Source organism: Acomys russatus, chromosome 25 (assembly GCF_903995435.1).
Source record: "Acomys russatus chromosome 25, mAcoRus1.1, whole genome shotgun sequence".
Lineage (NCBI taxonomy): Eukaryota > Metazoa > Chordata > Mammalia > Rodentia > Muridae > Acomys > Acomys russatus.
In genome coordinates this window covers 34,279,831-34,423,190 of record NC_067161.1, presented here as the reverse complement: position 1 = coordinate 34,423,190, position 143,360 = coordinate 34,279,831, and the positions used below count along the sequence as shown (strand labels likewise).

General features: G+C 43.0%; 5 protein-coding genes and 2 pseudogenes across 5 annotated transcripts; 3 read left to right on the top strand and 4 right to left on the bottom strand.

Moving 5' to 3' along the window:
* Positions 1-17,059: 17,059 nt before the first annotated feature.
* Gdf9 (growth differentiation factor 9) lies at positions 17,060-21,072 on the bottom strand. Its single transcript, XM_051167737.1, has 2 exons — positions 20,676-21,072; positions 17,060-18,325 (listed from the first exon to the last, which is right to left on the bottom strand). The coding sequence occupies exons 1-2, from the start codon at positions 21,070-21,072 to the stop codon at positions 17,394-17,396; spliced, it is 1,329 nt and encodes a 442-aa protein (XP_051023694.1). The 3' UTR covers positions 17,060-17,393.
* Positions 21,073-23,727: 2,655 nt separating this feature from the next.
* On the top strand, positions 23,728-25,291 carry LOC127208154 (cytochrome b-c1 complex subunit 8). Its single transcript, XM_051167536.1, has 2 exons — positions 23,728-24,021; positions 25,108-25,291. Exons 1-2 carry the CDS (start codon positions 23,868-23,870, stop codon positions 25,200-25,202), a joined length of 249 nt encoding a protein of 82 aa, XP_051023493.1. The 5' UTR covers positions 23,728-23,867; the 3' UTR covers positions 25,203-25,291.
* A 6,447-nt stretch (positions 25,292-31,738) lies between these two features.
* Leap2 (liver enriched antimicrobial peptide 2) lies at positions 31,739-32,689 on the top strand. The gene is made up of 3 exons (XM_051167618.1): positions 31,739-31,893; positions 32,057-32,193; positions 32,494-32,689. Exons 1-3 carry the CDS (start codon positions 31,750-31,752, stop codon positions 32,528-32,530), a joined length of 318 nt encoding a protein of 105 aa, XP_051023575.1. The 5' UTR covers positions 31,739-31,749; the 3' UTR covers positions 32,531-32,689.
* Positions 32,690-37,354: 4,665 nt separating this feature from the next.
* Positions 37,355-109,134, bottom strand: Aff4 (ALF transcription elongation factor 4). Its single transcript, XM_051168074.1, has 21 exons — positions 108,999-109,134; positions 87,293-87,419; positions 82,291-83,070; positions 81,773-81,817; positions 75,693-75,779; positions 65,610-65,646; positions 63,121-63,169; positions 59,248-59,302; positions 57,994-58,031; positions 57,472-57,634; positions 55,871-56,788; positions 54,054-54,142; positions 52,452-52,692; positions 48,108-48,202; positions 47,132-47,195; positions 46,895-47,031; positions 46,602-46,673; positions 45,366-45,459; positions 43,833-43,876; positions 42,548-42,768; positions 37,355-40,017 (listed from the first exon to the last, which is right to left on the bottom strand). Exons 2-21 carry the CDS (start codon positions 87,413-87,415, stop codon positions 39,890-39,892), a joined length of 3,480 nt encoding a protein of 1,159 aa, XP_051024031.1. The 5' UTR covers positions 87,416-87,419; positions 108,999-109,134; the 3' UTR covers positions 37,355-39,889.
* LOC127207904 (60S ribosomal protein L10-like) lies at positions 88,783-90,412 on the bottom strand (annotated as a pseudogene).
* Positions 104,061-104,293, top strand: LOC127208569 (small nuclear ribonucleoprotein G-like; annotated as a pseudogene).
* A 19,597-nt stretch (positions 109,135-128,731) lies between the features above and the next one.
* Zcchc10 (zinc finger CCHC-type containing 10) lies at positions 128,732-141,413 on the bottom strand. The gene is made up of 4 exons (XM_051168252.1): positions 141,314-141,413; positions 137,916-138,074; positions 131,270-131,311; positions 128,732-129,106 (listed from the first exon to the last, which is right to left on the bottom strand). The coding sequence occupies exons 1-4, from the start codon at positions 141,403-141,405 to the stop codon at positions 128,839-128,841; spliced, it is 561 nt and encodes a 186-aa protein (XP_051024209.1). The 5' UTR covers positions 141,406-141,413; the 3' UTR covers positions 128,732-128,838.
* Between the last annotated feature and the right edge of the window lie 1,947 nt (positions 141,414-143,360).

Genomic DNA, 143,360 nt, shown 5'->3' with positions numbered 1-143,360 from the left:
CTCTGACTCCTGACTCGGAATGAAATGTGACCAGCCACTTCTTTCTCCCGCCCCGTGCCTTCTGGCCAGCATGGAATGTGTCTCCTTGAACGTCTGGTCCTTTCTGATATTGTTTTTGGCAGGCATTTTATCAGAGCAATGGGAAAGAAGCGATGCAGGCACACTGGGAACTACACGGTCATTCAGTTGTCTGTCTTGTTAGGAAACACTTTGAAGGACAACAGGCATTCCTGGCTATACCAGGCTCAGAAACAGTGCCAGGGTTTGCTGGATGAGTGTGTGTGTACCATAACCGCACGAGAAGAGCATCATTCTGTGAGTTCACAGTTGGTAAGGACCACAGAGATGGCTTTGGCCTCTAACACACTATGATCAGCAGATGTGTGACTGAATGCAGGCACCACAGGGCACACTGAGGGGAGTCCATGCAGACAGTGTCCCGGGTCCCAAGGAGAAGTGAGTGAATTGAATAAGTGAACTGTTTCACCAGCAAGCAGCTATGGAGGACTGTGCAGGATAGTGAATGAGAGAGGCAGAAGACCCAGCGCCTAACAGAAAAATGTCAGCAGCAGCTTTCTCTCCACTGAGAACCATTACCAGCTCTATGCCACGGCACCAGCCGCTGTGAAGAGCCACAGCTCCACCCAGGGGAAGACTCCTTCTCAGCCTTCAAGGGGAACATGCTTAAAGATATACATACACACACATATATACACATATTTACATATGCACATATACATACATACACACACACTGGTGGTGGTGATGATGATGACAATAATGGAGAGAGGGTCTCACTGGGTAGGCTAGCTTTGAAGTCACAAAGATTCATTTGCTTCTATTTATCAAGTTCTAGGACCACATTATTATTATTATTATTATTATTATTATTATTATTATTATTATTATTATTATTTTGAGACAAGGTTTCCATATGTAGGTCTGGCTCCTGGAACTCAATATGTAGACCAAGCTGACCTCAAACTCACAGAGATTTGCCTGTGTCTGCCTCCCTGTGCTGGAATTAAAGGCATGTGCCAGTACAACCTGTTGGAGCCACATTAAAAATTTTTTTATTGTATTTTATGTATAAGGGCGTTCTGCCTGCATGTATGTCTATGCCACATGTATGTGCCTGGTGACCTTGAATGGCAGAAAAGGGCATCAGGTCCCCTGAAACTGGAGTTATAGACGGTTGTGAGCCTGCATGTGGGTGCTTGCCATCAAACCCAGGTCCTCTGAAAAAGCAGCCAGTGCTCTCAATTGGTGAGCCGTCCCTTCAGCCCTTGAGAACAAACTTTTAACACAACATTTGATCATGGGTCAGACATTTATTTCAGGTCTCCACAATTCCTCTTTCACTTGGAGGTTTTTTGTTTGTTTGTTTGGATTTTTTTTCATGGTGCATGTGTATATGGTGTGTGTGTGTGTGTGTGTGTGTGTGTGTGTGTGTGTGTGTGTGTAGGTGTGCATGCCCATGTGTGGGCAGAGGCCAGAGGTCCTCAAGCATTCTCTATATTATTTTTTTAAAGACTTATTCTCTCATATGTCTATGAGTGTTTTGCCTACATGAACACATGTGCACTACATGCTTGGCTGGTGCCTACAGAAGTCAGAGAGAGAGTTCAATCCCTGGAACTAGAGTTTCAGGCTGCTGAGGGCACCATGTGTATGCTGGGAACCAAACCTGAAACCTCGGCCAGAGCAGTGTGTGCTCCTACGCACCGAGCCACTCTCCAGCCCCTCTGCCTTGCTTTTTGAAACAGGGTGAATCTGGAGCTACGGATTCCACCAGCTGAGCTGGCTAGCAAGTCAGAGTAATTCTCCTGTCTCCACCTCCCCAGTGCTAGGATTATAAATTCTCACTGAGTGCTAGGAATCCTAGATCAGGTCACGATAGACTGAGCCATCTCCAGCCCACTGTTAGGTTTGTTTCTGTTTTTAAATAATTTGTTTTATTTTATGTACATTAGTGTTTTGCCTGCATTATGTTTGTAAGAGGGTGTTGGATCCCCTGGAACAGGTGCTACAGATAGTTATGAGCTGTCACGTAGGTGCTGGGAACTGAACCGGCGTCCTCTGGAAGAGCAAGCTGCCAGTGCTCTTAATCCCTAAGCCATCTCTCCGCCTCCAACAGTTAGTTGCTTTTTTGAGACAGGGTCTCACTATGTAACACTAACTGGACCGGAGCTCACAGCGATCTGCCTGGTTCCATATTTGAAGATTTTTTTACTCAATAAAGAAAGCTACTTCCCAAGAAGAAGGGAGCGTACAGGGAGAAGTAGATTGTGTTCACTTTAGAAGGTGCCATCCACTCCACCATGACGTCAGTAGGGTGAAGTTGGGGCAAAATCATATGGAGAAGGGATAGCGCATAGTTTAGAGCGTATGTGTATTTAAATTAACCAATAGGCAAATTTGTTTTGTTTGGTTTTTTGAGACAGGGTTTCTCTGTGTAGCCCTGGCTGTCCTGGACTCACTTTGTAGACCAGGCTGGCCTTGAACTCACAGCGATCCACCTGCCTCTGCCACCTGGGATTAAAGGTGTGCGCCACCACCGCCCGGCCAATCGGCACATTTGAAAAAGTAAAAAGCCAGGCAGTGGTGGCACACACCTTTAATTTCAGCACTTAGGAGGCAGAGGCAGGCAAATCTTTCTGAGTTCCAGGACAGCCAAGGCTACACACAGAAACCTTGTCTTGAAAAACAAAAACAAAACAAAGCAAAGAGCTGGGGATATAACTCAATGTTTGTCTAGCATGTGCAAGGCCCTGGGTTTAGTCCAAAATGCACACACACACACACACACACACACACTCATGCATACACATACACACACACACACACACACAAATGTAAAACAGGCAAAATTAAATTTTTTTATTTTCTTTCTTTCTTTCTTTCTTTTTTTTTTTTTTTTTTTTTTTGGTGTTTTGAAACAGGGTTTTCTGTTTAGCCCTGGCTGTCCTGGACTTGCTTTTTAGACCAGGCTGGCCTTGAAGTCACAGAGATCGGTCTGCCTCTGCCTCTTGCATGCTGGGATTAAAGTTGTGTGCCACCATACCCGGCTTGGTAAAATTCATTTTAATATACCAAGACCTGGGGCTACAGCTCAGTTGGTAGAGTGCCTGTTTAGCATACACAAGCTCTCCCCCACCCCCTAACCCTAGCATTACATAAAGGGAAACTGGACACGATAGTGATGCCAGTAACCCAGCACTTAGGATGGAGGCAGGAAGATCTATCTGGAGCTCAAGGTCATCCTCAGCTGCATGGAGAGGCTGAGGCCATATAGAAACCACATCAGCGTCGTGTTAGCTTATTCCCATTGTAGTGGCGAAATCCGTGACAGAGTGCTGCAGAGACGGCTTGGCGGTTAAAAACACTGCCTACTCCTACAGATCCCGTTTCCCAGCGGCCACACCAGACAGCTCACTCACACTACCTGTTAACTCCAGCTCCATTGGTTCACACTCTGTCTTCTTGCTTCTGTCCGGGAAGGTCTGTGCTGCAACTTTGCAAACTAGGGCAGGATTGCACAGTCAGCATGGCCACGAGCTGTGTTTGCTGTGTGTTCGTGCCCCCGTGACCCAGTGCCTGTGAAATATAACAGCTGAAGTGAGGCTGGCTACCTGCCTCAGACGAGTCTCTCTTTCTCTCTCTCTCTCTCTCTCTCTCTCTCTCTCTCTCTCTCTCTCTCTCTCTCTCTCTCTCTCTCTCTCTCTCTCTCTCTCTCTCTCTCTCTCTCTCTCTCTCTCTCTCTCTCTCTCACACACACACACACACACACACACACACACACCACTAACACACACACATACACACAAATAAATAAAAATAAATATTTTTTGAGACAGGGTTTCTCTGTGTAGCCTTGGCTGTCCCGGACTTGTTTTGTAGACCAGGCTGGCCTCCAACTCACAGCAACCCGCCTGCCTCTAAAAATAAATATTTTTTTTTTTTAAATGGAGGAGGCAAAGAGATAAAAAGGGAAGAGGTTAAAAACCAAAAACCACCTTTCTCTTAGTAAGTTGTCCAGGCAGGCCATAGACTTGCTATCCTCCTGCCTCAGTGTCCTAAGTTGCTAGGATTTACAGGTTTGTCTGCTTTGAGTATTTTATATGCAAAGGTTTATTTCATCTTCTCACGGTCCCATGAGACAGATATTAACACCATCCTATCTTAGGAAAGGTGAAAGGGTCGCAGAGACAGGATCCCCAGAGCTGGTGTGTTGAGCTCGCCTCCTCCCTGGGATCTGTCCTACTGTGGAGCTCATCTTGTGACTGCAGTGTGTGGTAAGAGAGCAGGCCGTGCTCTGCTGGGAAATATTGTTTGCTGATAAAGTGGAGTCATGGGCCCTTCAGGCCCAGGAAGTGCTCAACGTGCACTCAGTCAATCCGTAAGATTCGGTCACCTTTGGCTCCTTCAGCCCTTCATACGCACTTCAGAGGCACCTGGTCAAGGACAGGGACACAATGTGGACGACAGTTCGTGCAATCCTGCACAGACTCTGCTGGCGTGTGATGAGAGAGCTGGACGGCATCTTCCCTTCTGACCAACAGACTGCTAAACCTGCTTCTGTTTTATTTTTTTTTTTTCAAGACAGTGTTTCTCTGTGTAGCCTTGGCTGTCCTGGATTCACTTTGTAAACCAGGCTGGCCGCAAACTCACAGCGATCCACCTGCCTCTGCCTCCTGAGTGCTAGGTTTTTGTTTTCTTTTCTTTTTGGAAAATTTTCCCTTTCATTTTTAAAAAAAGATTTATTTATTATTATGTATACAGTACTCTGCCTGCATGTACATCTGCATGCCAAAAGAAGGCATCAAATCATATTATTGATAGTTGTGAGCCACCACGTGGTCGCTGGAAATTGAACTCAGGACCTTTGGAAGCGTGGCCAGTGCTCTTAACCTCTGAGCCATCTCTCCAGCCCTAATATTTTCCTTTCTTTTTTTCTTTTCTTCCTTCCTTCCTTCCTTCCTTCCTTTTTCTCTCTCTCTCTCTTTTAAAATTTTAAATTTATTTTTGTTTTTTTGTTTTGTTTTTTCGAGACAGGATTTCTTTGTGTAGCCTTGACTGTCCTGGAACTCGCTTTGTAGATCAGGCTGGCCTCAAAGTCACAGAGATCCAGCTGCCTCTGCCTCCCAAGTGCTGGGATTAAAAGTGTGTGCCACTACTGCCCGACCTTTCTTTCTTGTTTGTTTTTTGTTTTTTTCTTTTTTTTTTTTTTGTTTGTTCGTTTTTTTGTTTTGTTTTGTTTTGTTTTTTGAGACAGGGTTTCTCTGTGTCACCCTGGCTGATCTGTACTTACTTTTATAAACCAGGCTGGACTCAGACTCACAGCAATCTGCCTGCCTCTGTCTCCCAAGTGCTGGGATTTAAGATGTGTACCACCACACCTGGCTTACTCCTCCTTTCCTTTTTTTCTATTAATTTATTTATTTTTGGTTTTGGTTTTTTGAGACAGGGTTTCTCTGTGTAACCTTGGCTGTCCTGGACTTGCTCTGTAGACCAGGCTAGCCTCAAACTTACAGACATCTGTGTCCCTCTGCCTCCCCGAGTGCTGGGATTACAGGCGTGCATCACAGTGCCCTCTGCTTCTGGTTTTGTTTATCTATCTTTTCCATTTTTCTTTTTTCTTTTTTTAAGATTTATTTATTTATTACATATACAGTGTTTTGCCTGCATGTGAGCCTGCATGCCGGAAGAGGGCACCGGATGGCATTATATATGGTTGTGAGCCACCATGTGGTTGCTGGGAATTGAACTCAGGTCTTTTGGAAGAACAGCCAGTGCTCTTAACCTCTGAGCCATCTCTCCAGCCCCCCTTTTCCATTTTTCGTGTGTGTGTGTATGGGTTTTTTTGCTTGTGTGTGGGCACATGTGTAAGAGGTATAAGCATGTGTATGGTCTAGTGCAAGTGCAGGCCTGAGGTTGAAGTCAAGAACCATCCTCAATCACTCTTTCACCTTAGTCATTACGACAGGGTCCCTCAACCAAAACCTTGAGTACAAGGCTACCCTTACTAGCCACTGGCTTGCTCTGGGGATCTGTTCTCTCTGCCTTCTAAGGCTACAGTTACAGCTGAGCTATTGCTCACTCAGGATTTTAAGTAGGTGTCTAGGGATCCAAGCTCCAGTCTCCACAGGCACTTGAACTACTAAGCCATTTCTACAGCCTTCCCCTCCCCCCCCTTTGAGGCAGGGTGTCTCTACATAGGCCTGGATGTCCTGGTACTAAAGGTGTGTGCCACTAGGCCAGCAAGAGAGCTCTCTTCTGCCTTTACTGGTTTCTGGAAATCCAACGCAGGCAAACGTTTTTACCCACTGAGCCATCTTGCTGGCCCACAAATAAAATTTTCACTGTTCTCATGTCATCTATAAGACCATCATCTGGGCCCAGCGTGGGGGCACACACCTGTAATCCCAGCACTTACGGAGGCAGAGGCAGGCGAATCTCTGTGAGTTGGAGGCTACCCTGGTCTATAAAAAGAGTCCAGGACAGCCAGGACTACAAGAGAAAAAAAAATCATCTGACATGTACTATTCACATATTCAAGTTGGCTTTGATTCCCCCCATCCCCACCCCGTCCCGGAAGGGGATATGTGTTTTGTTTTGTTGGGTTTTTTTGTTGTTGTTATTGTTTCTCTTTCTTTCTTTCTCTCTCTCTCTCTCTCTTTGGGTGGTGCTTTTTGTTTTGTGTTTTGTTTTTTGAGACAGGGTTTCTCTGTCTCAAGCCTTGGCTGTCCTGGACTTGCTTTGTAGACCAGGCTGGCCTCAAACTCACAGCGATCCACCTGCCTTTGCCTCTTGAGCGCTGGGATTAAAGGTATGTGCCACCATACCTGGCTCTTTTTTGTTTTGTTTTGTTTTTTTTGTTTTTCGAGACAGGGTTTCTCTGTGTAGCCTTGGCCATCCTGGACTCACTTTGTAGACCAGGCTGGCCTCGAACTCACAGCGATCCGCCTGCCTCTGCCTCCCAAGTGCTGGGATTAAAGGCGTGCACCACCATGCCCGGCTGCCTGGCTCTTCCTTTCTTTCCTGCTTGCTTGCTCTCTTTCTCTTTTTAGTTTTTCTTGTTTCTTTTTCTTTTTTCATTTTTTTGGTTTTTCGAGACAGGGTTTCTCTGTGTAGCCTTGGCTGTCCTGGACTCACTCTGTAGACCAGGCTGTCCTGGAACTCACAGATATCCACCTGCCTCTACCTCCCGTGTGCCAGGATTAAAGGTGTGCACCACCATGCCTTGCTCTTTTTAGTTTTTCAATATAGGATTTCTCTGTGTACCCCAAGCTGACTTTGGCTCGCTTTGCAGACCAGGCTGACCTCAAACTCACAGAGATCCACCTACCTCTGCCTCCCTAAACGCTGGGATTAAAGGTGTGTGCCAGCACACCTGGCAGTTTTTGTTTTTGTTTTTGTTTTTGTTTTTCAAGATAAGACTTCTTTTAACTCTGGCTGTCCTGGAACTCACTCTGTAGACTGGGCTAGCCCTGAACTCTGATGTTCACCTGCCTCTGGCTTCTAAGTGTTGGTATTAAAGGCATGAGCCACCATACCCAGATCAAGTCTTTACTTTTAAAATTAATTTTAATTTTAATCTGCTTGAAAATTATATATATGGGTTACTATTTGATTATTTTCACACTTACTTACTTGTGTATGTATGCTTGTCACAGCACATGTGTGGAGGTCATAGTACAACCTGGGAGAGTTATTTCTCTCCTACTGCATGGGTTCCTGAGATTGAGCTCAAGTTGTTGGGTTTTGGTGGCAGGCTCTTTGACCCACTGAGCCACCTCACCAATCCTGCTATGTGACGCTTTGGTGCATGGACGAGTTGAATAACATTCAGATCAGGTTCAACTTACTTCATCTCCTTAAAAATTTATCATTTCTTGGGCTGGAGAGATGGCTCAGAGGTTAAGATCACTGACTGCTCTTCCAGAGGTCCTGAGTTCAATTCCCAGCAACCACATGGTGGCTCATAACCATCTATAGTAAGATCTGGTTCCCTCTTCTGGCCTACAGGTGTACATGCAGACAGAACATTGTATATATAAGTAAATAAATCTTTAAAAAATGATCATTTCTTATGGTGAAGATATAAGAAAGATAAGATCAGAGATCAAGCCAGGCATGGTGGCACATGCCTTTGATCCCAGTATTTGGGAGGCAGAGGCAAGCAGATCTCTGTGAGTTTGAGGCCAGCCTGGGTCTACAAAGAGAGTTCTAGAACAGCCAAGGTAACACAGAGAAACCCTGTCTTGAAAAACTAAAAATAAATAAATAAATAAGAGATCAAAAGGCTCAAAGTTCACAGATAAAGAGGTGTGTGTGTGTGTGTGTGTGTGTGTGTGTGTGTGTGTGTGTGTACATTGAACCATTTGGTAAATTCCTGCAAAGGGTATAAAACTCTCTTCATGTGAGATGTCAGCTCAATAGGACCAAGGAGGTGGACTTTCTGCCTAGACTAACCAGACTCAAGGGTAGCTAAGTGTGAGAGCACCAAGATGACAAACATGTGCCAGGGGTGGAACCTAGTGCTTTGTGCATGCTAGGCAAGGCCTCTACCCACTGCACTACACCTCAGCCTCCAAGTAGGTTCCGATCCGGACCATCTCATTCCAGCAATGGCAGTCCCCTGTTAGTTACAGCCGTGTGCACACACGTAGGTGTGCACATGTGTTGAGTGCAGAAGACAACCTTGGCTGTTATTTCTCCAGTACTACCCATTTTCCCTTGTTTTGTTTTGTTTGTTTTTGTTTTTTGAGACAGAATTTCTCTGTGTAGCCCTGGCTGTCCTGGAACTCATTCTGTAGACGAGGCTGGCCTCAAACTCAGAGATCTGCCTACCTCTGCCTCCCGAGTGCTGGGGTTAGGACTCATGATTTCAAGACTAGCCACGCTCCCCAGTCCTCTGCCACAGCTCTCTGTGCAGGGTGTTATCAAAGGAACTGCACCAGGGACTCATGGGACCTGTCTGCATCATTTGTCTTTTGAGACAGAAACTCATTGTATAACCAGCGATCTGTCTTCCTCTGCCTCCAGGGTGGGCACCATCGTACTTGCCTGTCTTATGCACAATTAGCTAGAAACATGCATCACCTCAAAGTTTAGTTTTTAGAATATCAAATCCAAAACTTCATTCTTCCTTCAGTCTGCTCATGAAGGGTCACCCAGCAGTGCATTCCTCTGTTGCAGGGACCTGGTTTGATTGGAGCTGAGGACATTGGACTCTATTCTTCACTAGTGCATGGCGCCTGGCCTGTAGTCAGTGTTCAATAAATATTTATTCAGTGAGCTCATTGTTTCTGAGAGAGCCAAGATGCCAAGCCAGGCGCAGCCTGTAAAGGACTTGTAACACTTCCTGTCACAGCAGTTGAACATAGACAACAGCACAAGAAGGATTTGTAAACGGTTAAGCCATTTACTGAGCTCTTGTCCTTAAAGCGACAGATACCTAAAGCACACAACTGACTCTGGCCCTCGTGCTTATTTTTATTCAATTATTTTTAAGAACTTGCATTAAAAAGGACAAAGAAATACTATGTTAGGCCATCCATAAATCTTGCTGTTAGGTGGGGCTGTGGTGGCACATGCTTTTAAAGATTTATTTATTAAGTATATAGTGTTTTGCCTACATGTGCACCTGTAGGCCAGAAGAGGGCACCAAATCTCATCATAGATGGTTGTGAGCCACCATGTGGCTGCTGGGAATTGAACTCAGGACCTTTGGAAGAGCAGGCAGTGTGCCCTTAACCTCTGAGCCATCTCTCCAGCCTGGCACATGCCTTTCATCTCAGCACTCAGAAGGTTCTCTAAATTCAAGGCCAGCCTGGTCTTCAGAGCAAGTTCCAGGATATCCAGGGCTACTCAGAGAAACCCAGTCTCAGAAAACAAAACAAAATAAAAAAAAATCTTGCTCTTTCAGGGGCTGTGTGTATGGAGAGACAGCTCAGCAGTTAAGAGCACTTGCTGCTCTTTCAGAGGAATTCACAGTACCTACACGGTGGCTCACCCTATCTATATGTAACTCTAGTTCCAGAACTTTTAATACCCTCTTCTGGCCTCTGCATTGTACACACATGCAGATCAAACTCCTGTAACACATGCAATCTTGCTCTTCCGATAGACACTGAAATAGTCCTGGTCTTTTTAAAAAGATGTATTTATTTATGTGTGTATATAAGCACTCTATTGGATGCATGCCTGCATGACAGTAGAAAGCAGCAGAGAGAAGAGGGCATCAGATGCCTTTATTGTGAGCCACCATATGGTTGCTGGGAATTGAACTCAGGACCTCTGGATGAGCAGCCAGTGTTCTTAACTGATGAGCCATCTCTCCAGCCCTAGTCCTGGTCTTAATAAGCCAAGATTCTTGTGGGGGGAAAAACCTGACTAATATTTGTATGTATGCATATGTGTATAGCTCTGAGTGGCTGTGTGTCATGTATCTGTGGGTGTCCTCAGAGGCCAGAAGAAGGCATTGGGTCCCCCAGAGATGGAGTTACAGGTGGTTGTAAGCCACCTGACATGGGTGCTGCCAACCAAGCTCATGTCTTCTGAAATAGCAAGTGCTGCTAACTGCTGAACCTTCTCTCCAGCCCCACCCGCCTCTTTAGAATACAGGGTCTCCTGGATTTCCAGGCTGGCTTTGAAATCACCATGTGGCCAAAGATGACCTTGCACTTCTGATTTTCTGTGCCTCTACTTCCCAAATGCTGGGATTACAGGTGTGGGCCATCACAGGTGCTTTATGTGGAGCAGAGAATGCACCCCAAGCCTTGTGCATGCTGGGTAAGAACTCTGTCACCCTCTTTATCCATCTTTGGTTTCAGTGTCCTCTAGTCAGTGAGGAAGCAAAACTAGTATCGATTAAGAGTGGGAAGGATCCCAGCACTGAGGAGGCAGGGGCAGGTGGATCTCTGTGAGTTCGAGGCCAGCCTGGTCTATGAAAGTGAGTCTAGGACAGCTAAGGCTATACAGAGAAACCCTGTCTCAAAAAACCAAATAAAATAAAATAAGATAAATAATTTTTAAAAGGGTGGGGAGGATGACTGTCATCCCAGCTCGGCTGAGGCAGCGGCAAGTCAGAGGCCAGCCTGAGCTACACAGTGACTTCCAGGACAGCCTGAACTTTAGAGTAAGGCTGATCTAAAACAACAACAACAACAACAAACAAACAAAAAGCAAAACAAAACAGGAGTTGGGAAGATGGCTCAGCCAGTAAAAGTAGTTGTTGCATAGGGTTGAGGACTTTAACCATCACCACAGCACCCCCGTGCCCCCAACCTGCCACCACAACCCCCACAATCCACCACCACAGCCCCCTGTCCCCAATCTACCACCACAGCTCCCTAGCCCCAATCCACGTACCCACACATGGGCTGGCACACACGTGCATGTACTCACACATGGGCCGGCACACACGGGCATGCACGCACCCACTTAAAAACGAAATAGATTTTTGAAGATACTAATGGCTCTGAACAGTGAGAAGGCTAAGGAGGCGAAGGTGCTCGCTGCCATACACGCTGCCATGAGTTCAGTCTCCAGAGCCCTCACAGTAGGACTCCAGTAAGTGTGCACAGTGGCATACCCCTCCTCCACAAATTAACGTAAACAACCTAAGCATTACCGCGAATACAGGGAAAACCCACAGCTCACACAGAGCTCAGTGCGGTCTTAGGCCTCCACTGTGGGGTTTGAAGCATGCACACTGCCCAGGGATGAGGGCAGGATCAGACTTTCATCTGAGGAGGCTCGCTCCCACGTGAAGAGACCCTATTCGGCTCTTCCACTCTGGTGAAGGGTGAGGAGCACCTGTTGTTTTTGATAATGACTTTCCTTCCTCCTTTGCTTCAGCGAAAGAACAGTTACTGGGTGGAGTGGAATGTCTTGTTACTGTCTCCACTCAGCCAGTTTATATACCTAAGAAATGCTTGAGGATTGTTATATTCTAAAAAAGTATGTAATATGGAATCTGGTGTGGGGATTATGCATCTGCAATCCTAGCATTTAGAAGGTGGAGGCAGGAAGTTTAGAATTAAAGGCTATCTTTGGCTACAGAGTGGTTTCCAGGCCAAGTCTGGGCTACATAACTCTCCCTCTCTCCAAAAATCCCAAACGAAGAAAATTATTTTAATTTCACTTTGCTGTTTTAATATGACTTTGCCTACAACGTGAAAGGAAAATTGCCTACCGAGACATTTTCAGAAGCTAAGCCTCTTTTCCAAGCTGGATACCCGTCTCTGTTTGTGTAACTGAACACTTTCTCCTTTTCCCCACAAAGAGCAGCTTTTTTGCCTTCCCCACAGGCCATCTGCACCACCCTGAGCCCTAAACCAAGAGTGGCCAGCTGCCCTTCCAGCTGACACAAAGCATTCACGGATAGATAAGGGCAGGAAACTGAAGGTAACTGCATCTCATTCTGCGGGCATTGTTCCTCCGCCTTCCAGGGCCCTCGGCACAGCACGGTGGCTGCCTATCTCATCTGGGCTAAATACCAAAGCTCGAGGCATCTATTTAAGGCCGCTGAAGCTTCCTCCTTGAATTTCAGATTTAAATCTCCACTGTCCACTCTCATCTGTTTTCTAAAGATGTGGCTTTTAGGACAGTAACTGAAGTAGGGCTGGTCTAAGAGGAGGGAGGTTGGAGGCAGCTGTGCCCTCCTTGAATGTATGAGAAACTTGGGAGTTTAAAATTAGGAGCTGTAACAGCCCCGAAGAGTCACACTGTGCCAGGATTGGAACAGAACTACATTTACAAATTCACTCTAATTGTGTTGTTTTGAGGCAGGGTCTCACATAGCCCAGGTTGTCCTCTAACTCACTTGGAAGCCTAGGATAACTTTGAACTGCCGAGGTAGGAGGATGGTAAGTTGGAGGCTAGCCTAGGCTACATGAGACCCTGTCTCAAACCCTCTTAGCCCCCAAAATGTTGATAACGTATTGAAAATATTACACTAAGTAAAATAAGACAGCCACTGAAGAAAGAATCTTGAATGAGAACACATCTAGGTGATCCTGGAGGAGGCTAATTCAGAGAAAGCATAGGATGGGGCGTGTGTGTGTGTGACATTTTTGGGGGATGAAGGAAACTCCTAGAGATGGTGGTGATGCTGGTTGGGCAGCGGTGTGAATGCCAGTTAATGTCAGCGACCCATACACTGAAATATGAGCTGGGCTGTATGGTAAATTGTGATGTCATATGCATCTTATCTCACACACACAAGTGAAGAGAGGGCTGGGGAGATGGCTTAGAAGGTAAAGGTGCCCATTAAATCTGACAACCCCTGGTTTGACTCCTGGGACCCACAAGGTGGAAGGAGAGATCAACCCCTGAAAGTTACCCTCTGATCTCCACACACACTGCGGCATGTGCCCGCTCACACACAGTAAGTGTAGAGTTTTTTTGTTTTGTTTTGTTTTGTTTTTAAACGCGGTCTCATTATATATCTCTGGCTGGCCTGGAACTCACTGTGTAGAAAAGGCTAGCCTCAGCCAGGCACGGTAGCCCACGCCTTTAATCCCAGCCCTTAGGAGGCAGAGGCAGGAAGATCGCCATGAGTTCAAGGCCAGCCTGGTCTGGTCTACAAAGTCAGTCTAGGACAGCCAGGGCTACACAGAGAAACTGTCTCAAAAGGAAAAAAAAAAAAAAAAAAAAAAAAAAAAGCAGGTAAAGGGGGCTGGAGAGATGGCTGAGAGGTTAAGAGTTCTTCCAGAGGTCTTGAGTTCAATTCCCAGCAATCATATGGCGACTCACAAGTATCTATAATGAAATCTGGTGCCCTCTTCTGGCGTGCAGGCAGAGTATTGTATAAGTAATAAATGAATAAATCTTAAAAAAAAAAAACAGGTAAAGGACCTAAACAGACATTTTTTTAAAACTTTTAAAAAAAAGATTTACTTATTATTATGTATACAGTGTTCTGCCTGCGTGTACACCTGCACGCCAGAAGAGGGCACCAGATCACATTATAGATGGTTGTGAGATGTGGTTGCTGGGAACTGAACTCATGACTTTTGGAAGAGCAGGCAACACTCTTAACCACCCAGCCATCCCTCCAGCCCACAGACATTTCTTTTTTAAGATTTTATTTTTAGCCGGGCGTGGTGGCACACGCCTTTAATCCCAGCACTCGGAGGCAGAGGCAGGCGGATCGCTGTGAGTTCGAGGCCAGCCTGGTCTACAAAGTGAGTCCAGGACAGGACAGTCAAGGCTACACAGAGAAACCCTGTCTCGAAAAACCAAAAAAAAAAGAAAAGATTTTATTTTTAATTCGAAGTGTCTGCTGGGCCCCCTGGATTTTCAGGTGGCTATGAGCCACCCAACATGGTTGCTAGGAGTTGAACCCAGGTTCTCTGGAAGAGCAATAAGAGCTCTCAGCTGCTGAGCAATCTCTCCAGCACCAGAGAAGACATGCACGCGGCTAATAATGGCACAGAGTCACTCCCAACATCGTCTCTATGTTAACCCAAACCACACTGATACTGTTCTACATGCTCCTGGCTGGCTGGAATTTTTTTTTTTTTAATTAAAAAAAAAAAAAAAAAAGTAAGAGGGTGCAGGGACATCTGTTGCAGCTGGTTGGGGAAATAGCCCAGCTCATCCTCAAATGGCCAAAGAGACACTATACAGCTGCATGGCAGCTTATACCTATAATCCTAGCACTGGGAAGCTGAAGCAGTTAAGTCTCTGAGTTTGAGGCCATCATGGACTACATGAGGTATGGTGGCCCACACCTTTAATCCCAGTACTGGGGAGGAGAGGCAGGGGTGTCTCTGAGTTTGAGGCCAGTCAAGGCTACATAATGAGACCCTGCCTTCTCAAAGACAGCAACAGCTGGAGAAATGGTCCAGCAGTTAAGAGCACTGTCTCCTCTTCCAGAGGACCAGGGTTCAATTCCCAGCACCCACATGGCAGCTCACAACTGCAACTCCAGTTCCAGGGGATCCGACATAGTTACGCATGCAGGCAAACAGCAATTCAAACGAAATAAAAATTGAGAAATTATTTAAACCAACAACAATGAGATATGGAATGCATAAAGCAGCAGTTCTGCTAGGGGTGTACTCAGGAGACACGAAACAGAGACTTCACTTGTATTATTCACTGCAGCAAAAAAATGGGGCTGAAACAATGGCTCGGTTGCTAAGGGCACTGTCTGCTCTTCCGAAGGGCTTGGGTTCGATTTCCAGCACCCACATGGTGAATCACAATCTTCTGTGACCCCAATCTGAGGGAGTCCATTGTCCTCTGTGGGCACCAGGCACACAAATGGTGCACAGACATACAAAATACCCACACACACACATAAAATAAAAATAGTTAAAAGAAAAAAAAGAAGGAAAGAAAGTAAGAAAGTGCTTGGGGCTGGAGAGATGGCTCAGAGGTTGAGATCATTTTTTCTTGCTGAGGTTCCCAGGTTTCACATGGTGGCTCACAACCAAGTAAATCTAGTTCCAGGAGATTCAACACCTCCTATCTCCACAGGCACCAGGCATGCATGTAGTGCACATACATGCAGGCAAAGCACTCAGATACATAAATAAATAAATATTGTCTCTTTCATAATGAAAACCCCACAAAAGCCCCAGGGTCCAAATAAGACTAGCCACCACCAGCTTCCCTCAGTAGGAGCAATACTGAGCCCACCTGAAGAAAAGTCTCAGCACGGACTGGGGGAAATTGGCAAAAAGCAAACCATCCAAGACAAAAATAAGCAACAGAAATAATAACTTGGCTCTCTTCTATCAAGCTAGAAGTTTTAAAAGTATATGGATGAAAACAGGTCTAAAATCTCCAATGCAGGCCTGGTGAGAGGATCAGCAGGATAAGGAGTTTAGGGTAACCTGGGGTTACATAGTGAGTTTAAGGCTAGCCTGAACTACACAAGACCCTGTCTCAATCAATCAAACAACAACAACAAAAGCAACAACAAGAAAAAAACCCTATCCAAAGTAAAACCAAAGCTTATGGCAATACAATAAAAGTATACATTGTACCTATGTATGAAATTGTGAAAGAAAAAAAAAGTATTTTTAAAAATGAACATTGGGGGCTGGAGAGAGGGCTCAAGGGTTAAGAGCACTGGCTGCTCTTCCAGAGGACTGGGGTTCAGTTCCCAGCACCCCTATGGCAGCTCACAAGTATAACTCCAGGTCCAGGGGATCTGATACCTTCATCCAGACATGCACGCAACCAAAACAGTAATAAACATAATAAAAATTGAACACTGAAGCCAGGTGTGGTAGTGCACTTTGATCTCAGTACTTGGGAGGTGGGGGCAGGGGCAGGCAGATTTCTATGAGTTTGAGGCCAGCCTGGTCTACAGAGTGAGTTTCAGACAGTCAGAGCTACATTGCGAGACCCTGTTACAAAATTTAACCAACAAGCCTGATAGTGGTGGCGCACGCCTTTAATCCCAGCACTTGGGAGGCAGAGGCAGGCGGATCTCGGAGTTCAAGGCCAGCTCCAGAATAGCCAAGGGTACACAGAGAAGCCCTGTCTTGAAAAACAAAACAAACAAACAACAAAACAAAATAAAAAGCCAAGCAGTGGTGGCACACACTTGGGAGGCAGAGACAGGCAGATCTCTGTGAGACTGAGCCCAGCCTGGTCTATAGAAAGAGTTCTCTAAGACAGTCATGGCTACACAGAGAAACCCTGTCTCAAACAAACAAACAAACAAATAAAAATATTCAAACATAGGTTTTCATGGAAAAACCAGAAAGCCAATTTCCCTTCAATGAATGGGACACGTGATATGTGTGTGTGTGTGTGTGTGTGTGTGTGTGTGTGTGTGTGTGTGTGTGTGTGTGTTTTAATATGACTCAATTGATTGCCATAAACTAGCTGTGGGCAGAATTGTGGTCATCCAAGTCACAGCTAGGGAGCACTGCCCATCCATCCTAACTGTAGGCCCATTATTGATTCTGTCTTCACAGGATGCAGCAGCCAAGTTTACCGGGCTGACTATCAGCATGCCTCCTGTCTTCAAACCATCGTATTAAAAGTGGTACTAGAACACACGCAATTTATGCCAACAACAGGAATTTATTCTGTTACATAAAACCACAGCACTCTGAAGTGTTTGAAGCCACATTTCCACTCAAGATGAGGCTAATACATTTGTCCATCAAAAACAACACTCGTGAGAAGAAAAAAAAGGAAGATCTCCCTACGAGCTACCATTTCACTTGGGTTGTGGCAACGACCATTGTGTGTCCTTTAATACCCACAGATACTACACACAACATGCTCAACCACACACACTCCCCCTCACACAATGTGCGCTGAGCGACATGGAGAGATTGGTTACGTGGAGCTCTCTGCCCAGACATGATTGCTCTGGCGGCCAGGCTCAAGGCGCTGGTGCAGAGGGCCCCAGGCTAACGACAGGTGCACCTAGTAGCTATCATGTCTTCGTATTCTTTGTAAGCAATGGAGCCATCCGGTTCGATGGTCAACACGCTCAAGGGGCTGTATTTGCCTGGCACACACGAGGGCCTTGGCACCGACGGGTCCAGCTTCTCATAAATGACATTCTGGACCATGGTGTGCACAGGAGAGCCATACCGATGCCTGACCGCCCGGGGACAGTCCCCTTTACAGTACCTAGGGTTGTATCTGTGCGGGGCCACGATCCAGTTGTCCCATTGCAGCTGACTAAAACTCAGTCTGAAGTCATGGAGTTCACACTCATTTTGGGGAAAAAGAAACTGTTTGAAGTAGTCGCTGAGATTGAAGGGTGCTGTAAGAACTGGCTTCTTGGCCTTCGAGCTGATGGCGTTCTGCCCTCCTCGGCGGTGCCGGGCAGATCTTTCCACCTCAGCAGCCTCCTCTTTTACAGGATGGGCAGCCACACTGTCCTGGCCAGCACGCTGTGACGGCCTCCAGGTGGAGTGAAGGGAATGCCAGGAGTGATAGGCCTGAGCACTGGTGTCATTGAGGTATAAGATGAGTGAGGGGGGCACTGACAGAGGCATGTTAAACACACCGTCCTCTGAGGCCTGGTCTTTTGTGCATGTAAAATTGACAGACATGTGAATGCTCCTCTCACTGGAGGCCACCAAGGGCTGAAGGAGGGGGGTCACGTCCATCTCAATCCATCTGTGTTTCTTCAAGGTAAATGAGTACGGCACTCTCGGGGGAGCTTTGCCAGAAGACATGGGCTCCTTTACCACAAGGTCCCACACGCAGGTCACAGTGGCGGAGGGAGCAGCTGAGTTGTTCAGAGTGTACAACAAGACTGATTTGAGTAAGTGTTCCATGGCAGTCACTCGATCCAGGTTAAATAGCAGGTCCACCATGGGCAGGGGGCCTGGGAAGAGAAGCCACCAGTAAGTAGTGGTGCAGACTAACTGGAGGGAGCAGGAAGTGAGATGGAGGAATCAGTATTTGACCATCAGCAGCTTCCCTTCCCTGCTTTCTTAAGCCCCAAAACAAAGGGAAGACAAGAGCTAATAAAGAAAATATAGAGGGCCTGGGATGTGACTCAGTGGCAGGGCACAAGAGCCTGGTTCTCGCCTTGAGTTGGGTAGGGAGGTCTAGTTTGTTGTTGTTTGTTTTGTAATACCATCACTTTGGAGGGCTAAGGCAGGAGGATTGCCACCAGCCTCAACTATGTAGTGAGGCACGCGCGCGCACAAGCGCGCGCACGCACACGCACACACACACACACACACACACACACACACACACACACACACTGGTAGCTCAAGCCTATAATCCCAGCACTTGGGAGGTAGAGGCCATCTTTGGCTACACAGAAAGTTTGAGGTCATGAATTGGTTAAATGAGACCGACTCTCTTTCAAAACTCATCCCCCTGCCCCTGCAACCCCACATGGGGCGGCTCAAGCCTAGGAAGGTAGAGGAAAGAGGACCCGGAGTTCAGTGGCCCCTTTGGCTATGGACTGAGTTCGAGGCCAGCCTGGGCTATACGCGAATGTGAGCTGGTGGGTAGCACTCAGGAAGGACAAACGCCAGGATCTACACGGTGCAAGAAGAGAGCTGACTTCCGAAACCTTTTCTCTGACCTCCACCTCCAGTTCACACATGCAAATAAATTTTATCTCCAAAAAAGTGAGAACAGCTTTGCTGGAGAAGTGAAACAAGAGACAATATTACACTCTCCAGTTCCAGACCCAACAGCTTGTTCCAAACACAGACAGCTCTCCCTATGGCGGCGGCGGTGGCGGCATCCCCACAGACACAGCCAGGAGACCCTGGAAGGCCGTGCTCGCTAGGCCTAGAAGACATTCTAGGCCCAGACGAAGCAAGTCAATTAAGAACATCTGACTGCCACGTTAATCTTACCCTTTGAGATTGGAAACAAATGGTGGCTATAAGGCTCCTGTAGTAAACTGGGCTGGTGGGGAGGGAGAGAGGGTAGCTTAAAACAGCCACAAGTGCTCTGTACAGATGTGATGGTGTTCTTTACGCCAGGAGCTGGTGGCAGAGGGGTGTGTATGTGTGTGTGTGTCCAAGTGTGTGTGTATCCAAGTGTGTGTGTATTGGGGGAGAGGGGAGTCATTGGGCACACGCTCTCAGAGGAGCACATATGGAGGTCCAAAGACAACTTGTGAGACATGGCTATTTTTATATTTTTGGTTGTGAGCCTAGCCTTTAATGGCTGAGCCATCTCTCCAGGCGAAGACACGGCTATTTTTAAAGCACGCCTCTTTTTCTTACCAAACTGTTCCCATTGTTGACTAACATTTGGAAGTTTGGAACTAAAGTCATGTGTCACCACGCCCCACTTGAGCTTTGTTTTGTTGGTACTGAAGGTCAAACTCCAGGCTTCTTCTGGCATACTGAACATAAACGGTACCATCTCTCAGCCATACATTTTTTTTTTTTAAATAAAACAAAACTGTGTACTGTGCCAGATGGAGACTGAAACTTTCCTCTTGCAGGAAAATAAACAAGAGGAAATGTCCCCATTTATCACACCCACCGCTGGCTCAAAGGGAGCGTTTTAGGCACAATGCTAGGCAACAGCTTGGTGGAATAGAAAGAGGTGATAGCCACATCTCCAGACCTTTCTTTGGCCTTTCGAGATGTTAGTCTTTGTTAGGCTTAATATGTTGAGAGCTGGTGTGCTCCTGCATGCTTGGAACCCCAGCACTGAGGCAGGAGAGTCACGGCGAGTTTGAGGCCAGTCTGGACTACTGATTGAGACGGAGGCAAAAGAAAAAACAAAAGAAAGAAAGAAAACTCATATGAGATTTAAAAAAAAAAATCTATCCTATGAGTTGCTTAACTAATGTAGGTTTAGGAAAAAATTAGACAGTGAAACCAATGCTACTGGCCAGGAATGTGGTCGCAGAGGACTTAGCTAGCGTGTGTGAGCCCTCGCCACCTGATCCTTTGCACCACCACACCAAAAAAGAATTAAGAAACTTGAAAAAAGAAGAGTGCTGAGTTTGTCGCAGCTGGATACTGAGAATCATGCAAGACAAAATTCACATAATGGTGTAAACCTGTACGACCCCGGTTCTCAAGGGGCTGAGGCAGGAGGACACAGAGTTTGAGGATAGCCTGTGTGACTGTGTCTTGCCTCAAAACAAACCAGCAAACTCAAATCAAACCCTGGCTCCATTTAGGAACAGAAACACTGCCAGTCCCAGCTCTTCCCTCCGCCTAGCTGAGCAATCTGCACTAACCCACCTGGTGTCTGGTTGCTGGTCGCCTGCTCCTGCTGGGCACAGGGGCTGAAGAGCCGAACAGTGTTGTAGAGGTGACTCCTGCTGGGTTTGGGAACCCCTTCCTTGGTAGCATATGTCTTGTAGAGCTTTTTCATGTAGTACAGCGCTCTGGAGTCAGGCTGCAGCTTAGGGGCCTCACCTCGCCTGTCAGATAGGACCTTAAAGAGAGGAGGCAGGAGGCCTGACCTGTCGGTCCCATCTGTAGGCAGCAGCAAGGACCAGGGGTAGGCCTCAGACTCCAAATTTGTACTAGCTGCAGCCTGGGACTCTCCTTTAGGTGCCCGAGAGCTGAGGCTAGGAAGAAAATACAGCCAGGCCAGGCAGCAAATCCCCAACAGGAAGTTGCTGGGAAGTGCCATGGCTTAAGAGAACTGAGAAGAAACACATCTCCCCACACCGCTGTTCTAACGACTGGGGAGGCCCTGGCATGGTCCTTAAATAAATTCTAGGTGTGGAAGGCTAGCTCCAGGTCCGTAATTAGACCTCAAGGATGCCTAGCTGTAAGTAATTTTTTATCAGCTCTACAGCAGTCAGCTGCCAGCATGGTTTTTGTTTTTTTTTTTTAATCCAATTTGTTCTCATTAGCTACAAATTTATCTACTCCTGTAGCTTTCTTTCCCCGTTTCTCCTGACATTCGCTTCAACCCCACAAAGTATCATTACTCTAATGGACCATTTACATAGCTGAAAATCCAAGAAAAAACCGAGGAATTGTAAAGCAAAACTCTTAGGGCTGGAGATGTAACTGCAAAAATATTCGATTTGGGTGTTTTTGTTTTCTTTTGAGTCACCATCTCTCTCCACAGCTCCCAATTCCAGGTGCTTGGAGTAACTGATTGCTCGCTGCATAGTGACTTGGAGAGGCAGAAAGTCACAATGGGCACAGAAATTCCAGTGTGATGTTAGGCTGCTTAGCCTGTCCAGCTGGTTTAGAATGGGGATGTAAAGTTGACACAAGAGAACAGCTACTTGCAATGTGTTTTAAAAAGAGGACATCGGGGGCTGGGGAGATGGCTCGGAGGTTAAGAACGCTGGCTGCTCTTCCAAAGGTCCTGAGTTCAAATCCCAGTAACCACATGATGGCTCACAACCATCCATAATGAGATCTGGTATCCTCTTCTGGCCTGCAGGAGTTATCAGGTAGAACACAGTATACATAATAAAGAATAAATAAAAATAAAATAAAGAGGACCTCGGGAGCCAGGTGTGGTGGCACATGACTTTAATCCCAGCAGGTGGGAGGCCAGCCTGTCTACGTAGCAAGTTCTAGGACGTCTGGAGCTACATAATGCAGCGGCCTTGTCTCAGAATAAAAACAGGGCACCACCTTTAACCTTGACCAATTAAAAAATACAATATCCTGTGTTGGAAGTTAAAGGCTCCAGGATGGCTCAGCTCTGGTTACTCTTCCCAGAGCAAACTGTGTGGCTCATGACCATCTGTAACTCCACTTCCAGGAGATCCAAAACCTTTCTCTGGCATCCTTTGGAATGCAAAACACCCATTAGAGAATGAAAATAAACAAAATATTTTTTTTAAATATTTTATTTAATTTTTAACTTATCTGTGTTGATGTGAGGGTGTCAGATCTTGGAGTTACAGACAGTTGTGAGCTGCCATGTGGGTGCTGGGAATTGAACCTGGGTCCTTTGGAAGAGCAGGCAGTGCTCTTAACCACTGAGCCATCTCTCCAACCCCCAAACAAAATATTTTTTAAATGCCACAATATCTATCTGGAGTGGCAAGATAGCACCTGCCACCAAGCCTAATGACCAAAAATCAGTCCTAAGGACCTGAACTGTAGGAGGGCAAAAGAGACTCCTACGGGCTGTCTTCTGACAGACACCCACATGTGCCCCTACCCCTTGCATACAAAAATACATATTTTAAAGTGGAATGAAAAGTACAGTATTTTGATGTCCTTGTTTTTGGTCTGATGCCATACTTTGGTCAGTTTTGAGATATCTGCAAGTGCTATTTATTGTTTAACCAACCACCCAGATGGCAAAAATCACGGTAGTATTTTAGTCCTTGACTTAAGTATTTGTGTTCCTGCCTTGGAGCTGAGACCAGGCGAGGTAATCCGGGAGGAAGCGCAGCATGAAAGAAGGGGCTTACCTAGAGCCCCTCAGAAAGAGACAGTCTCTTGGGAGCAAGTCAACATAACAGAAGATACAAAATCAGTTTGCACAGCACCAGATTGTTAAAACTTGCAAAACCCTTGCAAAGTTGAAGCTCTCTGTCTGCGAAGCCGTCCTAGTTTGATTGCCAGATTATATACAGCCAGCCATCCCATTTACAGGCACTGAGAAAAGCTGACAGGTGGGCGAGTCCCACAGGAGAATATCAAAAGAGAGCATTTAGGGAAACACAACAGCTCCTAACACACTAAGCCCGAACCGAGCGCTTCCTCCCCAGCTCCCACCACTACTATTCGCGTCCAATAACTGCCAGATGGAGAGCTGACGACTTGTGACTGAACTGGGAGAAACGTTTGTGTCACACCTTGGGTAAGTCTACAGCCTTCCTGTGGCTTGCTAGCGTTTCCCGTAAGCCCTGAATCCGTGACCCTAATTTTGTACTGTGGCTAGTGAGGGTCTGACAACAGGCGAGGCCCTTTTTGCTTACGGGGAGCACATACATCTGGCAGAAGCTAAGGGACAGCCAAGAGAACAAGTCCCTTTTTTTCTGCTTTAAGGTAGCTTCCTCCTCCGGTACCTAGAGAAAGGCCCGGCCGGGAGCAGAAAGGACCGCCTACGTGCTCTTAAGCCCCTCCCATTGTATTAAGCCAAGCTCATTAGCATATAGGCCCAGCCCTGTTTCCCTCTAGGCCCAGACACCTGGAAGCCCCGCCCCTGCTCCCTAGCTCCTGCCCACTCCGGCTCGCCCGGAAAGCCAGGCCACGCCCACCCAGGTCAGCAGCTATTTCTCTTTGCGTCTCCCCCTAGAGATAGAAGGAAAATGGTAGTTCCCGGAAATGACTTCATGATCTGCAGGATGAGTTTCCGCTCCTCCCGGAAGTGACGTGCGGAAGCCGGGCTCAGCGCCGTGAAGTTAGAGGTGACCCGTTATTGAGGGCTGGTGTGGGGCGTTGGGAGCCCCCTGTGATAACTGAGCCACACGCCTATCCTCCGTCCTCAGGGCCGGAGCCACCATGGGTCGCGAGTTTGGGAACCTGACGCGGATGCGACACGTGATCTCCTACAGCCTGTCGCCCTTTGAGCAGCGCGCCTTCCCGAACTTCTTAAGCAAAGGCATCCCCAATGTGCTGCGCCGCACTCGCGAGCGCATCCTGCGCGTGGCGCCGCGTGAGTGCGGGGCGGGCGGGGGCGGGGGGAGGGCCGCGCACCTTTCCTTCCAACATCCTCGACAGACGTGGAGTTCTTATCAAATCGAAATGACTGGCCTAAGGTCACTTGGTTGACTCCAACGTCTCCCTCTGAGGTCATCGCAGTCCATTATCATTGATGAAATGCTGATGCAATGTCTTGGGTTAGATATGCGGCCGATTGTGCTGACGGTGTCCTGGCATTGTGACTGTGCCAAGAACCGATGGCAGATACAGTTGAATTATTAGAGAGGTTGAGGCCCGATCCCAGCAAGGACCATATAATGAGAGCCTGTCTCAAAAGAACAGAAACATAGGCCCGGGGACGGCTCAGCAGTTAAAAGCATTTGTTGCTCATTCAGAGGATCTTGGTCCCGTTCCTAGCACCCAAATGGTGGTTTACAACCATCTGTAACCCCAGCCCTAAGGAATATGACAATTCTCTCAGTCATGGGGGGCGGGGGTTCGTGTGCTGCACAAACATACATAACTACAGGCAAAGCACTTATGACAGGAAAAGCAAAGGCTGGACACGCACGCCTTTGATTCCAGCTTTCAGAAGGCAGAGGCAGGCAGATCTAGGAGGCCAACGACAGCCGGGCTACACAGAGACACTCCGTCTTCAAAACCAGACAAAAAAGTTGAAAGCTTGGGACAGTAGAAGGACAGGCAGAGTTGGTTGAAAGTCAGACATGAGGACTGGTAGCAGGACAGTGGTGCGTGACACGGGGGATCTGTTGTTTGAGGCCGTCTAGTCTATATATTGGGCTCATACATATATCTGTTTTAAAGGACCTGGGGGCTGGAGAGATGGTGTGTGTACTTGTTAATGCAGAAGACCCAGGTTTGATTCCCAGAACCCATATGGTGCCTCACAACCATCCATCACTCCAGTTCCAGGGGATACGGCATCTTTTTTGGTCTCCAGGGTACTGCATGTGTGTGGTGCACGGCCATACATGCATAGAAAACACTCCCCCACAAAGTAACAAAGCAAAATTGAAAGAGAAAGAAGCCCAGAGGTTGTGTCCTGGGAACTCAGCGCTTACTTTCCTGATTCTTACAGCATTTGTTATGTTCTATCTGATCTACACGTGGGGGAACCAGGAGTTTGAGCAGTCCAAGAGGAAGAATCCAGCCATGTATGCAAGCGACAAGTGAGCAGCAGGCATCTGGATGACGGGTCTCCTGCCTTTGAAAGACTGCTCTCTGGGAGAGGAGCCTGCACCAATGCCCTGCAGATAATAAACTACTTATGGGTTTTCCTTTTGCGACTTTGTTTGTCTCACTGTGTACCCCTGACTGGCCTGGATCTCCTAAGAAAGCTGCCCGCCTCTGAAGCCCTGGTGTTCACCACCATGCCTGGCCTGTTTTGTAGTACAAGCAGAGGCCTTCGAGTGACTGGTAATATTCAGGTTCCTGGTGATCCCTTTCTCCACACAAGTCCTGAGTGGGGCTTGGGGTGTAGGTGCAAGATCTTTTTGGTTTGAGTTGGTTTGTTTTTTCCAGGCAGGGTTTCTCTGTGTAGCCTTGGCTGTCCTGGACTCACTTTGTTGACCAGGCTGACCTTGAACTCAGAGATCCACCTGCCTCTGCCTCCCAGAGTGTACCACCGCACCCAATTTTGAAGTGTGGTCCTTAACTTTCTGCTCCTGTTGGAAGTCTAGTGGTGACACTGTAATTAGGATGTCATGTGTTCTTTCTAGACACGTAAATGAACTTTGAACTCACGGCAGTCTTTGAAGGAAGCATTATGATCCCTTTGCAGATGAGGAATCGCAGTTTTAAGTACTTTGCCCAGAATCACATGACAGTGAGTTGGTAGAGGCAAGTTCCCAGCTCTGCTGCCTGCCTTAGCCTGAGGAAGGGAGAGCAGGAGGCAGTCCCTTGACTGTTAACAAGCAGGGGTCAGTGAGGGAACCATGGTTGGCTTTATGTCACAGAGCCAACCCAACAGTGGCTTTTAATCATATGTGGACCACAAAGGCTAAAAAGACTATCCTTTTTGGATGCCCCTATTTCCTCTCCACCTGGAGACGATTGGGTGGGTATGGCTGGCAGTCCTGAGCTTCTGGCCCGTCGATCAGCTAAGGGCACATGTTGCAGCCTGTCTTGACTCTCAGACTTTGGCCTGGTGATTGCCAGCTAGTGCCAAACGATCTCAGGAGAGAAGAAATGACTTCCAACAATAGGACATCTGTAAGTTGCTTAGACTGTGAGGCAGGACGTGGGAGATGAGTGTACCTGCTGTGGCCTTACACCCATGCCTTCAACCTTCCTCATGTTGTGACCACCTCCCCAGCGTAAAATTTTTTTTCATTGCTACTTCACAACTAATTTTGCTACTTTCGGAGTCGAAATGTAAATACCTGTTTTCTGATGATCTTAGACAACCCTTGTGAAAAGATCAAGGTGCGGCCGCAACCCATAGGTTGAGAACCGTTGCCTTCAACTGTCACTTCTGGAGCCTTTAGCTTCTTACCTATAAAACATAGCAACCCGAAAGCGCTTGGGTTGGCTGTGGTAGAGATGGTTAAACGAGCAACGCCAGGAAGTTCCCAGGGCTGTACACCATACCCAGTCTAGTGTTCCTGTTTGACTCTGTCCAGATTCCTGGGTCTTAAATGCATGGGTCATAGACTCCAACCAAACTGAATCTGAACTAGGCCATGTGGTGGTGGTGCATGCCTTTAATCCCAGCACTTGGGAGGCAGAGGCAGGTGGATCTCCGAGAGTTCGAGGCCAGTCTGGACTACAGAGCGCATTCCAGGAGAGCCAGAGCTGTTATACAGAGAAACCTTGTCTCGAAAAACCAAAAAAAAAAAAAAAAAAAAAGAATCAGAACTAGCCGTGTGGTAGTGGTAGATGCCTTTAATCCCAGCACTCAGGAGGCAGAGGCAGGTGGATGGCTGTGAGTTCAAGGCCGGCCTGATCTACAAAGTTAGTCCAGGACAGCCAAGGCTACACAGAGAAACCCTGTCTTGAAAAAATAAAACAAACAAACAAAAACAAAGTTCAGGACAGCCAAGGCTACACAGAGAAACCCTGTCTTGAAAATTTAAAAAAAAAAAAAAAATCTGAATTAAAGGGCTGCCAAGATGGTTCAGAGGTTAAGAGCACTGCTCTTCAGGAGGTGGTGAGATTCCCAGCAACCACATGGTGGCTCCCGACTATCTGTAATGAGATCTGGTGTGCAGGCACACATGCCAGCAGAACACTGAATATATAATAAATATTCTGAACTAAGGGGAGGGAGAGATGGCACTGTCTGCTCTTCCAGAGGTCCTGAGTCAATTTCCTGCAACCACATGGTGGTTCGCAGTCATCTATAAAGAGATCTAGTGCCCTCTTATGCAGGTGTACGTTGCAGATACAGCACTCACGTACATAAATAAAAATAATAATCTGAAATAAGCTGCAGGCCTTAAAAAGGTAGAGGTACAGCTATGTCCATCTTGACTTTGGACACACCAGCTCCTCAGAAGATCAACTTAAGTTTTCTTGGTCCACAGCAGGAGAGGAGCTTCTTGGTCTGACCTTTTAAAAATCTATCTTACTGGGGCCCGGTGTGGTGGTGCATGCCTTTAATCAATCCCAGCACTTGAGAGACAGAGGCAGGTGGATTGCTGTGAGTTCCGGGCCAGCCTGGTCTACAAAGCGAGTCCAGGACAGCCAAAGCTACACAGAGAAACCCTGTCTCAAAAAAACAAAAACTATATTATTGTGGGAGTACATATGCCACATTTTTCTGAATTCCAGGGACTGCACTTGGATGGGGAGCGCTTTTACTGCAGAGCCAGTCTCTGACCCATTGTGACTCTGCTGGTCAGAGGGTTCTATTCATGGCTGAACTTGTTAAAAACTATTTCAGCCTGCTCCTCACAGAGTTTTTTCCCTTTGAGCTTGGGGGCTGAGGTCTCAGCTGACGGGTGCCCAGACAGTGGCTCTATGTGATGGAGGACCTGGAGCTACTTTAGGGACTTGTTCTTTTTTATGCTACTTTTTTTTTAACTTTATAATTTTATGTGCATTGGTGTTTTGCCTACATGCATGTCTGTATGAGGGTGTCAGATTTCCTGGAACTGGAGCTACAGACAGCTGTGAGCTGCCATATGTGTGCTGGGAGTCGAACCTGGGTCCTCAGGAAGAAGAACCAGTAATCTTAACTGATGAGCCATCTTTCCAGGCATAGGGACTTGTTCTGTTTATAGAGATCCACAAAGGACAATGTGAATCAACCTCTCCCCCTATTCACTCACTCATACACATGCGCACTCGGGTGTGCACGCGTGCACATACACACACACACACACACATACACTGTGTATATAGGCAAGAGGTTGACATCAGGCATCTTCTATCACTCTCTACTGTGCTTTTGTTTGTTTTGTTGTTGTTTTGAGACAAGGCACTGAGCCTCAGGTTCAAGCTAGCTGAGCTGGTCAGGGAGCCCTAGGGACTCTACCTCCCAGCACTAGGATTGCAGACACACTGCCTCTCCTGGCTTGTTACTTGGGTGCTGGTGTTCTGACGTTTGGGTGGCAGGTGCTTTACCACCTGAGCCATTTCCCTACCTCCTCGAGTCAAGCATTTTAAGGAAGGAAAGACAACTACTGTGGTCCCATGTCTCAGATACCCACAGCTTCCAGCCCTAAGATACAGCTGGCTCTTTTGTCTGCTGTGATGCAACCGTTTGCTCCACTTAACTCTTTGGAGAGGCCCATGCTCCTGCCCGCACATGGCTCTTATGGGCTGTAGTCTGGGAAAGGGAACTCTCTTCATTCTGCCAGTATTGTAGTCAGTACATAGGCCTACACAGTACAGGCCCAGACACCTGCCAGTTCCAGCCAAAAAGCAAATACACTTTGACCCTTTGTTGAAATTTTACCTGGAAACGTTTTTCCATTTCAAAGTCTCCCACCTTTTATTAGGCACCTCTTGCACAGGGACAACACAAACGTGTCCCATTACTGCCAAGCCTTAATGATCCCCTCTCCACCTGGAAGACATTCAGACACCAATCACGGGGTCTCTACCCTTTCTCCTGTTTCATCCCAGCACTTTTCTCTAACCGCTCCCTGGGGTTGTACCTGGAGTGAGCAAGCTCTCGCTAGCAAACCTGCTTGTCTCTCTCTTCTTGTAAATTACTTGAATCCCAAAAAAATGTGCCCACAAAGCTTGAGGCCTACTCCCCTCTATGTCACTGTGAGAGCAGAGAGTAAAGCTGAAGAAGGGAAGGGGGCCTGGGGTCAGATGCTCAGGGTACTTAGCAGCCCTCAGCTTCTGCCTCCCAGTCAAGAGTTCTTGTCCTACGGCTGAAACTAGGGCAGCTGAGGCCTATGAGGAAGGAGGCTGTAGCTCTTCATTCGCTTAGCAACATACTTGATGAGAGAGAATGGCTGCAGTGTTTAACCTTCAGGTATAGTGTGGCTCTTCACAGCAAAGGTATACAATGGCTGCGAGTAATTGGTGTCACTTCTGCTGAGGGCTTAGATGCTAAAGTTTGAGGGGTGCTTCATGACTTTTTTTTTTTTCCTTTAGCTAAGGATTGAATCCTAAGCTTTGCACATGCTAGGCAAACACCTGACCACTGGGCTACATCCCCAGCTTCCACATTTCCTTTAAATACAACTACAGGCTATGTTGAGGTGTTGATAACCTGCCCCTATGACCCCTCAATCCTTGGGGAGGAGGACTGGCCTGCAGATGGCTTGAACCTGGGGCTCTTGAACAGTATTGCACCATGAGGATAAATGATTTTTTCTCCTGTGCACAGGGCATGGGCGTCAGGTTCTTTCCCTTTACTGGGCTATGATGAACTTTAGAAACTACACAACAGTTTGTTTTGCTCAGGGCCAAGGAAGGCAGAAATGGAAGGATGGGAGAAAAATCCATCTTTTGGATGAGTTGCATGTCTGAGCGCTGGCGAAGGACTGGCCCTGAGCCCACAGCCCTGACTGGTTCTTCTAGGACATCACGTTGTTCAGGCTTGCTTATCTAATCACTCCTGTGTTCTTACTCAATGTTCACTGGGTCACGGCATAGCCTCTCCCCAACAAAAGTTCCCATTGAGGCTTCCCCTTGGGGTCATTTATGGAGAGGGAGGGTGAGGTGTTGTCTGGTCCCGAACTAGTAAGATTCGCTGGCTGTGTTTGGTAGGTGGGTCTTTTACTCAGTGACTTTTTTGTTTTGTTTTTGTTTTTTGAGACAGGGTTTTTCTGTGTAACTCTGACTGTCCCAGAACTCACTATGTAGAACAAGCTGGTGTTGAACCTGGACATCCACCTGCCTTTGCCTCCCAAGTGCTGGGATTAAAGTCGTGTGCCACCAGAGCCTGGCTTTACTCAGTGACTCTTATGCCGTGGTAATCTTCATCAGAGTTCCATTTTCCACAGAGGACTGGAACCAAGGCAAACAGATCTTTGGAGTTTAAATCCCCCAAGGCAGACAGATCTTTGGAGTTTAAATCCCCGCCCCCCCCCCAGCTCTAAAATCCATCACACTTTTCCTTTGGCAAGAAGTGACATTAGCTTTGCTTGACTGGCGACTACACTACTACCTTTGTCACCGGGCATTTTTTCCTGGGACAAAGAAACAAAACCAGGCTCTTGTCCAAATGTCCAATCGTGACAATGAGAAGAGCCTTGGGAAGGGTTGTTATTGGTGAGAGAGAATATTTGCAACTTTATTTATTTATTTTTGCATTTCTTATCGTCATAAGGGGATCTAAGTTCCTATGCATGTCCTGATTTCAAATTTAGCTTCTCCTCTTAAACTTATTAAAAATCTCCATGGCCAAGTGGGGTGGACCACTTCCAAGACCAAGGCAGGACTGTGAAATTGGGCTAGCCTGGGCTGTGTGGTGAGATGTTCTCAAAAACCAAAGGTCTTGTCACCTAGTACCCATAAGTACTCACATTCAGTAAACCGTTAATCTAGGGACCCACTAAAACCAATGTTTGGGCTTCAGACTTGGTCTAACATCTGCTGCTCTGAGGCTGCTGGAAGGGAGTGCTCTGCCAAAGCCTTAACTACTGAGGATAAAGGCCATGATTCATTTGATGATGTCAGTATACAAGCTGTAATGACACCGACTTAAGAGTTCCTCCTACCTCCTCAAATGTTCTTAAACAAGCCTAAGGAATGAGACAGCTTGTTCTTTACTGGACGGCAGTGCAGACTGGCAGGACAGCAGCTCCTAGTGAATGGGGGGACCTGGGACACTGCAGACTGTCCGCTCAAGCATCCTCCCAACAGAAGGAACAGGAGGGCATATCCAATTGCCTGTACACAACAGGTCAGTGGTTTTTGCCTAGAGAAGCTCAGAGGTCAACATTACTTCTAAAGACCTTATTAGAATCACTGAGCTATTTTAGGACTTATTCTTGGTTCTGGGAATTGAACCCAGGGCATCATACATGCCCCCACTAATACACTCCCAGCCTGCTGAGCTATTTTAGAAACGTGGCCAAGTTCCTGGGCTCCTTCATAGATCCACGTGGCTTTCAGAGGGAAGGCTGGACAATGCTGATTTCTGATAAGATGGGTGTAAGGGTCCAGACCAGCATCACCATCAAAGTCCAGATGAGAGATCAGTGAGTGCAATGTGCCTGAAGTGTGGCCCTTGAGTACATCCCTTAGGTACACATTAACTTATAAAATCGATCGTGATTACAAACAAACTTTGCCCCTATCTCATCTGGCGACCATGAGAAAGGCAGAGAGGTGTCAGTCTATAAAAGGAACGAAGAACTGTCCCCTGCCTCTCAGGCTCCAACACCGTCCTTTTGCCAAGATGGTACAGCTCAAGCTCTTTGCAGTGCTCCTGACTTGCCTGCTGCTGTTGGGTCAGGTAAGAGAGGAATGTTGGACACAGTAGTGGCAGTGGAATTCAAAGTCAGACCCAGTCCTGAAAAATGCAGTCCAAACTCCTGGAAATGGCCCTTCTACTATAAGGGTGTGCAGCAGAGGGTCGGTGCTTCCCCACCTGAAGTGAATATGCCTTTGCTCTGCAGGTCAATGGCTCTCCAGTACCAGAGCTGAGTTCAGCAAAAAGATCCCGGAGAATGACCCCATTTTGGAGAGGGGTTTCCCTCAGGCCCATTGGCGCATCATGCTGGGATGATTCAGAGTGTATCACTAGACTATGCAGGTATTTGACAAACCTGGGTGCAGGGTGGACCAGAGAGCCCTAAGAAAACAGAGGGACCCAAGGGTAAATCTGAGGTGTGTGTGTGTGTGTGTGTGTGTGTGTGTGTGTGTGTGTGTGTGTGTTTCAGGGGGGAATATATGAAGTTGTAAGCCCCATGGAGGAGAGTTCCTTGATAGCCCAAGAACCATCCAGATTGCTAACACTGGGCAGATGAAACAAGGAATAGTGGAGACAGTAGAGGTGACCTGGGGCTCCTTAGGTGTAGACCAATCTTAATTACTCCGTTTCTTCCCCTGCTAGAAAAAGACGCTGTTCCCTAAGTGTGGCCCAGGAGTAATGTTCATACCACATGGAAGGATCACCTCCAACAGTGCTCTGTTCTACGGAATATTGGTTAACTACATCTTGGCTGTAGACATTTAAGTGAAGCAATCTTGTGTTTTTAATATTTAAAGACAGGTACTTGCTTTAAACTGGCTTCCATTTCTTATTAGAATGTTGCTGATTTGTACATAGATATAACTAAGTTTGTCAGAGTTTATTTTTCTACAAATACTATTAAATGTCTCAAATCTGAGTTCTAGCAGTCTGGAATTGACACTTAACCGAGTCACTTAATACGTTACAGGAAACAGCACTCACTGTCCAACAAGTAGTGCTGCTCCACCTGAGAGGTATGGCAAGCACCCACTCTTCAAAGACTCATATATAGGCATAAGCTCAAGAGTGGCCGGTCTCGGCAGATCAGCAGTTGTGGCTCTTTACTTTGCAAAGGACTCTTCAGGCTGGCACGTGCCAACTGAGAATGTGCAAAAGTGTGTCTTACTTTATGAACAGAAAACAGACCAAAACAAACAAAAAGTCTGAGCCAGGTAGTAGTGGCCCAGGCCTTTAATCACCACACTCAGGAGGCAGAGGCAGGCAGATCTCTCGAGTTCGAGGCCAGCCTGGTCTACAAAGCAAGCCTAGGACAGCCAGGGCTACACAGAGAAATACTGCTTCAAAAAAGAAAAAAAAAAGTCTGATTTAATAAAACAGTAAGAGGCTGGAGAGATGGCTCAGTGGTTAAGAGCACTGTCTGCTCTTCCAGAGGTCCTGAGTTCAGTTCCCATGGTGGCTCACAACCATCTATGCTGAAATCTGATGCCCTCTTCTGGCATGCAGATAGAGCACTGATACACATAAAAAAAAAAGCTGGGCATGATAGTTGCATATACCATATACCTTTAATCTCAGTACCAGGGAGGCGGGTGGAGGGGGAGGCAGAGGCAAAAGTAGGCAGATCTATGTAGGTTCAAGGCCAGCCAGGTCTATATACTGGGTTCCAGGTTAGCCAGGGCTACAGTGAGACCCTGTCTCAGAAAACCAAAACCTAATAAATAAATAGTAAAAATAAAAAATCATCTATGCCTTAAGGACATCAAAAAAGAATTGAAAATTTGTTGGTGCTGGACAATTGAGATACATGGACAAGGACCCATGGCTCTGAGCTCTATTTTTTTCTTTTAATTTTAAAATTTACTTTATGTGCATTGGTGCTTTGTTTGGATTAATGACTTTTGGGGGGGGGTTGTTTTTTGATACAGGGTTTCCCCATATAGCCTTGGCTGTCCTGGACTCACTATGTAGAACAGGCTACCCTCGAACTCACAGCGATCCACCTGTCTCTGCCTCCCAAGTGCTGCGATTAAAGGTGTGCACCAAGGATTCATGTCTTTGAAGAGTGTCAGAAACCCTGGAACTGTAGTCATAGACAGTTGTGAGCCACCATGTGGGTGCTGAGAACTGAACCCAGATCCTCTGGAAGAGCAGGCAGTGCAATTAACCACTAAGTCTATCTCTCCAGCCCCAAGTACAACTTTTTCTGTAATCAGAAAATGCAGCCTGTGCTGGTGGGACCTTTACAGAACAGCAGTATCAAAAGAGGAGCTGAAGAAGTGAGAGCACAGCACATATAAATGTTATACAGAAAAGCTATCTGATATTTATTAAACTTAGTTTCTCCAGCTATGGTTTGGCATTATACAAAGCATCGTAATGACACAGTAGAGTTAAAAAGTTTTACAAATTGAAATGTGATACCCTTGTCTCCAAATATTTTAATTGCCATAAATTTGTTTAAAAATACACATTAAACGCATGTTTGACACTCTAAACTTTCTATAATCTCAATACCACAAAATACATATAATATACTATACAGATGTGGAAAATCTAGTTAGTATATAATACTTTGCTCACCATTAACAGCTTATTATGTGAAATGCACATACTGACTTAGAAATCCTAGCTTTTGAGCCCCAAAGTACCTCTGAAATTTAATGTATTGCAACAAATAAAAATCACAGTATAGAATTGAAATTTTGGTTGAAAGTGTCAGATGCCTAAATATTTTGGATAAAAGAAATATAAGAAAAAGATTGGATAATGTACAAGGTAAAGGCCTCCCTCCTATCAGCAACAGTGCCTTTCTGAAGAGTCACCTGGCCTGTACTTTATCAACCATGTTACTTCCCCTCCAAAACCCTCCCCAAATAGCAAACCATTATTTACCAAATGATTTTAATTTCAAATAAAAAGATCTTCAATAAATATATAAGCATCTCCATCCTCCATATATAAAATTTCTCAAAATCATTCAAAACAGAGGCTAGATAGAAATTTCCCTAACTGTGCTTACCAACCCGGTACTAGCCCTCAAGTGGGGCCTTCACAGGCCCTGCCAATTGAGCCAGTGCTGTTGGCGAGCCCCCCCTCCCCCACTATCGAATGCTCATGTCAGTGATGTGCCAGGTGTGAGCATAATGGGGACACCTCCGAGTCAGCAACAAGCTCAACAATATGGACGCCATGGCACTGGTCTGAAAGGCAGCACTTCCAAACTGACGTCTTCCAGAGGTACAGGACAGGCATAACACCCCAGTGGCTAAAAGCTGAGAATAAACCTAACACAGGAGCAGCATGGTCAAGCCAAGTATTATTAGGATTTCGGGGTAGGAGTTTGTCCATGCTCTTCTGAGAGCTTTCTCTGTGTTTAAGGATGATGACTTCTGCTTAGCTGAGCAATGGCAGCAAGGAGAGAGACGCATGCAGACATTCCTGAAAGTCAACTTCTTAAAATATTAGCAATTTAAGCTGCTGAAACCTCTGACTAGTTGAGACTTTACCTGAACACCTTGTTCTAAATTTCATTTACACGAGAGGTATAGCTTCTGTTTCCATCCCTGCTCTGGAGACAGCAAGCTCCTTTTAATAAACCATGGAGCTCTCGTGCAAAGAGAAATTCTGCAGACCAGCACCCTCGTACTCCACTTTGCTTTTCTCAATAGGGTCTCTCTCTGTAGTGCATGCTGGTCTCAAACTGACAATCCAAGCACTAGAATTAAAGCATGCACCACCACACCTGGTTCACCAAATAACTTTTAAATGTATTTAGTTTTTGGAGAGTGGGTCTCAGTAGCTCAGGATTTCTACCTAACAAGGATGACCTTTGCCTCAGGGTATGCACCAGTGCTCCTGGCCCTCTCTAACCTTAAGGACTGGATGCTTGCTGGCTTGAAGCCGAATGTCTCCACTGGTAAGCATGTGAAAGGTACATTCACAAATGTGACAACTGGCCTCTTCCGTGCTTCTTGCAGATGTCCATCCATTTTTTTTTTCTACTTATTTCACTCATAGCAACACTAGGTGTGCAATGTTACTGGAAAAGCAGCAGCCGGCCTCTCCAGTTGAGATGTGAAGATGGACAGGATTTGTGTCCCACACCCTAGAGGAATGATTTACAGGAGTCTGGATTTGAACAAGGTGCTCTGGCTCTCCAAGTCACTTAGGTTTAGTCTAAATACCACTACACCAGCCTAAAATGTCCTCCTCAATAGATGTCCTTGGGACCCAGACACCTATACACGCCTATAACTCAAATACACAATGATGCCATTTTGTTCAATTAGCTTTTGGAAAATTAAAATCTTTCCCACCCTGTGAGAGCCCTATTGCACTACAGAAGGGCTCAAATATATTTCAAAAGTTAATTTACTACAAATCATAATAATTAAGCTTTAACAATCTAAAGGAATACACATTGCACCTTTGAATGTTAATATTCAAGGTGCCAAGAACAAAGTGTCTTAGATCAATTTAATAAATAATGTGGAAATAGTTGCACTAAGCTAAAATACTAAACACACACATTTTTGACGAACTAATTCCATGTTTTCATACATACATACGTACATATATATAAAGTGTGTATGTGTACATAATTTTAAGATCCAAAGTTGCATACCCTCATACCTTGAAGAGTGCACAGCATCCCCCTTCTCAACTGAGCTAGGCATCACCCAGTGGAGCTATTACTGGTAGCATTACAAACTCCTCTGAGCACCAGCCTCAGCCAGTGCTTGGACTCCTGACAAGAACCTTTGTAGGCCCTGGCTACACAGTGCAAGCTCACTCATTAAATGACAATGTACCAGTTTCAGCTGTTAAAATACAAACGATGCTGTCTAATCTAGCTGATTAAACCTTTGCTGAAAAGAAAACGAAGAACAATTTAAAACAAACAAACAAAAAACCCCAGCTACTCTAAAGCCACAAGTGTGTCATTCAAAGTGCAGCCCAGATGCCTATAAATCTCTAGTGCACAAGTTTCCCAGAAAAGCAGGCAAGTGTGGATTCGTGCACATTATTCTGAACTTCTTTTATATTGGGAGAATTAAATCAGTAGTGGTCAATCTTCTCTCTTCAGCAGCTACATCTGTGAATTTATTTGAAGCACTCGTTGATAATAAAGTGACTTCATAGCTTCTTGCCCAGAAAAAGGTGTCTTTGAGCAAGGAAAGGGCTGGGTGCTCTCCAGCCAGAATGAGGCATGGGCTAGGCTGTGTAGTCCTAAATGGCAGGAAGGGAGTGCTCCCACAGCCCAGCCTCTCCCAAGAAGGGCTACTGTGACAGACAGCTCCATCACTGCCTGTGTGGGGTGCCTGTCCCGAGTCCAGTGGTGTGCGCTGCTGCCTCCTGCCAAAGAAGTGTGGTCTTAAGAGCAGAGAACCGAGTATTAAAGATAGTTGCTATTTCTATTACTAACTATACAGTGAATACGAGTATCAGACTGAGTTTGTAGCCACTTGTCAAATCAGCTTTAAATGGCTAAAGACACTGAGGGCACCTACTGAGAAGGGAGGAATGGTCACTTCCTTGTAAAGGAGTCCAAGGCGTGTGCTGGACATGACTGAGACAAAACATTTAAGAACAAACACAGTTTTCTCACACACCATGACATCAGAACTCAGTCACTTAGGATCAGATTTTGATCCATTGCCCATTTCTACCTGGTGGGGAAAATCCTCCACAATGAAAGGCTTAACAATTTCCTTCTCTGAGAACTGACAGTTTTAAAGAGAAAATATCTCAAAGCAGCACCATGAACATGCAGAAACCTCTGCTTTTAACATGACATCAGAGTCACCCTAGAGTGCACTGGCTGCCTGGCAGCACACACAGACCAGCACTGCAGCTGCTGAAGGCTAAGAGCCCAGAGGGCGCGTGCTCCACTTCTAAGACCTCCCTGAAATTAAGGAGCCAGAGTGAGAAAGAGGAGGCAAGGACAGGACACATGACTGTTAGACCATGTAAGTTACTAGCACAAGAGAGGAGATAATGGCCTCTGAGGAAAAGTATTTCTTAAACATATTACGATTACATTAGAAAGGTACAGAGGCAATTTCTCCAAGGGAAAAATGTTAAATTCAGTATAAGCTGTAGATATCAACCCTCAACAGTATGTAAAAATAATGAGGTACAAAGCAGTTAAGCTCTGTAAATATGAGACAAAGGTCACTATCTTCAGAAACAGGTGGTAAAAGAGACTAGCAGAGAGGATTCGCGACACCACTGGATGTGAAGATCTTCTATCCTCTTCCCCTTTCCCATCTCAAGTCTGAACAATCATCTACTAGTAATAGGGATTTTCTTCTCTCCCTAACTAGATGAATTTTTGGAATGAGAAGGAAAAGCCATTTTTTGAAGCAGCATTATACCCAATTGATTATACTAAGTCAGGTACCAAAGCACTAGCTTCTCTGAAGGAATCTGTCTTAAATGTGACTCTAAAGGAAGATTTAAAATCAAAGAAAATTTAAAATTATTGTAGAGGACCAACCATGCATGGCTTATCTGGTCCCAGCATAAAACTTTATCTGTAAACAATCCATAGAGTTATCATTTAAAGTTAAAATTTAAGGCACACCAGACATGACGGGGTCACTAAAAAGTATAGAGGAAGAGAGACATTCCTCTCCCTTCACTGCTATATGCACCTTGTCAGGAACAGCAGTTTGATAAAGAATTGTTACAGAGCTAGCTTCCTAAGCACTATCCCTAATATTTCCCCTTGTCCAAGAGAGCTCACATTGAGCCAAGTTAGGTACTTTTCTAGTATGGACTTTCTTCTTTCTTTCTTTTAATGTGACAATGGATCATGTAGTCCAGGCTAGCCCCAAACTCACTGTCTAGCTTTATGGAGCTTGAGGATGATCCTGAACTCCTGATCCTCCTGTCACTACTCCCAACGCTGGGATTATAGGCACGCGCAACCATGCCCAGCTGCTACTGTGGATTTTCTGATCCTGTCAGAAGCATATATCATTGATGAGGATCTTTGGGAGGAGATATTCGTCATCTGCACTTTAGACATCGGGGCACCTCCTTTCAAGCTCCAGTTACTGCATGGTCATATCTGAGCATCACAATCTCTCCACCATAGGGGAAATCTACAGACTTTAACCCTCAAACATTATCAAAGAACACAGGCTGAAAGCTTCAGAAACTGGATCACTCTTTTAGGAGTAACTTATTCTGCTTCAATTAAGTGTCAAATGAGTAAAACAAACAAGAATGTAAAGTTTTAATAAACTCATAGTTTAAGATTGTCCTTTATGAAGCCATTCAGTATGATGTGCTTCCCCAGCAAATCCATCTGCTTTTTTGTAATGCATTAGATGCAACATAGTCACCTTGTGATTGCTAGTGTTACTAACACACGTTCACAGTTTTGAAATAATGCATACCAAACCAGACCCACTCCATTTTTGCACCCATGTAGAATGCCATCTTCTCATGTTTAAGTGACTTTTCACATGTGGAAGAGCATCCTTAATACCAAGCATAAATCCTACAATAATAAAACTGTAGAATGATTTGAAATAACATCAGGTAAGTAGCTGTAGAAAGAACATGTCCTGTCTTAGACAAGCCAACTCTTATCTTAGAAGACATTAAGTAACACAGCTCCTCAAATATATAAATAAAATGCCTACATTAAATTTATGTTAAATATTCAATAGAATAAATCTATAGGCAGAAATAACTAAGTTTTAAACAAGCTCCAATGTGGGAACTTGAAAAAATGAAAATAAATAGAATTTTACTTGATTATTTATGAATTGTAACTGGAATTGCAATTACTGAAACCATCTTGCTGATGTACTTGCAGGTTTAGAATTATTTAAATACTTGGGAATATTGAAAGGGTCAAATGATTTGATGGCTTTGGGCTTTAAGAAATAACAACATAAACCAAAGAGGAGAAAACCATTCCTCATTCTTAGTGTCGACTAGGTGGTGTGTTATGGCAGTTTTCCTTTTTGATGTGACACAGTGTTGTGGAAAAATCAGAGGCAACGAGAATATGTTCAGTTCAAGATATCAACTTGGCATCCTGCCGAAGCCAATGCAGTCCCTGCCGGGTATAACGAGCCAGATCTGTCATGATGCTTGCATTAAAGATGAGAGGGCCCATCACTTTGTCCAGTTCAGCGAAGAATTCTAGAAAATTAAAAACATATAGTAAGCATCACATTTTTTTGAGTCACAGTAAAGGCCTGTACAGTCTCTCAGGTTCCTGAGGTCATACATGAGTGCAAACAGAAGGCATGATAATGAGTTCCAGAAAGAACAGCACTGATGAAAGGGGCAACTGCTACTACGCATTAAAAGTAGAGTCCTAGTGGCATGTGTGTAGCACCCCACTGGATTACTCAAAGCACTCTCTACGTGCTCTTTCTTGTGCAAGAAGTAGATGGGCAGGAAAGGTGGCTCGGTGGTTAATAGCACTGGCTCCTCTTCCAGAGGACTCAGGTTCAATTCCCAGCACCCACATTTCAGCTCACCACTGTCTGTAACTCCGATTCCAGGGGTGTATCTAACACCCTCAGAGATACATGCAAGCAAAACATCAATACACATAAAATAAATCATTAAAAAAAGTAGTGGAGCCAGCCTGGTCTACAAAGTAAGTCCAGCACAGCCAAGGCTACAGAGAAACCCTGCCTTGAAAACAAACAAAGAAACAACAACAAAGTAGTAGAAAAGAGGAAGTGGCTATGGCTTGTTTCCCACACTAGCCCCTGTATAGCTCTGTAACAATCTATGACCAACTTTTTTGCTATTATCAGATGCCATGCACCACTGATAAATCCCTTCTTCTTAATCAAAAGTTTAAAAATTTAAAGGATGGAAATAAGAGGATTCTTCCTAAGTGAATAAAAAAGGCTTTATGCTGGGCTGGAGAGATGGCTCAGAGGTTAAGAGCATGGTCTGCTCTTCCAGAGGTCCTGAGTTCAATTCCCAGGAACCACATGGTGGCTCACAACCATCTGTAATGAGATCTGGTGCCCTCTTCTGGCCTGCAGGTATACCAGGCAGAGAATTGTATACATAATAAATAAATATTAATTTAAAAAAAAAAAAAAAAGCTCTATGCCAGGATGGCATAAATGGGAAGAGGGGGCAATAGCCTAGGATTTGACTCCAGTGCAGTGTTGGGAGTAGTACTTCTCACAGAAGAAAGACATGCAGAGAGAACGGGTTATTAAAGATAACATGCTAATCAAACAAGAAGTGATCAGACACCGAGTGAAACATCTCTACAAACTTCCAACTATTAAAAGCAAAAAGAACGTCAGAACAGATTATCATTAGTGGTTTTCCTTTGCTCACCTCCTCCCCGAGATAGGGTCTCAAATAGCCCAGGCTGGCCTGAACTCCCTATGTAGCTGATGATGACCTCAAACTCTTAATCCTTACAGCTTCTGTTCCCAACTGCTGGAACTACAGGCAGGCACCACTAGGCCTGGCACATAATGAAATTTCTATTTCCTAATAATGGACCTAAACAATGATCATCATGTATGTCAAAAGTCTAACTTAGGCCGGGCGGTGGTGGCGCACGCCTTTAATCCCAGCACTTGGGAGGCAGAGGCAGGAGGATCACTGTGAGTTCAAGGCCAGCCTGGTCTACAAAGTGAGTCTAGGACAGCCAAGGTTACATAAAGAAACCCTGTCTCGAAAAACAAAAAACAAAACAAAAAAGTCTAAGTTAAAGTTTAATAGGAAATGTTATATCATGCTCATCAGAGTGACACTAGGTAAGTAATCTACTGACCTTAAAATTAAAAAAAAATAAACTTGGTGTATCCTAATAAGATGTACCACCCTGAACATCTGATCTAAATACTGAACTAGAATCTAATCAATAGAATAGAAATAGAAGAGACAGAAAAACAAATGTAATGACAGCATGAGAAAGTAACCAGTCAAAGGAAGAATGAGACATAGTCTTCTCAACATCAATGGCATGGCCAAATAAGGGGCAGGAGTATTTAAGAGACTTACTAACAAAATACAGCATTTAGACCTTGCTTAGATACTATATACAACAAATCTAAATGCTCTATTTTTTAATGGTCCTTTCTGTTTTACACTTATCTGTCTGTGATTGTGCCACAGTGTACTTCTGTTGAGTCAGAGGAAAACTCTGTGGAGTCTCTTTTCTTCTTCCACCAAGTGGGTCCTGGAGCCTGAATTGAGGCTTGGTGGCCAGCGCCTTTATCCACTGCGCCATCCCGCAGACCCCAACTGCTGCATTGTTTAAGGTATACTTGAGACGATAGGGGAATGTTGGTGGTGCTGCCTCCTGAGCTACATTCAACATGCCAGAATAGATTTGTCTTACACCAAAAACTACTTCTAGTTTATCTTGTGTCACCAGTACCACAAAAGCTATTTGTCTATGTCCCTTCTCCCATCTCAGGCCATCTGTTCTCTGTCCTTCATGTTAGAGACCAAACCCAAGGCCTTATGCATGCTGAACAAGTAATCTAACAGGGAGCCATGCACAGCTCAAGGGTATTTTTAACCACATCTAGTCACATTTAGTATGTACAAAGGAGGCTATTAGCAAACTGATTATTATTGCCTGTAAACCACGAAATAAACATTCTCCATACACTTAACTAAAGTACTAAGGTTTCTTATAACAATTCTGTCCTCAAAGTTTATCCAGAGCCCAACAAACCTTTTTGTTCTTTGGAAAGCTGTTCAGCTTGGTCCCAAATTTCGGTGGCATAGAGGAAGTTGGACGTAACCTGGACATAGCTTGCTGCCATCTGGTGGATCTTCTGTGGAATGGTCACTGAAGAACCACTTGCTGAAGCACTGCCGCCCCCAGAAGAGTAACTTCCAGAGTTGCCTGGTGACAACTTTGGAGAAACAGGGGAAGGCATTCCAACAGCTTTGCTGCACACAAAGAGAAATAGGATGCTTATTCACATACACATAGTGAGCACTATGAAATCAATATAGTACAGGATGGAGGCCATCCTGGACTTCATAGTGAAATCCTGTCTCAAAGGGCAAATTTAAAAGGCTGAGGGTCTAGCTCAGTGGGAGAGTACTTGCTTAGCATGCAAAAGGCTATGAGTTTTAACTCAGCCCTGGGGATGGGTAGACAAGGGGAAATAAGATGGAATGTCAACTCACATTAACACAGGAACTCAACAGATAGACCCAGAAAATGAAAAAGAAAATGTAAAAGGTTGCAGGGTGTTTTTTTCCCTTTTGGGTGTAGGTAGGAGGGGTTAATATGAGAATGGGAGATAAACCCAAACCATGCCACTTTACTCTGGCAGTGCCAAGATCTGAGTGAAGTTAAAACCTCTGTAACAAATGTAAATAACTGTAAGAACTGAGGTACTGTTAAAAACTTAGGTATCTGGGAACTAGTGAGATGGCTCAGGAGTAACAGTGCTTGCCACCAAGCCTGAAAACCTAAGTATTATCTAGGAACCTACATGGTAGAAGAGGGGAGAAACAAAACAAAACCATAAACTAACTCAGATGTCTGATAGTGACATGTCTCACTTCTAATTTTTTAAAAATTATGTTCATTATATACTAAATTATCAAATTGGAAAGAGTAACTTAAAAAATACTTCTCCAGGGGCATAACTCAGTGGGAGAGCATGCAAAAAGCCCTGGGTTCAAGTCTAAACATAAAAAAAGTTTTTAAAGTACCTTACTAGAGATTTTAATATTTTATAAGTAGCAACCATTCTATTGTCCATTTCTACTCTGATACACAAATACATTTATGAAAAACCAGGCAGAAGCCAGGCATGGTGGTGCATGCCTGTAATCACAGCACTTAGGGAGACAGAGATGCAGGCAGATCTTTGTGAGTTGCAGGCCAGCCTGATCTACAAAATGAGTCCAGGACAGCCAAGGCAACACAAGAGAAATCCTCTCTTGAAAAAAATTTAAAAAAAGAAAAAAAAAAATTCAGAGAACAAAATTGTACCTACCTCCCCAAGCCAGGTGAAGGTGCTTGAGAATTACTGTAAGAATTCTGCAGGGAAAAATAAATTTATTTAACAGCAATATATATATATATCTTTTAAGACATTCAAAGCCTTCAAAAGTATTGGGCTAGGGGGTTGATCTTAAAAACTTTATAATCACTGGCTCCTTAGCCAGTTTGAGGTCAGCTTAGGCTTATGAGGCTCTCTCAGAAAACAGTTAACATGAGGCTAGAGAAATGGCTCAGTAATTAAGAGCAACTGCTGCTCTTCCAGAGGATTTGAGTTTGGATCCCAGCACCCTAGTTGGGTAGCTCACTCTAGGTCCAAGGTCTTCCTCTGGCCTCTGAAAGAAGACAGGAAGACAGGAAGGCAGACAGACAGACACAGACACACACACTCAAATAAATCTTAAAATATTTTAATATTTTTGTGTACAGGTTTTTGCCTACATGTACATCTGTGCATCATACGAATTCCCAGTACTCTCAGAGGCCAGAAGAGGATATCAGCTCCTATGAGATACAATGGTTCTGTAGATGCTGGGAATTGAACCTAGGTCTTTTGGAAGAGCAGCCAGGGCTCTTAACCACTAAGCCAGGTCTCCAGTCCAATAAATCTTTAAAAACAACAACAGAGTATGTGAATACAGAACAGAAAGAAGTTCTTAGGTGAAATCTAGGTTGTTCCAGAAGACTTCAAAGATGATGCAAAGAAACAATGAGTAACAGAGATGGATTAAAAGAACTGAAAAAGACACAGGGAAATGAGTCATTATTACATACAGAACTAGGCAGAAAAGAGAACACAAATGACCTATCTAGGTTGTCTAAGGAGAGGTTTAGACAAGGAATAGAAGACATTTGAGGACCCTGTAGGGCAGACCTTAAACTTATAGACAATAGTGAGTTATGGAAGGGTTATGGGACTTTGGAGGATGTTATATGGTCCTGGCTTGAAATTCTTTTTTTTTTTTTTTTTTTTTTAAATATTTATTTACTTATTATGTACACAGTACTTTGTCTGCATGTATACCTGCAGCCAGAAGAGGGCACCAGATCTCATTATAGATGGTTGTAAGCCACCATGTGGATGCTGAAAATTGAACTCAGGACCTTTGGAAGAGCAGTGAATGCCCTTAACATCTGAGCCATCTCTCCAGTCCTAGCTTGAAATTCTTTTAAAAAGACACTACAATAACTTTGTCTGGGCTGGGTGTGTGGTTCAGTGGTTGGGCACTTAGCATGTACAAGCCATGGATACAAACCCTAGTAGTGTAAGGAACAAAACAAAACAAGATAACAGTTTGAAGAAAGGTGGTAGCAAACATGCAAACAACATTTCCAAGTATAAGCTATGAAAATTTTGTAAGCCAATATACATATTTGAAAGCTTTACCAAGAAAGCACAAACATATCTGAGAATTTTCAAGCAGTAGTTTGTTATGTTTTGCCTAAATATGAGAGTATCTGTGGGGCAGGGATGGGAAGGCTTGCACATTTTGTCTCCTAGGCAATAGACTCGGTTGTACATTCTTACCTTCAGGTGCTCAGTCAGTGTCTTGGAGTACTTCAGAGCATTCTCCTTCTTCAGTTTGAATAGCCTCAGGTACAGCAATGACTGGCATCTCAGGCTAGGCCATGGGAGAGGGTAGTGTGTTCAGACATGGCTCTATCTACAAGTAGTCTTTCCATTGTGTAGTAATATAGGGTTGGCTTCATGTGAGCAACCATAGCTCAGGGTCAATATTACCTCTCAGGCAAAACCAAAAGGTCAGCTTCATATGGAATATACCATAGGGAAAGGAAACTAGCTAAGGAACTTCTTAGAACTAACATTCAGTTAGATACTGACATTCAAAATTAAAACTTTACCAATATGCCATAATACAAATATTTTAAAAAGCTAAAAACCAAAAGTAGGAAATTGATGGAAAATACCAACCTTCACATAGCTCACACAGCTCAGCTCCTGCCATGTACCCAGTAAAGGCAACTTTCGAATTCATTGGTCTTTCAGTTCCTTACAAATTTCTCATTCTTTTCCACCATCCATCCCTGCCTATGTTTTAACCTCCAAAGCAAGTCTCCCAATCTCTGTAAGAGTAGAGAACTCTTTTTCTTTTTCTTTCTTTCTTTCTTTCTTTCTTTTTTTTTTTTTTTTAAGATAAGGCCTCTCTATTCCATCTTCCTAGATTTCCTGAAACTTGATATATGTGGACCAGGCTAGCCTCAAACTCACCGAGATCCACCTGCCTCTGTCCCAGAGTGTTGGGATTAAAGGTGTTTGCCACTATGCTTGATCTGAGGACTCTTTCCTTTCAGAGAAATTTGTTCACATATTCACACGACTGATTAGTTTCTGTCTCATAGACTCCATAATGATCAGGGTAGTGTCAGACTGTTCACAGCTGCACTGCTAGTGTAAACACAGTGCCTGGTCAAGAATGCAACTTGAACAAGTAAACAGATGATGTCTCTCTGAGACAAAGCATGGATAGAAAGAGAAGCTTAGCCAGACATGGTGGCGCACGCCTTTAATCCCAGCACTCGGGAGGCAGAGGCAGATGGATCACTGTGAGTCCAAGGCCACACAGAGAAAGCCTGTCTCCGGAGAAGAAAGAAAGAAAGAAAGAAAGAAAGAAAGAAAGAAAGAAAGAAAGAAAGAAAGAAAGAGAGAGATTGTGAAAGATTGATTCAAGGATAAAGCACACACAACACAATTCATCAAGAAACTGCTTGTTATCCAGCAAAGGCTAGATTACACAACACTCACCAAAGTACTGTGAGTCTCTTGTCTGCAGCTGTAGCATCTGGTGCCAAATAATTCTTTAGTTTCATAGTGTATCTATGAGTTGAGATAAAAAACAAACCAAGTAAACAGAATATTTCACCTTGATCTTACTTCTTATGTTCTCAGACTCAAACCTAAATAAAACACCCACTAAAATTCTTCCCTAAATAAAATGGACACTAAGCATCTTCCCAGTTCACCATATTTGGTTAACCAAGTAAGTGAAATAACAGATGATAAGGTCATCCCAGTGAAGTGTCAAGCTCCCCACTCACTTGATGAGCTCCACCGTGTCTGAGTACATAGGGAACGGGGACTTGGATTCCTGAGCATTCTTCTCTAACGCATTCCCACACTCAATGAAAGACACGACAGCATCAAGGTAGTACACTGCTTTCTCAAACCTGTCAGACTGAAGGAGAGCAGTGTTGAGTGGGGGACCACGGCAGGTGTAGACAACAGGAGGGAGCACAAGAGCTCAACAAGGCACAGCAGGAAGAGTATTTACATACCAAGGCGTCTGCGTTGTGTTTGAGTTTTTTTGCTTCTTGTAAATAATGGTCTGCTGAATAATTTCTGCAAAATAAAAATTTTTATAAGTAAAAATGTCAACATTTTCTAGGATAATTACTAAGTTGTTTTAGTCTCCAGTATCTTGCAACTTTCACAGTCTTAAGAATTGAGTGATCGCTGGGCGTGGTGGCGCACACCTTCAATCCCAGCACTCAGGAGGCAGAGGCAGGTGGATTGCTGTGAGTTCGAGGCCAGCCTGGTCTACAAAGTGAGTCCAGGACAGCCAAGGCTACACAGAGAGACCCTGTCTGAAAAAAAAAAAAAAAAAAAAGAATTGAGTGATCATTAGACATTTCATAACAATAATCAACAACTGTCAAACATTTCAGTTTTCTGACAAATATATGTAGATTAAAAACAAATTATGGGCTTCTACAGCAGATCTACTTAAGCACACAGAGATCAAGCTCCCTAGTATTAAACATTAGCTCACTCAAGTGTTTCGTTTCGTTTTGTAATCAAGAGTAAATAGGATGCAGGTAGAAGTACCTTCTACAGAAGGCAAGAAAAAGCAACACTGCTTATCTGAGAAGACTCCTGCTGGTACTGGCAGCAGAAACACATCTTTCCTCTCAATCAGGAAAGCCACTGGCTGTTAAAGGAGTAACTAGGCTAAAGATTCCTTTTAAGTTAAAATCTGACTGTTCTGTAGGTCAGATACAAGTATTAATAATCCTATAGAACCAGATGTATTTAAATAAGTTTCTTATATACTGGCTGGAATTTCTTAAGCTGGCATGGTGGCACGCACCTTTAATTGAAGCACTAAAGAGGCTGAGGCAGGCCAATCTCAAAGAGTTTTTACGGCCAGCCTGGTCTACACAACAAAATTCAGGCCAGCCAAAGCTACACAGTGAGATTCTGTCTCGGAAAAAACAAAAAACAAACCAAACAAACAGAAAAAATTTATCTCACCTGTCATCAAAGGCAAGCTTTGTTCTCCGAGGCTTGGAAGAATCAGGAGTTAATGTAGATGGAGGACAATTAGAGGAGTTATTTGGAGCCTTTTCCTGAAAGAATATAGACAACTAAGTTGAAAATTGTCAGAAGTTATTCTCACTTCTTCAGCCACTGCTAAAACAGAAATAAAAGTCCACAGCCTTCAAATGTCTTTGTTATTAAATTCTATAGTGCTTAAAAAAAAAAAAAAAAACCACCAACACCACAAACAAAAATATTTGGTTTTATATTTATTAATTGTCTACTGTATGCAAGGCACTTAGGCTAGGTACTAGTTAAAACATAAGGGAGACACAAAATGAATGTCAAAATGGCAGTACAAGTTGGGAGGATGGCTGAGTGGGTAAGCACGTGTGCTGTGAAGTAAGAAAACCCGAGTTCAAATCCCCAGTCCCTGCATAAAAGCTGGGAATGGCTGCATGTTTCTGTAACACTAGGGTTGTGGGGCAGAAACAGGCAGATCTAGGGAGCAACACTGCTGAAATGATGAGCTTCAGGTTCAAAAAGAAACTCAAGTCTCAAAGAAATAAGATTAAAGGCTAGAGAGATTGCTCAACAGTTAAGAATACTGGTTGCTATTGCAGAGTGCCTGGGTTCAGTCCCAAGCACCCACATGATGACTCACAACCATCTATAACTCTAGTTCAAAGGGATCCAATACTCTCTTCTGACCTCTGTGGACACCATGCACACAGTGGTGCAGATCATACATGCATGCACACAAAACACTGATACACATAAAACAAAACAAACAAAACAAAACAAAAAAAAAACCCTTAAAAACTGAAAAAAAAGAGATAAACACACGCAGAGAGAGACAGACAGACAGACACACACACACAGACACAGACAGACAGGCAGTGCTACTCAGGAAAAGAAATGCTGGATGTGGTGGCATATGCCTTTAATTCCAACACTCAGGAGGATTTCTGTAAGTTCAAGAACAGCCTGGTCTACAAAGCAAGTTTGGGCCACTCAGGGCTACATAGTGAGATCCTGTCTCAAAAACCAAATCAAACAAAAACAAAAAAAGGTTAAGGCCTAATTAACTACTTAGTATGGCTAATTCTTCAACTACCTTACAAAATGTGTTAGTATTAGATAGGTTTTGTTGTGTTTTAAGGTAGTCTAAGGCAGTGGAAAGATGGTTCTGTGAATAAGAGCAGTTCTTGCTCCTCTAGAGTACTTGAGTTTCGTTCCCAGCAGCTCACAACTTCCTATAGCTGCAGCTCCAGGGATATATGATACCTATGGCAATCCAAGGGCACTACATTCATGTCTACACAGATACATACACATAATTTAAAATGAAAAAAAAAAATCTTAAAAAACAAAACAGTTTGACTACAGGAACAGGGATTGTTCCTTGGGATACAAAGGCAATACTACACCCTGGAGTATCAAGAGAGGTCACAGCATTGCCATTTCAGTGGGGCACTGAGTTTCAGCTTCTTCCTTGTTCTGAGAAGAAATTGCTCAAAACTTTGGTATTGGGTTTCTAGCCTCCAGAACTAGTCAGTTTCTGTTGTTTGAGCTTACCAGTCTGTGGTGATAGATACCATGGCAACCTTGGCTAACTAATACAATCATAAGCTCACTAGACAGCTGAAGTTTTGTTCTTTCCAAATCAGTAATTGTCTGTTTCTTTTTGTTTGTTTGTTTTGTTTTTCGAGACAGGGCTTCTCTGTGTAGCCTTGGCTGTCCTGGACTCAGTTTGTAGACCAGGCTGGCCTCGAACTCGCAAAGATCCGCCTGCCTCTGTCTCTGGAGTGCTGGGATTAAAGGCGTGCGCCACCACACCCAGCTACTGTCTGATTCCTCTTAACCAGCATCAATGTACTACTTGTGTGAATTTACATAGCTGTAAAGGCTTACTAATAGCATCAGCTAAGCCAGTATATGCAGAGTACTTTCAGGTGACTGTGTAAAGAAGGCATCACGGAAATGGGCTGGAAAGTAAGCCAAGGGCTAAGCAAATAAGTCAGCTGCTTAAGTTCTACTCCTGATTCTAGGGTTCTTTGAATTTCAATTCCTCTGGAAAAATTTAGTGACTATAATGGGAACACCCATTCTAAGAGTTCCTATAGGAAGAACAATAAATTAAAAGGCCAAGTCAGAGGAAACATGCCTATAATCCCAGCATTCAGGAGGCTGAGGCAAGACCACCTCAACTCCCAAGCCAGCCTGGGCTACAAAATGAGACTCTGATCTTACACACAAAATGAAACAAAGGGTGGCACACACCTTTAATCCCTGCACTCAGGAGGCAGAGGCAGGTAGATCTTTGTGAGTTTTTTTTTTTTTGAAGGAAAAAAAAGGGGGGGGGGAACCAAAGCAAAACAAACAAGAAAGCAAACAAAAACAAAGCAAAACCCACCAAATACCAAGTGTGATCTAAAATATGATCCTACAACAATATTTCCTAATTTCTTAGTAAGTTAAATACTGGAGAAAACCTTAAGGCAGACAGACACAAATTCCTGCTTTCAAGGTTATTAAAAGAAGCCTCCTTTATAAAGAAGAAACATGATGACTTCTACCTATAGACACCATTAAGAAGCTCACTTAATGAGTGCACTTTTATTTATTTTTTTATTTTTAATTTTTTTTTAAATGAGTGCACTTTTAAAAAAAGCACTAGTTTAAGAAACTTGCATGGAAACCTCAAACTTTGTGTCAAAAGGATGAGAAATGGAGAAAACCCAATAAGCAGATAAAAATGAAACAGTGAAGAGAGGCAACAATGTTCTTTGGGCGCTGAGTGAGCTCCCCAAGTTCCTACAGAAATAGGGTGCTTGTTTGGAGAGAAATCCATCTGTACAATTCAATGTGAAAAGTTCATAATTTGATTTACTTAAACTTATAATCTTTAATAACTACATTTAATAGGACTGTAGTAGTATACAATTTCAATTTCCAAACTTTTGTTTATCCAACTATCAAAAATGCAATGGAATATATATCATCCCCTCCCTCAGACCTTCTCTGTGTTCCTCCTGGCTGTCCTGGAACTTGCTCTGTAGTCCAAGCTGGCCTTGAAGTCCAAGATCCCTTGCCTCCCAAATGCTGGGATTAAAGGTGTGCACCACCACTACCCTGGACTGTATTCTTAAAAACTGAAATATCTTAACTTTCACTTAAATCTGTAATGTCATGGACTTGCTCCTGACTAGAACAGTTTAGAAAGCACATGAACAACCTGGTCATTTGGGAGTCTGTGATCAGAATTTTTTTTCTCATCCAAGTTAGGTTACATAGTGAGACACAGTCCTGGGAGTGGAGTGTGTGTGTGTGTGTGGGGGGGGGGGGGGGGTGACAACTGCCAGGTGGTGGTGGTGGTGGTGGTGCAGCACACTTTTAATCCAGCACTTGGGAGGCAGAGACAAGTGGATCTCTGTGAGTTCAAGGCCAGCCTGATCTACAGAGTGGGTTCCCTGTCAGCTAGAGCTTTACAGAGAAACTGTCTCAAAAAACAAAAGGGAAAAAAAACCCAATAAAGATAATATTGATAATATCATAAACAGTTTGAGGGTTGACTAAAGCACAGTCCTGAAAAAAACCTTGGACCCAAATCTCAGTCTATAAGCGCCACTATTCAACTGCATCATTATTATGTTAAGGATGACCATTTAAAGCCACATGTGGTAGCACACACTTTTGGTCCCAGCACTCAAGAGGCAGAGGCAAGTGGACCGCTGTAAGTTCCAGGCTAGTCAAGGCTATATAGCAAGACCCTACCTCAGAAAAAAATTTTAAAAAGCCAGATGTGGTGGCACAATCCCCAACCCCACCACTCCTACAGGGAAAAATCACCAGCTAACCCAGGGTACACAGAACAGTAGCAGTAGGAAGATCCGCCTCAACAAGATGAAAGTTGTCCTCTGAGACACTCTCCTCTTTTTCTCTTCTCTCCTCTCCTCTTCCTCCTCCTCCCTCTCTCTCTCTCTCTCTCTCTCTCTCTCTCAAACACACACACACACACACACACACACACACACACACACACACACACTCATTTATTCATTTTTAATCTTTTTAATGCCTTTAATCCCAGCACTAGGGAGGCAGATGCAGGCGCATCGCAGTGAGTTTGAGGCCAGCCTGGTCTACAAAGCAAGTTCAGGGCAGCCAAGGCTACACAGAGAAATCCTGTTTTGAAAAACCAATAAATAAATACATGCATACCTACATACTGCACACGCCTACAACCTTAATGTAATGAGATGGTTACAAATAGCAGTGTCACTTCAGGAAGCCAGGGCAAGATGATTTTCAAAGGCTTAAGCTCTACCATCTTACCTTGGCCTCTTTGGAGTTGCTGGAAGCCTTCCCTTCAGTCTTCTTCTGCTTTGACGTGGAGGAACTGCTCTTGCTGCTGCCACTGTTCTCCTTGTTGCTGGTACTGCTGGATTTTAAGGATGACGACTGACTGACAGTCCTCTTCCGAGAGCCATGCTCTGTTTTTGAATCTTTTGAAGGAACAGGCCCAGCAGGTGAAGGCAGCAAATCCTTTTCTTTTGTACTGCTCTGCTTAGATGACCTGCCAAACAAAACAAATGCTCTCATTCTGCAGAGTGGTACAGGGTGAAGGACTTTTCCACCTCTTTTCACCTGCTTTTAAGACAAATTTGCAAAGACATTATCCATATGATGATTGCAAAACAGAAAGACTGTAAATTCCATCAGGTAGTTTCTTCCTGTCTCTTTCTCTGCCCACCCTGACCTGTTTTTTGTTTGGTTTTGTTTTTTCATGATCATGTCCAGTGCCTAGAACAATCTGCCATATGATAAATACTTAATAAAATATTGGTTGAATCAATAAGCAAATAGATAAATTATGAAAAGAATAATGCTTATAGCTACTAGTCTCTTTCAAGTTGAGATGAGTTCATTATCTACCCAGAAAATGGTGAGGATTTATTGTAACTCTTATCGCATACTTTGTGCTGGCTAGTTTTATGATGACCTAACACAAGCTAGCATCATTTGAGAGATGGGGTCCTCAACTGAGAAGATGTTTCCATAAGACTGGGCTTGCACAAGCCTATAGAGCATTTTCCTTTTTTTTGCTTTTGGGGGCTTTTTGGTTTTGTTTTTCAGACAAGGTTTCTCTGTGTTGCCTTGGCTGCCCTGGACTCTATTGTAACCAGGCTGGCCTCGAACTCACAGATTCTCCTGTCTCTGCCTCCTGAGTACTGTACCCAGCTTGAGCGTTTTCTTTTTGTTTGTTTGTTGTTTTTTGTTTTGTTTTTTCTTCAAGACAGGCTTTCTCTGTGTAGCCTTGGCTGTTTTGGAGACTCACTTTGTAGACCAGGCTGGCCTCAAACTCACGGAGACCCGCCTGCCTCTGCCTCCTCTAGTGCTGGGATCACAGGTGTGCATCACTGTGCCCAGCTCATTTTCTGGTTGACATGGGGCAAGGTGCAGCCCATTGTGGGTAGTTCCATCCCTGGCCTAGTGGCCCTGGGTTCTATAAGAAAGCAGGCTGAGCAAGCCAGTCAGCATGACTCCTCTGTGGCTCTGCATCAGCTCCTTGTCTCTAGATTCCTTCCCTGTTTGAGTCTTTGTCCTGGGTTCCTTCAATGATGAACAGTTGAAGTGATACAGAAGCATAAGCCAAATAAATCTTTTCCTTGCCAAGTTGCTTTCGCTCATGGTGCTTTGTGATAGCAATGAAAGCAATAGTAACTCTAATTAGGACATATTCTTATCTCAATGGGGGGGGGGGAGGAGCTTCCCATTTCTATTAGCTAAAAGCAAAGCTCTTCTCCTATCCATATGTGCATACATGTATATGACATTCAGTGAATAAAAGCAATATTCTGAAACATGTCAAAAAGTACCAGACAACAAATGATACATATAGCCAATACTGGCATGCAACATGATTTGGGGACATACTCTCTGTTGCTGGATGGCTTGTGGCCTGATGAGTTCTTGTCCTCTGTTTTGGGTTTTTTGCTCTCACTGGCTCGGTTATCATCATCATTCTGGACAAAAACAGAAACAGCAGGCATGACAAGGGTATCCACAGCATAAACAATGTAACAGCTATTCCTAAAGTCTTAAATGGTATCTCTTTTATGTAATAATTCTAGGGTTGAACAGATTCTTAGAATTAAGATGAATTCATAAACCATAAAACCCATCCTTTAATAGTACACAAATCTGCTGGGCAGTGGTGGTACATACCTTTAGTCCCAGCACTAGGGAGCCAGGGCAGAGGGATCTCTGTGAGTTTAAAGCCAGACTAGTCTATTGTAATGTAAGAGTCTGCTTGTCACCAAATGATTAAATTCAGATAAATGAAGATAGGAGAAAAAGTAACCTACAGACTGCTACCAGTGACTGAGTCTTCTCCCAGTTATTATCAATGTAACCTCTAGGAATTGCCTCTGATACTTTACCAAAATCACAATTCTGGAGGAGAGCTGGAAAGATGTCTTAGTCGTTAAGAGCCACTGACTGCTCTTGTACAGGCTCTGGGTTCTAAGCACCTACATACATGGTAGTTCACAATCATCTATAACTCAAGTTCCAAAGCATCCAACACCTTCTTTTGACCTTCTTGGGTACTAGGCACATACATATAAGCCCGCTCTACATAAAGCTGACCTTATATACTAGGCTTTGTCTTTAAATATCTTGGAAATATTTAGGGATAAGAATGCGCTATGTGCCAATAGACTTTCCTTCCATGTGGGGACTGCATTCAGGGCTTCACACATGCTCAGCAACAGCTCTACCACTGAGCTACACACACTGGGCTATACCCTGGGAATGTTCTCAGTTCTGACCTGTGTTAATGGAAAAACACTAGGTACATAGGTAAGTAGTGGATGGGTGACATTCTCATGGATGTATCTGCGACAAAAGTAATGAGTCAGTTTTGCATGTTAGGCCAGTAATAAAAAGTATGACTTGACCTAATTATAAGACAGAAAAGGGTTCATGGATTGTTTGTTCTAGCCTCATTTTTTTCCTGGTCACTATACACTCTGTCCAGAGATCCCTTTTTTTTTTTTTTTAAATCTTGCGTTATTTAAGGAGACAGAACACAGAGAAACTGTTCCATATAGAGTCTCAGTGGGGCCTTGTGCTCAATCACTCTTTTCCCTTACAGCTCATGATTCACAAAGTCTATATCCAGAGCACTGCAGATGCTGGTATCTAAGAATGAACAATAGGGATGGCAAGATACCTCAGTGAGGAAAGTCTGACAACCTGAGCTCAGTCCCTGGGATCCATGTGACAGAAGAAACAATCGACTCCATAAGTTGTTCTCTGGCTTCCAGAAATGCACTGTAGTGTACATGTGTGCACACACACACAAATAAATACAATATAATTTAAAAGCAACAGTGACTAGGTAACATAAAGTCAAATAGCAAGTACTGGGGGATAGAGAGATGTCTCAGCAGCTAAGGGCACCTACTACTTTTCTAGCAGGACCGAAGTTTGGATCCCAATAACCATGTCGGGCAGCTCACAACTGGCTGTAACTGGCTGCAGGCCCTCTACTGGCTTCCACAGGAGCATACAACAGCATGTATGCATACATAGACATACATACACACACACACACAGCATAAACTCATAGATACACATAAATAATTTTAAAAATACCTAGTATTGTAATATCAAGATGCTTAAGGATATGGAAACTGGAAACAAAAATATTTCTAAAAAAGAGAAAGAACCAGAACCTCCTTACAGACCTTGTGTTTCCTCTTGCCTTTGTTGGAAGTCTTTTCTGAGGCTTGCTTCTGCACCTCTCTCATGTGTTTTTCTGGCACATTTTTCTTTTCCCCCTTGGGTGGCTCTGTTTCTTTGTAAGGCTTCCCAGGTATTCTAGTCAACAGATTCAGGTCAATCTTCACAATAAGTGGATACCTGTCATCAGGCTCACTGAGTGGGGAAAGGAGCTCCTTCTCTTCCATAGGAGAGAACATTCGCTGCCGAAAAAAGCTATCTTCTTCCTCCACGGAAGAGGGTTTAACAGGAGTCCTACTGCTTTCAGGGTATTTAGGAGTCTGTGAGGAGGGAGGGAGGCTCTCGCTTTCATCTGAATCTGAGGACGAGGTATCTGTTTCTATGATTTCCCGAGATTTCTGGGAGGATTTACTTGCTGACTTGTATTTCTTTTTCTCTGCTATAGGTCGAGGAGAAGATTTTGACTCCTTTTTGATGTTGGGTTTCCTTGAGCCCTTGGTGGCAGCTTTGTGCCTGCTGGAAGGCATGCTAGTGGCCATGTCTACAGGGGTTTCACTTTCTATCTTCAGGCCTCCACGGGGTTCTTCGGCAGCTGACTTCTCAGTTTTTTTGGGTTGTTTTTTGCCAACAGTTCTCCTCTGTGTGGTGTTGTCACTCTGGGCAGGAGACTTCTGCCTCCCACGGCCACTTTCTGATCCCTTTTGGATGGTTTTAGAGTCTCGTCCTGGAGTAGCAGAACTTGTTTCTTTTGGCCCACCAGGATCAGTGTAATTATTTCCAGCACCCTGTTCTCGGCCTTCCTTTTTGTAGGCTTGAGACGATGGGATGTTACTGTCTACAGAAGAAGCTGGAGACACTTTATGTGGGTTCACTTTATTCAACCAATTATCAAGTTGCCACTTGTTTGTTGGTGGTGGTTCAGGCTGAAAAAGAAAATATATAGATGTAGAGTATTCCCCCAAATACTGAAGCTTTTCTCATCTTTATAAAGTCAAGTAGGAGAAAAAAAAAATAATAATAATAATGCTTAAGGAGACAAGCATTTGTTTGTCAAGTTTCTTCTAGGATTAAAGCACAGGTTTAATGCTAGCAAGTCTAATCCCTTGGTCTCCTGAGTGCTGGAGTACAGGTGGAACCACCATGAACAGCTTATTACAAAAGGCCTTCAAATGACCATTATTCCAGTTAGGAGTTCAACTTGAAAGGCACAATTGCAAATAATTTAATTCTAGAAAATAAACATGATATAGGTACCAGGAAAGACTTCCAGATGCATTTTATCAATCTACACAGTTCAATTACACAACAAAAGACTCACGTTAATCACAGTAACTACATAACATAAATCCCTTGTTAAGAGGCAAAAGTAAGTATTAAATTCTAGTTTTTTGAGACAAGGTTTCTCTGTGTAACAGAGCCCTGTCTGTCCTAGACTCACTTTGTAGACCAGGCTATCCTAGAACTCAAGAGATCCACCTGGCTCTGCCTCTGAGTGCACCACCATGCCTGGCTAAATTCTAATTAAAAAAAAAAAAAGTTTAGGTTTTCTATAAGATAGAACATACAGTGATGGGTTAAGAGGGCTATGGAAGCCCTGCTGGCTCACCTCAGGAGACGCGCTCTGCGACGGCTCATTTGCCTCACTGTCACTGGAGCTACTTTCACTCTCCGAGTCAGATCCAGAGCTGCTTTCAGATCCGCTGTGGCTGCTGGAGTCATCTCTGGAGTTATCTGCTCCCTCACTATTATGATGTGAAGGCTCAGAGTTACTGAAGGAGATAAAACAGAAATGACAAATGTTTCCTTTACGATGGCAAAGCTCCACCCACATCTGGCATCCAATCTTATTAACAATATGTGCGGAAGGAACTCAAAACTTCTTTTCAAATGAAACAGACATCCCCCAAACATTCTCATGTTTCATTCAGCTAATAACACTCACTTCTAAAATACTTTAAAATTCACCCAGTTTGAGTATATAACTTAATGAGTTTAATTAATTTCCAGAATTATACAACCACCATCACAACTGACATTATTTATAAAGCTCCTTATGCTCCACCACAATGTTAAATCAGTCTAATCTTAGACATAACAACAACAACAACACAAAATAAAGGATCCCTACCTTCCTGGTGTACTCCTTGGCATTGTCTTATCACAATCCTAAAAGTAAAGCATAAGAAATCTGTGAATGAATCTATTCAAATAATATAAATGTCTGAACTAAAAAATAGCCCAAAAGCGGCACTCAGGAAGGAGAGGCAGGCAGATCTCTCTGTGAGTTCAAGGCTAACTTGGTCTACAAAGTAAGTCCAGGACAGCCAGGGCTGTTACATAAAGAAACCCTGTCTTGAAAAACAAACAACCCCTGCCCCTTAAAAAACCCAAAAGCTGGCTTCTCTAACATATGAAACAATATTTACTTCATACGGTGATTAAAAAACAAACAAAAACAGTATAGTATACCACAGCCTTCAAAGTGGAGGCAACGGGATCATGAATCTGAGGCTAGTCTGGGCCATCTGGTGTAACCGCCTCCAAACCATCAAAACACCACAAACAATAACAAGCCAGGATCCTGTTTTTACTTAAAGAAGTAATATTTGCCTAGCTAATCCACAGTAGCACTACGACCAAAAAAAAAAAAAAATCTAGGATAAGACAAAATTTTTTGTAGTTGGAAAATGGCTCTTCAGTTAAGAGCACTAGTCTTACAGAGGATCCAGGTTCAATTCCCAGCAGTCATCTGGTGCTCACAACCATCTGTAACTCCAGTTCCAGGGAGTTACATATAAAAAAATATTTAAAAAAATAAGTATTTTTAAAACTTTGTAAATATGTCTTATAAGTAATTTCCTGCTACTATTTTATGATCTACAATATATGATGAGGAAAAGTCAACTAAAAATAAAAAAGGAAGCTCAAAGACATTACAGAAGGCTACAATTATCCAGTGTCAGAAACCTTATGAAAAAGGTAATGGGAGCCAGGTAGTGGTGGCACACACTGGGAGGCAGAAGCAGGCGGATTGCTGTCAGTTCGAGGCCAGCCTGGTCTACAGAGTGAGTCCAGGACAGTTAAGGATACACAGAGAAACTCTGTCTCCAAAACAAAACAAAACAAAAAAAGGTAATGGATCTTTTTTTTTTTTTTTTTTTTTTTTTTGGTTTTTCGAGACAGGGTTTCTCTGTGTAGCCTTGGCCATCCTGGACTCACTTTGTAGAGCAGGCTGGCCTCGAACTCACAGCGATCCGCCTGCCTCTGCCTCCCGAGTGCTGGGATTAAAGGCATGCGCCACCACGCCCGGCGGTAATGGATCTTAAACTAAGACAAAATGGACCAGCAGTGTAAAGGGCTAACAGGCTATATAGAGACTTACCTGCTCCCCATCACTGTCCTCACTGCTGCTTAGCTTTAAGTCATCTTTTAACATACTAGAGGAAAAAGGTAGAAAAGAGCATTAATCACTGCATACCAGAGTACTAAATATTTATCAATAATTCTAGGAATAATCATTGTGTTAGCCAAAAATTTAATTAACACATACATACATAAACTATCTTCTGTCTGGATTTGTTCATGTTATGCTAAAAAATTTTAAAGTAAGTTAGCCATTTTTATAAGCACCAAACTTGCCATGCATTTAAAATTTTATTTTTAGGTCGGCCTGGTCTATAGAACTAGTTCCAGGACACCCAGGGCTATCACACTGAGAAATCCTGTCTCAAAAAAAAAAAAAAAAAAGATTCTTTTTAGGCCAGTCTGGTCTACAGAACTAGTTCCAGGACAGTTACTTTTACACACACACACACACACACCCTGTCTCAGAAAAAAACAAAACAAAAAAAAAAAAATTTTTTTTTTTTTTTTTGGCTTTTCGAGACAGGGTCTCTCTGTGTAGTCTTGACTGTCCTGGATTCACTTTGTAGTCCAGGCTGGCCTCGAACCCACAGCGATCTGCCTGCCTCTGCCTCCCAAGTGCTGGAATTAAAAGGCGTGCGCCACCACGCCCGGCAACAAAACAAAATTTTTATTTTTTCTTTTCTTTTCTTTTTTATTCTCCCTGAGACAGGATTTCTCTGTGTAGCCTTAGCTCTCCTGGACTCGCTGTGTAGACCAGACAGGCCTCCTGAGTGCTGGCACTAAAGGTGTGAGCCACCACGCCTGACACAAAAATTATTTGTAAAGAAGGCAAAATTTAGTGTTATGCAAAGCAAGCAGTGGGCATGATAGGAAGAGAAGAGCTGCTGCCTCTATGAGTAAAACACCCAATCTTGTTTTCTAGTTAAACTCTCATATATACTCCTGTTACAACACTAATTTACACATACATGTTTACTAAAAAATTAATATAGCTTTATTCTACCAGATATAACTTCTAAAGAGCAGCAAAATACAGTCAAAGCACCAAGAAATGCCTTTATTGCCTTCAATAATCCACCGAGAGAGACCTGTGTAACTTGTGGTGATTGGATACCTGTGAAAACCACAGCTCCATTTCCACAAAGTTGTGATTTATAATTGCCTGGTTCAGATAAAAAGTAGATACCAGCAGAAGAAGAGTTTCAAGTAAGAAATCACCATGTGTGGATTTTTAAAGTCCAAGTTCCAAATCTTCCTGTACCAAAATTCGAATTGAATTAAAAATATATAAATAAACTGACAATTTCTGCATTTTGTTTTGAAAGTAAAATCAAAGATTTAAGTTTTCCTTAAATCCAAAACCATTAAACTTAAAATCTGAGAAACACAAAACAATCTATGGGGGGGGGGGGGGGGGGGTTGGTATTTTTCTTTAACATAGAAGAAAAATTAACACAAATCTTTGGATACCTGCACCTAGAAAATGCTTCCTTTCAAGGTACCAGTAGTTCCATTACCTTCCTTGTTACAGTGTCCTCAGTCTCCAGTCAGTAGGAAGAAATCTTCTTTCACTGCAGTAACTACTTGCACTCTCCCCTCAAAGCCTAATCTGCATGTCTAAATCTTACCATAAATTCAACATACATAAAAAAATCACCTGGAAATAAAGCAACCAAGTGGCTATATAATATGAGAAGTGTTTTTAAAACTAGTTCAGTAAATGAAATGTTTTTACAAGTTTCCTTTTGAACATGGGCTTAAGCGTATCTCTGACTGATTTTCAGTAAGGAAAATGTGCTTACTCTGCATTCTCTCAGCCCTTATGATTTAACAATGGCCCCTCAATGAACCTGTTTACATGTGTGAGTATGTCAAAGCCTTAACCACGCTGCTCTGGGTCCAGCATGCTTTTGTTTCCTCAGCAAACCAAGTGGAATGGCTACATACATGCACTATTGTTTTTTTGCATACAGATATGACAACAGGAATACATAAGTGTGTCAACAGTGTATGGGAAGTGTTTTTAAGCTGTATTTTCTCCTCAGTCCTCCTTTTGTTCCATGAAGAGGCTATTAGGCTGAGGTTAGCACTGTGGTCTTGTGGCTATGGCACAGGAAGCTACATAGTAGCTGTTTCTTTGGAACTTGTTCTAATCAAGGAGTTAAGCTGAGATTTCAGGAGTTTATGTGCTCAACTCTCTAGATGTAACTTATTATCATCTAATAACCTCCCTTACTGTGATACATAGTTTTGATTCTATGTATAAAATATATAAAAACAGGAAAACTTAAAGACACTTTAAACAATGTGCTTTAGTATACAACATTCAATGACTAAATGGAAAGTTTACTAAGAAGAATCCTATTTTTAAGTTTCTTTATTAAATGTGAACTGTTGGAGGAAGGTCCAACTTTTCAAATGCTAATTTCAGTGCCTTGAGATCTGGTTACCACCCTGCTACGGGCATTGTTATGAATGTTGAACTGTCTCCTATAACCATACAATGATAAGGAATGTTCCCCAATTATCCCTGATTGGCTAAATATTCACTATAAGGCAAGATGGCAGTGAGCATGTGGCTGTAGGAACAAACTCAGGGCAAATGATTGGTTTTTATGTGGGTTTTTAATGGTACTAGGATTAGAGTTGCTCACAGTCTGCCCAGCATAGTGCTTACAACTTAATAATCAGTCTCTGTGTGTCAGTCATTGGGGAACTAAGTGGCTAAAGAAAACTACTGTATTGACTAATATAAAAAGAATAATTCGTCTTTCTACAACAGTAAACTGTGAGCTCAGAGTAGGGGTGGGCAAACCATGGCTACAAGCCAAACCTAGGCCAATAGTGTTTTTTCTTTTCTTTTTGTTCTTTGAGATGTTTGTTGTTTTGGAAAAAGAGACTTACTTATATATAGCCAAGATTGATTTGTAAGCACTGGTTGGCTTAAACTAACAGCAATCCACCTGACTCAGCCTTAGTGCTAGGATTTTAGACATATCATTCTATAGCCAGTATTTCATTGCTATAAAGAAATTTTTATCAGACTGGAGATATTGCTCAGTGGTATGGTACTTGCCTAATATATGCAGGATCCTGAGTTCAATCTCTATCACCACCAAAAAAGAGAGAAAACCCAGGTATAACGGCACTTGCCTACACATAATCTCACACTTGGGGAGACAGAGGCAAGAGGATCAAGTTCAAGTCATCCTTGACTACACATGGTGAGTTTGGGAACTACACATGGTGAGTTTGAGAACTATACATGGTGAGTTTGGGAACTACACATGGTAAGTTTGGGAACTACACATGGTGAGTTTGGGAACTACATATGGTGAGTTTGAGAACAGCCCAGACTACATGAGACTTGGTCTCAAAAGAAAAAACAACCAAGTTAGTGTTATTATACAAACACAACCATGTCTGTAGTCTATATACTTTTATATTATAGTGACAGAACTGACTACTTAGGATATAAACTATATGGTCTTTAAAATCTACACTCTCTCGCCCTTTGCAGGTAAAGTTAGCTTAGGTTTGTCTTAAACCTAAGACATAGGCATGGGCATGTATGTAGTTGAATAGTAAAGTATGAGCTTAACATGCACAAAACTTCTGGTTTCACACTGAAAACCAGAGTTCAGTGAGATGACTCAGTTGGTAAACATGCTTGCCATTACATGCAACAACCACAACTTAATCTCTAGGACCAAATAAGTGTCTCTTATAAGTTGTTCTCTGGCTTCCACATGCCTTCCCATACACATACAAATTAAATGGTAATTTAAATCTTTAAAAAACAAAAGGGTAATATTTCTAGCATAAAAAGATGTAGCTATTATAGATAACTTTTAGGGAAAAAAAGACACTCATTGATCAATAAACTTACGATTTTGACTGGTGTCCATTTGATGTTTTAGCAGACGCATTGTATCTTTCTAAAACAAAAAATAAATAAATAAATAAAAGTGAGCAACTGACATTGATTATTTAGATTATAAAATATCTAGCTTCAAAAATATGATTCAAAATAGATACACTGCACATGGTAGACAAAAGACATTCTTTTCTTTCTTTTTTATTTTTAATTTTTTTTTTTCCAATACAGGGTTTCTCTATGATAGCCTTGGCTATCCTGGACTCACTTTGTAGACCAGGCTGGCCTCAAACTCACAGAGATCCACCTGCCTCTGCTTCCTGAGTGCTGGGATTAAAGGTGTGCACAACCACCACCTGGCTAAGACACATTCTTATAAGCCATAAATTTCTATTGCCATTTCAATATTGTAACTATCCTACTACTGATCTAGTTCAATGAAAGATTTACCCAGTATCTGCAGGATACTCACACATACATATAGACACGAAATTTACAATAATATGCCTTTGTATTTTTTGGAGATATGTTCTCACTATACAGCCCAGGCTGGCCCAAATTCACAATGTAGAGCCTGGCCTGGCCTTGGATTTGTAATCTTTCAGTCTCAGCTGCCCCAGAGTCAGGGTTATAAGTGTGTGTCACCACATCCAGCATTATAATAGCACAGCGTTGACAACAAAAGCTAGGAAATAAAATACGTTTCCATTAGTAAGAGCCTAATTAAATAATTGTAGTTATTTTCATGTAACATGATTTTAATGTTATGAAAGAGAAAACTAGAATTGCATAGCATTTAAAGTAAATCTAGTGAAAAATACAAAGTAATAACACACTAGATGAAGTTATGATCCCATTTGCCATAATTAAACACTGGGGAAGTAAATGAGGATGGAGTGAAAGTCAGGGGGAGACATTCTTAAGAGAAAATACAAAGATTTTGGCTTATAGCTAACTTTTTTGGGCATATCATCATGTCAAAACCGGGTGTGGTGGCACACGCCTTTAATCCTAGCACTCAAGAGACAGAAGCAGGAGGATCTCTGGGTAGCAGGACAATCTAGGCTACATAGTGAGACCCCGCTTTAAAAACCACCATTATACCCAGGCAGTGGTGGTACATGCCTATAATCCCAACACACAGGAAGCAGAGGCAGGCACATCTCTGTGAGTTCGAGGGCAGCCTGGTCTACTGGGGGTGAGTTCAAAGACAGCCATGGCTATGTAGAGAAACCCTGTCTCAAAAAACCAAACAAGCAAAACTAAGAAACTCACAGTAACTTCCCTTTTACCTTTTTATCTACAACTACAGCTCTAAGATAGAACTAAATAGACATGCAGATTTAAAGTTTGACCTCCACATGTGCACTATGGCATTCCCATGCCTCAAACACATAATAATTAAGTAAACATAAAGACATAAAGTCTTGCCGGGCGTGGTGGCGCACACCTTTAGTCCTAGCACTTGGAAGGTAGAAGCAGGCGGATCTCTGGATAGCCAGGGCTACACACAGAGAAACCCTATCTCAAAAACAAAACAAAAAAGCAAAACAAAAACAAACAAAAAACCACCACACACACCAACTAGCAAAAAGTCGAATCTTACTTACATTTTTTAGAATACTTTTAAACCAGCATAACTCTATATCATAAACTGCTGCTCCTGGACTATCTTTTTTGTTCCAGAGCTACATGGTAACACTCAGACATCTGCAATGGCCCTGATCTCACCAATATATCAATCTGTGCATTTCTTGGTTGCACATATCTCTTCAGTCATCATCCACAAGAGTTCTAACAAGTGAAGAGCACAATGAAAGTGAGGCTGCAGAGGACACCAGGCTTTTTATCCAGACCAGAAGACTCAGGAGAATAAATACAGAGTGCCTAGCATGCCTGTGGTAGTGCTAACATGATCATTCCTGCCAGAGTTTGTTGTTCTTGGTTTTTGTTTCTTTCAAGACAAGGTTTCTCTGTGTAGCTCTGGCTGACCTGGAACTTGCTTTGTAGTCCAGGCTAGCCTCAAACTCACAGCAATCAACCTGCCTCCCAAATGCTGGGGTTAAATGCCTGGCTGCTGCCTATAGTTTTATCACCACAGAACCAATACCGTGAAGGAAATAGAAAGACAGAAGAAAGGCTCTTGACTTCATGAGGTGCCCATCAAGCTGATTTTATGAACTTTCAACTATTAGTTCAAATAAATAAGTTTATTTTTGTTTTTGTTGTTTGTTTGTTTGTTTGAGACAGGGTTTCTCTACATAGCCCTAGCTGGCCTGGAACTCACTATGTAGATCAGGCTGGCCTTAAACTCACAGATCTCTGACTGCCTGTCTCCCAAGTACAGAGAGGGAATAAAGGTGTCAGTTTGTTACTTATCAGATCATAAAATCAGGCAAAGACATGTAAAAACTTATTAAAAAGTAGTATAAGATGTGGTATGAATAAAATACCCAATAAAATAGGTTAATTTGAAAACCAGCAAGAAAAGAAATACTTACTTTGTTCTCCAGGGCCAAAGTTAGACTGCTGAGACTCCTAAGAGAAAGGAACATAAAGTTATACAAAATGATGGTATGAGAGAAAACCCAATGGTGGGAAAAATTCCAAGTGATTAAAATGCTTCAACATTTTAAGAACAACACTGGAAGAATGTAATGGCCCCATCTAAACAAGAATTACAACAATAGCACGAAGCCACCAAGAGTCTCCATTTCTTTTCAACAAAACTCATGATACTGATAATTTAATTCAGAGACTATAGACTTCAAATAATTTCAAGATTCTTGGTTTTGGGGCTAGAAAGATGTCTCAAATGTCTCAGTGTTAAAAGCAATCTCTTGCTGAAGATCTGAATCCAGTTCTTAGCACCCATATTGGGCAGAGCATAACCACCATAATTTCAGCTCCAAGGGATAAGACATCCTTTCATAGCCTTCTTGGGCACCTGAGCCCACCTGCATATAACACACACACACACACACACACACACACACACACACACACACACACAGTTATAACTAAAAACACACCTTTAATTCTTGGTCTTAAGAAGATACTTGGGCTACAGGTATAAATAAGTAGTAGACAGCATTTGTTTACTATACTCAAGGTCCTGGGTTCAATCCCCAGTACACACAAAAAAAGAGTTAACTAGATGAAGAAGAGCTAGGGATTGAGCTCAGTTAGTAGAGTACTTGTCTAGCATACATGAATCCTGGGTTCAATATCCAAAACTGTATAAACCAACTGTTGTGGCTCATAACTATAATGCTAGTACTTCAGAGGTAGAGGCTGAAAAACTGGGAATTGAAGGGTATCCTAAACATTGTGAGTTCAAGGACAGCCTGTGCTACCTAAGAGCTTGTCTCAAAAAAAAATATACTAGATAAAAATAGCTGTGCAATGTATAATACATTTAAAATATACTAACATATGTATATACATACATACATATATATAAGCTTCCACATAGGTGTTTCATGCCTCTTTACTCCCGACTTTCTGTTCCCAGGTTCTTACAAACCAATAGCATTGTGAAGAAGAAACTGTCACATACATCTTTTTATTATTTGCTTGTTTGTTGTTCTTTTCAGATAGGGTCTCACTATGTAGCTCTGGTTGGTATAAAAGGAACTTGTTTTTTTCGAGACAGGGTTTCTCTGTGTAGCCTTGGCTGTCCTGCACTCACTTTGTAGACCAGAACTCACAGCCTCCCAGTGCTGGGATTAAAAGCGTGCGCCGCCATGCCCAGCATAAAAGTAACTTTTATTTGCCTGCTTCAGTTGTGATTATTGACTGTCTGCTAACCTAGGCCTAGAATGTTTTCAGCCTCTGAGACTTGTTTAATAAGCTCACCAATCATTGTTTTAACTGAGCTCTGGGCTGGCTGGTTCAAGCCAGCTGTTCTGGCTCAAACTCCTCTCCTAGCTGACTTATTCAGTCTGGCTTCTCGCTTCACCCCTGACTTTCTCTGCTTGACCTCAAACTAACTCCAGCAGTCTTTTCTAACTTTCTGGCTCCTCATTCTCTGGCTTGTTCTATCTTTATCTGTGTCTCTCATTCAACCTCTCTCTGTAAAACTCTCCCTGTAAAACTGCTCCCCCCTCCCCGCCCTGCCTCTGCATTGCCCCCCTAAGTAGTTTCCCTTTCCTCTCTCTTCTCATGGGAGTTGGGTGTGTCCTATTCTGTCCTATCTTTCTCTGAACTGTCACTTTTTCTGCCACTCAATATACAACACTTTCAAACACTGGTGCTTCCTTCTACAAACTAACTTACCTTCGTTGTTTGGGATTAAAGGCATGTACCACCATGCCCAGACCTAAGCTTTTCTTTACCTGAAACTTGGCTCTATACCAGTCTGGCCTTGAACTCAGATCTGTTTGCCTCTCTCTCCTGTAGTAAAGGTGTGTTTGTATTCCAGCCAGGTAACACAGACCTAGAAGGTTTTTGGATGTGGTATCTTGCCAGAGCAGCCATGTTCTTAATTAAATTCCTCTACAGGCTGGTCTGAAACTCTAGCGATCAGGCTGCCCTAAAATTCAGAGATGGTCCTGCCTCTGTCTCCCCTACACCAAGCACATACTTTTTTTTTTTTTTAACTCTATGATAGTATAGAATCTGGCACTTAAGAAACTTCAGCAAAACAGAAACATTACTTTCCAAATAACTTCATGTGCAAAGTGTTTTTCCAGGGTAAGTCTATGCTACAAGATATAATGCCAAAATTATACACAGAGCCATAAAAAGCTTACTTAAAAATCTTCCTTTAATGACAGAATTTTCTGGAAAAGAGCACCCAAAGAATTAAAAAAAAAAAAAAAACCCTAAATATTTATTTGCTGTTAAAAAAAGAAGTCAACTAATTTTCGAAAAGGGTACCAAAACCACTCAATGAAGAAATACTTTTTCAACAAATTATGTCAGGACAACCTAAGAGCCACAGCCAAAAGAATGAAGTTAATGTAAAGGCTAAGATAAAGAAAATAGTGCCAAATCTTCAGGACTTTACATTTAGCAGAGGATTCTTATGGTAATGAATCAGAGACACACAAAACCAGATAAATCGGATTTCATTAAAATTAAGATCTTTCAGCCAGGCGCAGCGTCATACGCTGAGAGGCAGAGGCAAGTAGATTGTTGTGAGCTCAAGACCAGCCTGGTCTACAAAACAAGTCCAGGAAAGCCAAGGCTACATAGAGAAACCCTGTCTTGAAAAACAAAGCAAATAAATAAAAATAAAATAAAATCTTTTATGATTCCAAGGACACAATCAAGAATGTGAAAGATCCAGAACTGGTGGCACGTGCCTATCATTCTAGCACGTAAGAGTCTAAGACAAGAGGGTCTCAATCTTGAGGCTAGTCTGAGCTACATAGTGAGCTCCAGTACAACCTAGGTTACAAATTAAAACTGTGTCAAAAAGGAAACAAAGTGAACAGGTGGATAAGGATACGGCTCAGTGGTCAAAGTCCTATCACTGAAGAAGACCTGGACTAGGTAACCTGAGCCATGCAACACACACACACCAAGAACATGAAAAAGAATGATACATACTTGTAGTGTCAAGTGGCTGAGGCAGGAGGACTGAATTCTGGTTCTATAGCAAGACTGTTTCTAAATATGAAAAAAAGAAGTGGAGGAGGAAAGACAACTTACAGAATGGAAGATTCCTATTTGATAATGAATTGGTATCTGTACTCTACAGAGTTGTAAGCATTTCTTAACAATATAGAAGTCTTCTTTAGATATGTCTATAGCCATAAGACCACATATTATTAGATCCCACTTATTTAGGACAGAGAAATAAGAGGGAAATAGTTAAAGAGCATGGAATTTCTTTATGAAAAAGGTGACAAAGATAATCTGTAATTGTGGTAGTAGCTGCACATATCTATAAATGTGCTCAAAACACTGAACTGTAATACTAAATAGATAAATTACATTGTCAATAAATTATTAATTTTAGATTAACAAAAGTTTACTATGTAAGAACTACCTTTTTAGCTGGGTGTGGTGGCACACTCCTTTAATCCCAGCACTCGGGAGGCAGAGACAGGCAGATCTCTGTGAGTTCAAGGCCAGCCTGGTCTACAGAGAGAGTTCCAGGACAGCCAGGGCCATTACAGAGAAATTCTGTCTCAAAAAACAAAACCAAACCAAACCAAACCAAAAACCTACCTTATTTTTAAATGTAAATAAAGTAGCAGCTAAGAAGTCATTTTTGTGAATTATGTTAAAAATGGAGACTCCTGCTGGGCGGTGGTAGAGCAAGCCTTTGATTATAGCACTCAAGAGACAGGGACAGAACTCGGTGAGTTTGAGCCTAGCCTGGTCTACAAATCAAGTTTTGTGACAGGCAGGGATACTGGGGGGGGGGGGGGGGGGGGGGGGGACGCGGGGGAGTGCAGGAGGAGAAGATTTCTCATTGTCTTACACTGATTTACTCGGCAAGTAGTCAAGGGTTAGAAATCCTGTGAGGGGTGGTTGTATACACCTTTAGATTCAGCACTAGGGAGACAGAAGCAGGTGATTCTCTGTGAATTCACACCAGCCAGGGATGCATAATAAGAATCAATCTCGGGGGAAAAAAAAATCTAAGTAATCACTGATTCCGTTCTCTCTTTAACAACAGCTGTTAGCTGATTACAGTACATTTCTATATTCCTTCTCCTTTGAGCTGTCTTTGTTTTTCATCTAGGATGGCTATGTAATAGATCATTATTGAAGCACAGCACAGAAGGAATCTCTGTGAGTTCCAGGCCAGCCAGCTCTATATAGTGACCTAGGCTAGCCAGGACTACAGGCCCACAACAATGCTAAGTCTGCAACTCAAACTCAGGAGAAAAGAAGGTGAGTTCCAGGCCTTTCTGACAGCTGGGAGCTCTGGTGCAGAGCTGTGCCTGGCTGTGGTGTTTGCTTCTGTTTTGGTTGTAGTGTATTTGCTAGTTTCTTATTTGTTTTGAGGTAGATCTCACATAGTTCGGGCTGACAAAGAGATGACTTTGAACTCCTTTTTTTCCTTACCATGGTTCAGAAGTACTGGGATTATAGACCTGAGTCAACAGTCTAGCATAATTCAAGGTAATTTAAGAAAATTATAAAAATACTAAAAAGCTGGGCATGGTGGTGCACTGCCTTTAATCTTGTCACTCAAGAGGCGGAGGTAAGCAGATCTCTTGAGAGTTAAAAGTCAGCCTGGTATACATGAGCTCCAATACAGTAGATCTATCGTCTGTCTCAAATGCACACTAAAATTAATCCCAATACATTCCTAACCTTGAAACTTCCACCACTTGCTACAAATGGCTTCCAAAATTATCAGTGGTGTAAAAAGCCATTTTGGTACGCTCATTACTGGCTCTCTTGTGCTTCTTCATACTCTACGTGATCTAATTTCTTCTAAGATGCTATCCCCAAATTCCCTAGGTATAACAACATTCTCCCCCTTTCCCATCACTGGACCTCTCAGTTAATCTACAACTTTTGGGGGGTGGATTGTAAGACAGGGTTTCTCTGTGTAGCCTTGGCTGTCCTGGACTTGCTTTGTAAACCAGGCTGGCCTCAAACTCACAGTGATCTGACTCCTCTGCCTCCCAAGTGCTGGGATTACAGGCATTCACCACTACACCTGGCCCCAATCTACAACTCTTAAGTAGCAAATAAAGCTTTGCAAAAAGCTTTAAACTGTATTACAAAAGAAGTTATAGCCAGAGAATAAGAAAACCAACTATCTTTTAAGCAACCATCAGTAAGTAGCTAAGGTGTCTCAAACATCAGAAGTCTAAATATGTATAGATAAACTCTATCTCTATACCTAAATTCAGTCAGTAAACATTTGGTGAATAGCTACTATGTGCCAGGTACTAGTTTAGGCATAGGCATATACTATTCTTATTTATTTTCTTGTTTTGTTGAGACAGGGTCTCACTTTAAAGCCCTGGCTGTCCTGAAAGCTCACAATGTAGACCAGGCTGGCCTTGAATTTACAGAGATTCATCTGCCTCTACCTCCTGAATCCTGGGATTAAAGGCATGTACCACCACACCTGGCCTCTTCTAGGTTTTTTGTTTGTTTGTTTTTTAAATATTTTCATGCTTACAGGTGTTTTGTCTGTATGTATGTCATGTACTATTTGCATGCCTGGGGTCATAGAAGCCAGAAAAGGGTGTTAGATACCCTGGATCTGGAGTTATTATATGTGCTTGTTTCCTGGTTCTCTGGGATAACAAGCCACTGCTCTTAACCAGAACCATCTCTCCAATCCTTTCCTCTCTATTTAAATATTCCTTTTAGCTGAAGAGAAAGAGTATCTAAACTGTGTATTGTCTTGCCTACAGCACCCAGAAAACAGCCCAGAAGCAAGTTTCAATACCTTCTAGACTAAAACTGAAAAACCTAACATGCTATCCCAAGTGTACTCAAATACTCTGCTTCATTCCTGTGACAGAGATGACCTATTTATGCTCAGATTCAAAGGCTACTATCTACTAATTCTGCACCAAATCTCAATGCTTTAAATTTTTCCAGGGTTACTATCCTTTTTCCATTTATTAGTTGATTCCCACTTTTCGCCACATATTATGCTTACCATATAAATATGACTAAACATTCTACCTTGTAAGAATCATTCTCAACATAACATGCTGCTTCTAGCGTATTTGTCTGGTACCACGTATAGCAATGTGCTTCCAAAGGCCATCTTTTATACATTCGCCACCCGCCAGTATGTCTGTTGCTCGCTGCAATCACTGCACTCCAGCTTCCTATTAAAGGGCGTGTGGATGGGCATGACATTGCATATCCTTAATACTAGCACTCGGGAAGCAGAAGCAGGTGGATTTTTACATAGTAAGAAGATCCAGTGTAAAAAGCAAACAAACAAAAATCTATTTAAAAAAAAAGGTTGTCATCAGGCTGAAGAAATGGTTCAGAGGTTAAGAGTACCTACCACTTGCTCTTCCAGAGGTCCTGAGTTCAATTCCCAGCAACCATATGGTGACTCACAACCATCTATAATGAGATTTGGTGCCCTCTTCTGGCCTCCAGGTATAAAGTACTTATATACATTAAATAAATAAATTAATTAATCTTTTTAAGCCAAGCGTGGTGGCGCATGCCTTTAAACCCAGCACTTGGGAAGCAGAGGCAGGTGGATTGCTGTGAGTTCGAGGCCTGCCTGGTTTACAAAGTGAGTCCAAGATAGCCATGACTACACAGAAAAACCCTATCTTGAAAAAAACAGAAACAAAAAACAAACAAATAAACAAACAAAAAAGTTGTCATCAAGCTGGGAATGGTGGTGCACACCTTTAATCTCAGCACTTGGCTAGGTAGAGACAGGCGAAGTTCAAGGCCAGCCTGGTCTATAAATCCAGTCCAGGACAGCCAAGGCTACGAAGAGAAACCCTGTCTCTAGAAGAAGAAAAAAAGAAAAAAGAAAAGAAAAAGGAAAAAAATAGGGCAGGCATGATGGGGCACACAATTCGAAAACTTGGAAAATAGTGGCAAGAGAATCAAACCTTCAAGGTCATCCTTAGCTACACAGAGTCTGAGACCAGTCTGGGACATAAAAGATGATGAGTAGGGTAGGATTGAGTGAAGAGGGAGACAGAGAAAATTAAGGGGACATGGGAAGGGAGGGGAAAAAAGACCCCATTCCAGAGTCTGGTTGAAGTTTCTCACCAAAACCAAAATTCCAGCACCATTTACGACATTTGCTGTGAGGTTGTTTACATGAAAAGAATATTCTTTTATATAGAGCTATTTTCAAATACCAATGTTAAAATAGCAATGAAAGGTTTTTTTGAGTTTTGGGTTTTTTTGCTTTTGTTTTTTCTGTAGACCAGGCTGGCCTCAAACTCAGAGATCTGCCTGCCTCTGCCTCCTTAGTGCTGGGATTAAAGGTGTGCACCACCATGCCCATAACCACTGCTTAGTGCAATGAACCTTTTTTTATATTTTATTTGTTTTTTTAATTTTTCGAAACAGAGTTTCTCTATGTAGCCCTGGCTGTCCTGAACTCACTTTGTAGACCAGACTGGCCTCAATGGAACTCACAGAGATCCGCCTGCTTCTGCCTCCCGAGTGCTAGGATTAAAGGCGTGCACCACCACCACTCAGCTTTTCACAATGAACGATTTTTAAGAGCTGAGCATATGTGACTTCTGAGTGCGGCCTTGTTCTTTTCACAGATATAAACCTGAAATTGTCTAGAAATCTCATAAGCAATTCTGTAAACTTTAGTTTATTATAAAAACACCTTAATTTCCTATATGATCTTTGTGACCTGGTATTTTACCTTATCAAAAGAAACCCTATCCATCACCACAGCTCCTCTATGGTCTGAGGTTCCTTAGCAACCCCTGGGACAATTTTCGAAGCCGCCAAAGTGCAAAATAGAGGTAATGTAAGTTTACAGTAGAGTCTTTAGAAGCCTAGAGCCATCCAGGCATGGTGGTGCATACCTTTAATCATAGCACTCAGGGAGGCAGTGGCCAGCCTAGTCTGCAAAGGTCCAGACCAGCCAGGACTACAGAGAAACTCTGTCTTGAAAAACCAAAAAGAAAACAAACAAACAAACAAACAAAAAAAGAACTTAGGCTGCTGTAGATAGAAGCACAGAGCTGTTTTCTAGCTCCTGCCCCACTGCTACTAACAAAACACACAACCCTTGCCTTACATTCTAAACCAACTTGATTTAGCACACATAGAATACTCTACTCAGAGGTGGGCAGTGGTGGTGCACGCCTTTAATCACAGCCCTTGGGAGGCAGAGGCAGGTGGATAACTCTGAATTCGAGGTCAGCCTGGTCTACAAAGCGAGTCCAGGACAGTCAAGGCTACACAGAGAAACCCCTATCTCGAAAAAACAAAAACAACAACAACAAAACCCACAAAAACAAAAAAATAAAGAAAATAAAGAATACTCTACTCAGAAAGAGCAAAACATATTCTTTCCAACTGTACAGAAAATATTTACAAAAAAAGAAATACAGGCCAGGCATGGTGGAACATGCCTTTAATCACAGCACTCAGGAGGCAGAGGCAGGTGGATAGCTGAGTTTGAGGCCAACTTGGTCTACAAAGGGAGTCTAGGACAGCCAATGCTACACAGAGAAACCCTGTCTCAAAAAAAAAAGAGAGAGAGAGAGAGAAAGAAAGAAAAAAAAAAAAAAAAGAAAAGAAATGTTCTGGGCCACTAAATAAGTCTTTGTAAATATAAAATGATTCAAGTCATATGAAGAATGCTTTCTGACACAAATGAAATTAATCAAAAAAAAAATCAGTAATGTGGAAAATCTTCCAAATACTTTAGAACTATAACGCATTTTTAAAAAACACTTGAGCTCTTACTCTTCCTCTCTTCTCACTCTTCCTATCTCTGTCTCTCTATCTCTCTATGGGGCACCTCTCCCCCATGCTCATTTAATAAACTCCTCTACAACAAAAATAAATAAATAAAAACACTAGAAAATAAACATAAAAAGAAGCAAATTAAAACAAAAATATTAAAATTTGCAATGTTTTGTTTAAATGCAAACTTATAGCTGGGCGTGGTGGCACATGCCTGTAAACCCAGGATTCACAGCGTATGCACACACACTACACACATTTCATACATACATACACATGAGCATTAAAAAAGTTTATAGCATGAAAAGTGATAGTAACTTAAACACTAACAAGAAATGGTCACATTAGATAACTTATACTTAAGATAAATTTAGAAGATATTAAATACCCCTAAGTAAACAACATGGAAAGGTCTCCAAGACCACTGCTCACAGATTAAGGATACAAAACCATTTATCTGTACAGAAACAACATCTCTATGGAATGAGTGTACACTTACGAGATGTGCACACGCATGCAAATGCTATGACAAGGCTGCAAAGACACATGGAACTGAATAGAGTAGAGAACAAGAATGGGGCAGAGCTGGTATTAGGAGTCTAGAAGAAACTTCCACACAGGAATGTATGTTTGTCTGGTTGTTTGGGCAGGGTGGGGGTTGGAGACTTTTGAATTCTGAAAATGTAGCCAGACTAGCCTTAAACTCCTGGCCTCCTGTCTTTGAATCCTTAGTTTCTGGGTATCACAAGTGGGAGCTCCCACACCCAGCCTTGTATTTTTGTATTGTTTGTGTGAGTATAAATTAATGTTTAAGAAATTAATCTGTAGAGTTTAGATGGCTGGGAACTGTTGTGTAGGGGCTTCTCATAAGATGTAAATATGTTTGTGGCTAGGTTCTGAGGCTCCTCAGAAAATAACCTGAATGAATAGCCCTAGCCACCTTCAGTCTAGAATACCATGAATTTGCAATAAAAATAAACATCAATGCCTTAAAAAAAAAAACCTCTCCCCATATTACCTTCCAAATTTTCTTAAGTACCTCTTAGTCCAAGATGCTCTCAATTCTATCATTATTTTAAATTTCTTCATAGAAATCATACTACTTAAATTTGCTGACTGATTAATTGACTGATTGAGTTTCCCCTTAGGGAATGGCAATTTTGAACTCATGAAATTTAATTGAGCCATTTAGAGTTTTCTTACATCAAAGACACATTTTATTTACTTACCTTAGTTGGAAAAGGAAATTTGGAAGGTTCTGTTTTGCATGGTGTATGAATAGCCGTTAGAGGGGGAGGCCATGAATGCGTCATCTCCTGAAATGTAATTATTACAGTTTGTTTTCAACCAGGACAAGGTTACAAATCTATACAGCTAAAAACCAGATTTTACTTAGAAATACTGGTTTTATGATTAATCCTCTAAAACTATACATAGTGAGCCAATAAATATTAATAAGGCACAACTGTATGCAGGCAGTAGGACTGGCAAAGGAGTGGGAAATACTAAATTTTCTCTGACTTTAAAAGGTATATAGGTAGAATGATAAAAATCCGTAGAGAGGCAACAGAAATCAGCCTGGAATGAAATACAAGTTCTGGGAAAAAAAAAAAAGAAATACAAGTTCTGACTTGTGCTTGTTTTTTTGAAACACAATCTCATTTTGTAGTCCAGGCTCCCTTAGATTGCTATGTAGACCAGACAAGCCTTGAATTTGTGCTGATCCTCCTGCCTCTACCTCCTGAGAGCTGGACTGGACCACCCCATAGTGGAAATGACCCACTATGCCAAACAAACACAACTATGGAATGTTCCTTAAAAAAAAAAATCTTGCTATGAAGATGGGAGGAACAATAAGGAAAACAGCTAACATTAATCTTTAGCATTAATGGATTAGAAACTATGCTAAATGTTTTGCTTGTCAATCATTTCTTCAAGCTATGAGATAGGTATCATTATTCTAACTCTAAGATGAAACTGAAGCACAAAGTCAACATTACTTATTCAAGGTTCCACGCTCAGTAAATAATGGACACAGAATTTCACTGTAGGAAGTCTGATCACAGAGTCTAAACGCTGAGTGAACATTTTGGTCATATGAAGAAATCAAAAGAGAGATTTCAAAAGCATATTAGGAAAAAAGTAGGTAAGACAGACTCTGGGTCTGATTTCAATAAATGTCTATCTAATGGTGCTATAAATAGCTGGGCATGATAACATGTGCCTCTAATGTCAGTTCTTGAGAGGAAGAGCTCAAAGTAGTCCAGGTTAATGACACCCTGTCTAAGAGAGGAAAAAAGGGCCAAATGAATTTGAGCAACAATGTGTATATCAGAGGATCAAGGAAGAGAAGTATCAATTAGAATAAGGGTATATTTTATTTCCAGCATTTTGTTAAAACTTAGCCATTATATAAACTAGAAGTGACTCTCAGAAATTTATACTGTGGCTATATAAAGATACATTAAAATTACATAAAGATTCCAAAGACTCATAGATTAAAAAATGTTAACAACTCTGGTATTCAGCAATACAGAACTGATTAAACAACTTAGCAGACACATACAATGGAACACCAGACAGATATTAAAATGAGAAATTCAACTATGTTATGAAATGATGTACACAGTCTATTACTGTCAGACACAAATAAATCATAGTCTACGATCTAGTAAATATATATGAAAAGCGAAGCCTCTGGATGCTTAACAGTGGTTACCCTTGGGCAATAGAATGACAGAAGGAGGAAGAGACAGGGCAGTTGAGTGTCTACTAGAACATCTTAAAAAAAAAAATTAAAAGAAAAGAAAGAACCTCTTAAAGCATCCATTTGCATAGGCAGAGAAGGAGGTAGGTACAAAGTCCTACCCCTAGCTGAAGAGCTGACAATAGATCTAGTTGCTGGAAAAGGGAGAGTCTGTTTTCTTTAAGGGTGTGGCCCTTGGTAGGTCAGCCAAACTCCAGTGGATGGTCACATATCCAAGAGTATATGGGCAGCACAAACTATAGTTGCTGAGAAAATAGGGACATAGAGTTGGGTGGGTAGGGTAGTAGAGCTGCAAGAAGTTGGGAAGTGAAAATTATCAAAATACATTATATAACATTCTCAAATAACTAATAAAAATGAGGAAAAACAAAAAACAATAGCAACAACAAAAAAGCACTAGCCACTTTCATGTAGTTGTTCTCTATCCTTTTAAAATACCCGTATTGTTTCCTATACCCAGCTCTAGAAGGTAAGCTTAAATAGTGTCACAACTACATGATATATGATACTTTGTCACAATGCTAGCACTTGACACATAAAAAGTGAACTACTGACAAGTGTATTTTTCAATAAACATTATTTTTTTGACAGATTTTCCCTCTATGTTTATAATAGAGTTCCTAGAAACAATGTGATTACAAGTTGACTGGAAACAAAAATCTACAAAAGGAATATGGTAACTTCTGCACCTCAGGTTTTCAGTACTGGCATCTTGAAAATCAAATACTAAAATGTACTCAACTGCTAATTTTTTCAACAACCAACCTGGCTGAGCATTAAAACACTCAAGGTCATATGTCAAGTTCATACACAGAAAATAAACAAAGAGACAAAGTCTTCCAGGCACTAAAGTTCCATATACTGCTAAAACTTCAAGGGGAAAGGCGCGCGCGCGCACACACACACACAAACTGAACAACCAGCCAAACAAAACAAAACCCCCTAAACAACCACCTATAACAAAATACATACATATGAGCATTTCTATTGCACTAGACATTGTGTGTGTGTGTGTGTGTATGTGTGTGTGTGTGTGTGTGTGTGTGTTTGTGTGTGTGTGTGTGTCTATCTGTCTGTCTGTCTCAAAGAAAGTGAATGCTTGGGGCTAAAGAGATGGCTCAGTGGTTAAGCACTGGCTGTTCTTCCAAAGTACCTGGGTTCCATTCTCAGCACCTACCTATACAGCAACTAACAACTGTTGGTAACTCCAACTCCAGGGGATGGGATGTAACCTCTTTGGACGATACACACACATAGTGCACAGACATACATGCAGACAAAACACTCAGTAAATAAATAAGTTGAGGTTGCAAGAGAGGCAGGGAGGGAGAAGATGAGAGAGAAGAGGGAAAAATACTCTAAGAGATTGAAAATGAAGAGTTTTCACTGTGGCCTGACACAGGAAGAAGAAAGGTTTCCCTGGGATTCTATAGAAGGCAATTATGTAATAACTATTATAGAGAAAGTAGAAAAGGTGGTCCAAAAAGTTTTACTTTACTTCCGCCATCTGAGAGCAGCAGCCATAGCCCTGTGCTACCCCATGGCCATGGGCCTCAACAAGGGCCACAAGGTGATGAAGACCGTCAGGAAGCTTAGGGACAGCGCCTTGCAAAGCACACCAAGTTCATGCAGGACATGACCAGGGATGTGTGCAGCTTTGCACTCTATGAGCTGCAGGCCATGGAGTTGCTCAAGGTGTCCAAGGACAAGCATGCTCAAGTTCATCAAGAAGACAGAGTGGGCACGCACATCTGGGCCAAGAGGAAGCAGGAGGAGCTTAGCATCGTACTAGCAGCCATAAGGAAGGCAGCAGTCAGGAAGGACTGATGCCCCTCTACCAATAAACATTTGTGCCATGTGCACACACACAAAAAAAGTTTTACTTAAAGGAAGCGATAAAACCCAATGTGGAATCGCAAGTCTCTAATAACAGTGCTTGGAAGGTGAGGCAGGAGGGCAGAACCTCAAAGCCAGCCTCCACTATAAGTAAGCCTATTTTTTAAAAAGAAAAAGTATAGGAAAACTAGTTTGGCAAAAGTGGTCAGTGCTCTTCAGCAGGAGAGCTGAGGGCTGGCTATGGGGTGTCTGGGATGTTTAACTCTTCCTTTCAACAGTGATCTTAGCCATCTCAGTTTCTCTTAGGGAGCCACTGAATACTTACAACTAAAAAGTCAAGTTATGAAGGTCAGGGACTAAAGTGAAGACTTTAAGCAACATAAAAAGACAGCTGCGGGCTGGAGAGATGGCTGCTCTTCCAGAGGTCCTGAGTTCAATTTCCAGCACCACATGTGGCTCACAACCATCTATAATGTGATCTGGTGCCTCTTCTGGCCTACAGGTGTACATGCAGACAGAGCTCTCATATGTACATAAACTAAATAAATAAATCTTAAAAAAGAAAAAAAAACAGTTGAGATATTTTAAAGGCAGAAACAAAAATAATTAAGACTAACTGGGCGTGGTGGCACACACCTTTAATCCCAGCACTTGGGAGGCAGAGGCAGGTGGATCTCTGTTAGTTCAAAGACAGCCTGGTTTACAAAGTGAGTTCAGGACATCCAAAGCTACACAGAGAAACCCTGTCTTGGAAAAAAAAAAAAAAAAAAAACAAAATTAAGACTGTCCTAAGGTTTATTATTATTACTACTATGACATGAGCTGAGCAGTGGTGGTGCACACCTTTAAACCCAGCACTCAGGAGGCAAAGGCAGATGGATCTCTGTGAGTCCTGGGCTAGCCTGGTCTGCAGAGTGAGTTCCAGGACAGCCAGGACTACTACACCACCACCACCACCACCACCACCACCACCGCACCTACTACTGCAACTACTACGACGAAGATGATGACGTAGGTGTGTGGTCATGTAGCCATGACACAAATCAAAAGTCAAAGAGTGCCATGTGGAGGTCATAAGACAACTTTTGGGAGTCAGTTCTTTCTACTATGGGATCTGGAGGTTGAATTAGGTCATCAGGCTGGTGTGAAAAGCACTTTTTCCTGCTAAGTGATATGATTGGCCCAAGTGAGGATTCTTTTTTTCTTTTTTTTTTTTTTTTTTTTTTTTTGAGGCAGGGTTTCTCTGTGTATGTAGCCTTGGCTATCCTAGACTCCCTTTGTGGACCAGGCTGGCCTCAAACTCACAGCAATCTGCCTACCTCTGCCTCTCAAGTGCTGGGATTAAAAGTGTGCACCACCACGCCCGGCTCAAGTACTGAGTTGGCAGAAATAGAAAGAACTAAGATTTTTGTAGTTAAACAGAATATATGGAAGAAATTAACAGAGAGTGAAAACTCTACATGTATAAGCATGGACAAATGGATTAAAAGAAAAGAACTAAGAGACATAAACCAAAACCTATAGGAGACCACGGAGGAGAAAAAGACTGAATAGCTACTTATCTGATAAAACTAAGGATGGCAGACAAGATAGGAATGTAAAAAGAAAAAGAAGAGGCTAGAAAATAGAAGCCACAATACTACCAAAAGAGGTGGGAAAGGTAAACAAGAAATCAAACAATAAAGCACAATAACAAGGAAGAAACAAAATTTCCCAGAGGAAAAATATAAACAGCAGAGACAGTAAAGAAAATAACATGAGTTCTTATATGCATTATATCCCAGGCAGAAGACAAAGAGGACATTAGAAAAACAGGTTCAGCAGAATGATAAAGGGAGATTATAGCAGCTGAGGGAGGAACAGGAGAGTACATAGTGGCAACAGGTTACAGGACGCAGGCCAAGAGAGGCAGTCTCAGGGGAATAGGCCATAAAATCCAAGTACAGACAATAGTTTAAGCGCTCCAAAAACACAGAAAAAAATCATGTGTGACTGATGTTTTTCTCTTAGGAGCAAAAAGCAGTCCATGTTGCTCACTCACTAACTCCTCTTTCCTTCTTTCCAGCAGAGGATGAACTTTCTTGTCATGGCAGATTTTTAAGTGTTTCTAATAAACACACCAGATCAATATTCAGAGGACAACTTCAGTAAAGTACCTGACCAGGAGGGTCAGGTAAGCTACAAACCAAACTATTGCCAAAATGGCTTGGTAACTACTGGGAGTTTTCAGTCTTTAAAATTATTAGCTGATAAGCCTAAAGGAATGCAGTTATAATTTATTTCTATGTCTTTTCAAGGATAAAACTAGAATTTATTTTACTTAGAAACAGTAAACATATGACTAGAACTTCAGAAGAGTGAGTTATTTATAATGGACATGACATAATCAAGTTACACATATAAGCAATCTGTGTTAAGAAAGAATTAAGGGGGCTGGAGAGATGGCTCAGAGGTTAAAAGCACTGGCTGTTTTTCCAAAGGTCCTGAGTTCAATTCCCAGCAACCACACAGTGGCTCATAACCATCTATACTGTGATGATCTAATGCCCTCTTCTGGCCTGCAGGCACAATGCGGGTAGAATACTGTATAAATAATACAGAAATAAGTCTTTGGGAAAAAAAAAAAAAGAATTAAAACTATAAAACAGTTGGTAATACAGGCATCACAATTAAATAACAGGTCAAAATGATTAAAAAGAAACTTACTTTAAGTATTTCATCCACACAGCTTACATCACCAGAAACCGATGCCTTAAGAAAGAGAAAAGGAAACAGACATTAGATTTCAAGTAATTTGTTGTTAGATCTTTAGTATTTACTAAACATTAAAAACATTATTAGCCGGGTGTGGTGGTGCATACCTTTAATCCCAGCACTCGGGAGACAGAGGCAGGTGAACTGCTGTGAGTTCGAGGCCAGCCTGGTCTACAAAGAGAATTCAAGACACCTGGGCTACAGAGAGAAACCCTGTCTCGGGGGGGAAAAAAGAAAAGAAAAGAAAAATGATGAATGATATTTTCTCTACTATCAAGAAGGGAAGTGCATAGCTCTATGGATCCATTTGGGAGGTCAACTCTCAAGTCGCTCTTTAAACCTTTCTTTTTATACTTTTTAAATTTATATATTTCTTACTATGTAGGCAAAGAGACAGTTCCAATTCACTGAAATTTCTATGAATTATTTTATCTAGACACAATGCTAAACACTCTAAGTATGAGACTTACATCCAAAGGTCGGGAAGGTATTTTCAGCTTGGTGAGATGTGCTTTGCTGCTGGGCTTCAGCTCAGTCATGTTATTACCATGTGACTGGCTGCTGTAGGGCTCAGAAGACAGCTTTGGTTCCACGGACTCCTGTCCATCCATGGGCCGTACATAGGCAGTAGGTTTCTGTAACATTGAACTAGATTTTGACATCAAAGAAGGTGGGAAAGACTGGTTTGAATGCGGCCCACTTGAAAAAGGTACACGGGAAGGAGAATCCCAGTTGGCATCAGGGTCCCGAGGTGACTTGGAGCGCTGATGTTCCTTGCTATGGTGATCATTCCCATGAGACCTGGAATGGCTAGAACTTAATGAAGAAACAGCCTGGGGTTTTCCAGGGCTTGAGGATCGTGACTTGGAGTGCTCTGACCCATGCTGGCCTTTTTTCCGGCTACTGCTATATGAGTCACGGTCATGCCTCTGGCCACTACTGCTAGTGCCACTACTACCTGCACTTGTCCGCTGGCTGCTGTGTCCACTCTGCAAGCCAGAAGACCGTTTCTGAGACTGAGAAGTGCTGGGTGCAGGTCCTACAGGAGTCCATTTGCTACTCTGATGAGAGCCCCCATGTCTCTGTTCAAAAAAATTTGGGTTTGCTTTCTCGTCTGTTGCCACTGGCACTGCGGGCTTGGGAACTGCAGCAAGCTTTGGTATAGATCTGTCTCCTATGTAATCCTTCATCTCATCGTAGTTTCCAAGCATACTCTGGATACGACTTGATAACTTATCTTCTTTGCTAGTCTACAAAAAAGAAAGAAAAAGAAAAATATACTGTAATTAGTATAATGTGAAGCAAAATAGTTTTCCAAGCTCCCTTTTCAGCCCTCAGAGTGAAGAGATGTTTTTAAAGATAGGTCTCACTTTTATATTGAAGTTAACATCTACAAATAAATACACAGACACACACACACACACGCCCCAAAACAACAAACTAGAACCTCTCACATACTAGGTAAACACTCTACCACTGACTCTACCACATACTCTCAGTCCACAAATATATTTCTCACAGTGAAAAGTATCTGGAAAAACAACTCACAAAGGCCAGGTGTGGTGGCGCAGGCCTTTAATCCCAGCTTTCAGGAGGCAGAGGCAGGCAGATCGCTGTGAGTTCAAGGCCAGCCTGGTCTACAAAGTGAGTCCAGGACAACCAAAGCTACACAGAGAAACCCTGTATTGAAAAAGCAAAGTAAAAAAAAAAAATCACAAAGCCTGTGAAGATAACTATGCTAAAATACAAAAGAACATCTACAGAGTACATTAAAAAAGAAACCATGACTAAATAATCAGACTGGGGATGTAGCTGAGGCAGCAGAGTGCTTGCATGACATGGATGAAGCCCTGACTTTAATCCCAAGCAACACGTAAATTGACTTAGTAACATATTCCCAGCAGAGAGGATCACAAGTTCAAGGTCATCCCTGGGCCACATAGTGAGTTTTAGGCCTGGAAAACAAGACATGTCATAGTCAAAAGAGAAAACAAAAAACAAACAAACAAAAACCCAACTGAACTACCACTATTTAGTTTGAGATTGAAAAATATTAATAACAAATTTAGATTGCTTGAAAATCTGTGATCTTATTAATGGATCAAGAGAATTATGTGGCTATTCACCTAAAATATCCACATCAGAAAACAAGTCTAATTTTATAATTATGAATAGTAGCGTGATTCAAGACTCAAGAAAACTCTCTTGATTTGTTTCAAATGTACTGAATGCCTTTAATCCCAGCAAATAGGGAGGCAGAGGCAGGCAGATCTCAATGAGTTTAAGGCTAGTCTGGTCTTCCTGGTGAGTTCCAGGAAGTCAGGGCTACACAGAGAAGCCCTACCTTGAAAAAAATAAATAGAAATAAAAATAAAAAGCTTTTAATCTCTGATTTAATCCATAATCCCAAATTACTAAAGGCTTTGTATTACATTCAAATAAATGTCAATGTGCCTGTTTTTAAATTGGAATATCCTTAAAAAGCTCTAGATACATGGCTTTATATAGTGCATAAAGGATTTATATATATACACCATACAAAAGGGTATGTTGTTACAACCAATATTTCCTTTTTATTGTTTGTTTGTTTTCTTTTTGTTTTTGAAGACAGGGTTTCTCTGTGTAGCCTTGGCTGTCCTGAACTTGCTTTGTAGATCACGTTGGCCTCGAACACACAAAGATCCACCTGCCTCTGCCTCCTTTTTTTTTTTTTTTTTTAAAGATTTATTTATTTATTAAGTATACAGTGTTTTGCCTGCATGTACACCTGCACACCAGGAGAGGGCACCAGATCTCATTATAGATGGTTGTGAGCCACCATGTGATTGCTGAGAATTGAACTCAGGACCTTTGGAAGAACAGGCAGTGCTCTTAACCTCTGAGCCATCTCTCCAGTGCCCCCGCCTCTGCCTCCTTGAGTGCTGGGATTAAAGGAGTGTACCACCATACCCGGCTTACAAACAATATTTCTTTTCTTTCTGAATTTATGTATAGTAAGTATGTGCTTCAGAAGTCAGAAGAGAGGGGTCCTAAGAGGGAGTCAGATCCCTTGAAACTAGAGTTACTAATGGTTCTGAACCATCATATGGGTATTAGAAATTGAGTCCAGGTCCTCTGCAAGAGCACTAAGTGTTCTTAACCACTGAACCATCTCTCTAGCCCAACTGTCAATATTTCATAAGAAAAATAAAATCGAACAGGGTAGGGTGGTAGTGGCTCATGCCTTTAAGTCCCAGCAGTTGGGAGGCAGAGAAAAGAGGCTAGATCTCTGGGTTCAAAGCCAACCTGATCTACAAAGTGTGTACCAGGACTGCTAGGGATAAAAAAAGAAATACTGTCTTGAAAACAAAACAAAAAACAGGGGGAAAAAAAAAACAAAAAGAAAAAAGGAAGAAAGAAAGAAAAATAAGATCAAATATATCTTTTTTGATCTCTTAATATAATCCAGTAATGTCATTATTGTCATAATATATACTAAGTATTAAAGCTATTATTGTGCATAGCCTAAGCTTAAAGTTTTAACAACTGTTGAAATGAAACCTAAAGGCAAATGAAATGCTAGAAAGACATGTCACCACTAAAGCTACATCAGAGTCATGAAAATTGTTAATACTTAGTGTTCTTTTTTAGCAATCTCAAATTAAGGGCAATGATAGTAATTAAAAAATGGCAACTGGGGCAGGGCACAGTGGCCACACCTACAATCTCAGCACTCAGGAGGCAGAAACAGGCGGATCACTATGAGTTCGAGGCCAGCCTGGTCTGCAAAGTGAGTCCAGGACAGCCAAGGTTACACAGAGAAACCCTGTCTCGAAAAACCAAAGCAACAACAACAAAAAAGCAGGTGGAGATGGAGAGATGGCTCAAGGAGTACTTAGTTGCTCTTTCAAAGGACCAGAGTTCAATTCTCAGCACCTACATGGCGATTTATAGTTGTCTGTAACTCCAGTCCCAGAGAATCTGATGCTCTCTTCTGGCATCTTCTAGCACTGCACACATGTAGTACACAGACATACACCAAGTATCAACACTCATACACATAATTAAACACAAACAAAAGTTTTAAAACATTAAGATACCAATTGGTTCAATTTATTTTTCTTAATTTTTAAAAAGATTTATTCTATGTAATGACTTCCATGAGAGACAGACAGGGCTATGTAAAGAGACCCTATCTCAAAACAAAACACTAAACAAATAAAATCAAAATTATTCATTTATTCATTTTATATGTTTTATTTATATGTTAGAATTCACACCACATGTGTGCCTGGTGTCTGCAGAGGTCAGAAGAGAATAACTGGCTAAGCGGTGGTGGCGCACACTGTAATCCCAGCACTCTGGAGGCAGAGGCAGGCGGGTCACCATGAGTTCAAGGCCAGCCTGGTCTACAGAGTGAGTCTAGAACAGCTAGGGCTACAGATAAACCCTGTCTCAAAAAGAAAAAAAAAAAAAAAAAGGATATCAGATAAAATGGAGTTATAGATGATTATGAACCTCCATGTGAGTGCTCAGAATTAAACCGGGGTCCCCTACAAAAGGAACAAATGAAATGCTCTTAACTGCTGAGCCATCTCTTCAGCCCTTTTTCAATTTATTGAATGCCTCCAACAACATGCTCCAACATAACTGGTAATGATTAAATACATTAAAAGAAATATCAGAGAATTTACTCTATGATAACAGAGATGAACATACATAAGAAACATTCCAACTTACTAACAGTCAATGAGATTTACTAAATAAGCAAAGACAAAAAAAAAAAAAAAAAAAAAAGGAGAAACACAGCATCTGTGAAAGTCTCCTTTGATTCATGTTATAACCAAAGAATACAGAATACTAGGGTAGAGAGATGGCTCAGAGGTTAAGAGAATCATCTTCTCTTCTAGAGGTCCCGCGTTCAATTCCCAGGAACCACATGGTGGCTCACAACCATCTGTAATGAGATCTGGTGCCTTCCTGAGGCAGGCAGGTGCGTATTCAGGCAGAATACCGTATAAATAATAAATACATCTTTAAAAAAAAAAAAAAAGGATATAGAATACCTAATAAACAGTAGAAAATATAGACTCGCTGAAAGAAAAAAATTTTTTTATCTTTTGAGACAGGGTTTCTCTATGTAGCCCTGCCTCATTTTGAACTCAAGAGAGCCAGCCTGCCTCCCTCATCACAGAATGCTTGAATTAAAGGCATGCACTGGGCTGAAGAGATGACTCAGTGGTTAAAAGCATGTACTGCTCTTCCAAAACACCTAAGTTTGGTTCCCAGCACCCACATAGGATGGCTAAAAGCTGCCTGTAACTCCAGCAGCATGGCACCTCACATCCTCTACTGGCCTCTTACAGAGCCTGAGAGCATGCATGCAAAACACACGCACACATGCACACGCAACACACACACACATTTTTAAAACTTAAAAAGCACAATGTCATGTAAGTAGAATGAAAAAACATGCAATGAAAAATAACTTACAACTTTGTATGGCTCGGCAAAGAGAGGAGAGCTAGGTGGGAAGGCGTCTTCACCCTGCTGAATTTCCTGATTCCGCCTTTCCCGTTCTTTCATGCGCAGCACATTCCGGTCTTCACGGTTCATGTTGCTATAAAAGAAGCACAATTTTTACATCACAAAAATAAAAATTTAACATTCTGTACTGACTGTCAATTTAATACTCCAAATGGAGATTTCAACTTCTATAAATCTGAATAGTAAACAGGCCTTTGTGCTCAAGTGGGATTCTGGCACTGGTTTTAGCAACTAGCAGCAGTATCATTTTCCAGTCGCCCAAGGAGAAAACATTAGCTAGAATATGAGAAACCACTACTCCATCAAACTACTTCTTTTTTTTTCAGTGCTAGGAATTGAACCCAGAGCCTCACACATTCTGGGCAAGCATTCTTCAATTCCTCGGCCCCAAACATGACAGTTTTTCAAGTACTCTGCTACCTGAAAGTGAGCTGAGTACATTCAGAGGGAAAGGATTTCCTACTTAAACCATTTTTCAGTATCTCTTCTTTACAATGCTAACTGGCAACACCTCTGTGGCACACAGCCCACTCCCATCTACCACCCAAACCCCATGTCGAGCTCTTTCCTCTGCTTTGCATCTATCTTATCTCGATTTCTTTTTATCCCAAACACAGCTTCCTTGATGTCCATCCTTATGGCAGTTTGACCTCAGCTTTGCTGTTGTTCTAGATTCCCTAAAAAACGACATTTCTGCTCTAAATATATTAGTATTTCAATTAATGCCTCAATAAGTGGCAAACTGAGGCTTTCAGTGATAGAATTTAAAATTAGCACGTGTTAGTTAAGTATAACTAAAGGAAAAAGTATTTGGGGGTCAATGGAGAAAATGGGAATGGTATTTTTATAATCATGATAGTACTGTATTGTCACTAGAATAAGCCAAGAGAAATAGCTTATTTATCTGTAACAGTAGATACTTTTGTCTGAATTGACAATAATGAAAGTAAGTATAAAATGCTAGGTAAGTAATAGCAGGATCTCTGCTGCTAGTTTCTCTGAAGTTGAATATAGATTAAGTCTTTTTTTTTTTTTTTTTTTTTTTTTTTTGGTTTTTTCGAGACAGGGTTTCTCTGTGTAGCCTTGGCCATCCTGGACTCACTTTGTAGACCAGGCTGGCCTCGAACTCACAGCGATCCGCCTGCCTCTGCCTCCCGAGTGCTGGGATTAAAGGCGTGCGCCACCACGCCCGGCTTAGATTAAGTCTTTATCTTGATTTTGTTTCAAAAGAGGAAGAAAGAAAGAAAGGAGGGAGGGAAGATGGAAGGAAGGGAAGGAAAGAAGGAAGGAGAGACAGTAACACAAAGACAGACACAGCTCAGTCAAAAGGAGAAATCAGTGTATATCTGTGGAACCTATTTTAAACCAATTAAGAAAACAGAAGTTAGGCTGGGCAACAATGGCACTCTCCTTTAATCCCAGCACTCAGGAGGCCAGCCTGGCCTACTGGAGCTCCATCAGACCAGGAAGACACTTATCATTTAAGACCGAAGAAGAAGCTCTATGGTTAAGAGCACTTGCTGTTCTGTAAGTCCAAGGTTCAGTTCCGAGAACCCACACGATGTTTCCCAAGTGTCCTTAACTCCAGTTCAGGGGATCTGGTACCCTCTTTTGGCCTACTCAGACACTAAACATGCATACACTGTACATACATACACACAGGCAAAACATTCATGAACAATAATGGACAGAGAGATTATAAGTGTTTCAAATGTGCATTCAAGTTGTTTCTTTTTCTTTCTTTCTTTTCTTTTTTTTTTTTTTCCCAGACTATGAAATTTATTACTGAACATAGTAGGGTACAGGAGAGCACTGTGAAATCCCTTGGGAATTCAGGGCTTATCATTTATCCAGGGGATCTTGACTGGGGATATATTTGACCTTACAGCCATCAGGAATAAGGCCCTTCTCACTTCTCAAATTCATCTGCATTAAACTTGGTGAAGCCCTACTTCTTTGCGATGTGGCTCTCTTGGTAGCCAGGGATCTTGAACTTGGCTCTATGCAGAGGCTCAATCACAGGTCCCTTATTCTGCAGCTTGGTGGATGAACACAATAACCTGGCCAATGTGAACCCAGGCACTGTGCCCTGGGGCTTCCCAAAGGCACCATGCATACTTGTCTGGAGCCTGCCTGCCCCAGCACAAGAAAGCATCTTGATTTGATGACATGGGTGGAGCCTCACTTGAACATGAACGCCATCCTTGCCATAGCTCTTTACTGTGTATTCGTTGGCACACATGCAGGCAACCTCCAGGGCTTCAGAATAGAGTTGCTCATATTCATCTGACACCAGGTGCCCACAAAGTAGAAATTCATCAACTTTTGCCTTCTGTCCCAAGATGCAGATCTTAGCATCAGGGACCCTTCAGCAGAAGTTCTTACAATACTGGTAACACTAGGTGGTGCAGTTGTCAGTGGTGACAATAGACTCTTCAGGGGCCCACCAGAGGAAAAGAAGCAAGTTTTTTCTTTTTAAACACAAGCTTTTTTTTTTTTAAAACACACAAACACACATGTACTATGACATGTGGAGATTAGAGGACAACTTACAGAAGTCAGTTCTCTCCTACTGTGTGGGTTCCAGAGATTAACCTTAAAGTGTCAAATTTGAGAATAAATGCTTTTACCTGCTGAGCCATCTCCCTGGCCCTTAGGTTGTTTCTTACATGTGTGTATAATATTCTAGTGTAGCTAATATACAACCTACTATAGTACACAACACCACTATTGTTTTCTTTAGTTTCCCTAATACTTAGCATTCTATAGAACCATACAAATTATTTGAATTTTCCTCTAATGAATACCATAAACATTTATACTTTAGTCAGAGGATAAAACCAAAGAAAATCCTTTAGCATATTTGGATAAATTAATAAGTGTTATTACATTAACAATCAAATTTCAATTGGGACTCTTGAATTAAGGTGATGCCAAAATACAAAGCAATTTAGAGTCTAAGGGACATGGTAACTACCAATTTTCTAAACTCAAATCCTGAAAGATGACGCTAGGGTGGAAGTCATCAGTGGAGTGCAAGCTCATCAGTTGGAGTTTTATCCTCATCACCAAAAACAAAAAACATAGGTCAGAAAATGTTTAAAAAAAAAAAAAAGGAAAATGACTTAATGTTATATATCAAACAGCATTAAAACAACTCAAAAATACATTAAGGAAAAAAACCCGCCTTTTTATTTTGTGTTTTTTTGTTTTTGTTTTTGTTTTTCAAGACAGGTTTCTCTGTGGTGTAGCCCTGGCTGTCCTGGAACTTGCTCTGTAGACCAGGCTGGCTTCAAACTCAAAGATCCACCTGTTTCTGCCTCCCAACTGCTGGGATTAAAAGTGTATACCGCCACTGTTTGTTTTGTTTGTTTTATGTGTATGAGTGTTCTTCCTGCATGTATATGTCTTAGATCCCCCTGGACCTGGACTTAAAGACAGCTATGAGCCACCATATGGATGCTGAGAATTGAACCCAGGTCCTTTGGAAGAACAGACAACCACTGAGCTAATTCTCCAGTCCCCCTGTTTTTCTTTGTAAACAAAAGATATTATTTTAAAGGAGAATCCTTGGTTACTATCGTTTGTCACCTCTTCTTCTATCCTTTTGATCTTATTGATAAGTTTTAGACCAATAAACCTATGGGGAAAATTCTAGACTTTTGGTTTCTTTAAAACATACAGAAATAGCCGGGCGTGGGGTGCATGCCTTTAATCCCAGCACTCGGAGGCAGAGGCAGGCAAATTGCTGTAAATTCGTGGCCAGCCTGATCTACAAAGGGAGTCTAGGACAGCCAAGGCTACACAAAGAAATCTTGCCTTTAAAAAAAAAAAAAAAAAAAAAAAAAAAAAAAAAAAAAAAAAAACCACACACACACACACACAGAAATATTATAAGAATATGTTTCCTTTTTAATCCCAGGTGTGGTGATAAGAAGCTACTTCACAGCAGCTGACTATGATTTGCCTGGTACTCTAGCAGGAGTGTGGTTTTGATAGCTGCACATAGTTCCTGCAGTTGTGTGGGGATTTGGTATTGTGGGACTTTGTTGAAGGGTATTATAAATGCTAGAACCCCATAGGTGGGGTTGGTGGTTGGTCATCGTTTAGGGGTTTGTTAGCGGCAAGCTCAAAGAAGAAACAAGAAGAAAGAAATTAGATTCAAGGATCTCTCCCTCTCCCTCTCCTCTACCTCCCCTCTTTCCTTCTTTTTCTCCTGTCTGGTGATAGCGGTGAAATTTGGGAGTGGAGGTGGAAGGAGGATAAAGGATGAAAAAAAAAAAAAAAAAAAAAAAACCCACAAATTACAAAAGACTAGCTACATTAACCTTTCAAAGTAATTTAGGTTCCCAAATTCTTCTGCTTAAACTTAAAACTATCTGAAACAACTTTGGTCTCATACTACTGAAATATACTAGCCCTATCAAAAAATGAGCATTGCCAGGTGTGGTGGCCTAGCACTCAGGTGGCAGAGGCAATCAGATCTCTGTGAGTTCTAGGCCAGTTTGGGCTACAAAGAGTGTCCAGGACAGCCAGGGCTAAAACAGAGAAACCTTGTCTTAAACAAAACAAAATGGAGCTAAGCACAGTGGCACATGCCTATAATCCCAGCACTAGAAGAGATAGAGGCAGTGCAAAAGCGAGTCCAAGATAGCCAAGGCTACACTGAGAAACCCTGTTTCAAAACACCAAAACAAGAAAAAGAAAAAAGAAAAACCAAAAGGGTCATGAAGAGAACAAACATTACAAACTCCCAGGAATTGCTATATGGAACTAACACTGTATAAGCCAACTGAATCTAATGGTCACTAGACAACACTTCAACATAAGAACACTCATTCCCCTCACACACACAAAGACCATTTTCCAGTACAGAACAAACAATAAAACAAGTCTCAATAAACTGAAACATAAATAAATAAACAGTATTCTCTAACCATACTGTGATGAAGTTAGAAGTCAGGAACCGAGGAGATCACAGTATGTAGCAATGGGTTTCTCTGTTAGCCCTGGCTGTCCTGGACTCACATCATCATGCCAGGCTGAAAAGGATACTGCTGATTGTTGTACAGTTGTGAATATACCATAAATTGTATACATAAAATGATATAATTTTATGCTATTTGTGTTTCCCCATAATCAATCCAACAGGGGTGAATATATTATGCATATAAACACACTGTGTATGTGTATGAAACTACCAGAGAACAAATTATCTTTTTTATGTGTTTATATGAGTGGTTGTGTAAGCTTATGTGCCCACATGCCTGTAGGATTATGTGAAGCAGATGAGGGCATTGGATCCTCTGGAACTAGAATTAGAAATAATTGTAAGATGCCATGTGGATGTTGGAAATTGAACCTGGGTCCTCTGGAAGAAAAGCTAGTGCTCTTAAGCCCTGAGCTATCATCCTAGCCTGAAAAGTAATCTTTTTTAATTGAAAAGAAGCCAAGTGCATGGTGGCACTTGCCTTCAATCCCAGTTTTCAGAAGGCAGAGGCAGGTGGATCTTTATGAATTCAAAGCCAAAGCCAGCCTGATCTATGACTTGAGTCCAGAACAGCTAGAGCTCTGTTACACAGAGAAATTGTGTCTCAAAAACAAACAAACAAAAACAAAAAAACAAGAAGCATATGGTAAAGATAAAAATCTAAATATAGCATTACCAATAAATCAGAAATACTTTTTATATAAATAATGACATTAATTTTATAATTTTTAAACTAAGACTATATTTATTTTTAAAAGATTTATTTATTATACTCTGCCTGCACACACACATGCACACCAGAAGAGGACACCAGATCTCATTATAGATGGTTGTGAGCCACCATGTGGTTGCTGGGAATTGAACTTAGGACTTTTGGAAGAGCAGCCAGTGCTCTTAACCTCTGAGCCATCTCTCTAGCCCCTAAATTAAGATTTTTAAATAGTTTAAAATAAAATATGTTGGGTCAGGCATGGTGGTGCAAGCCTCTAATCCCAGTACTTGGAAGGCAGAGGCAGGTGGATCTCTTGTGAGTTTAGCTGGCATGGCAAACATAGTTCCAGGACAGCTGGAGCTATACAGAAAGACTCTGCTTCTAAATAAACAAACGAGTAAATAAAATGTTGCTTTAACATGCCCATTTCAAGTGAAGTTAAGATTCTGTTGTTACGCCTCCATCCTCTCTGTCTTAAAACAATTATCCTACTAAAAATAAGGCTATTCAATTATCAGATTGATATTTAAACTCCAAAAAGTCAAAATGAGAGTTGAGCTGATATTTCAATTATTTTGAAACAACTGATACTTTACTTTATCTTCACCACCATGTACTATGTAAAAGCACAAAGCCTCATGGACCCAGAAACCCCTCTTGGCCTCATTTGCATGATTTCTCTACCCATGAGAACTTGTGAAGAGATCACTTCCTCCTACCTGGTAAGGAAACAAAGAGTGCACACCTGGAGATCAAAGCCAAACTAACAAAACATCAGGTCCCAAGACATTATTTTGTCCAGAAGGGCCCTTGTCCAAAAGACAGTGCTGAGAAGATACACAGTTTACAGTTTAAAAAAACACTACTGAGCTTTATCTTCAGATGTAAAATGCAAAAATAAGTTATAAAAACAAAAGATAACAATTCTATAGCTTTTTTTTTTTTTTCCTGTTGTGTGTGTTGTATTTGTTAATGTGAATATGTGCATGTGTGCCTGTGGAGTCAGAGGTCAATTTTGGGTGACTTCCTCAATCTCTTTTCACCTTATTTTTTGAGCCAGAATTTATCATTGAACAGAGGAGCTCCAGAGATCTGCCTCCTCTCCTCCTTCACCAATCCTGGGGAACTTTTCTCACTGAGTTATCTCCTTGGCCTGTCATTCTGTTTTTCTTTTTTCAATTTTATGTTCATTGGTGTTTTGCCTGCACGTCTGTCTGTATGAAGGTGTCAGATCTCCTGGAGCTACCGTGTGAGTGCTAGGAACTGAACCTGGGTCCTCTGGAGAGCCAGTGCTCTTAAGCGCTCATTTCTCCAGCCGCCACTTCTATTTTCTTAGTCAAAACTTTCTTTTTTTAAGTCGGAGTCTCATATAGGCCAGGCTATGGATGGAGCTCAGGATGGCCAGGAGATCCTCTTGGCTCCACTTCCCAAGTCCTAAACAACAGATTTGTACTACCAAACCCAGCTCTTCCCCCCAACCCCTTTGGCCAGGACTCGTTTTGTAGACCAGGTTGACCTCAAACTCACAGAGATCCACCAGCCTCTGCCTCCCAGTGTGCCCGGCCATGTCCAGCTCTCAATCAAATTTCTATTTTTCTTTCAGTTTTTTTGTTCTTCTTTTTGTACACTTCAAATTTCTATTATCCTGTCTCATAAATCATTCTCAACCAGGTCTCAAAGCTTCCTAAAAGTTGCACAGACTTTCTCTTTTCTATTTCCAAAGTATCCATTGAGTCTTATGACTATCCCTGATCCTAACTATTCTACAAATTACTTTCTCTTATGAGACCAAAAAAAAAAAAAAAAAAAAAAAAAAAAACCCACCTAGAATATTAAAAATTAAAGACAGAGCCGGGCGTGGTGGCACATATACCTTTAATCCCAGCACTTGGGAGGCAGAGGCAGGTGGATCACTATGAGTTCAAGGCCAGCCTGGTCTACAAAGCAAGTCCAGGACAGCCAAGGCTACACAGAGAAACCCTGTCTCAAAAAACAAACAAACAAACAAACAAATTTAAATACAGGGCTGGGGCATGGTGGTACATGTCTTTGGTCCCAGCACTTGGAAGGCAGAGGCAGGCGGATCACTGTGAGTTCAAGGCCAGCCTAGTATACAAAGTCAATCTAGGACAGCCAAGGCTACACAGAATCTATCTCAAAAAACCTAAAAAATAAAAAAAGATAAAAATAAAAAATTAAAGACAGGGGTCAGGTGTAGTGGTGAACAGCTTTAATTCCAGCACTCAAAGGCCAAGAAGCAGGTGGACTTCTCTAAGTTTAATGGTAGCCTGGTCTACACAACCAGTTCCAGGACAGCCAGGGCTACACAGAGAAACCTTGTCTTGAAAACAACAAGCCAGTGGTGGTAGTGGTGCACGCCTGTAATATGGCACTAAGGAAGCAGAAGCAACTGGATTTCTGTGAGTTCCAGGCCAGCCTGATCTACAAAGAGAGCTCCAAGATATCCAGGCAGGACTATTACACAGAGAACCCCTTTCCTGGGAAAATAAGGAAAGAACAACAATGACATCTGAAACTAGGCCTTCTCATCGCTCACCTATCGGTTCTGAGAATATCATCATCTAAATTATCTTCCTTCCTCCTGGTTACAAAGAACAAGAACTAAACAGCTCTTCCTATCAGAAGCTAATCTCCCGCAACTCACTGTCTTCTGCACCTTTACAGTTCCCGCCATCTCTGCAGCAACGTCAACTTCTTTCTCTCTAAGGAACCCATCAGCATTTAATGTATTTTTTTAAGGTCAGGTTAATGCTGGGTATGGTGGTACACATCTTTAATCTGAGCACTGAAGAGGCAGAGGCATGCAGACCAGTGAGCTCAAGGCTGGCCTGGTTTATACAGAGAACTCCAGGCGAGCTTGGGTTACATAGATGGGTCTTGTCTCAAAAGGACAAAAGCCAAAACAAAACAGAAAAGGCTGTCTCATTTGAGACTTTTGTAACACGTGTTCATGTTCCTGCTGGGGAGGTGGAAGTAGGAGGATCAGATCTTAGGCAGCTTGTGCTATACAGCAAGAGTAAGACCTTGTCTCGAAACAAGAAAGCCACTCTGCTCTACAGAAAGCCTAAGTCCACATTTTCACTTTAAGATTTCAAAATATTCACAATTCACCTTAACCTAATTTGTAAACCCTTGAAATTTTATAAGTCTGGCTGGGTGGTGGTGTCTAACACCTTTAATCCTAACACTCAGGAGGAAGAGGCAGGCAGATTTCTGAGTTCAAGGCCAGCCTGGCCTACAAAGCAAGTTCCAGGGTGTGTGTGTGTGTGTGTGTCTGTCTCTCTCTCTCTCTCTCTCTCTCTCTCTCTCTCTCTCTCTCTCTCTCTCTCTCTCTCTCACACACACACACACACACACACACACACACACACACAGAGCTTCAAAAAAAATTATGAGAGCTAGGCATGGTGGCGCATGCCTTTAATCCCAGCACTTGGGAGGCAGAGACAGGCAGATCCCTGTGAGTTCAAGGCCACCTGGTCTTCAAAGTGAGTCCAGGACAGGCAAGGCTACACAGAGAAAAAAAACCCTGTCTCCAAAACACTAAAGAACAAAAGAAAAGAGAAGAAAAACACTATGGACCTGAAAATAACCTACATGCATTCAGATCCAGGTCGAATACTCAGACTATTCTCTTTACCCAGATGAAAGTCCTTCCTTCATTCTCCCAGTTTCTAATACACCCAGCATATACTCACTTCCTCTAAGAACCTTCCAAGACTGTGTCACTAAAATCACTTACTTCCCAAAGTTTTCTTTGTATTTCATTTGGCACTTAGCACTTCCCTCCAGTAGAGTTACTGTGTTTACTATTACTCCGTCTCCTTGGTAGGAATCCACTCCCATATCACAAGCTCTGGCTATTATTTTAATTCTACTTTCTTCCCTCCAATGCTTACCTCGGTGACTAGCATACAGAAATTCTAAACAAGCTGTGATTTTTATAAAGTAACACTAAAGTGTTACTGCATCAAAAGGCAAAATATGTCAGGAGTACTCACTAAAGGTTGGGTTTCAGAATACCATGTACTCTTTTCTATCCACAGATAACATCCCATTTCCTAAGAATCTGGATTATATTTGATAAAAGTGAGAGGGTCTTTGTCCTACAATTATTATGCAACAAAAGCATTAATAATAACACTTTGAAAATCTTGTTTTTATGGTAATTGTTTTGAAAGTTAATACCTAATAGAAAACCAGCATGTATACACAAAAGAATTACATGCACAACCAGGAATGATGGCACACACCTGTAATCCCAGCACTCAGGAAGCAGAGGCAGGACATTCAACCAGAAAGTTCAAAGCTAGCCTAGGCTAATGTTTTAAAAAGGAAAAATGCACCAGTAGTGGTGGTGCACGCCTTTAATCCCAGCACTCAGGAGGCAAAGGCAGATGGATCCAGACCAGCCTAGTCTACAAAGTGAGTCCAGGACAGGCAGGGCTCTATTACACAGAAAATACCTGTCTCCTAAAACAAACAAACAAAATAAAACAAGAAAAAGAAAAATGGACACAAAGAATCAATTTTTACTTTTCCTTAACCCCTTATGCTTGTTGGGCAATGGCGGTGCATGTCTTTAATCCCAACCTGGCCTACATAGTAAATTTCAGGACAACCAGGGATAAGTGGAGAGACACTGTTCCAAAAAGGAAAAAAGAAAGAAAAAAAGAAACAACAACCATGTAAAACCATGTTCTCAAATATTAAATACAAATAAATGCTGCCTCTCCAGGATATCTGAACACAGAAATACATATATGCATGTATACATAAATTGATGTGGATTGTTTGTTGTCTCAGATAGGGTCATGTGCAGTCCAAGCTAGCTTCAAACTAGACTTGTAGTTAAGAATGACCTTGAGCTAGGTGGTAGTAGCATACGCCTTTAATCCCAGGTGCAGAGGCAGGCAGATCTCTGTGAGTTTGAAGCCAGCCTGGTCTACAAAAGCGAGTCTATGATAGTCAGGGCTGCACACAGAAACCCTGTCTCAAAAAACCAAAAAAACTTAGTCAGACATGGTGGCACATGACTTTAATCCCAGCATTCAGGAGGCAGAGGCAGGTGGATCTCTTTGAGTTTGGGGCCAGCCTGGTCTACAATGTGAGTTCTGGACAGCCTGGACTTTACACAGAGAAATCCTGTCTCAATAATAATAACTGTAAGCCTTTATGTACTAGTTCATGGAATTCCAATCTTACAATACCATATCAGCGTCTAAGGTTTTACTGTGGTGTTGTGACAGTCTTTCTAGTCTAGCCTGACCTCAAGCTTATCATCTTCCTACTCCAGCCTCCCAATATGCTGGAATCATAGGCTTATACCTTCACTCCCAGCTTTAGCTGATAATTCTTGGTCTGGTTTTGTTGTTGTTGTTCTTTTGAGGCAGTTTCACATAGCTCGAAATGGCCTTCAACTGCTAATCCTCCTGACTCTATCCACTGGGATGATAGCTATGCATCACTAGACATCCCTATGCCTGACTAGTGATATAAAGAGTTTTCTTTACCTGTGAATTGTGGGGCTCCACTTTTTTCATTTTTTTTTCTTTTTCTTTTTTCCCTTTTTTTCTTTTTGGTTTTTTTGAGACAGGGTTTCTCTGTGTAGCCTTGGCTGTCCTAGACTCACTTTGTAGACCAGGCTGGCCTTGAACTCACAGCAATCCGCCTGCCTCTGCCTCCTGAGTGCTGGGGCTAAAGGCGTGCACCACTATGACTGGCCACTTTTTTCATTTATGATTATGGCCCAACTGTGTTTCAAGTATCAGTGCTAAAGTTTGTAACCAACACTCTATGGAAATAAATTGTTTCAAAGTTTATTAACTACAAAGATGACTAACTCCACATACGTCAAAAGCATATCTAACTGCTAAGCCAGAGTTCCTCTGGACCTATTCTACCTGCAATAAATAACACACTCCATGTCATAATCCAGTTTTATCCAATATCTTTCCCAGCTGAAACCACTACAAAGTCATTAGTGCAATGCACTGAGACAGCAAAAGACAATAAATAACAAAATCTAAACATGGCAAAAAAGAAAGAAAAAAGCTCCAAGGAAATATGAGGCTATAAAGTCTTCCTTCAGGAGTTTCATGAAACTCATTCCTGCTCAATAAGCCTTAGATAGTATGATAATAAAAACAAAAATAACATTCTTGGTTTGTTTTTTTTTTTTAAGATTTATTATGTATACAGTGCTCTGTGTGCACGGATACCTGAAGGCCAGAAGAGGGCATCAGATCACATTATATATTGTGAGCCACCACAGGGTTGCTGGGAATTGAGTCAGGACCTCTGGAAGAACAGTCAGTGCTCTTAACCTCTGAGCCATCTCTCCAGCCCTGTTTTGTTTTTCAAGACAGAGTTTCCCTGTGTAGCCCTGGCTGTCCTTACACTCATTCTGTAGACTAGGCTGGCCTCAAACTCAGAGATCCACCTGCCTCTTCCTCCCCAGTGCTGGGACTAAAGACGTGCACCATTACCACCTGGCAAAAATAAAGTAGTTTTTTTTTTTTTTTTTCCGAGACAGGGTCTCTCTGTGTAGCCTTGGCTGTCCTGGACCCGCTTTGTAGACCAGGTTGGCCTCGAACTCACAGCGATCCACCTGCCTCTGCCTCCCGAGTGCTGGGATTATAGGCGTGAGCTACCACACCTGGCTTCAAAAATAAAGTTTTAAAAACAGAAAAGAGTGTTAAAAAATAAAGACTTAATCTAATCTTGAAAAGGGGTCAGGCTGGGTTTTGGTGGTGCACACCTGTATTCAAGAGGCAGAGGCAGGCAAATCTCTGTGAGTTCGAGGCTAGCCTAGTCTACAAAAATGAGTCCAGCCAAGGCTACACAGAGAAACCCTGTGGGGGGGGGGGGAGGGTGTCAGATTGAAATATGTTAAGGATATCAGTCAGATGTGAGAAGTAAAACAGGATGAAGGAAAAGGTGACAACAGTGATGGTGTTAAGCAGAGCAAAGAAAAGAATATAATTTGGAGGTGAAAGCATTAATATTAACATGGTGTTCTGACCAGCTTCTAGCCTTATCTCAACTTCAGTTTTTCTGAATTCATCCTGATTCACAGAGCTACTACAAGCAGACATGTGCAGCATGACCGTACCCTAAGAATACAGCAGACAGCTAAGACAATGGCCAGACCCTACCTGATGACACTGTAATGCCTAATGTGCTATATAATTATAAATATCATATACACTATTCAGTATCAAATGGCATAATATTCAATATTACATATAGGTATCTACTATATTATATAATGCATATTATGTGTATATATATATATATATATATATATATATATATATATATATATATATATCCATCCTATAAACAACCCCTCCATAGTCACTACAGTAAACTAGGGACCTTGTAACTTACATTAAAGCCATTCATATCTATCCATTATAGCTCATTTGATCTACCAAAGCAAGAATCATCAAATCTTTTTAAGGCCAGATAGTATGTTAGGTTTGGCAGTCTATAGTCAGTTACTCAACTCTGTTCTTAGAGCAGCAAAATCCACCCATAGACAATACATAAACAAATGGTTTGACTGGGTTCCAATACAATCTTATTTATGGATACTACATTTGAGCTCTCTATAATTTTCTCTTCCCAAATAACAATATTTTTACTCTTGTTACTATTTAAAAACAAAAAACCAAATAAAAATATAAAAGCCATTCTTACCTCATAGGCTGCACAAAAACAGGCAACAGGTTACGCTGGGTCTACTGGCCATAGTTCGGTGACCCTTGTACAACCTAGAACTGTCCTCACCTAAACTCTCCAAATATCCCTTTACTGTTAATTTTAATGTAAGACCAAAAAAAAAAAGAAAAAAGAAAAAGAAAAAAATCTCTCAGTTGACAGAACAGAAAACATTTACATGGCTAACCAAAGAAGTCACTCTAATTGCAAGAAAGTCAATAAACTTGCTGCTTATTTTATATGGCTTTATTACTATGTGTCCAGAAAGAACAAGATCAGTATAAGCTTTAGAATAATACCTAATTCCTTCCCTGCGAGAATTTATTTCAGAAATGTAGAGGTTGCTCAGGGGAAGAACACCTGCCTACCGTACATAAACCCTGAGTTCAATTTCAATACTGCAAAACCAAACCAAACCTAACCTAACAAAACCAGTTTTTGGTTTTTCAAGGCAGGATTCTCTGTGTAACAGCCCTGTCCTGGACTTACTTCATAGACCAGGCTGGCCTTGAACTTACAGAGATGCACCTGCCTCTGCTGGAATTAAAGGCATGCAATTGTACTCCAGGCCTGCCGTGCTAGTGCACAACTTTAATTCCAGCACTCGGGAGTCAGAAGCAGGCAGATCTCTGAGTTCAAGGCCAAAGTGGTCTACAAAGTGAGTCCAGGACAGCCAAGGCTACAAAGAGAAACACTATCTCAAAACAAACAAACAAACAAACAAAACAACAACAACAACAAAAAAAAAACCACAAAAAAAGTATTCTATATGGGAAAAAGCAGGATTGTGTATGTGTATTAAATATACATGAGGGGGCTGGAGAGATGGCTCAGTGGTTAAGAGCACTGTCTGCTCTTCCAAAGGACCTGGGTTCAATTCCAAGCACCCACATGGCAGCTCACAACTGTCTGTAACTCCAGTTCCAAGGCATCCGACACCTACATACCAATGCACATAAAATAAAACTAAATAAAAAAAATTTTTTAAAAATACATGAAATAAAGGGTATAGAATCCCTTTTACTCCATTTCTTTCATGTGATGTTGCTGATGAAGTATGTTATTACAAGGCAGACCACTAAAGTGAAAATGAATTTGGGACTGGAAGTCAGGCCTATACTTTCTGTGATAACAAGAAATCTAAGATTTTCAATTCAGATTCAAGTGCTGTAGTCAATCTGCAGCAAAAGAAAACAGTATTGAATACATCTCAGATGATAAAAGAAATACTCCCAAAAGAAAGAAAGAAAGAAAGAAAGAAAGACAGGTTCCCGAACATATTAAGGCCCTTAGATGCAATCATGCTTGGGTTCTTCCTGTCCTCCTATGGCTTATCATCTTTGTTACATTTCTTGAGACATTCAAATTAATTCCTTTTTCTTTAGTTAGGTGTGTATCAAACTAAAGTGCCTACCATATAATCTACGAGGGATATTCAAATGAAAGAATTCTAACTTAAAGATAACAGATTCTTTTCTTTTTTGTCTTTCTTTTTTTTGTTTTTTTGTTTTTGTTTTTGTTTTTTTTGGTTTTTGTTTTTTCAAGACAGGGTTTCTCTGTGTAGCCTTGGCCATCCTGGACTCACTTTGTAGACCAGGCTGGCCTTGAACTCACAGCGATCCGCCTGCCTCTGCTTCCCGAGTGCTGGGATTAAATTTGTCTGTCTATCTGTCTGTCTTTCTTTCTTTCTTTCTCTTTCTTTCTAAGGTAACAGATTTTATAGTTTTGATCTAGATGGTCCCCAAAGGCTCCTGTGCTAAAAGCCTAATCCCCAGTCTGTATCACTAGGGATGGCAGAGGCTTTAGAAGGCAGGGCTTAGTGAAAGCAAACTGGGTCATTAGGGAAAGTTCCTTAAAGAAGATATAGATACTCAATGTTTGTGGGCCTCCTTCCCTCCCTTCTTCCTCTTTTCCTTCATTCCTTTCCCTCCCTTTCTCTACATGGCTGCCATAAAGTGAATTGGCTTCTGTCACTATGACTTTCTACTATGAAATAGTCCCTTACTACAGTCCCAAAATATCAGTTTAAAAAAATAAACAAGCACTGAAATCAATCAATATATCTCTCTCTCTCCTCTCCTCTCTCCCCTCCCCTCACACCCCTCCTTTCTGAGACAGGGGTCTCATCATATAGCCTTGGGTGGCCTGGAACTCACTATGTAGACCAGGCTGGCCTGAAAGTCACAGAAATCCACATATTGCTGTCTCTAGAAATGCTAAGATTAATCCCAGCACTCGGGAGGCAGAGGCAGGCGGATCTCTGTGAGTTTGAGGCCAGCCTGGTCTACAAAGTGAGTCCAGGATGGCCAAGGGTACACAGAGAAACCCTGTCTTGAAAAACCAAAAAAAAAAAAAAAAAAAAAAAAAAAAAAAAAATTCAAGTATGAGCTGGACACATTGGCCCTCTCTTGTAATCCAAGCACTCAGGGAGGCAAAGGCAGGCAGATCTCTGTGAGTTTGAGTCCAGCCTGGTCTACAAAGCGAGTCCAGGACAGCCAAGGCTGCACAGACAAACCCTGTCTTAAAAACACAAAACAAAACAAAACAAAAACAAAAAAGGAAAAGAAAGAAAAGAAAATATAGGGAACAGAAGAACATATTACATACTACATGAAACTAAAGGGATACACTCAGCACATCCAGACTGTGGAATTTTTTTTTTTTTTTTTTTGGTTTTTCGAGACAGGGTTTCTCTGTGTAGCCTTGGCCATCCTGGACTCACTTTGTAGACCAGGCTGGCCTCAAACTCACAGCGATCCGCCTGCCTCTGCCTCCCGAGTGCTGGGATTAAAGGTGTACGCCACCACGCCCGGCTCAGACTGTGGAATTTTAAGGTCTGGCTTGGTGGTGAATATCTTTAATGCCAGCACCGGATAGGCAGGCAGGCAGAGCTCCATTAGTTCCAGGACATCCAGATATACATAGTGAGACACTGTCTCAAAACAAAATAAAACAAATTTTTAAAAAGAAAAAAAAAAATCCACAAAATTTAAACTATAGTATCCCACAATAATCCCACTATTTAAGAGGTAGATGCAAAAGGATCAGAAATTCAAGGCCAGAGCCCAAGCCTTTAATCCCAGCACTTGGGAGGCAGAGGCATGTGGATAGCTGTGAGTTTGAGGCCAGCCTGGTCAACAGAGTTCCAGGACTATACAGAGAAACCCTGTCTCGAAAAAAACAAATACAAAAATTTAAGAAAGGAAAATCAAGGCCAGGACAATAATCTTGTTTGCCATCATGCTAAGTCAAATGGAGGAGTCACCATGAGCAAGGCCCACCTTCCTGAACTGAAGAAATTTATGGACAAGGAATGTCCATTGAAGATAATGGTGGCAGACATGCACAAGAAATGCTACGACGGGGCTTTAATCCCTCTATGAATCTTGCGATTGATGAGTGTGTCAAGATGGCAACTCTTGGGCAGAAGAATACCATTGGAATGGTGGTCCTGCAAGGAACCAGAATCATCATCTCAGAAGCCTTGGAAAGAGTCTAAACAATGGCTGTTCAGCAGAGGAGCCCACATCCCTTCCCAAAGGCCTTGTTGGGTACAAAATTGAGTCATGCACACTTTCATATGAAATAATTTCCTAAATAAATTTTTGTAATACCCAGAAAAACAAAAACAAAAAGAGAGAGGGAAAAAAATAAAAAAATAAAAAGGAGGGGGTAAATAAACAAATCCAGGGCTGGAGAGATGGCTCATAGGATAAGAGAAAGGCCGGGCAAGGTGGCACACGCCTTTAATCCCAGCACTCGGGAGGCAGAGGCAGGTAGATCACTGTGAGTTCGAGGCCAGCCTGGTCTACAAAGCGAGTCCAGGACAGGCAAGATAACATAGAGAAACCCTGTCTAAAGAAAAAAAAAAAAAAAAAAAAAAAAGAAAGAAAGAAAAGAAGAAGAAAAAAATGAATAAATAAATCTAGGGCTGGAGAGATGGCTCAGATTAAGAGCACTGACTGCTCTTCCACAGGACCTGGATTCAGTTCCCAGCACCCACATGGCAACTCACAACTGTCTGTAACTCCAAGATCTGACAACACCCACAGACATACACACAGGCAAAACACCAATGCACATAAAATAAAAAGGAATACGTTATTTAAAGGAAAAGAAAAGAAATCCAAGGCCATCATCAGCCACAAATATCAGTTTAAGGACAGTCTGGACTGTATGAAATCCTGTTTCAAAAAACGTTATTTTTAAGCTAGAGTAGTGGTGCACACCTTTAATCCCAGCACTCGGGAGGCAGAGGCAGGTAGAACAGTGAGTTCAAGGCTAGCCTGGTCTACAATTCGAGTGCAGGACAGCCAGGGCTACACAGAGAAACCTTGTCTCGAAAAACTAAAACAAAACTAAAAAAGAGGGGGCATGGTGGCACAGGCCTTTAATCCCAGCACTCGGGAGGCGGGGAGAGGGGGGGAGGGGTGTAATCTCTGAGTTTGAGGCCAGGTCTACACATCAAGCCCAGGACAGCCCATGGCTAAACAGATAAAAACAAAACAAACACAAACAAACAAACACCCTAAAAACAAATTTTTAAAAAATCCAACATTAAGATAAAACTAAATTTACTCTGCTTTCCCTCTCCCTGTATGACAGTACCACAAAAATCTCAAGGTGTGGTTGTGCATATCTGTAAGAGGCACAAAGCTGAAACTTTGGGGCCAAAGTTACACAGGAGCTTGTCTCAAAGAAAACAAACAAAACTGTCAGTGAAAATGAACAAGACAAAATGATCAGGTGGTAAGGCAAGCGTTAATAACAGGAATATTTATTATTACTATCCCACGCACTAGAAAGTGTCACTTCAAATACACCAAGATGGACTGAGTTAAAACAAGGCCGTAGGGATACTAAAAACGAACAAACACAAAGTTACAACTGAGAAGTACAGCTACTTAGTCTTGAACCTTTAACTACAATGTATTTCACAATAACTCAGACAGGCAAACAGCCTCCCAGAAATGAAATCATTGTTTCAATTTATCAGAGGAAATGAAAAAGGAAACAGTAAAAATATGAGAGTTGGCTCAGCACTTAAGAGCACTTGCCGCTCTTCCAGAGGTCCTAAATTCAATTCCCAACAACCACATGATGACTCACAACCATCCGTAATAAGATCTGGTGCCCTCTTCTGGTGTGCATGAAGACAGTGTACTCATACACATTAAAAAAAAAATTTTTTTTGTTTTTTAAATGTGAGGGTTACAGAAAGCTGTGAAACCTTTATAATATGCAGCAAAGGTTTTGTTTGTTTGTTTTTTGGGGGTTTTGTTTTTTTAATCTAGAATGTATGTGGAACAGAGATACAACAAAAACAAACAACCCAGAAGCCTGGCATAGTGGAGCATGTTTGTAAACCTTGGCAATCGGGGAAGCCAAAGGAGGACTGCAACCAATCTGAGACTTCTGGGTTCAGGTTGTGTCCTCAATACTTACTAATACCTCTTTGGAGGCTAGTGAAATAGCTCAGAGGTTAAGAGCACTGGCTGCTTTTCCAAAGGTCCTGAGTTCAATTCCCAGCAATCACATAGTGGCTCACAACCATCTATACGAGGTCTGATGCCCTCTTCTGTTGTGCAAGTACACATGTAGGCAGAACACTGTATATATAATAAATAACTCTTTAATAAAAAAAAAAAGAATATCTCTTTAAAATCAGGTGGCACAAACCTTTTAATCTCTGTATTTGGGAGGCAAGAGGAGTGGAGTTCAAGGTCAGCCTGGTCTACACAGCAAGGTTCAGTCCAATCAGAGATACCTTTTGAGACTGTGTCTCAAAAACAAACAAAACAAAATAAAAACCTTCTTTGATTTTTCTGAAAAGTACTACAAAGAAAAGGGAAGGTTTCCTACATTTTGGACTCCATTCTAAGCCAATAGTAGTCAAAAAGAAGAAATACCTGTTAAATACCCGTTTTCTTTGTTCCTTTCAGGTACACAGAAAACCATGACTTCTACCTTATTATCTCAAAAAAAAAAAATAATAATAAGATCCATAACTTTTTGTATTCTTGATCTTCCACAGTACTTTTTGAAGCCAATCGCCTTTTCAAATACTGATCACTTGCTCACATAACTTTAGGTTATCTGTAAAATCTTAGATCCAATAAACAATTTCAACTTCAATATGCTATCAAATTCAAGCTAACTGCATAAATACTGGAGAAGATAAACGGTTAGAATAAACAAGGTACTCATTCTAAAGACATTACAATAGACCTTTAAGAAAATTACAACATGCAAATGAATCCATTGTTCCAAAAGCGATATGGTAACCTGAACACAGAAGAGACCGCATGAATCGGAATGTAAGACTATGGCAAACGGAACATTTACTGAAATAAATATCTCTTGTTAGGAATTAATCCCACAACTCCACTAAAGTGCCGTAGTCACCTTCTACCTCCAAAATGTCCAGATCCTTCCAAACCACACACAGCGAAGCCCACCCCAACCAAGCAGTAAAGATTTGGCTATTGGCTATTCTCAAGACACCGTACACCTTGTCTCCACATGAAGCAAAATTTTACTTAAAAGTAAAATGTGCCTACTGTTCCTACAGAGCTAAGAAAAACCAGGCTGCAAATGACCACAAACTGAATGACAGCTGCTGGACTTAATTTTAAAAAACAGAAAACAAAACAAAACAACAACAAAAAGCGAACAACAACAGGCAATACTACTTCTGGGTTTTCAGGAAGTTCATCATGAAGAGCAATTAAAAATAACTTTTTGAGGCTTTTGTTTGGAGAAATGAAGTGATGAATACGGAACATAAACCTGAAGGAGTTGAAGAAGCCAGCTTTGTTAAAAACCAAGTGGCCATTTGCCAACACTTCTTTATGTATATATGACCAAAGATGATTCTAGGCTTCCTCTCGGTCCACATCGGCTTCTCATTAAATTTCGAATTAAGAAGGATCTCATAAACATTTCAATTCTGATAAGTTAAAAGGACCGCCAAACAAAGATTTTATAAGCTCCGCAGAATCAATATGGAAACAAAGCTTTAAGCGTTTCACAATCTGAGTGCGCCCCCTCAACCCCCTCGGCCCCACAAAAAAAGCACACATTTTAAATGTCACACAAACAGCCTATTCACGGGCACCTAGAGCTTAGAGTCCGGCACTGGAAAGGGGGCTCGCTTCAGTTTAAAATCTCAGCGGGGAAGGAAAAGCAGAATTCTGACTTGCAACTGACGAAACTCGGGAGAACGCTGAATCGAACTCTCTGTCTTGGTTCGAACTTCACTCACAACCATTTTTAGATGGGAGGGGGGCCGGCGGGCGGGGGGGGGGGAGCCCTCGACTCCTTACAAAGGTGTCATCTGTGAATGAAAAGGCTAAGGACGGACGGACGGACGGACGGACACACACACAGACACAGACACCCTGGGGCTCCTGTGCCCCCCACGATCCGTTCTCAGAGTGTGGAAGCAACAGCAAAGTGGAAGGAACAAAGCACTGACGTCAATTACGAGATTAAGCCGAGCACAGGCGGCTGGAGGAGAGGCCTAAACATCAATACCCAAAGGCCGGCCAGCGCGACCGCCAGGTACCAGGCCCATCCCGACCCGGAGGAAAGCTTCAAGGCAGGTTCCCATCTTCTTTTTTTTTTTTTTTTCCCCACTCAAAACCCCATCGACCATTAAGGACGGAAATTACACACACACACACACACACACACACACACCCCTCTTTTTTCTTTCGGCGGAGGGGAGATGGGGGGGTGGGGGAGGGGGGAGGTGCGCAGGATCGCGAGAACTGCTTGAGAGGTGATAGCCAGAATCTGGGCCTATTTTCTCTTTAACTAGGAATGACTTGAGGCCGACCTCAAGGGATAAATCCGCCGACCGAATCTATGGGAGGACAGGGGGAAAATAAAAAACAAAACAAAACAAAACAAAACAAAAAAAAGGAACGGCCAGAAGACGGGCGTCGGGAATGTTGGTTGGGAATGGGTTGGCTTTTTTTTTTTTTTAATTATTTTTCTTGTTTGAAATTTATTTTGGAGAGGAAGTGGGACAAGAAGACGGCGGGCGAAGCCGGATCGAGCGGACTCCCACCCCCCCCCCCCCCCACCCCAGCTCCCCGTCCCCCGCGGGTCTCCGCCAGCGTCAGCGGCCCGAGCCTCTCCTTCCCCGCGGCGGGGCCGCGCCTCAGACAGACGTCAGTCATAGTCAGGTTGCTGCTCACCTCCAGTCCCCGCTCCGCTAGGCCCGAACCATCTCCCGACCGCGGCGGTGGCGGCGGTGGCGGCGGCGGCTGCGCTCGGCCTGCACCTTCACCGGACGCGCGTTCCGGCCCGCCCAGGAGGCGGCGACCGGCTGGCCAAGGGCGAGGGGCAGCGGCGGCGGATCCGGAGGCCACGGGGAGCCAAGACGGCGCACCTCACTCTGCGGACGCCAGGGTTCCGCCCCGCTCCATGACGGCCTAGCCGAGCCGGGGACGGGTGACTGAGGCCGGGGGCGGGGGCGGGCTGACGAGGCCCTGGCACCGAGATCCCCGCCCCGTCCGCTGGGGGCGGCGGCGGAGGAGGAGGCGGCGGCGGCGGCGGCGACGACTGGACTCCCGCAGCCCGGACTGTGACTGACGCAGTGGCCGCGGCCCACGTGACCGGGGCCGGGCTGCTGCGAGCGTCACGTGACCAGGCCGCGCCCCTCCCGCAGGCTGAGCGGGGGCTGCGGGCCTGCTGCGAGCGAGCGAGCGAGGCGGTGCCCACGGGGTTGGGGTGCGGGGCGCCTGGGCCCCGGGGGTCCTGGGAGGCGAAGCGCGGGCCGCCAGCGGGTTCAGCGGGAACCGCACCAGCATCAGGCCGGCCCGGGCCGACGGAACCTGGCTCCGGGCACACGCCCTCCTGCGCAGCCCGCTAGGGAGGCGCTCCCGGGTGGGGCGGGGCGCAGCCGGGCAGACCGGTTTTGGGGCGCAGGTGAAGGCCGGGCCCCGGCTGCGCGAGTCCCGCAGCGCTCCGCACAGCTGGGGAGGGAAGGGTGACGTGGATGTCCGCAGCACGTCGTCCACGGCTGCCTGTGACTCACTGTGGGAGGATGAGTGGGCCCCCTCCATCATATCAATAAATAAATAAAAATAAAAATAAAGAAAAGAAAATCTTGTGAAGTGCGTCATGGCAGGCCTGTAGTCGCAGCACTTGGGAGGCCAAGGCCAGGAGGATCGTCACGAATTCGGCCTCTGGGCTAAACAGTGGGTTCAAGGCCGATCTGAGCTACTAACAAAACCCTGTGTGCACACACACACACACACACACACACACACACACACACTTTGCAACACTCCATCACCTCCTAACACCCTGCCAGTCGGGACAAGCTATAATTTAATTGAAATTAGTGATTAGACAGACAAGGTTTTAAGGTCTGCTGGAAGCCAGTAATGGTGTACTGCAAGAAAGGTGTCTTCTTCCTGTTTATCTGAAAAACATAGAATCCTGTCATTGGTGTCACATGTCTCTTAACTGCTTTCATTATTTGATGGCACCTTATGATTCTCCACCACTAAGATTTTTAACTCATTCTTTTTAAATTAAGTTCGTAGTTTATAATCTCACATCTTGGGAGTCTGCTCTCAACTACCCACTGAGTTCTAGGTCACGTCTCAAAAACACTAAATGGGTCTGTCTGGGGCTCCTTCAATCCCAGCACTCCGGAAGCAGAGGTAGGAGGATCACTGAGGATCTCAAACTGAGTCTGAAATCCTAGCTACTCACCAGGCTGAGGCAGGAGGATTGCAAATCAGCGTCTTCCTAGGCTATATAGCAAGTTGGAAGCCAATCTGAGCAAGTTAACAATGTCTTGTCTCAAAAAGAAAACAACAACAACGTTTCCTGGGGCTAGGGTGGGGTGGTTCAACGCGGGGGGGGCGGGGGGGGCGGGGGGGTCTCTGTGTAGCCCTGGCAATCCTGGAACTGGCTCTATACACCAGGCTCGAACAGAACTCAGAGAGATCTGCCTGCTTCTGCTTCCTAACTGCCGTGATTAAGGGTACCCAACACTTGCCTGGCCATGATTACTTTTCTTGTTGGTGTGATGAAACAACATGAGGAAAGACGACTGACTTATGATTGAGATAGTGTAGTCTATGTTAGCCAAGGAAGGTAAGGTGGCCGGAGCCTCACACAGCTGTTCACATCTGGGCGGATCAGGAAGCAGAGAGAGTAATGCTGGTGCTCAGCGACTTCCTTATTTTCCTCTTTCTGTTCACTCTGGTACCCAAGCCCATGAGAAGGTGCAACTACATTCAGTATGGTTCTTCCCCCCCCCCCGCCCCCCCGCCCAAGGATGGTTCTTGTTCCTCAATCATCTCTAAAAACACCAGGCACAGACACACCTGAAGTAGCTCAAAAATGTCCCAGGCCTGTGTGTGGGTGTAGACAGGGTTTCTCTGTGTAGCCTTGGCTGTCCTGGACTCACTTTGCAGTCCAGACTGGCCTCCAACTCACCACCTGCCTCTGCCTCCTAGTGCTGGCCAGCTTTAAATCAATGTTTTTAGTTTGGATTTCTTTGAAACAGTGTTTCACTATGTATCCTTGGCTGTCCTGCCTAGACCAGGCTGGCCTCAAGACCTTCCTGCCTCTGCCTCCTGAGTTCTGGGAGGCATTTGGCAAGCCTTAAGCAAGTAAGAGTGTTAAAAGAGCAACCATATTTAAGACCTAACCTCATGTAATCTTTGAGCTTAACTTTATTCCTTTCCCAATTGTGACCTTGCAATTTCCTGCAAATCTCACAATCAAGACTCCAAACGTTGTTGATGGTTAAAACACCATATCTGAACTGTGCCCTAGTATGATAAGGATTCCTCAGGCCCTTGACTTGTAGACTGTTGTTTTATTTTTTATTTTTATTTTTTGGATATGAATGTTCTGGCTGTATGTATATTTGTGTACTATATGCACACCTGGTGCCCATGAAGGCCAGAAAAATATGTCTGATCCCCTGGAACCACAGTGACAATTTTGAGCTGCCATGTGGGTGTTTGAAACCAAACCCCAGTGTTGGTGTTATTATTATTTTTTTTTTTTAATGATTTTTATTTTGGGTTCCTTAAATCTCTTTCTCCCTTTACCCCAATTCTTTCCAACACCCCAACACCAGATAGGAGAGGAAGGAAGTCGGTATGGGAGGGGTTGCCGTTCCCTGGGGCAAGTCCAATCTTCCTGTCAGTCGGCCTCCACGGTCTTCTTGTCCGCCTGCATCACCAGCAGCCAGGAGCAGCAGGGGGAAACACCAGCTGCCTCCTTTCTCCCAGCCCCCAGTGTCTGTCTCTGGTACCCCTCCTTTCCTCCCCCTCCATCCATCCCCCTTCTCTCTTCTCTCCCCCTCCTTCACACACCCTGCCCCGCCGTCTTTCTCCCCTCACCAAAGACTATGTCCCTGCATGAGGCACTTCACAGCTGACAAACATTAAGTGTCCCAAGAGGCAACTGTCAACTGTGGACAAACTGGAACAGCCCCCATATCCCACACCTGGGATTAAAACAAAGACATGTTTACATACAAACCAAAATTTCCACAACACCCCAGCAGTCCTCTACAAAGAGCAGCAAGTAATGATTAAGTCATTTCGGTAGCTCAGGTCTGGAGTTTCATCTCATCAGCCTCTACCTATTACCTAGTGCACCTCAGGAACTAACCTAAGATCTGATTAACTAAAAGAAGCAATTTTTTTTTAGAAACCTTTTAAACAATGTATCTCCAGGAGCTGCTGCCACTGATAAATCACCTAAAACTGGATATGATGGGATGTGATTGTAACCCAGCACTCAGGAGGTAGACAAGAGAGGCTAGGTGTTCAGGGTTAGCCCCGACTAAACTAGACGCTACTTCAAACAAACAAACAAAAACCTATTTCTGTGTAACCCTGGCTGTCCTAGAATTAACTTGTTCTGTAGACCAGGCTGGCCTTGAACTCTGCCTTCCCAAGTGTTGGGATTAAAGGCATGTGTCACTACCACCTGGCAAGATGACTTTTTTTCTTTTTTAAGAGATTTATTTATTTATATACAATGTTCTGCCTGCATCTACATCTGCAAGCCAGAAGAAGGTACCAGATCTCATTATAGATGATTGTGAGCCACTATGTGGGTGCTGTGAATTGAACTCAGGACCTCTGGAAGAGCAGCCAGTGCTTTTAACTGCTGAGCCATCTATCTCTCCAGCCCACAAAACAAACAAACAAACAAACAAAAACAAAAACAAAAAAACCCCAACTATTTGTTCTACCAGCTGAGGTACATCCCAGCCTCCTAAAAGTGTTCTCCATATTGAAATCAAGAGTAGTGTAGTCAGCTCTGAGGAAGATATGTAGCCAAGGCTACATAGAAAGAAAGAAAAGAATAGCGGTAAAGTAAGACTGGAGAGATTGCTTAGGATTTAAGAGCACTCCCATTGGGCAGCTCACAACCACCTGTAAGTCCAGGGGATCAAACACCTTCTTCTGGCCTCAGGGAGTGCTACATTGGTCTGCACTAATCCACACACAGAAACACACACACACACACACACACACACACACACACACACACACACAATCATACTTTTTGTTGTTGTATTTTTTTTGAGACAGGGTTTCTCTGTATTGACCTGTCTGTCCTGGACTCACTTTGTAGACCAGGTTGGCCTCAAACTTACATCTATCCACCTGCCTCTGCTTCCTGAGTGCTGGGATTAAAGGCATGCACCACCATGCCCAGAAAAAAAGAAAATATATATATACCTAAAGCAGGTAGATCTCTTTGAATTTGAGGCCAGCCAGGGCTACATGGTGAGTTCCAGGTAAGCCTGGGCAACATAATCAGAATCTGTCTCTAAAAAACACTTATTTAGTTGGGTGTGGTGGAACACACTTATAATCGCAGCATTTGGGAGGCAGAGGCAGGCAGATTTCCAAAACCAATCAACCAAAAACCCCATTCATTTGAAAAAAAAGAATCTTGGGGGGCTGGAGAGATGGCTCAGAGGTTAAGCGTACTGACTGCTCCTCCAGAGGTTCTGAGTTCAATTCCCAGCGACCACATGGTGGTTCACAACCATCTATAATGTGATCTCATGCCCTCCTCTGGCCTGCAGGTATCCATGCAGGCAGAGCATTGTATACATAATAAATAAATATCTTTTAAAAGGATCTTGTCTCGAAGCCGGGCGTGGTGGCGCATGCCTTTAATCCCAGCACTCGGGAGGCAGAGGCAGGCGGATCGCTGAGAGTTCGAGGCCAGCCTGGTCTACAAAGTGAGTTCAGGATGGCCAAGGCTACACAGAGAAACACTGTCTCGAAAAACCAAAAAAAAAAAAAACAAAAAAACAAAAAACAAAAAAGGATCTTGTCTCTACATAGATGATCTCAATACTGAACTCTGCTATATGTGACAAAATTCATGACTCTCAGCCCATGAGAGGCTTAAGCAGTCTTCTCATTCCTCTGAACCCTCCAGGTCTTTCTCTCTAGGCTGAGAGCCAGCCACATCCTGTGTGGTTTTGTTTTTGTTTTCGTCTTCCTGTTGCTGGCACTCTTCCATCTGTTTCTGATTTCTGAGAGGTGAGGCAACCTTATCTTTAGACCATTTCTCTCCTTATCTAGCCACCAGGGTCAGAAAAATTTTTTGAAACGTCCTAAATTTTTTAGAACTAATTTTTACTGTAATTATTTCTTTTCTTTGAGACTCAGTAGTGTCTCTTCTACAATTTTTTTTTTCTAAAAAAACAATCAAACAAACAAAAGCTGGGCAGGTGTGGTGGCACACACCTTTAATCTCGGCAGAGGCAGAGGCAGAGGCAGAGGCAGAGGCAAGACAGCCCTGGCTACACAGATACACTCTTTCCAGAAAAAGCAAGCAAACCACATTCCTTTTTTGTTGTTGTGTTAAGATTTATTTATTATTATGTACACACTGCTCTGTCTGTATGTACACCTGCAGGCCAGAAAGTGGCATCATATCACATCACATTACATATTACATAGCGTAAGCGACCATGTGGTTGCTGGGATTTGAACTCAGGACCTCTGGAAGGGCAGTCAGTGCTCTTAACCTCTGAGCCATCTCTCCAGCCCCACATTCCATTTTTACCGGAGACCTGCCAACACAGGCCAAGTTCGCACGAAGACTGTGAAGAAGGCATCAGCGGGAAGTAACTGCAGAGGCCCAGGTAATGACTTCCATATAAACAGCCGAGGAGATCATCACTATACTGTGTGTCTCATGTAGTGTGGCTTCCACAGCACCCCATCCTACGCCCTAGCCTTGCCCCCTAGGGCACCAGCTGCCCCCCACTCGAAAGAAACTCTGAAACAAGACAGAGGGCTGTTCACACATCTGAAGAAGCAGATTCAGAGAGGCCCTGGGAAAGCTCTATCAGGAGGAAGAAAGATATGAGAGATAATTATGTTCCAGAGGTTTCGGCCCTAGATCAGGAGATAACTGAGGTATAGCCAGACTCAAAGGAAATGCTGAAATGACTCTGGCAGTCTCTCCACCCTGCAGGTCATTTGGCCTACAAATGGGATGAATTTCGAAATACCTGTGGAACTGTCTGAGTCTATTCTGAGCAGGACATGATGGCATATTTTCAATAAATCTGAGGCAACTTTTAAAATACCACATTTATAGTCAGGTGTGGTGGCGCACACCTTTAATCCCAGCACTTGGGGATGGGCAAAAGCAAGTGGATCTCTGTGAGCTCAAGGCCAGCCCGGTCTACAAAGAGAGTTCCAGGACAGCCAGAGCTACACAGAGAAACCCTGTCTCGGAAAAAAACAAAACAAAACAACAACAACAACAACACACACACACACACACACACACACACACACACACACACACGTGCGTGCGTGTAGATGAAACCTGAAGTCAGTTCTCTCTACCATGTGGGGCCCAGGGTTGAACTCAGGTTGTCAGATTTGCTAACAAGTGCCACTGAGCCATCTTGCAGACCCAAGATTATCTATCTATCCATCTATCTATCTATCAATCATCTGTCTAGTATGTGTGCATGTGTATGCTGGTGAATTGTATAATCATAATCAGCCCTATTTATTTTTTTGGATGGGGTTTCATTCTGTATCTCAAGAAGGTGTGGAAGTTACTATGTATTCTAGGCTTGACTCAAACTGTGCCAATCCTCTTATCTAAGTCTGGCAAGTGTCAGAATTACAGGTCTGAATCACCATGTACTTGGGGCATGGGGCATGCTGGCTGCCAGCTTAGATAACAAACACGAACTCCAGAGCAGGAGAGATGGCTCAGCTGTTAAAGGCTTAGGCTTGCAACCAAAACACTAGGTTGGGGCTCCACAAGGGCCCCTGCCTCAAAATAAGAGGGCTAAAAATGATACCAGCACCCTTCGTTAGTCACGCAGACATGTGCTTATATCTCTCACACACACACACACACACACACACACACACACACACACACACACACACACAAAACTACTTAAAGCCAGGTGGGAAAACCAAGGATTTTATTCAGCTAATTATATATAGTATCAACAGTTCCATAAAATGTGTATTGATAAATACAAAATATGATATTTAAATTTGGTATTCAGTATTACCACGGAGTAAAATGAAGTAATTTTATTAGGTGAAAACACGTCACTAATTATGATTCAAAGAAAATGTTTCCTGTCAGCAAAAGTGAACTTGAAGCTGAGGAGGTGTTTCATTCATACCTATAGTCCTAGTGCTCAGGAGACTGAGGCAGGAGGATTGCTGTATGAGGCCATCCTGGAGTACTTGTTGAGTAAGAGACCAGCCAGGGTCACAGCCAGGGTCACATATCAAGATCCTGTCTCAAAACAAAAAACAAAAAAACCAACCAAAAAATAAAAAAGGAGGCAGATGTGGTGGCACACGCCTTTAACCCCAGCACTCGGGAGGCAGAGGCAGGCGTATCTCTGTAAATTCGAGGTCAGACTGGTCTACAAAGTGAGTCCAAGACAGCCAAGGACACACAGAGAAACCTTGTCTCAAAAAACAAAAAAAGGCAAAGTCTCATGTAGCTCAGGCTCAGACTCACACTGTAGCTGAAGATGATCTTGGACTTCAGATCCGGCTACAGAATGCTGGCCTGGCAAGTGAGGCCACCCCCCCCCCCCCACTCCCTGGTGACACAGTGGGCTGTAACCCAGGGCTTCCTGCATGCTAGACTAGCACCCTCCCCGCCAACTAAGCTATGTAACCAGCACGATAGGTTTATTAGCATGTATTAATTATATATACAATGATGGGCTTCATTATGACATTTTCATTCCTGGATATATTTTAATCCACATTCCTTTGTCCCCCACTCTTCTCATTAATTGCTTTTCTCTTCCCAACCAGTCTCCTCTACCTTTCATGGCCTTTTTGGGTGGTGCCGGTGAAACCTGGTGAGTTTGATTTAGTGTTGCTTACAGGAGCATGGGTGAGTGGTGAGTTTAATTTAGTGTTGCTTACAGGAGCATGAGTGAGTGGTGAGTTTAATTTAGTGTTGCTTACAGGAGCATGGGTGAGTGGTTATCCACAGAAGCATAGACAACTTCTGCATTTCACTTTTGAAATAGTTTTACATACAAAAATAAACCACCAGATATCTACTATTAATCCATGGCCATACAACGCTGAGGACCTGAGAACATCTCTTGCCTGAAAGAAAAACTTCCAGCTCTCTTAGATTTTTATCAGCACATGTTACATGGACGAGTGATCAACTCCAAGTAAAAGCTGGGTGGGAGGAGATGAAGAGATGGCTCCGAGGCTAGGAGTCACATGGAAGTTAAAGGTTCTTGATTTTGTACATGAGCAGTAGGCTGGACATAAAACAAACAGGAAACCTCTTGAGTAACAGAGTAAAGAGACATAAACCAGCCAGCCAGCGACGGGCAATCACAGGAGCGAAACAGTGGCTAAGGGGTTAATAAGTGCATATCACTGCATGTGACGTATGTCCGTGTGACGTATTTCCACTTAGGTATGGTGGAAATAGTGCTCTTTGGAATCACATCATTATGTTCAGTCCCAGAATAAAAAGCAAAGCAAAGCAAAACAAAAACAAACTGGGGTAAAGGCTCAGTTGACAATTACTGCCCACTCTTCCAGACGCTCTAGGCTCAGTCCCCAGCACCCACACCAGGTAGCTCATCCTCACCTGCAACTCCAGCACCAGGGTTATCTGAAGCAAGGGTACCGGCATTAGTGTAGATGCGCACACCTATACATAATTAAGAAGAATAAAGACAAAAATCTTTACAAATTGGGTGAGCGATCCTTAATCATGTAGCTAAATGGATTCTTCCTGGTTCTGTGAGACAAGGTCTTATGTAGCCCACTCTCCCACCTCCTTTATGCCGAAAGCAGGCAGGCTGTGTGCGCCACAGTGGGGGCTTTGGAAAGAAGCCTGCAGGGCGTGTACAGCATGGACGTATTTTTCTTTTGACTGTGATGAGCGGCGTATACAGCAACTCAACAGTCCTGTTATTCAAACTGAGTGGCTGCTTCAATGGCATTCGTTACCTCAGTGAAAAGCTTTACAATCTTTTGATTCATAGACTGAACTCCTTAAAAACATGATCACATCTTCAGCAAAAGCTAATTTCCACAATTGTTTAGTATTCAAAAACAGGGGGGTGGGGCTGGGGTGTTAGCCTAAGAATCTCAGGTCTCACATTATTTACCCTAGCCAAAGAGCAGAAGTCACCCAAGTGTCCATCAGTGGGTAAATGAATGACCAAATAATGCTACACAACACAACACACTGTTGTTTAACCTTAAAAGGGGAAGAAGCTTGACTTGGGCCACCACATGGGGGAAAGCGAAGACAGTTATGCTAAGTGAGATGAACCAGTCACAGAAGGGCCGGCTGTTGTATCCTTCCACTTACTAAGGCAGTAAGAGGAGTCCACTGTCCAGAAATCGAAAGCAGGTTTACGGCTGTGGTGGTTGGTAGAGACACGTATGGCGGTGCAGCTTTGCAAAATGGAAAGCTCTGCTGAGACAGTGCAGTTCATGGAGGCCATGGAGTTGGCTTCACGGTGAGATGAATAGCTTCATACAGCTGAACCGCACATGTGAAAAAGGAGGGGAAAGGAGCGAAGCCAGCATCAAGGATGCAGCTCCCTGGGGAAGCCATGGCATCCTATGTCCAAGGACCACAGTGCCACAAAACAACAAAATCGCAGCAAAAGATGAACAGAGACCAGGCATGGTGGCACACGCCTTTAATCCCAGCACTCCGGAGGCAGAGGCAGGTGGATCTCTGGGAGTTTGAGGCCAGCCTGGTCTACAAAGCAAGTCCAGGGCAGCCAAGACTACACAGAGAAACCCTGTCTCAAAAAACAAACAAACAAAAAAATGAACTGGGTCTACTTTATGCTTATTCTGCTCCAACAAACAGGGCATGGTGGTACAGTCCTGTATCCCATAGCTTGGAAGGCAGAGGCAGGTAGATCAGGAGTTCAAGGTCACTTCCTGCCACATAGCAAGTTTGAAGGCAGCCTAGGCTACAGTGTGTGGTAGTTTGAATGAGAACGGCCCACATAGGCTCTTATTTTCCACCTCAGGGCTGGTGAAAAGGGCTCATTGGGTGAAGATGCTTGCTGCAGAAGCCTGGAGACCCGAGTTCCAATCCCAGAACCCATAGAAGGCTGGGACAAGGTGATCAGCTCCTCAAAGTTGTTCTGATTCCCACATGCATACTGTGGCATTCAGGCCCACATGCATATACATAACGTACATGCTGATAAGAAAGAAAATGTAAAATGCCCCCTTCCCTGGCCTTAAGTGCAAACAATCCCAGTAATAATTTACAGATGTTGAGCCATCACACTGTTGTATGGCAGACAAAGCAGGGTGCTTTCAGCCTTCCCTCTTTTGTTTATTTTGTTTGTGAGGCAGGGTCTCCTGCAGCTCATGCTGGCCTCAGTCTTGCTATGTAGCCAAGGGTGGCCTTGAACTCCTGATCCTCCTGCCTCTACCTCCCACCTGTTGGGATTAACAGGTATGTACTCTCTGGCACAAAGTGTAGTCTCTCTGAAAAGAGATCCTGGAATTAAAAGACTACTGTCCATCCTACTGTTAATAACACACGACGAAGGCTCTCTTTATACCTTCGCACAGGTATTGTTCATCCACAGTAATCTGAGTGGCTAATTCTTCAGTCGTGGCACACTCAACATTTTCTTTGTGCAAACACCCAAGTGGTTCTAGTAGCATCATCCATCAATTTATTAAGTTGATGACAGATCAATAAAATAAAAATTAGTCACAAACTACAGCTCAGTTTGGAAAACACTTGCCTAGAATTGGGGGGAAAAAAACTCCTGGGCACTTGAAGGCTCAGAAGGTAAAGGCAGAAGGATCAGAAGTTCAAGGTCATCTTCTGTCATAGATACATGGGACCAATTCTTTTTTCTTTTCTTTTCTTTTCTTTCTTTCTTTTTTTTTTTTTTCTTTTGGTTTCACTGTGTAGCCTTGGCTGTCTTGGACTTGCTTTGTAGACCACCAGGCTGGCCTCAAACTCACAGCAATTCACCTGCCTCTGCCTCCTGAGTGCTGGGATTAGAGGCATGAACCACCACGCCCTGCTAGGGACCAATTCTTTTTAAAAAAAAAAGAAAGAAAAAAGAAAAAAGAGAGAAAGAGAGAAAGAAAAGAAAAGCTATTTCAATTACCTACAATGATGGGCGACAGTACACATTATAATCCCAGCACTTGCAAGGAAGAGGCAGGCAGATCTGTCAGTTCAAGGCCAGCCTGGTCTACAAAGAAGTCCAGGGTAGCCAAGATTATACAAACTCTGTCTCAAAAAACCAAAAAGAAAGAAAGCCGGGCAGTGGTGGCACACACCTTTAATCCCAGCACTCAGGAGGCAGAGGCAGGTGGATCATTTTGAGTTTGAGGCCAGCCTGGTCTACAAAGGCAGTCCAGGACAGCCAAGGCTATAGAGAGAAACTCTGTCTTGAAAAACTAAAAAAAAGAAAAGAAAAGAAAGAAATTATTATTCTTTTGGACTTGGCCTGCCTGGAATAAGACATACCATGTCTGGACATGTATTTTTTAACTGTTGCAATCCAACCTGATTTAATGATTAACTTTCCATCAGTAAATGGCTATCACTGTTTGGCTAAGAAATGAGTCATTCAGAAACTTACTGTGGTGTACATCTGTCATCTCAGGACTTGGTAGGCTGAGGCAGGAAGACAAGAGTTTGAGGATGCCCTGGACTGCATCATGAGTTCAAGGGTAGCCTGGGCTACGTAAGACCCTGTCTCAAAAAAGAGGAGGAAGAAGAAAGGAGAGAAAGTTAGCTGCCTTTTGCTTTGTAAAGAAATTCAGTTATGATGTGATATTCCACGAGAATTCTCAGGTGTCATATGATTCAGTCACACTTCCGTCTGCAGCATCCTATTGGTTGTGTAAGTGAGTCATATTTGATGTGAGAGAGGACAGGAAGTGTCAAGGGCGGGATCACCAAAGGCTATCTACCACAAGACCCAAGGAAGAAAAATGAATCGACAGAGAATGCAGTTGTGTGCCTGTGTGTGGTGGGGGTTCTCTGTGTAATAACTTTGGCTGTCCTAGACTCTGTAGACCAGGCTGCCCTCGAACACAGATATCCACCTGCCTCTGCCTCTGCCTCTCAAGTGCTAGGATGAAAGGTGTGTGTCACCATGCCCAGCCAGAGTGTGCTTTAAGAGACCTTTGCTCCAGTCTAGCCACATAGATTAGTGCTGATTCAGTTATGAGGATTACACAAGATAACATAAGCCTGGAAAAGAATCACCTTGGCAGCAGTTTTCTCTCATACTCTTAGAATGATTTTAAGCTATTACACAGAGGCAGGGAACCTATCTATAAACAACAGTAACTTTTACACTGATTCAGTTTATTTCCTTATCTACATGTACGCCCTATGTATATGCACACCCTATGTACATTATTACTCCCAATTCAAAGTTTATTTCCTCTTAGTATATGTAATTATGTATTTAACTTTATTTTTTTAAAGATTTATTTATTATGTATACAGTATGCATCAGATCACATTATAGATGGTTGTGAGCCACCATATGGTTGCTGGGAATTGAACTCAGGACCTCTGGAAGAGCTGTCAGTGCTCTCAACCACTGAGCCATCTCTCCAGAGTCCAAAGCCACTTTTAATAAATGTAGTTCTCGCGGTTAAGGTTTTAAACTACAGATTGAGTTTAATATAGGTTAGTACCAGGTTGCTTTTTAGGGCATCTCTGTCGACTGTCAAGGACTTTTCCAGGGCCAAGTATGGTGAGTGGCCTATAGCTGTAGTCCCAGCTATTTGGGAGAGTGAGGAGTGAGAATCATTTGTGAGAATCTATCAGTTCAAGATTGTAGTAGGTAACACTGAGAGACCTCTGCTAAGAAAAACAAATTTCAGGCATGGCAACACGGGCCTTTGATCCCAGCACTGGGGAGGCAGAAGCAGGGGGATCTGAGCTGGAGGCCAGTCTGGTCTACAGAGTGAGTTCCAAGACAGCCAAAACTATACACAGAGAGACAGTCTCGAAAAACCAAAAAACCAAAACCCCAAAAAACCCTTGAACAATTTGTACTGTCATTTAAGAACCAGTAAAGCTGTTCGCAGCGTCACTGGCCCAGCTTCCCTTTAACATCTGTGGGGTCTGTAGTAATGCTCTTATCCCTGATATGGGTAATTTGTATCTTTCTCTGTCCCCACCCCCAGACAGGGTTTCTCTATGTAGCCTTGGCTGGCCTAGTCTTGGCTGGCCTCGAAGTCAACAGCGATCTGCCTGCCTCTGCCTCTGCCTCTGCCTCCTGAGTGCTGGGATTAAAGGCGTGCACACCATGTCCGCTTATATCTTCTCTTACTTTTACTGAGCATTTTAGCTACGCTGATCGGTTTTATTAATCTCATTAAAAACAACTTTGGATTTGACTTTTCCTTTCTTCTTCTTTTGAGAAAAGCTCACATGTAGCCTAGGCTGGTGTCTCGCCTACGTATAAAATAGCCCTGGCTGTCCTGGAACTCCCTCTGTAGACCAAGCTGGTCTCAAACACCCAGAGATCCACCTCCTGAGTGCTGAGATTTAAGGGAAAAACTATCACCACCTGGTTAAGGATGGTCTTGAAAGCCAAGGATGACCTTGAACTTCGGACCCTCCTCTTTCTTTCAGGGTGTTGAGATATAACAGGTTTGCTTCACCAATTGATGAAGGCGACACTGGAACTTGAACCCAGGGCCTGCAGCATGCTAGACACACTCTACCAAGCAGATTCCCTGCAATGTGCGTGCAGAGACCAGTGTCCTCCTCCATCTCTCCAGCGGTTCCTCTTAGGCAGGGATTCTTCCTGAATCTGAGCAGAGGCTTAGGCTGGAAGCCAGCAGGGCCCTGTGAGCTCCCTCTATCTGCACCACCCCCAAGCCAGGCTTCTAAGTGTTTGCAGGAACACAAGTGGCTTGTTATGTGGGTGCCAGGATCAGAACCCCCAGTCCTCATGACCTTGGAAAGTACTGTTAACTGATGAGCTATCTCTCCAGGTCCTCAATTTAACTGATTTCTATTTCATTAATTTTTTGAGACAGGGTCTCACTGTGTAGACCAGTATGGCCTTGAACTCTGAGATCCACCTACCTCTGCCTCCCAAGTCCTGGGATTAAAGTCATGGGCCACCACACCCAGCCTTAATTTAATGTTATTACTTCCTTCCTTCTGCTTATTCAGGGATTTATTTTCCTAATTTCTAAAAATACAAACTGTTATTTGTTCTAGATATCCCACTCCCTGCCTAAAATTTAGGGTCACAGCTACTTAAGGTTGCTTCCATCTTTCACACAGGAGGATGTGAGTCCCCTTATCAAAAAATAACCAAAGTCAAAAGTGAAATGTAGGGGAAGTGTCACCAATGTACTGCTTTACTGACATTCCACGAATACTGACACATTTAGTTTTCATATTCAATTAGTTAAAGTAACTTTTTAAGCTGGGTATAGGGTCAAATGCTATTAATTCTAGTACTTGAAAGAGTGGAGTAAAGTTAGAGGACAGGCTGGACTACATAGTGAAACCCTGCCACAAAAAACCTGACCGCTTTATTAAACAAATGACCTTGTTTATTCCTTGCTATAGTCTTCCCACATATATCTAATTTGATATGATATATTCGAAATTATTCTTTTTTTTCCTTTTTCTTTTTTTTTGAGGCAGGGTCTCTCTGTGTAGCCTTGGCTGTCCTAGACTAGACCAGGCTGACCTCAAACTCACAGAGATCCACCTGCCTCTGCCTCTGCCTCTGCCTCCAAAGTGCTGGGGCTAAAGGAGGGTGGTCCACCACCACTACCAAACCAAAAAAAAAAAAAAAAAAAAAGTGTGGCATCACACATGGCCTGAATTATTTAAAAATATTCTTTATTTATGAGCATTCGTGTAAGGGTGTCAGATCCCTCAGAAGTGGAATTACAGACAGTTGTGAGCTGCCATGTAGGTGCTGGGACTTGAACTCAGGTCATTTAGAAGAGCAACACAGTACTCTTAACTACTGAGCCATCTCTCCAGCCTGGCATTCTGAATTCTTGATCCTCCTGCCTCTGTCTCCAGTATGCTGGCATTATTATAGGCTTGCACCAGAAGGGTATGGTAGCATAAATCTTTTAATCCTAGCACCCAGGAAGCAAAGGCAGAAGGATTTCTGAGTTGGGGGTGAGCCTGATCTATATATAGTGAAATTGTGTCCCCCCCCCCCCAAAAAAAAACAAATAAAACAAAGACAAGTGTAGAAGAGATAAGGCTACCACCAGGCTGTAAAGTAAATGAAGGAATGAGTAAATAAATAAAAACCAGGCATATACCACGTTGCCTACTATATGTGCAGCTGAGAATCAAACCTCAACTTTCCTGCATGCTAACCAAACACTCAGCTGGGTTGAGCTACGTTCCCTGCTCCCAAATCAAGACTGCTGAACAAATGATACCTCTTTTCTAAAAAGTTTAAGGCCATAGAATAATGTGGCTAAACTTCACATTATAGTACGTCATAGTTTATTTTTTAAAATATCACACGGTATTTCTCTATCCTTGTTAAACTGTGTACATGTTATACCAACATGTCATCTTCTCCCTGTTATTCATGTTTATGAAGTCTGGTAGAATCAATTGCCATAGAAACGGTCCCACAGAAACCGTAAGAAGCAGGGCTGGGGTGCAGCTCAGTGGCCTTAGGTTCTAACCCTAATACTGGGGAGAAAAATGATGAAATGCAATGGTTATGAAAGCTTAAATTCTTTTTTGGGGGGCAGGGTTCTCTATGCCGCCTTGGCTATCTTGGGCTCACTTTTTAGACCAGGCTGGCCCCGAATTCACAGAGATCTGCTTGCTTCTGCCTCCCAAGTGCTGAGATTACAGGTGTGCCACCACGACCAGCTCAGTCACTTAAAAAAAAAAAAAAAAAAGATTTATTTATTATTTATATAGTGCTCTGCCCGTATGTACACCTGCAGGCAGGAAGAGGGCATCATAACACATTACAGATGGTTGTGAGCCACCATGTAGTTGCTAGGAATTGAACTCAAGACCTCTGGAAGAATAGCCAGTGTTCTTTACCTCTGAGCCATCTCAGCCCCAAGCTCAGTCACTTTATTTTGATTTTCGAGACACGGATTCTCTGTGTAGCCTTGGCTGTCCTGGACTCACTTTGTAGACCAGGCTGGCCTCGAACTCACAGTGAACCACCAGCCTCTGCCGAGTGCTGGGATTAAAGGCGTGCGCCACTCTGCCCGCTCACTTTTTTTAAAAAAAAGATTTATTTATATATTAAGTATACAGTGTTTTGCCTGCACACCAGAAGAGGACACCAGATCTCATAATAGATAGTTGTGAGCCATCATGTGGTTGCTGGGAATTGAACTCAGGACCTTTGGAAGAACAGATAGTGCTCTTAACCTCTGAGCCATCTCCACCCCCACACCCGGCAACCCCCCAGGTCCTTAGTTGACTTCTTCATGAACAGAACTGAGTATTTGATTATTTGGGAGTACAGAGAGTCCTCTATACTGGCCCCTCCTGGGACCTACACAGCAGTGATGTGTGTGTTTCTGCTAACAAAAAGACAGTAACGGAAGAGCACATATGTGCCAGCACCATGGTAACCCCAGCTGTGCTCTTTACTCATGTTGATGGACTTGTAGTGGGCATAACCTCAGTGTGTGATGTTGGGTGTAAACTCAGTGCTCTACTGCACACCTTTCGGGTTAGCATGTCTCCCAGCTTAGCATCCATGAGTTTTTTTTTTTTTTTTTTTTGTTTGTTTGTTTTTGAGTCTTGGCTAAAGAACCAAATATCTCAGGAAGGCTCCTGGGAGATCTTGAGGCACTGGTCTCATATGACCAAGATTGGCATCAAGTTCCCTGTGTAGCTGAGGATTACCTTGAGCTCACCCTTCTTCCTTTACCTCTGGTGCTCATTCCTGACGTTCTTATTTTTACAAGTGTGTGCATGCGCACGCGCACACACACGTGTGTGGGTACTTTTGGAGGGCAGAGAACTCAAACTGGAGTTACTAGTCTACAAAGTGAGTCCAGGACAGGCAGAGCTATTACAAAGAGAAACCCTGTCTCGAAAAAAGTATGCTTACGCCGGGCGTGGTGGCGCACGCCTTTAATCCCAGCACTCGGGAGGCAGAGGCAGGCGGATCGCTGTGAGTTCGAGGCCAGCCAGTCTACAAAGTGAGTCCAGGATGGCCAAGGCTACACAGAGAAACCCTGTCTCAAAAAACCAAAAAAAAAAAAAAAAGAAAAAAGTATGCTTAAGTGCTGAACTATCTCTTTAGCCCCTGGTTACTTTATAGTTAAAAGCTTGCTTTTTAAGGGCTCAGTCAATAAAATGCTTACTATACAAACATGAGGACCCGAGTTTAGTCCCCAGCACCCACGTAACAGCAAGGCATGGTCACCTTGTCTATAACTCCAGCATTGGGAGGGACTGAGGTAGGCAGATTCCTGGCGCTCACTGGCCAGCCACTGTCAGTGAGCTTCAGATTCAGTGTCTGTCTGTCCTAAGTGAGGTGGTGAACAGAGCAGTTTAAGACAACATGTGACATTGACTTCTGGCCTACACACACACAGGAACGTGTACATACAAATAAGAACTTAAAGCAGGGCGGTGGTGGCGCACGCCTTTAATCCCAGCACTCGGGAGGCAGAGGCAGGTGGGTCGCTGTGAATTCGAGGACAGACTGTTTGATAAAGTGAGTTCAGAACAGCCACATAAGAGAAACCCTGTCTCAAAAACAGCCACATAAGAGAAACCCTGTCTCAAAAAACTGAAAAATAAAAAAAATTTTTAAAAAGTGACTATTAAAAGTGGAAAATGTCCCGCAGACAAAAGAAACCAGAAGGCCAGGAATGATAAACGAGAGCCCACCGCAGCGTGGGCTGTAGAGACGGCTCAGCAGTTACGAGCACTTGCTGCTCTTGCATAAGGCCCAGGTTTGGTACCCAGCACCCACATAGCAGTTTCCAAGTGCCTGTAGCCCCAGTTCCCACAGGGGGTCCTATGCTCTCTTCTGACCTCTGCATGTTCTCACACAAATGTGGTGCACACAAACTCATGTAGGCAAACACACATACAAATAAACATGTAAATCTTAAAGGAAAAACCCCACAAAACCCAGAGAACCAAACATAGAAACTTGAAACGTATATCATTTCAATGTATTGTATGAAGTTGAATTTATATATTCAGGATAGGAAAACCAGAATAATTTTTTCCCTACAAACATAAAAATAGAGCACATTTATTAACAGTAGGAAAGCTACACTCACAGTAGCAATGTATTAAATCTTACATAATAAACACAGCCAAAAGAGCACGAGAAACCTCTCACTTGATAGCTGACGCAGCATCTTCAAAGCCTGTCCCATACACACCGTGACATATGCCCACATAAAGCATTCACTTCATAGGCAGAAAGAAAATGGCTGATCACTGAATCGGAGTTCTTGGTTGTCATTTTGCTTATGTACTACAGATATATTTCAAGTATTTTTTTTTTTAAAGTCAACAACAAAAACTGAGCGTGGTGGTACTTTTGTTTTGTTTGTTTTTTGAGACAGGGTTTCTCTGTGTAGCCCTGGCTGTCCTGGAACTCGCCTGTAGACCAGGCTGGCCGTGAATTCAGAGATCTTGAGTGCTGGGATTAGAGGAATAAGCCACCATCACCCAGACAAAGAATGCATGTATGTGTAGAGGAATGCTGAGTGAATGTATCAACCGTCAATAAAGTGCTGTTTAGCCAATCAGCTGGGCAGAAGGACAGGAAGTGGGAGGGGGGCTTCCTGGAGGAGAGGAGAAAGTTTGAGGGTTGGAAAAGGGACAAGGTTTTTGCCGGTTGGAGGAGGACGGGGGGGGGGGGGGGGGGGGGGGGGGGACTGGACGTGGACCAGCCCAGGGGTCCTAGTGGCAAGTGCTTGGAATATATGTATGTTATAAGGTTTAGAGCAGTTTGTTTAGTTTACAAGTAGATTAGAATCAGTTCAGACTCTGCCCAGAGAAGTGCTGGCAGCTTTAAAGTACATTTCAGTCTCCTTGTGTCAGTTATCTGCTTTGTAGGCTGAACGGATACAAAATACTGTAACATGTATGTATGTATGTATGTATGTAGAGTATGCTGTCTTCATGCACACCAGAAGAGGGCATCAGATTACATTACAGATGATTATGAGGGTGGCACATATCTTTAATCACAGCATTAGAAGAAACAGAGGCAAACAGATCTCTGTGAAATGAAAGCCAGCCTGCTCTACAGAGCAAGTTCCAGGACGGCCAGGTCAACAAAGTGACATTCTGTCTTTAAAAAAAGAAAAACAGTATTCATTCCTAAAATAAACATCTTTGTATATATACATAATGTTTTATTAATATCCTGTACAATGGAGAGTACTTACAAAGTTCTTGAGTCTAACAAGTCTGACCAGCCGTCAGCTGCTTGCGTGAGCATGTTTTCAGCTCCCCTGTGAGTCACAAGCGCTTCTGGTCCACTGGGCCCAAGGACAGAGAGCTCTACTTCTTCTTCCTCTTCTTTGGAGGTTCATCATCAGAGCTGCTCTCTGTGCTACTGCTGCTGCTGCTGGGGGAGCTGGAGTCCGAGTCCGAGTCAGAAGAGGAGGAGGAGGAAGAGGAAGAGGAGGCTGAGGAGGAGGAGCTAGAGATGCTCTCATCTGAGTCACTGTCCTCTGAGGAGGAGGAGGCAGATGTCTCACTCTCTGATGAAGACTCACTGGCGGAACTGTCACTGCTAGAGGTGCTCGAACTTGTGACACTCTTAGACCTATAAAGTCACACAAAATGGGCACATATGGGAGGCTGGCATTTAACACTGTGCTTAAAAAATGCTCATGCTGAGCTCCCTGCACACAGCCCCAGACCCAGTGTTTGGGGCTGCTTAGCTCCTCACTTTACGAGCTTTCCATCATCTCAGCAACTCCTGGGAGTTCAGAAGGTGTGCCTCCCATACTATGTCACTGTGAGCATGCTGGCACATGGAAGTACTAGCAGGAGGGTCGGGAGTTCAAGGTCACCCTCAGCAGCACAAGGACAAGGCTAGTCTGTCTCATGTAAATATAAAGAAGAACAAGAGAGAAGGGCATGGTGGCTGTGCCCTTAGCACACGAGAAACTGAACTAGAATGGTTACCAAAAGTGTGAGGCCAGCCTGGGCTACAGAGGGAGATCTAGCCTCAGGAAACCAAAACAAGGGCTAAAGAGGAGGCTCAGCATTTGGAAGCCTTGCTGTCCTATTGAAGGATCCTGGAACCCAGATCCAGCAACTCAAAAACCCCAATAACTTAAGCTCCAAACAAACAGAAAAGCAAAGCCAGACATGGTGGAGCACGCCTTTAATCTCAGCACTCTGGAAGCAGAAGCAGGCGTATCGCTGTGAGTTTGAGGACAGCCTAGTCTACAAAAGTAAGTCCAGGACAGCCAGGACTGTTACACAGAGAAACCCTGACTCGAAAAACAAAAACAAAACCACAATAAAGGAGGCCAGGCAGATCTCTGGGGTTGAGGCTAGCCTGGTCCACAGAGCCAGTTCCAGGCCAGCCAGGGCTATGCCTGGACTTAACAAAAACATTTTATTTTCATTTCTGTGTCTGTTTTATGTGGTATGTGTGTGTACCCACGTACATGGCAGTATGTGTATACGTATGTTTGCGCATGAAGACCAGAGGTCATCATCAGGTGCTCACCTCAATCGCTCTATCCTTTTGAGAGAGAGGCTCTCTCACTGAACCTGGGGCGCACTGACTCACCTGGGCTGGATGCTCAGTGAGTCACTGCGATCCTCCCACCTCCACCTCCCCAGCAGGAACCCCTGCTGCACCCAGCGATTTACAGATGAGTACAGCAAGCACTTCACTAACTGGGCCTTTTGTTCAGTTCCCATTAACAAGAGAAGGTAGTTAGTATTTTCAAGTATAAGGATTTTATAATGTTGTAGAAAAAGGAAAAATGGAGCCAATAAATTCCACAGAAGAGGAAAATATTAGAAAATCAGATGATAATTAACAATTTCAGGGCTGAAGCCAGGTGTAGTGGTGCATGCCTTTAATCCCAGCACTTGCAAGGCAGAAGCAAGCAGACCTCTGTGAGTTCAAGGCTAGCCTGGTCTACAAAGTGAGTCCAGGACAGCCAGGGCTATCACAGAGAAAAACCCCGTCTTGGGGGGAAAAAAAAAGAAAGAGGGGGCTGGAGAGATGACTCAGAGGTTAAGAATACTGGCTGCCCCCTCCAAAGGTCCTGAAGTCAATCCCCAGCAAACACATGGTGGCTCACAACCATCTAAAATGAGATCTGGTGCCCTCTTCTAGCCGGCAGGGGTACATGCAGGCAGAGTACTGTATACATAATAAGTAAATAAATCTTAAAAACAAAACAAGAATTGTAAGGCACTGGTTAAGAGCACTGTTTTGTTTTTCCAAAGGTGCTGAGTTTAATTCCCAGCTACCACATACTATATAAAAAATAAATAAAACTTTTTTTGTAAATTGCAGAGCCAAACATAAAGGTTCTGCATATATGGGCTGGAGAGGTGGCTCAGAGGTTAAGAGCCCTGGCTGTTCTTCCAAAGGTCCCAAGTTCAATTCCCAGCAACCACATGGTGGCTCACAACCATCTATAATGTGATCTGATGCCCTCTTCTGCCCTGCAGGGGTACATGTATGCAGAGCACTGTATACATAATAATAAATAAATTAAAAAAAAAAAAAGGTTCTGCATATGGTAGTGCACACCATTAATCCCAGCACTCTGGAGGCAGAGACAGATGGATCTCTGTGAGTTTGAGGCCAGCCTTGTCTACAAAGCAAGTCTAGGACAGCCAAGGCTATATAGAGAAACCCTGTCTCAAAAAAAAAAAAAGAACAAAGAATTGCAAACAAAGACTTCAGACCCAACCTTCCTCCACCAGGTAGTTTCCCCGAAAACACACCTACCTCTTCTTCTTAGTCTTTCTCTCTGTGTCGTTCTCTCCGATGCTAAAAGAACAAAGGAGAACAAAAGCTCCTGTTAATAACTCTTGTACCAGAGCTGGGCATGGTGGCGCTCGCCTTTAATCCCAGCACTCAGGAGGGAGAGGCAGGCGGATCGCTGTGAGTTTGAGGCCAATTGAGGTCAGCCTGGTCTACAAGTGAGTCCAGGATGGCCAAGGCTACACAGAGAAACCCTGTCTCGAAAAACCAAAAAAAAAAAATCTTGTACCAATTAGTGTGATGGCATGCCTTTAATCCCAGCATTTAGGAGGCAGAGACAGGCGGATCGCTGAGTTCCAGGCCATTCTGATCTACAAAGCGAGTTCAGGACAGCCAAGGCTACACAGAGAAACCCTGTCTCAAAACACCTCTTGTACCATCAAAGCCAGTTAGAAATTAAGGTGACTGAACACATAAAATTGTTTCTTTTTTTGTTTACAACTTTAATTACTTATTGAACAAGCAAGGCAAACAATAGCACAATAGCTATAATCTGAGTTCCTAGAATTACACACAGCCATTTCATACTTTTACAAAAGCAAATTTAATTTCTGCATAGCTTCCAAACTTTTGTTTAAACAAAACAAAACAAAACAAAAAACACTCCGGCTGGAGAGATGGCTCAGAGGTTAAGAGCACTGGCACTCTTCCAAAGGTCCTGAGTTCAATTCCCAGCACCCACTCACAACCATCTATAATGAGCTCTAGTGCCCTCTTCTGGTGTGCAGGTTACATGCAGGCAGAGCACTGTACACATAATAAACAAAAAGAGCAGCCTTTCTGCCATCAGCATGTGCAATGACCAAGCTTTCTGATTACAGAATTGCTCCTGTCGCTACAATACTTGGTGTAGTGGTTCAAATCCAGGGCTGGTACATGCTGGGCAAGCATTCTATACCTTATGAAATATCACCTTTTTTTCTTCGAGACAGGGTTTCTCTGTGTAGCCTTGGCTGTCCTGGAACTCGCTTTGTAGACTAGGGTGGCCTCGAACTCATAGTAATCCACCTGCCTCTGCCTCCCGAGTGCTGGGATTAAAGGCATACGCCACCACTGCCCAGCTTACCTTTTTTCTTTTTCTGAATAATTCTACACAGTGAAATTTCTTCTATGAGACAAGGTATTATGTAGCCTAGGCTGAGCCTGAACTCAGCTACTAGCTGAGGATAATGCTGAACTCGAGCCTTCTGCCTACATATATGCTGTATTAAGAATCGAACTCAGGGGCTGGAGAGATGGCTCAGAGATTAAGAACGCTGGCTGCTCTTCCAAAGGTCCTGAGTTCAATTCCCAGCAACCACATGGTGGCTCACAACCATCTGTAATGGGATCTGGTACCCTCTGTACATGCAGAAAGAACACTGTATACATAATAAATAAATAAATCTTAAAAAAAAAAAAAAAAAAGAATCGAACTCAGATGTCAGGTGGTGGTGGTGCACACCTTTAATTCCAGCACTCAGAAGGCAGAGGCAGTTGGATTGCTATGAGTTCAAGGCCAGCCTGGTCTACAAAGCAAGTCCAGGACAGTCACGGCTACATAGAGAAATCCTGTCTCAAAAAAACAAACGAACAAACAAAAAAAAGAATCAAAGTCAGAACCTTGTGCGTGCTAGGCAAGCACTCTACAAACTGAGCTACATCTCAGCCCAAGTTTTACTCTGTGCTTGTGCCTTAAATGTTTTCAAAATGAGATTCTGTTCCTTGGTTAGGATCCTAACACCGACATATTCACCACACACAGCGAGCACAGGCCCTGCGGACATGTTCTAGCATTCTAAGCAGTCTCATGAGAAATTGAGTTCAAAGTTTGCCAGGGCACAGTCTCATGGAGAGCTGTGAGCATTTCCATTTCCGCTGGAACAGCAGGAGGCGATTCTATTAGCTGGGGCAGGCACTGCCTTGTTTCCTGAGAGGCTACACTATAGAAAAGCCCCCAGTGGCACATCACACATTAGACCATTCTCAGTGCCTAGACATCATCCCTGGCAGGGCTCAGCAATGAATTAATTTCAGACAGGATCTGCCTACATAGTTCTAGCCAACATGGATTTAGTTCTGCAGCCCAGGCAGGCCTTGAAATCATAGATTTCAGCCTCCTGAGTGCTGAGATTAGAGGTGTGAGCCACCATACTGGCTGAGTAAGGACTTATTGTTAGAGTTTGGCAAGGTTTAATATTAACTCAGTTTCTAATTTTGATTTTTAGACTCACTACTAAGAAACATGAGTAACCCAAAGAGACAAAGTTTTGAAACAGAAAAGCCACACAAGTGTGTCTGTGTGTGTTGTACATATTTATATAATGTGTGTATTTGGTACTGGGAGGGGAGAGCCGCTGAGGCATGCTAAGCAGTAACTTGACCACTTACCCTTAACATGAAAATACTTGTGTTTTCTGTATCTTTCTGTCTGTAGCTGCTGTTTGTCTTCCCTTTTCACTCCCATCCCAGTATGACTCTTTTTTTTTTTTTTCTTTTTTTTGGTTTTTCAAGACAGGGTTTCTCTGTGTATCCTTGGCTGTCCTGGACTCACTTTGTAGACCAGGCTGGCCTCGAACTCACAGCGATCCGCCTGCCTCTGCCTCCCGAGTGCTGGGATTAAAGGCGTGCACCACCACGCCCGGCCCCAGTATGACTCTTTCTTCTTTCATATCTCATGTGTTCTATCTCACCTGCCCCATTCCTTTTCTTCTTTCTTTCTTTTTTTTTAAGAGATTTATTTATTTATTAAGTATAGAGTGTTTTGCCTGCATGTACACCAGAAGAGGGCACCAGATCTCATTATAGATGGTTGTGAGCCACCATGTGGTTGCCGGGAATTGAACTCAGGACCTTTGGAAGAGCAAGCAGTGCTCTTAACCTCTGAGCCATCTTCCAGCTCCCCCACTCCTTTCTTAAAGCCTCTTTTCCTCCTCTCCTGGACCTTTTCCAGTTTCCCAGTGTCTATACATACGCACTCCCGCATTAACACACAAACATGAAAGTTGAAAAGCTAGGGTCCCTGAGTCCAGTGTTAATGGCTGAGTAAAGTTCCACTGTGCATGTGAGCCATATTATCCGTTCAGTGCCCGCTATCCGTTATCCATTCAGTGTCACCTGCACGCCTGCACTGATGCCATTTCAGTGTCACCTGCACGCCTACACTGATGCCATTTGCTTACTGTGGTGAACAGAGCAGCAATAAACATGGCTGTTAAAACACTTCTGTAGTAGGATTAGGGTCAGTGGGTATATGCCCAGAATACTACACCTAGGCCACAGGGCAATTCTACTTAGGGTTTTTTGAGTGCCCACACTGACTTCCATGGTAGCTGAAGCACCAGTTTACACTCCCATCAACAGGAAATAGGGTTTGTCTTTACTCAAATGCTTGCCAGCTTTGGTTTTCTTGATGGTGGCCATTCTGAATGGGATAAGACTGAATATAAAACTAATTTTAATTTGCATTTTACTGACTGTTAAGGATGTTGAACACTTTAAAGAAATACTTATTAGCCATTTGTGTTTTTTGTAACTATTAAATTCTGTAGTCTAAACGTTAAAATTAGACTGTTTTCCTGTTTAGTGTTTTTAGTTCTTCGCACACTCTAGATACTAACTCTTTGTCAAGAAGGATAGCTGGCAAAGATCTTGGCCCAGCCTGTAGGCTGCTTTTTTCACTTGATTTAGTGCTTTTCTTTGCTGGCCATAAGATTTTTAATTTCATAAGGTGTTGTCAATTTGAGAGTGGGATTTTTTTTTTTTTAAGATGTATCTCTTGCCAGGCATGGTGGTGCACACCTTTAATCCCAGCACTTAGGAGACTGAAGCAGGTGGATTGATGTGAGTTTGAGGCCAGGCTGGTCTACAAAGTGAGTCCAGGACAACAAAAAAACAAAAAAACAAAAACATATGTATACAATGCCTGCATGTACACCTGCACTCCAGAAGAGGGCACAAGATCTCATTACAGAGAGTTGGGAGCTACCCTGTGGTTGCTGGGAATTGAACTCAGGACCTTTGGAAGAGCAGTCAGTGCTCTTAATCTCTGAGCCATCTCTACAGCCCCGAGAGATGGATGTTTTTGAAGACAAGGTCTCATTATATAACATTGTCTGACCTCAAATTCCCGCCTGCCTCTGCCTTCCAAGTGCTAGTATTAAAGATGGGACCACTGTAAAAGTAACTTTTTTTCACCTGAGGTGACTGTTGTCTCAAAGGCTTACTGCCACTATCTGCTAACCTAGTCCTAGTCCTGGAAGCTTCTAGCCTCTGTACAATCTAATCTAGGCTTAGAATGTTTTCAGCCTCTGAGACTTACTACAGAATAAACTCATGTTTTCTATTTCTTTCTGAATTCTAGCTGGCTCATTCAACTCAGCTGTTGTGGCTCAGATTCTCTCCACGCTGACTGATCCCATCTGGCTTCTCTCAGAATTGCTTTCTCATTCACACTCTCTGGTTTGTTCTGTCTTCACCTGTATCTAGTTTTCTCTTCACCCTGTCTCTGGAAAAACTGCCTCTGAATTCCACAAGAGACCTGCCACACACTGAACTCCATCGCACTGCCTTTTGACTCCCTGACTCAACTCAACTTCCTCAACAGAACTCAGTAGAACTGAGAGATCTGCCACTGTCTCCTGAGTACTGGGATTACAGGCATATACCACCATGCCTGCACCTAAAGCTTTCCTTTACCTGAAATGTGTGCTATGCCAGGCTGGCCTTGAACACAAGAGATCGGCTTGCCTCTGTGTCCTGGGAATAAAGGCATGACTGTATTTCAGCTGGATCACATGACTAGGTCTTTAGATGTGATCTCTTGCCAGAGCAGCCAAGTTTTGAATTAAAATTCTTCTGTAGACCACTATACCCTGCTCCATTCGCCAATTTTGGTGACAGGGTCTTCTGTAGCCTAGGTTGGCTTTGTATCTCTGTATAGCCAAGGATGAACCGGATGTTCCTGCCTCCATGCCAGAAATGCTAAGATTAAAGGTATGTACCACCTCACCTAAATGAAGTGGATGGGACAGAAATGTCCCGTGTCTTCTGAATTTGAATACATAGGATCTAGTCAGGAGCATTATCTAGGGACAATTCACTCTCACTCCTTCCAGTACAGGGTATGAATTAAGCTGTAAATTCTGCATGGTACCGTAACTTTATCAGCCCAGTTCGCTGGCTGTGTGAGGATTTCCCAGTCTTGTAAGAGTGGAACCTACAGACCATCTTTCACAATTTTCTTTTTTTTTGTTTTTTTTGTTTTTTGAGACAGGGTTTCTCTGTGTAGCCTTGGCCATCTTGGACTCACTTTGTAGACCAGGCTGGCCTAGAACTCACAGCAATCTGCCCGCCTCTGCCTCCTGAGTGCTGGGATTAAAGGCGTGCACCACCACACCCGGCTCATCTTTCACAATTTTCAATAGGATCTTTTAAAATAATAATCTTGTTATGCTGTCCTTATTCATTCTTTGAGGGGGACTAAGGGCCTCCCCAGATTTTTAATTTATAATAAGGGGTAGGAAAGGAAAATATCAAAAAAGAAAACTAATAGACAGAGTCTTTCAGATTGCTTTTTGGGAAAAGCATACATCAATTCAGTGAGCTAGAAAATGATTTCTTTAGCCGGGCAGCAGTGGTACACACTTTTTTTTTTTTTTACTTTTTTATTTAATTTTAATTTATGTGCATTGATGTGAGGGTGTCAGATCTTTGGGAGTTACAGACAGTTGTGAGATGCCATGTAGGTGCTGGGAATTGAACCCGGGACCTTGGGAAGAGCAGACAGTGCTCTTAACCACTGAGCCAACTCTCCAGCCCCGGTACACACTTTTAATCCCAGCATTCAGGAGGCAGAGGCAGGCAAATCTCTGAGTTCAAGGCCAGCCTGGTCTCCAGTGTTGAGTTTCAGGACAGCCAGGGGTGTTATGCAGAGAAATCATGTCTCCAAAAACAAACAAACAAAAAAAATTTAAAAAAATTTTTAATTTATATTTGTGTTTGTGTTTTTGTGTGTGTGTGTGTGTGTGTGCGCGCGCGCGCGCATGTGTGTGTGTGTGTGTGTGTATGTGTATACATGCTCATATATGTGACCACACAAAGAGGTTAATAAGAGCCACTTTGGGGGCTAGAGAGATGGCTCAGAGGTTAAGTGCACTAGCTGCTCTTGCAAAGGTCCTGAATTCAATTCCCAGCAACCACGTGGTGGCTCATAACTATCTAAAATGAGATTTGGTGCCCTCTTCTGGTGTGCAGGCACACATGCAGGCAGAACACTGTATGCATAATAAATAAATCTTCAAAAAATAATAACCACCTTACTAGTAGAGATTCAGGTTTCCATACGCTAATACTTATAAAAAGCATACAGGGCCTGACACAGTAAACATTCATTAAAAATCAGCCACTACTATTATAAACTGGCTGTGGTGGTGCAAACCTGTAATCCCAGCGCCCAGGAAACTGATACAAGAGGACTGGAAATTTGAGACCAGCCTGAGCTACATAGTGAGAAAGTCTCTAAAACCCGAAATAAACAGAAATATCAGTTAGCATTAGCTAAAACTTTCAACCCCTTAATCAATTATGTAGAAATTTGGTAAGTTCCTCTGGATACCACATGTAAACCTACCTTTGCTGCAATAGTCTATTTTCTTTTTCTTTTAACGCCTTCTTCAGCTCTGCTGTTCTTGAAGGCCTGTGTAAGTACTTTCTTTTCCCTGTGCATTCATAAGTCCAATGTCCAAACTCCAAGCATTTCTGGCATCTTACATGTTGCTTATTGGCTTCACTACAAAGAAAAAACAGTAACACAAGCCTTAGAAATTTTGTCTTAAAAAAAAAAAAAAAAAAAGTTTTGTCTTGTGCCTTTCTGATATGAAAGAGCATAAAGGGCTGGAGAGATGGCTCAGTGGTTAAGAGCACCGCCTGCTCTTCTAGAGGTTCTGAGTTCAATTCCCAGCAACCACATGGTGGCTCACAACCATCTATATCATCTGATACCCTCTTCTGCAGATAAAGCACTCATATACAATAAAAACAAAAACATAAAAAACAAAAATCAATCGCTCCCCCCCCCAAAAAAAAACCCAAACCAGAAAGGGCTACAAACACCAAAAATAACAAAACAGAGACAGCGAACAGAATATAGCTCAGCAGTAACCACTCTTGCAGAGGACCTGGGTTCAGTTCCCAGGACACACACCATGCTCACAACACCTGTAACTGCAGTCCAGTCCACCGTACTCCACCCTGTTCTTTGAGGGCACCTGCATGAATACAGTACATATAAAAACTCAAGCTTGCCAGGCGTGGTGGTGCACACCTTTACTCCCAGCACTCGGGAGGCAGAGGCAGGCAGATCGCCGTGAGTTCGAGGCCAGCCTGGTCTACAAAAGCGACTCTAGGCCAGCCAACGCTACACAGAGAAACCCTGTCTCGAAAACCGCCCCCCCCCCAAAAAAAATTTTCAGGCAAGGAAATAAAACTTAGGTAAATAAAGGAAACTGCAGCCATGTAGTTGCACTGAGCCTGCCTGCTTTGATGAACTACTAAAGAAAGTACAACTTTTTCTTTCATTTGTTATTTTCATTTTATTTGTATGACTGTCTGGTGCTCATGTATGTCTATACACCATGAGTGTGCCTAGTGAGGACAGAAGAGGAACTGGAGTTACAGACAGTTGTGAGCCACCCCGCCCCAGGCTACTTTTCTTCTCTATCTCTTTCCTTACCCGCTTTCCCCAACGCTGTGGAGGTAAACTGTCTTCACTCTATCTGAAGCTCCCCTCCCCCGCCACCCCCATGCAGATGCTCATCTGCCATGATGCTACGTGGAGACCTCTGTCCCTACCTCAAAGCATGGCTTGCCTGTCCAAGGGTTTTAATTTTAAACTTTAATTAAACAGTCTTTGAGCTCTTCCCTCCCAACCCCCCCACCCCCCAAAAAAATACACAACTAACCTTGTGCCTACTGATGAAATTTCTGGGCAAGAATCTTCTGCAATACAGGTTGAACATTCCTAATACAAACATTTGAAGCTGGGCGCAGTGGCGCACGCCTTTAATCCCAGTACTTGGGAGGCAGAGGCAGGTGGATTGCTGTGAGTTGGAGGCCAGCCTGGTCTACAAAGCAAGTCCAGGACAGCCAAGGCTACATAGAGAAACCCTGTCTCGAAAAACTAAAAAACAAAAACAAAACAAACATTTGAGAGCTGGGTATGGTGGCATAGGCCTTTAATCCCAATACTTGGGAAGCAGAGGCAGGTGGATCTCTGTATCTCTTGTGAGTTCAAGGTCAGACTGGTCTACAGAGAGAGTTCCAGGACAGCCAAGGCTACACAGAAAAACCTTGTCTCCAAAAACCACACCAAACCAAACACATTTGAAATCTAAGCACTTTTTTTTTTTGAACACCAAGGCACCACAAATGGAAATTGTTACACCTGACAAGAAAGCTGTAGTTTAAAACCAGGCACATCTAGAGCTGGAAAAAAGGTTCAACAGTTAAGATTATTTGTTGCTCTTGCAAAGGACCAATGGTTTGGTTCCAAGATTCCATATGGTAGCTTACAAGCATCTATAACTCTGGTTCCATGGATCTGACACCCTCTTGCAACTTCCAAGGACATCCACCTGTTTCTGCCTACTGAGTGCTGGGATTAAAAGCATAATCCACCACACCAACACTCAGCTGTTTTTGTGTTTGTTTTGGAGACAGGGTAATTAGATCCATAAACAGTATTTTTTTGTTTCATATAACTTTTGATAGGTGTGAGAAACATTCGGAGGATGGGTATAACATTTCTGAACGGTTTTGTTTTAAAAGGAGGTCTCAAACTCATAGGTTCAAGTAACCCGTCTCAGCCCCCTCAGTAGCTTACACCACTGAATGGGTAGTTAATGAGTTGGTTTGCTTTTTGTTTTTGGAGTCTTTGTCTCCATACATAGCCTTGACTGGCCTGGAGCTTGCTACTTAGAGCCTGCTAAGTAGACCAGACTGCCCTTGAATGCATCTGCCATCACACCTCGTAGTTACCAAGACTCAATAGTAAAAACTAAAAAAATACTTATTTAAGTTGGGCACGGTGGCATATGCCTCTGCCCAGAAGCAGAGGCAGGCATAGCTCTGAGTTGGAAGCCAGCCTGGTCTACAGATGACCGGGGACAGCCAGGGCTACGCAGAGAATCCCTGTCTCAAAGCCCCTCCCTCCAAAACAAAACACAACAAAAACCCTAATAGCCTCAAAACAATTATACCACTGTCTATCTTTTCCCAAACCCTCTGGTGACTTGGTCCTTTCTTTGGCTTTCAGCCTTGTCTTCAAATGTCACCCCTCCACGGGTGCATCCAGTCTAACCTGAAGTGGGCCTTTCCCCAGCACAGCTTATTTCCTACAAAGCTTAATTTTTTTTGTGTTTGTTTTTGCTTTTTGAGGCAGGGTTTCTCTCTGAAAGAGCCATAGCTGTACTGGAACTCACTCTGTAGACCAGGCTGGCCACAAACCCAGAGACCCGCCTGCTTCTGCCATCTGACCACTACCACCCAGTGTCCCACAAAGCGTTTAAACCATGGTTGCGAGTATCAGCAGGTTCCACAATTAGACTGTAAGCTGCGTGTCTTGAACGCATTTTTCGTCAAATTGAAACTCCAGCACGAAGCGGAAGATAGTAAAAGAATTATTTACTGAAAGAGAGAGCAGCAGAAGGTGAGACAGCGGGTAGCAAAGGAAACGGCACTGCAGACAGACAGGCTTGTTTTTAGGAAGGGAGACCGGAAGGAAACGGAGAACGCGGCAGAGGGGGAAAAGTTTGGGTCCTCGGGAGGTGTGAGCATGTACCAAGGCTCTCCTTGACAACGCGTGGAACAGACAGAGGGACAGAAACCATCTAGCGACCCACTCTCGAATTCATTTCGGACTCTCTTCAGATCCCGCTCGGTCCCGCAGCCCGCGCGGACTCACTAACCAGCCGACCGGCCTCCGCACGCTTCTCAAGCCCCACCGCAGACCCCACTGGGCATCTCACTTACGCTATTCTCCGAGCTATGAGCCGATGCATGGGAGTCGCCATCTTGGAACAGCCGGATATTGGCGCACGCAAGGGCTTTCGGGGAAACTCCATAGGGTGGGAGGGGCCTTAAAAAAAAAACCCTCTGCGACCCTGGGCGGGGCCAGACGGCTCCTGTCAACAGAGGCGATTGGTGGCCACTAGCAGCTGCTGTGTTGTCTCTAATGTGGGTCTTGTGTTCAGTATGAATGGGGCCTTGAAGGGTGACTACTTCAAGGAGCACTCTCAAAGAAGCAATCTGTAATCTATATGCAGTGGAATTGCGTGGTATTCAAAAAAATCTGTAATTCCAGCATTCTAGAGGCTGAGACAAGATTGCCATGTGTTCAAGGCCCAACAGGGAAAAAGTAAGCCCCTAGCTCAAAAAACAAAACAAACAAACAAGCCAAGCGTTGGTATCCCATACCTTTAATCCCAACACTCTGAGAGTTCATGGCCAACCTCGTCCACAGAGCAAGTTCCTTGAAAGTTAGGGCTGCACGCAGAAACCCTGTTTTGAACAACAGCTGCAGCAAACAAAACAAAACAAAAAACAAACAAAAACAAAAACAAAAAAAAACCAGAAACCACAAGAAATTATAGGTATGAATCATTCTGTTTTATTTTTCTTTTTCTCTTTCAAAAAATCTGTTTGGACCAGTCTCTCTCCTCTCCTCTCTTCTCTTCTCTTCTCTTCTCTTCTCTTCTCTTCTCTCTCTCTCTCTCTCTTTCTTTTCCCCGAACCCAGACAGAATTTCTCTGTATAGTCTTGGCTGTCCTCGACTCACTTTGTAGACCAGACTAGCCTCAAACTCACAGCTATCCGCCTGACTCTGTCTCCTGAGTACTGGGATTAAAGCCGTGGGCCACGAGCCGGGCGGGGTGGCACACGCCTTTAGCCCCAGCACTCGGGAGGCAGAGGCAGGCGGATAGCTGTGAGTTCGAGGCCAGCCTGGTCTACAAAGTGAGTCCAGGATGGCCAAGGCTACACAGAGAAACCCTGTCTCGAAACGCCCCCCCCCCAAAAAAAAAGAAAGGCGTGGGCCACCACACCTGGCTCTTTTTGGCTTTTTAAAAACAGGGTTTCTCTGTGTAGTCTTAGCTGTCCTGGCTTTGAAGACAAGGCTGGCCTCAAACTTACAGAGATCCAACTGCCTCTGCCTGCCTGAGTGCAAGGATCAAAGGCGTGTGAGCCAGGCTCTTGTTTGTTAGATTTTTTTTTTTTAATGTATGTATGTATGAATGTTTTGTCTGCATGTAGGTATGTGTTTGTGCATCATGTGTGTGCATGCCTGGTGCTGAGGAGGTCAGGACAAAGCATCAGATCCCCTGCAATTAGAGTTGTGGATGATGTGCAGGTTACTGAACCTACATCCTCTGCAGTAGCAGCAAGTGCTCTTAACCACTGAGCCAGGTCTCCAGTCCCTATTTACCTATGTATATATGTATGTATTTTAAAGGTAGCATTTTTAATTTCCAAGGCTGGCCAGAAACTTAGCTTTTTATGCCCAATTTTTGAGAGACCCCCCCCCCCGAATAGACCACCCAAGAGCCGAGTCTAAATGCAATGGCAAGGAAGTCTTTATTGCAGGTTCCAGCCCGGGCCACCCCTCCTATGCACTGACACAGCAGATGCAGGGAAGTAGCCTCAAGTCTCAATTGAGGGGGGTTTTTATATGTTTTAGACAAAGAAATGGGTTTTACAGTATATGATTGGGCAGAAAAGCTGCAAGCAGGGAGGAGTTATAAGCCTTGGTGTTTCATGGTTGGGTAACAGGTGTAGGGACAAGTTGGCCTATAGAAAAGACTAGCTGAAGCAGTCATGGAGCCTTAGGAACTTTGGCTTGGCTTCTCCTAATTGGTTGTTGCTAAGCGCCAGACGCAGAGAGTATATTTGGACTTTGCTAAGGTGAGCTGATTGTGTTGCTAGGGAATATTTTCCTGTTTAGACTAGTTTGTGGGTTTCTTGGAATCTAGGTTCAGCCCTTGGCTATGTATAACACAAAATGGAGTTTCTTTTTCAAAATAGA

What these genes read in the sequence shown, in the direction of transcription:
- Aff4 (XM_051168074.1), bottom strand. Translation starts at nt 87,415, where the DNA reads ATGAACCGTGAAGACCGGAATGTGCTGCGCATGAAAGAACGGGAAAGG. An exon ending in TACCTTCCCGACCTTTGGAT is followed by an intron (nt 81,818 to 82,290) that starts GTAAGTCTCATA and finishes CTCTTTCTTAAG; the next exon opens with GCATCGGTTTCTGGTGATGT. An exon ending in AAGGCAAGAGGAAACACAAG is followed by an intron (nt 54,143 to 55,870) that starts GTCTGTAAGGAG and finishes GTTTTTGTCCAG; the next exon opens with AATGATGATGATAACCGAGC.
- Leap2 (XM_051167618.1), top strand. Translation starts at nt 31,750, where the DNA reads ATGAGAAAGGCAGAGAGGTGTCAGTCTATAAAAGGAACGAAGAACTGT. An exon ending in GCCTGCTGCTGTTGGGTCAG is followed by an intron (nt 31,894 to 32,056) that starts GTAAGAGAGGAA and finishes TTTGCTCTGCAG; the next exon opens with GTCAATGGCTCTCCAGTACC. An exon ending in TGTATCACTAGACTATGCAG is followed by an intron (nt 32,194 to 32,493) that starts GTATTTGACAAA and finishes TTCCCCTGCTAG; the next exon opens with AAAAAGACGCTGTTCCCTAA.
- LOC127208154 (XM_051167536.1), top strand. Translation starts at nt 23,868, where the DNA reads ATGGGTCGCGAGTTTGGGAACCTGACGCGGATGCGACACGTGATCTCC. An exon ending in CATCCTGCGCGTGGCGCCGC is followed by an intron (nt 24,022 to 25,107) that starts GTGAGTGCGGGG and finishes TGATTCTTACAG; the next exon opens with CATTTGTTATGTTCTATCTG.
- Gdf9 (XM_051167737.1), bottom strand. Translation starts at nt 21,072, where the DNA reads ATGGCACTTCCCAGCAACTTCCTGTTGGGGATTTGCTGCCTGGCCTGG. An exon ending in GACCAGCAACCAGACACCAG is followed by an intron (nt 18,326 to 20,675) that starts GTGGGTTAGTGC and finishes TTCTCTTCCCAG; the next exon opens with GCCCCCTGCCCATGGTGGAC.
- Zcchc10 (XM_051168252.1), bottom strand. Translation starts at nt 141,405, where the DNA reads ATGGAGTTTCCCCGAAAGCCCTTGCGTGCGCCAATATCCGGCTGTTCC. An exon ending in AATAGACTATTGCAGCAAAG is followed by an intron (nt 131,312 to 137,915) that starts GTAGGTTTACAT and finishes TTGTTCTTTTAG; the next exon opens with CATCGGAGAGAACGACACAG. An exon ending in AGAAAGACTAAGAAGAAGAG is followed by an intron (nt 129,107 to 131,269) that starts GTAGGTGTGTTT and finishes GTGACTTTATAG; the next exon opens with GTCTAAGAGTGTCACAAGTT.